Consider the following 142,311-nt stretch of genomic DNA (forward strand, 5'->3'; position numbering starts at 1 on the left):
TTGCCTGCTTGAGTTTACTTGATTTTTATTGGTTTTTGGTGGTGAATCCCATAACTTTTGGGGTACTCTTGGGTAGCTATAGGATGTATTAATCTCTTACGTATTTTTGAGTACTTATGGGATGTATCAAACTCTTAGGTACTTTTGGGTACTTATGGGATGTATCATTCATGACAAGCACATAAGGAAGGAAAAACTAGCCCGTGTGTGAAGGAAAGTGTATAGTGGGCATATTTTGCAGTGGTGCTATACAATTGAGAACTGAGTATATTATTTACTAATTTCACTTGATTTTGGTGTGTTTGAGTGTAAACAGAAAATATAAACAGAAAAGTTCTTTTAATAGCACAAGAATCTATCTTTTCATTCCACAAGAATGTTTTTGTGACTTGTTAGTCTAGTTAGATTAGAATTGATGCTCTATATTAAGTTATGTTCATTTTGCTTTAATATGGGTGTTTTGATATACATATATATTTTTTAACATCAAATTGTAATCAGGTGTCTCGATCAAGTTCTGTACCTCCAAATACGAGGGATGCTTTATATCAAGGGCTACCGCCTTATATAAAGGCAGCTTTGCGTCCAAAATTACAATCATTTCAGGTTAAGGAAGAGGTATGTATTGTATATATTTATGGAAAGTGGGAATCATCTGTTTCATTGGAGTGTTTTTTTTCTTTTTTGTTATATTCTTAATTTGGCTGCTATTGCAAAAATCATTTCAAAGTAAGTTCCTGGTTCTGCCCCAGGAACAAAGGGGAAAGAGGAAGAATAAGTGAGCTGCAGATTTATTAATTGTATATATCTGCTGATTCATAAGCTTCTTCAAATGGTTACTTTATCAAAAATAAAAAAATAAAAAATAAATAACCTTCTTAAAATGGTATTCTTGCAGCTTACCATCCCACAAATTAAAGCTGAAATGGAGAAAACTCTAGAGTGGCTTGTTCCTATTGCCACCAACACAACGAAGTAAGTCTGTCATCCATAGAACAACTTTTTTGGGTTGTGAGTGCTCTGGTACCCCATTTTACCATTCGCTCAATTCCCTTGCAGCAGGGAATGTGAATCACTTATGCACAGAAGGGTACTACAGCAGTTATTTATTTCTTACTAAGTAAAATAACTGAGATACCCTTCCAAACTGTAATCTAGTTGCTGCCAATGGGATTGTGTGAATCCTAAAATGGGTGCCGAAGGCCATTTCCGCTATTTTTTCATGTTGTGACTATATCTTTATTCAGACTTGTTTCTTTTAACCTCCTTTTTTTTTTTTTTTTTTTTTTTTTTTTTTTATATATATAAATAATTAACCTTTTTTTTTTTTTTTTTTTTGATATGGTCCATTTAGAGCTCATCATGGCTTTGGGTGGGTTGGAGAATGGGCAAATACAGGGTGAGTTCTTAACATGGGTGCTTTTTCTTCATTTATCTTTTGTTCCCCCTTCATGATTTTGCTAAACCTTCCGGATTATATATTTTTAGGTCTGAGATGAACCGAAAACCTACTGGCCAGACTGACTTACTGCGGATTCAAACACTACACCATGCAGATAAAGAGAAAACTGAAAATTATATTCTCGAACTGGTAGTGTGGCTTCACCATCTAGTCAGCCAAGCTAGGGCTGGCAATGGAATCAGGTCTCCTGTTAAATCCCCAATTCGCTCCCCAAACCAGACGATGATACAGTTATCTACAAACGCACCCAACTCTCCATCCCCCACGCTGACAGTTGAAGACCAAGAGATGCTTCGGGATGTTAGTAAGCGAAAATTGACACCTGGAATAAGCAAGAGTCAGGAATTTGACACTGCAAAGACCAGGTTAAGCAAGCACCATAGGCTCACTAAGAGTAGCAGCCAATCTCCAACAAGTGAAACTAGAAGGGACCCATTCCCCATTAGGAGGCCATTTTCTCTTCCTGTCATCAACTTTGAAATGGACCGGATCAAAGCCATGGATGTCATGGACCGGATCAAAGGCATGGATGTCATGGACCGAATGGACACGATGCGAACTTTATAATTATTATGGCGTTTCGAGATGCACCACAAGAGAGGTCTCGTGTATTTATCTGTGGTTCATCTATTGCATTTTTCGATATAGGGTTCTTTGTGGCAAGGGAGATCTCATGCGAGTTACTTTGGTAGATGGTGAATGATACAAGTCCTCACTTTTTGAATGTGAAAATTTAAGGTGATAATTGAGTTGTTGAAGGGCAATTTATTATTGTAGAGATGGAACTGTAGTTCTGTTAGTTCTATATGTACAGAATAGCATTTTATAATAATTGAAATTTCATCTTTCTGTTTCTTTTCTTGTCTATGCGCACAACTTTTCTTTGCAACCAATATTTTTTATTTTTGACGATGGCAACTGCATATGTGCAGCAGTAATCTTTGACTGCAACTAGGGAAAAGGCTGAAATAATTCTACTCTAAATATATCGAAGTTTTAAAAAATGAAATAAATTTTCTATTTTAGTTTCTTATGTTAACCCTAGGTTTGAACATGCCTTTCTGAATTTGAAGTCTCTCTCTTTATTTCCTTTATTTTTTTTTTTTAAAATCAAATTTGAGTTCATTTTCCTCTAAGGATAGCTTAGGACAAAAAGTGACAGCCTCAACATCACCATTATTGAATTGATAAGGCATAACCATGGCAAACTATATATATATATATATAAAAGGAGAAACGATATTTTTTATTTCTTTAGTTCTTCTCCAATCTTCTTGCTTTTTAAAATTATTATTTGATATGTGGAACACACATGGGTCTCACAGATCCAATGATGATTTTGAAAAATGAGAAGATGAAAGAAAGATCAGAGAGAAGAATGTATAGCACGTCTCTTATATAATATGCCGATTGCGCAATGTGTAGCGTGGAAGACATGGTAGGGAAAATGCAGGCATAAGGAAGGATAGATAAGAGAAGCCATTCTGCCATTGACATCATTCTATAAAACCAGCCAAATTTATTACCCTGTTTTCCGCAATAATCCATACTAGTACATGGAGAACAATCTTTATAGATCTTTGTTTGGTCATCCTCATCATATTCTTGACTACTAAAGGAAAACACAAGCACTTCAATTTGGAAAGTTGAATTATTGGTCAGGCAAAGACTAAAAAGATGATGGCAAGAAATGGTTGGCCAATTTGGAAGTTTGAAAAAGAAAAATAATATAAAACTTGGAGGAGGTTTGAAAGAAATAAACTGCTAGAAAATGTTGGTTAAAAAAAATATATATATAAAAAAAAGTGCTAGAAAATGCATGCGCAATGAGTGATGCTAAAAACTATTTTTATCTCATATATATTCTACAACGCTGACTTGATAGTCCTAATCAACCCTTGGATCAATTGTTAAAAAATAAAAAAATCTAAAGGTTGGTCGGGATCGTCACGTCAATATTGTAGAATAGTTGTGAGATAAAAATGTGGTAATATAACATTACTCATGCATAATGAAAAATACTTAGGGTACTACAGATTTTACTATATTCCTTTACAAGCATGCATGACAGTGTGAAACTGCTAAATTAGCTATTAAAAAAGTAAACTTATCATGTTTGTTCACAAGAACAAAGTTATAAATTTAACTTTAGGGGGACTAGATTGTATTAAAAAAATTTCGAGGGGCCAAAGTAAAAAAAAAAAAGCCTAAAATGTTTATTTTAAACAAATTTAAAAGATTAAAAAAAAAATTTAATTAACAAATTTTTTTATGATCCCCCTCCAAACCCCCTTTAGGTCCGTCCCACATTTCTACTTTGCTGCCTCAACCCACCTCCTTTGTTGTTGCCTTCACACTTATATTGACAATGCCAACCACCTTGTCTCCTCCTCTTTCTCCAATGAAAGGGTGGCTCGCGTGACCATTCCAAACATGGGGGGGTGGCTTTTACAGGATGTGGGTTTCCAAACAGAAGACTTATAGGCTTTGGAGGTGGCTTGGCTTCCCTCTTTGGCCGATTATGTGGGGTGGTTGATAGTAATAGTTCAGCCACCCCAGCAGTCCATTTTGGGGTGTCACGTACTGTCGTAGCAATACATAAGGAGATATAATAAAATTTAGGGAAAAATGCATCATTAGTCCCTATAGTTGGCCTAATTTACAAGACGTTCCCTATAGTCATATTTTGTTAAAAAAAATTGACAAATTTCGTTAGATATCACGTCAATGCCAATAAGATGATGACACGTGACATTCTTAATAATAATAATAATAAATTTAAAAATAAAAATATAATATAATTAAACAATTATTTTTTTTTAAAAAAAATTTATATATATATATATTCTAATTGATTAGGGAAAAATATTACAAGGGTGGTTCCTTCCCACTTTTGATCCGAAAGGAAGAAGAAGTGGGCGATCCAATTAATGAAAAAGGGGTGGGCTCCTTAATAGTAGACCCAAACCAAACTAAAACAGTGCTGAAATATTTACAAATGGCAGGATATGGGACAAACAAATGACCAAGTTCTTTCAATGAGCTGCACAAGGCAGTTTCAAAAGTGAAAGGAAAATATATTAGTACAAGCCCAACTGCATTCCCACTTGAGACCTGCAATAACCACAAAAAGATGGCAGGAACAGTAAAAACGCTGTTAGAGTACGAAATAGAATTGCAGGAAAGAGAGATACCAACACAATTTCAAATACAATAGTTTCTTGAAAAGGAAAACAAAAACCCAAGTAACCAAAAAAAAAATAAAAATACAACAGCTAAAACAGCAACACAGATCCTATTGAGGGGAGGGACTGGGAGCTGCCCTTGGAAAGCCTCTTGCCAGTGGCAATTGCAAGGAGCTACCGAGAACCAACAAAAACCAGGGCGGTGAAAGGTTGGAGGGAGAAGTGTGGCCACCACGCGCTAGAAAGAGAGACAAACTCCCTAGAGTGTGCGTGCCATGCTCTGATGCGTGGATGGCGAAAGATAGCATGGTGACCATTGGTGGAAGAGGAAGACGCCGGCGAACCTACTGGTGAAGTGCGTGTCGTGTAATATTTAACGGAGAAGTGTAGATCTAGATCTAAAGATTTCAACCCAACAACCTAGCCAAAAATCACAGTAAACACGATGGAGGAATATGGTGGAAATTGATGATATTTGTGTTGCTGAGACGGAAAGGATTAAAAGCAAATAAATTGTCTTAGATGAGGCGGGGCTAGAAAAAGTTCTAGCATAATAGGGACCTAAAAGAAGGCGTAAGCATTGAGGAAGGAGAGGGAAAGAGGAGAAGAAGGGAGGAGAAATGGGGTGGGAGGGAAGCCCATTTCTTGTCAATTTACTATATTTTTTTTATTAAGACACATGACTCGATCATAGTCACAGGCACAGCCCCTCTTAAGTCTTAGCTGCATCTTTTTGGACAATAGTGACCTCCTTGGTCGTACACTAGGCACCCAAATACCCAATCTTAATTAGGGGATGTTTGGGTGTCCTTATCTTTTCAATTGTTTTTTTTTTTTATTTTTTCTTGTAAATTCATGTTTCGGTATTCGAAATTTTCTACAACAACAAACAAACAAAAAAAAACGCACGTGTATTTGTTTCCATTCTCCACGTGCCATGCACATGTTCTTTTTGTTTCCATTCTCCATCTGCCACCCGCATGCATGTTCTTTTTGTTTCCATCAAATCTTCAAAATGCTTAATTTGAACAAGAAAAATCCAATGAAAAACTTCAAATGCTTCGTTAGATGAACATGCCACGCCATAAACTACCATTTCCACTTCTACCTATTTCTATTGGAGTTCTTCATCAATCATGTTATCATGTCCGAGTAATTTTAAATATTTAATTTTCATCACACTTTCATTTTATTTGGCTAATGTCATAGCCTTTCATTTTTTTATTTTTTTGATAAAGGCTTATCAAAGTGCTAGTGAACACTGTCCGATCAACCCAAAAAAATAGAATTTGAATGAAAGTTGAGTATGTAACATTACTCTGTCATACCCTCTTTCTTACTTACCCAAATCTCATACTTCCTATAATTCTTTTTGTAGTTACGATAATTTGTTAGAATATTAATTAAATGATTAAATTTATTTTTTTTATCCAATTAAGTTTTTAAATAAATAATAATTTAATATGATATATATATACTTGAAAAGAAAGTTACATCAAACTAGGGTTGGACAACTCAAAATAAACACTAAGAATGTAAGTACGCGGAGGCAATACTTTCGAATTAAGATGCTGGAGCGGGCCTAATGAGTCTTGGCATGGATGCCTAGAACTCGAGCCACCTGTTAAGGTGGTTAAAGGTGGTGTATATAGGGTCTAGAAGACCAAAACACCGGTTGCGTAATAATTACAGGGAAAACAGAGGAAATACAAAAAACAAAATTCCCAGAAATACAAAAGAGGGAAAATTAAAACTACACAGCATCTGTAGGAAGTCGCTGGGGCTTGGGTTGGGAGTCGTCGGTGCCAACGCCGGCGCGTGTAGACCACACGCTAGCATTTGAAGACCTCTCCCCAGCTGTGAACGCCGTAGACGACCGTGTATCGCCAACAACAGAGACGGTGGAAGGTGGGGAGGTGAATCGTGACCTTCAAGCACCAGCGAGTGAGAATCACTCGTTGACGCGTGCAAGTCACGCTCTGGTGCGTTGGTGTCCAGAGGGGATGTGGCTGGTGTCAGTGGAGGCGGAAGACGATGGCAGTCACGATGGAGAGGAACATGTAGTGCAGAATTTGGAGGAGGAGCATAGATCTAGGTTTGAAAACCTCGATCTTAGATCCGAACCAAACTCGACGGAAAGCACAATGGAGAACACAGTAAAGGAGGGAGGAAACCCTTGAGAGCTGCATTAACAGGTATAAAAGCAGATAAAATGCCTCCAAATGAGACACAGATAGGGTTAGAGTAAAGTCTAGTAGGATAGGAATCTCATAAAAGTTTATTGTAGCATCTAAGGAGGCTAGAAAGGGGAAGGGGGGGGGGGGGGGCACCAGAGAAGGTTTCTTCAGAGGAGAGAGAACGAGAGAATATAAACAATAAGTTAATTTAATATGGTATTACATCACTATTATCATAGCCACTTTAACTGTAATAGTTTTTCCAGTCATTGTTATGCCTACTCCTCTTCACCCCTTGCAAAGGGGTTGTTACTTCCATATTCAAATCATCAACCACCCAACCCTCATAAAGGGGTTGTTTTTTTTGGACAGGATTGAAGGCCTTTGCACAGGTCATACCTCTATTCATCGCTGGTATGATCTTTAATCCGCCTTGTGCGGACCAATCATTGGCTTTGTTTAAAGTTGATAGGGCCGGAACCTTTTTAGTTCATCTGGAATTGAAAACTCACCATTCCTTCCTTGGTTACCACACATTTTGGCACTGCCATATCAAATTTAGGTTTATTGTTGGGGTGCCCACCCCTCTCCTTTCAGGTTTGTAACCCTTCTCTTGTTGAAAGAACATTGTACTTTATATATATATATATAGAGAGAGAGAGAGAGAGAGAGAGAGAGAGAGAGAGAGAGAGAGAGAGAGAACGAGAATCATTGATTTCAATCTCTCTTTTAGAGTATAAGAGCACTAGAGCAGTCTCTTTTAATTTTTAATTTTATTTATTTATTTAAATTTAGAGAACTAAGTTAGTTTTAGCTTCTTTATTTAAATGTATTACACAATAGCTTTTCTTATCATTTTAATATTATTTAAATTAAATATTAATTAAGAGAAAGAAAAATCATTTAAATATTATTTTAAATAAATGCTAGAAGGACGAGACAGAAAGAATAAAGTTTTTTTTTTTTATAATAAAATAATATTAAGAGAATCACTTTTGCGTCACTAGATTTATATTACTACTTTTAATTTTTTTTTGGTGTTTTCTTAATTTAGAAAACAACAATAAAAGTAATCTAATTTAAGAAATTTTTCCTGCATATAAAAAAAACATAACGAAATTTAGAGAAACTGCTCATGATCTTCACTATTAACCGTGTCCAACAGACGTCCAAGTGTAACTGAGCCGGTCGCCCGTGGCAGGCGCAAGCAAGAGACACCTCCACCACCAATCATAGCCTGCAAACGAAACGAGTGCCGCCCAGATTCCCGCAGATAATCCAAGCCACGTGCTGCTCTTCTACCTCACGCCCACACCGCCCAACTTGCACTTTTTGTTCGATCGTTTCGCCGCCCGCGCATTAACCAACCATGCAAACACTACCTTTTTCCTCCATCCATCGAACCGTACATGAAAGAAAAAGAGAGATCGAGGGTTACAGCTCCATCTTTTGCATTTTGTAAATTAATGTTGTATAATTAAAGAAAAGGTTTCACCGAAAGACACTCCATATTTCAACACCCATGCTATATTAAGGCTTTATTAGATATGGATAAGTGCTACGTAACTACGTAAGGAAAATCAAATCACCATTAAATACTATGTGCCATTTTAATTAGAACAAAGAAGGAATTAATGGTTATATATTAACCGTGTACAACTGCGGTCTGTGGTGACTTTTCTAGACTAATTACCCGCTTAAAACGGTAAAAAGATTAGCAAAAACAATTAATAACCGCTAACCACTTACTTTTATATATAGAACAACGTCATTTTGATATAGAAATGAACACTTAAAATAATGTGTAAGCACTCTTATAGTCCTGGCCTATACACCCCGATATCTATCTTTTCATGCATGCATTAATTAATGATAGTAGAGCACATTTTCCAACGTCAGAACACATTTATATTTGATATATATATCCATTCGTGATCCAATGGGGGGCAGCAGCCAAGCCAAGTGGTCTTCCACTGTCATTTGTTGTGAATGGCTTGGAAGGTCAATGAGGTCCCTGACCCTTCAACTTTAAATGCTGTTACAGTCTTCGATCGGGTTGTGGAAGCTCGCACTACTGGATAATGTCGCTGACCCTCATCAGCATGCACTGACCACCATGCATGCTATATATACAAACCCAGATTGCTTGCAGATCATGATGATCATAGATGTACCGATCGACTTCTCTTCGATCCTCTCGATACCAAGCGTTTCTTCACGTCATGGGTTCTCTTTCTTCAACATGGATCTTGTCAGGGTGTCTCCTTATTACTGAGCAGCGCTCTTACTATTTGTGATGTTTGGTCATTAACCCTTGACGAATCACGTCTCATGTCGTGTTCGGCTTTTTGTTGTGATATAGTTCGCACGTATCAAGGTGAGATGCTGACGAGAATGTGAGAAGTGACTGATGTGAGATTTGTCATACGGCAATGTTATGCTTTTATGTCAAAGAAATAAATAAGCTCTCAAAAAATAGGGACATGATATTTAGGGGATGGTTCAACGTACCCCAGCAAACTCTTTTAAGTAAAAAATTTGATTTTAATTAAAAAATTGTCTCTAATATGATATAAGAGACAACTTTTTAATTAAAATCAAATTTTTTAATATAAAAGAGGTGCTGGAGGACGGTTAGAAATCATTTTTCCAAAAAATAAACGGACGTTCACCCGTTGGGCTCTTCAGGGGCCTGAACTTCGTTATTGTGTACATGTGACTTGTCGGGTGGGGTATGTCGTTCCAATCTCGGGCATGGGCCCACTACTAGGAGGGAATATTGTTAAGTACACCAAAATCAAAAGACTGATCAATTAATTATAACCATAAAAGTTGTAGATCTAGATCAATATATATGATGTTGTCGTATATTAGAATTTAATATTGGATCATGAAAGACTTCTAATAAGAGCAAGCTCTAATTAATAATATGCTATACGTACACTTGAGCGCAGACCATGCATACACATCATTCATGACAAAGGTTTTCTTATATATGTCTACGATCTTAGACTCTTAGTGAATGTTATTTTTAGCAAACAAACAAGGAAAGATCCTAAGATGATGAAGTTTTGATAGGTCCTTTGTTTTTGTTTTAGTAGAATCAAGCGCATCTTATAAATAGACAAATTAAGTACAACACTCAACAACAATAATATCATAAATACAATGGAAAATTTCTTGAAGAAAACATTGAACCTCATACAAAGATAAAGTTTCTTTTGCAAGCCGATGAATCGCACCATTTAAATTATGCCTCATATGATGGACCTTCCAATTCTACAAATTTTGTAATACCCCTTTGAGTCTCCTTAATTAGATGGCCATAAATGCTCCAAATTGTGTATATATATATATAGTGATAGATTATAGTCTGTCTATGTTTTATTCTTTTTCATCTTTATCAAAAGAATATATTAGATAAGAACTTCAAAATCTAAAGTTATGTAGTGCCTAAGTGTAAGATATTTAATAATATTTCAAATAATCTTTTTTTTTTAGAATAATAAATACAAAAGAGAAATTTCCGGTTATGGGTCCATGTCCAAAATGCATTAGATTGAAAATCAACCATTGATTCTTTAAGACTCACGTCTGAGTTTTGTGTCAGTCTTACAGATTTAATGGTTAATTTTTAAAATGAGAAGATAAGAAAAAGAGCCAAATGTATTAAATAGAATGTCTCTTTTGAAATTAATTTCTACAAACAACACTAGTTTAAAATGAAACTCTTAATTAATAATTAAAAATTTAACATGGAAACAACTACTAAGATTTAAAGAATTATACATGGTGGCTAACATGGATACCTTATAGAAAAACCTAATCCGTTTAAATTTATAACAATTTAGAAACAATCAATTTTGAGAGTTTATGATGGCTCAATGGGTGAGTAAAAGATATTAAGCGAGATTTTTCAAACTAATAACACATTGCCACGTGGTTAAATAATTAATTATTTCATTAAGAAGAGAGAGAACGAAAGTCCAGAGAAATATTAGCAATTAATCAAGATATCCAAACCTCATAAAAGGAAAGACGTTGGGAGTATAAATTCTTTATTAATATTCATTTTCAACACTTTCCTTTTCTTTTCTTGCTCGATGATATTTTATCCTCTCTTCCACTTTCATCATCACATTATCTATTGTTTTTTATTTTTTATTATTTTTTTTTTAAAAAATATTACGATAGGACACGTGAAAATAGTTTTAAATATATATATATTTTTTTTTGTTTTAAAAAACATAAATAATTGCTAGCTAGAAAAGAAAGGGAAAATGAAAAGGTGAGCCAATTTTGCATATTTATGGTAAAAACTAGAAAGTTACCATTTACTAAAATGTGGACCTTGATAAGCGCACATTGACATGGGCAATGAGTCAATGACAAAACAGGACCGCAATTTGCTCTCTCACTCTCTCAGAGTATTTATGACAATCCTACACGCGTAAGTAGTGGCAGTAAATTTTCACACAAAATAATTACACGACACAAACTGTAAACGGATAAGGGAAACACTTCGCACAACCCAACGCCAATTGCCTTCCCTTCATCGCCTACAGGCTACATATATATAAATCCCCATGCAACTCAACGCCCCACACCGCAAATCAACTCACACTACTCTCATCAAATACGCATTGCGACGGAGAAACTCAGTTCAGACTCCAGAGAGAGAGAGAGAGAGAGAGAGAGACGTACACATTGCCATGGAGGTTGAGGCTGCGAACAAAGAAGCGGCGCCGCCGAGCCCTTTGAGCAAGATTGTCCTGGTGGCGTCGATCGCCGCCGGGGTACAGTTCGGGTGGGCCCTACAGCTCTCGCTGTTGACCCCGTACGTGCAGCTTCTGGGCATTCCACACACATGGGCCCCATTCATCTGGCTCTGCGGGCCCATCTCCGGCTTGCTCGTCCAACCCATCGTCGGCTACTACAGCGACCGCTGCACCTCCCGCTTCGGCCGCCGCCGACCCTTCATTGCAGTCGGCTCATCGTTCGTTGCCATCGCCGTATTCCTCATCGGCTACGCTGCCGACCTCGGGCACGTATTGGGCGACCCCATCGACAAGACGACGAAAACCCGCGCCGTCGCCATCTTCGTCCTCGGCTTCTGGATCCTCGACGTCGCCAACAACATGCTCCAAGGCCCGTGCCGCGCCTTCCTCGCCGACCTCTCCGGCGACGACCAGAAAAGGATGCGCAGCGGCAATGCGCTCTTCTCCTTCTTCATGGCAGTCGGCAACGTCCTCGGCTTCGCCGCCGGGTCCTACACTCGCCTCTACAAGATCTTCCCCTTCACCTTGACAGGAGCTTGCGACGTTTACTGCGCAAACCTCAAGAGCTGCTTCTTCCTCTCCATTGCTCTGCTCTTAATCCTAACCACCGTGGCTCTCACTGCAGTGAAGGAACGACCTTTCTCGTGGCAACCGGAACCGGGAAATGCAGGTGGCGAGAGAAAGCCGGTGGTACCGTTTTTCGGGGAAATATTTTTTGCCTTAAAGGAGCTACAGAGACCCATGCGGATTCTGCTCCTGGTGACGTGTCTCAACTGGATTGCGTGGTTCCCCTTCCTTCTGTTCGACACTGATTGGATGGGGAGGGAGGTATACGGAGGAAAGGCTGGGACGGGGCCGCAGGGGGAAATATACGATCGGGGTGTACGCGCGGGCGCGTTGGGGCTGATGGTGAACTCGGTTGTGTTGGGGATCACGTCCGTCTGGGTGAACCCGCTGGCGCGTGGGCTCGGGGGAATGAAGCGCTTGTGGGGCGTCGTTAACTTCCTGCTGGCCTTGTGTTTGGCCATGACCGTGTTGATCACCAAGCTGGCGGAGTCCTCTCGGCACGGCGCAGCTGTACCCGCTCAGCCGCCTACGGGTATTAAAGCCGGCGCGTTGGCTCTATTCGCGGTGTTGGGAGTACCCCAAGCGGTAAGAGCTGCCATCTTTTCTTCCCTCCAAAGCATATCTACTAACATTTACATTTACTACAATACATACATGCATGTTACCATATTTTGTAAATTGTAATTGCCATATATATCTAAATATAATTATCCCCACATTTATTACAAAATATTAATTTAATGGTTAATTTTTACTGTCACATCTTTTAAGAGATAAAAATAAATAAATAAAGTAATACCTTTTTTAATTATGTTAATAAAATTGGTGCAGGTGACCTTTAGCATTCCCTTTGCTTTAGCCTCCATATTTTCCAACAATTCTGGTGCAGGCCAAGGTAAGGCTTCTCTCCGATCCAAACTAATTTTGAGGATGTTTTGAGTGATGGATTTGGCTTTTTCCCCGCGAAAGACGGACAGTAAAATTAAATTTAGATCGTTGAAAAAATTATGCTAAATTGTCGAGGGATTTCTCTGAAAATGTTTGAATAATATTGCAGGACTTTCTTTGGGAGTTCTGAATCTTGCAATCGTCTTACCTCAGGTTAATTAGATTTCACCTCAATCTTGCTTTTACTTTATATTTACTTATTAGCATAGTTTTTAATAAGGCGAATGCAACACAATTTGTTATCTCCTTTTAATTAATTTGTTGGTCACATTTGGCCCCAGATTTGAAAACGTGTAAAAATACACGTTTTTGAACTGCATGCAGGCAAGAATGAACGCCTAATTGCGATATTAATAGTCGTATTTTGAAATCACTATTTTTTTTCAAAGCTATATATACGTTTTGCTATCGTTAAACCAAATAGACATTAAGATTATATTGGTCTCATAATTAATTTGCACCATATTTTAATTTGCAGATGTTGGTCTCATTTGCTAGCGGACCTTGGGATGCCCTATTTGGAGGTGGGAACTTACCGGCATTCCTGGTGGGCGCCGTCGCGGCAGCAGCAAGCGGAATACTCTCACTCACCATGCTCCCTACTCCGGTCTCCGATCTCCCTTCTTCCTAAAGCCACTACAACCCCCATTGAATTGCTTCGGTTCCTTCCTTTTCTTGTGGAACGTACTGTTGTAATTAGCATCCAAAGCCATTTTATTTTTAGTGCACCAATATATTCAGTCTTTAGAAGTCTCAATGGCTGCTTCCATGTGTAAGCATGATAAGGCCTTTGTTTTTTTTGGTCCTGAGGATACTAAATTTCATGCCTAATAGAAGGATTGAGATCGTCCTCTTTCTTGAATCTCTCTCTCTCTCTCTCTCTCTCTCTTAAATAATTTTTGAATCCCTGGCATATATATATGATAGCATGTCAGAATCACATCACAGTCTTGAGAAGGAGATTGAAGATCAAATGGTGGTGAGGAGAAAATTAGCTCTCCACATTAATCTGGTTCAATACTTATCTAGAAAGGTTCAGATATCAAGATGCAAACTCAAATGTGTGAAGCTATTTTTTCTTCTTCTTTAGTAACGCAAATAACATGTCTTGTGTCTTTACACATTAATCTTTTAGCATTACTATGTTGTGGCACGATCAAAAAGTTGTAAAAAAAGCATTGCACTAATATTTAATTGGGTCTAGTTTGATCGGAGAATGAGTATTTTATTATGAAAAATAATTAGTTATTATTAGGATTAAGGACGGTGGAATGAAATATTTATTTATATTTTTTAATTTGGTGACAATACATATATTCTAATTGGAATTGAACCAAAATTATTAAAAAAAGCCATATTATTTCTTATTTTTTTTTTAAAAACTCAAATTAAAAAAAAAAAAAAAAAACTAAATTGTAGGAATTCTATGGGTTGCTGGCTGGGCATAGTGAAACTTGGAGAGTGGTTGGCCATAGCCACTTCATAGGGGCTTTGGGTAGGGGTGTACATGCGTGCAGATATTAACTGTGTGCATTGCTATCTACACCTATTCTCTATCTGCTATCTGCAAGTCCAGATGCAGATAGCAGTTTTAAGGTATGAGGATGCAAATAATAACCGCATATCCTTTAAATTATATATCTATATATATATTATTTTTATATATATTTCACTTTGAATGTGTAATATTTAAACAATTTATGTTTTTTTATATTATGAATTTGTAATTTATTATTATTATTATTATTATTATTATTTATGTTGGATTTGTAATTTATGAGTTTTTTTTTTTTTTTTTCTTTCTTATTTTTATGTTTGCTGGTTTGATTGTTATGCTCATTGAATCATGGATAACAAAAATAAAAATAAGGGTGTTTCTTTTTAGCATTGATTACCATGAATATTTTGAGATTGTATCCATCACCTCATTTTTTCTCGATTTTACATATTTTTTTTGTGTTGCATTATATTTTCAAAACAACCATAAAAAAGACTAAAAATTAGTCAAAATTATTTTTAAAAGCGTTTAAAATAAGCACACTACTTATTTGCGGATATCGGACAATAACCGTACTAAATAACCATAGTAACTATGTAGATGTGAATAGTTAAAAAATAAAGCGGATGTGGAGGTGGATATCTAAAAGTAATATCCGTATTTTGCAGTTGTGAGAGCAGATATCATAAATAATTGCGCGGATATTCACATATACTCCCTTAGCTCCGGAGGTGGCCAAGACCACCCTCGACCACGCTTAGCCACCCCAAAATTCAAGGTTTTAGGTATTATTATTATTATTATTATTATATTTTAAAGTTAGAAAGAAAATAAAAAAAAATTATGGTATTTTTTTTTTTTTGGGAAAACGATTAAAATCAATTTATCCCACGTACAGAGTCAAATTGTAAATCTCACACCTACCACTGTACCACTTTCTTCGTGTTTCTCGTCAGTTCAACCACCGTTACCTTATACCAACGGGCAACGGTCCACTACCAGCCTAAGAATTCTCCGTCCATGCCGTCGTGGGACTGCTCGGACTCTGGAGGGTCGGCGAGCAGCCCCTACGCCCTGTTGTTCAATGCGCTCGCTCTGATACCACTGTGGCACTACCTGCTGGGTTCGCTGATCGTCGCAGTTGTGGTCCTTTACAACTTCCTGGAAATCCATTTCCTCGAAGACTTGTTTTCCGGGTTCAGAGGGAGTACCGTGGGCTTGACTCACCACCCCTCCTCCCATCTCTACGACGGAGTCGTTTCCAAGTGCCGCGTTCTTCACGGCCGGTACGAAGATATAACCAACTCTCTGGGGAAAAGTTCGTTTGGTTGCGGAGAAACCGAGGAAAAAAAGGAGTTTTCTTTTCCTCGTTTTCCTCGGGAACCAAACGATTTTGATGAATTTTTGCAATGGTTCCTTGTTGGTGCGGAATGTTGGGTATTTTGTAATGAAAATTGTTGGGTGGGGAATCATACTGTGCAGGTATTTGGCGACGCCGTGGCTCTCAAGTCCGCATATACAGACTGTTTTTCTGAATTTCCATGGGAGGCCTCCTGCTTTCAGCTACAGAAGGTGGTGATTTTAGCTTATGTTGCTTTGATTTGTTTTGTTTTTGTTTTTGTTTTTAATTTTTTCTGCCTAATCTGTTTGAGGCATGATAATTCTTGAGTTGAAGCTTTGAAATTTCTTTTTGAGTAGTATAACCAGTAATGGCATATCCCAAAGACCATTGAGCAGAACCAATTCCGCTTTAACTTCCTCAATTGGCTCAAAAGAATCACCATTTTGCATCTATTATGCCTCTCTAAGTCTCTATGAGGTGACTCTAAATTTTGACTGATAGCTGAAGATAAGTTAGTGCAGAAATTGACATATGATCTTTCGCGCATACCTAGTACACAGTTAGAGAGATAAATCAATTGGCCCATCAGGTATTAAACTTACGATCACTGATAGATGAGAAGTCTCTCATATGTTGTTTCTATTGTTCCTGAAATTCTGCTGTAGCCCATCTTGAGAGAGTACGCTTGCACACTGCACTATATTGTTGATTTTTCACATCAGTAGAATGGGAGACGTGTTGCTTCCTTGATCTACTTCTCTAATGAATTATTGCATATTTGTTTGTTTAGATTGCTAATTTATTCCAATTACAAGTTCTATGTCGGATCTGTAGAACAAAGATGCAATGCTATTGTTACATGCATCAATTTTTGGTATGGTTTCTTTTGTGCAACCCCCTCCCTGCCTTCTCTTCCCTTTTTTTAGTTGGCTTTGGGGGAAGGGAGGAAACGTTCCTTTTGTTTAAAAATCTTCAGGGTTTCTCTATAATATCACAATTAGTGTCTTCAATTTTGATCCATGGTTTGATCTTATTAATATTCCTCTATATATTTTTTTTTCTTACAGACAACTGTTTCATGCTCCTGATGGTGGAACCATTGCCTTGGATTGGCTCATGAGTTGTGATGGTAAATATATATATTTTTCTTTTCTCGCATTTTGCTACTGACCAAATAGAAGCATATGGCTCAACATAAGAATGTTTTCACCCCACATTAATGAGAATTAAAACTTGCAAATTTTTTCAAACCTACTATATTTTGATACATATTATTTGCTTTGTTTACGTTTTGATAAATATAATTGTAATGTAATTTCTAGCCAATAGCCATGTCTGCTGAATAAAAACATTAAGCTAGAAGCCCATACAAAATGAGCACCTAGGAAAAAAGCCATATGTAGATAATGGTTCTTGGGTTCGCTTTGACCGTTAAGAGTAGGTAACCCTTTCCTTCTGTCTTAGTTTCTATTGCATTCTATCTAGCTCAATCTGTTGCTTGTTTATACTCGTTACGCTGCTCAACTGAACTCGTTGGCTCCGGTTAGGATCGATCTAAACCAACCCATTTTGTATACGAGTTAGTAAAAGCATATGAATAATCGAAGAATTTTTTGGGAATCCTACAAGATCCATTCGTTCTTTTTTCTCTCGAGAGGGTCCAATTGTCCAAAATGAATTTCTAGATCCGTAGATTTATCAACATAAAGTTTGTAAAAAGAACCATTAAACATTTTTTGTGGACTTATGGGATAATGGTGATGCAAGTGCGTCCGCTCGGCATAGGAAAGGGAAGGCTCACGTGCGGTAGTGGGGAATGCTTCTTGAGGGTTTTTGGTTTTTGAGGGTTTGTTTTGGGTTCTTTTTTCTTTTTGTGGGCTGCTCTTTGTGGGTTTTGAGTTTAAGGGCTTAGGCCCTTGTGGGTTTGATTGGGTTTCTTTTTGTGGGCTGGTTTGGTTGTTCCTGTGTATACTCCCTATGTACTTAGGGGCGCCTTATGTTTTTTAATAATACATTTCTTACTTATAAAAAAAAAAAAAAAATCCTTATCTGTATTTGCTGTCATTAACTGTTTGTACATTCTTGCTTGCTTAGATAGCTAGTTGTATGTACTAACTTTATATTATTTTTTTACATTGTGATCTTGTGTGGAGTGTAACACGCAAGGCTTATGTTGATGATGTAATAAACCTTTTTAGTTTTCTGAATCATGAATAGAATTATTTTACAGTTTCAGGTGGTGCTTTACACACAAATAGTTTTATTTCTAAAAATGACACAACTCCTATCATGGTAGTGGTTCCTGGATTAACAAGTGATTCTGCGTCAGCGGTAAGTTCTCTATTTATTTATTTTTTCACTCTTGTTTGTAATCATGTCTCCCAAGTGATTCACCAATGATACTCTTTGTAGCATAGGGATATTCATATTAATTGTTTGATTTGGCATGGAATTACCTAATCGACTTCAATTAGAAATTACAATAGATGGACAATTGCATTGGAAACCAATGAAGTGATTCTTATGGAAGCTTGATATTCCTGATGGGGTTTGATGATATTGGTTGATGGATATCAGTACCTCACTTTAAATTTTGGCTCAGTGGCTCAGTTAGTGAAGAAACTCAAAAAGTACTTGCATAGAATGGGTGTGATGTAATTCTTTTGGGCATTGAACTGTTACACTGTTGATGGAACAAGGAAAGTTGCAGATCTGATTTTCTGCAATTTCCAGCAAGTTTGGCTCAATTTTGCAAGTTTATCTTTATGCCACAAGGACCCACTTAAGACTTGTTACTGTCACCACTTCGGTTTTGAGCTTGTGGTCCAAGAAAAAATTTTGGGGAGTTCAAATTCATTAGAATTGTAATCAAGTCTAAGAAACTTTATACTTATAAAAAAAAAGTCTAAGAAACTTTATCTTTATGCCACGAGGACCCACTTAAGACTTGTTACTTGACCCACTTTGGTTTTGACCTTGCGGTCCAAGAAAAAATTTGGGTAGTTCAAATTCATTGGAATTGTAATGGGAAGCATGAAAAGCAGCTAATATGGGGAAAGTAGATGTTTAATATGGAAGTTGATGATAGCTAATAGCCTTTTATGTTGGGCAGAGGGACTTTTTTAACGCTGGGATGGGAGAGGAATTAAGCTCCATTTAGTGGACGCAGGCATGGTATGTACCACTATTAAGGCTAGTGGATTAGGTGTTAGAAAATCAAGCACATTTAATCAAGCCTTATTAGGGAATGGCTTTGGTGTTATAAGGAGGAGCAGGATCAATTGCGGACACGAGTTATTGGGGTGAAGTATGGGGAAGCATCAGGCAAGTGGACATCTGCAGTAGTTAGGGTTCACATGAGTTGAACTTGTGACCATCAGAGATGGTTGGGATTTGTTCTCAAGTTATATTAAGTTTACAGTTGGGATGGCAAGTGTGTTCAAGAAGGAAAAGATGGACCAAGAAAATAAAATCCAGTCTAGGGCTGCAAATCTAAGAATCTACCAGTCTCAAGTTTGAAGCTCATCTAGCATCAGATACATCCAAACAAATCTTGGAACCAAAATGAAAGGTGAACATGAAGAAGGGACTTTTTTTTTTCTGGCCAACATGAAGAAGGGACTTAAATGCTCTTCTGCTCGTCAACAATTAGGGTGTTAAATCTACATTTTGTCCTTATTTATGCTGATTAAAACACACACTCACACACACATACATATCTATTTATATATATATATATTCTCATTATATTGACCTTTTTTTTTTTTTTTTTTTTCATGTTAAAGGAGTTCGTCTATATGAGGAATGAACAATATTGTTTAACCTTGTCTTCCTATACCTAGTGCAGTACATAAAGCATCTTGCCTTCAGTACAGCAAAGCATGGCTGGAATGTTGTTATTAGCAACCACCGAGGATTGGGTGGTGTTTCAATTACTGTGAGTTTTTCTTTCTTTTCTCTTCTTTAGCTGAGAGTTTTTATACACTATTTGTACCCTATATAGGGTTGATAGTTCTGAAATCTATACAACGAATCTCTAATAAATATAGCATGTTTACGGTTTGTGCACACTCCTTAAAGAAGGAAACAGTTTAGAACATTCTTCGTATATGCATTTTGCTGTATCCTTGATTTGGTTATACATCAATGGAAAGTTGAGTGCTCTCAGCTTGTGAGATATGGTAATCCCATGAGGTCTAAGGTTCGAATTCTCTTGAGTACAAACAATTCTTTGGAGCTAGCCCGCCGGCGAAACCGGAGAATTATCCGATCCGAGTGGAGGGGACATGGGTTCGAGGTTTACCTAACAGGGGTGGGTACACGAAGTGGCTCGGCCTTGGAGGGATTCCTCGTCATAAAAATAAAAATAAAATTATGAGATATTGTGCAGGCTGCTGTCAGCCTTCCTTTGAGAAGCTGATTATTTGTTATATATGCGTCTTTAAAAGCTCTCATTATGTTTATGCATATTAACTTCATTTGCTTTTTCTGTCAAATTTTTTGCAGTCTGATTGTTTTTATAATGCTGGATGGACGGAGGATATACGTGTAGTTGTTAATTATCTCCATAGTGAATACCCTGTGGCTCCTTTATTTGCTGTTGGAACTAGTATCGGTGCCAATATTCTGGTATGTTACTTGAATGTCCTTTAATTTTTCTAGGCTCAATTTGAATCTTCACTTTGAATGTTCCATTCAGCACCTTTTCTCTTTGCTTTCTGTATAGAACATACAATTTTCTGTAGAGGTTGTTAATTGTAACATCTTAGAACAGTTTGATCCGGGTTGTGGAAAGGCGATGTTGTCAATTTTATTAATCTTCTTCGGTTGTGATAATGTAGTAACTTTCTTCCTCAAACCAGATTCAATTTCCTTTTATGGGGCTTGCTATCATCTCTTGCTTCATATATCAGTTTTAGTATTACTTTATGCTTCTTGTTTTGTTACTTATTCTATTCCTAGCAAGGTGTGTTCATCGCATACTTCCATATGTTGTCATTACAGAAATAATTCGTAAATAATGTTTTGACCAAGTATTCCTCAAAAGTTGGCACCCGCACTTGCTCTTGTTTTCTTATCTTTTCTAGTCTACTCTCAGAAGGTCCAAGATGGGTTTCGGTTTTCGATCTTTTTGAGATAGAGTGGGTCATGCCCCAACGGGTGGTAGAGCTGTTGGCTAGTTGGAGTGGTTAGTTTGGAAGCCACCGTAATACAAAAGTTTGGAGGATGGTTCCCCTATGCTTAATGTGGTGTAATTGGCGGGGAACACAATGCTCAAAATTTTGAAGATTGTGAAAGTTCGGTAATCAAGTTAAAAGCTATTATGTTCAAATCTCTCTATGTTTAAATGGATGCTCACAATAGACCTCTATTTTCTAATTTCCTAGAGTTTTTGGACTTGTCTTCTTTTTTTCCCTAGTTGGGTGTCTCTCATGCATACTCTCTGTGTACTTGGGTTCACCCCTCTGCGCTTTTTGATAAGATTGAATTACTTCTTTTTTTTTTTTTTTTTAAAAAAAGAAAAGAATATGATGTCCTACTTTACTCTTCTACCAAGTTATACACCCATTGCTTCATCATTCCTTTTTGGCCCTTATGTTTTAGGTTGATCAGTTGCACGGACATTTAGCACCTATGGCCTTCCCAAGTCTTTAAAGGAGCAAAATTATTTTAACAGTACTTGTACATTGAGAGTCATTATTTCCTTCTTTTACTATATCAGATATATGAAGATTGTATTTCATTCTTGATTGGTCATTGAGGCTTATTGCTAACTGAATTGCTCTGTATAAAATGAAAGTGAATTGCTCGTCTTATCTAACAATTGGGTTTTGTTTACTTGCCATTGTTCCTCGTCATGATGAATTGTTAATTTCTTTACGCAGTGGTGTATGCTTAAAAGTTGCTCATATTGGTTTGTAATGTTCAATGTGCTGCATCATCAAGGACAAATTTTCCTTCAAACTGGGTTGGAGAAAATTCCTCAAACCCAGTCTATTAAACTAACATTTTTCCTTAGAGCATCTGATTCTCACATGCATTTTTAATACAATTAACCGAACATGTGATATTTGTTCTTAGAGCATGTGATTCTCACATACATTTCAAAATGCATGTGAGAATCACACGCTTTAAAGACATATCAATTTAATAGATTGAATTGGAGGAAAGCTTTGTCCTATCATCAATGTATCACTCTAGGAATTATTAGTTTATAGCCAATTTTTATCACATATTTGACATTATACTTTAAAGATTAACAGTTTTATATTCATGTCTGCTCCGATTTGAATACTTGTTTGCAGGTAAAATATTTAGGGGAGGATGGAGAGAATATTCCTGTTGCTGGGGCTGTAGCTCTCTGCTCTCCTTGGGACCTTTTGGTTAGTGTTTTACTTAGGACGAGCACTCAAGTATTAGTTCTAAATTTTAAATGGAACCAATACTTTAATGGTTGAGATCTCTCATGTCTCTAGTGTGTACTTAATGGCTATCATGATTTAACCCTTTGTCTTGTCCTTCAGTTTTTGTCCTACTATAATCTCTCACCTTGTTGTGTTTTATGTTACACTCTTCCTTCTCCCATCTCCATAGTGATAGCTTGAATCTATATATTCTTAGAGGAAAATAAATTGTGAGATGCACCAGTCTCAGACTCAGTTATTGTTAGTTAGTTCAATCTTAAAATTAACAATTTCAAATATATGTTGCCTAATGTAAATGCTATTTGAAGCAAAGGCATTGGGCAAGAGAACTCATACACTTGGATTAATGTGAATCAAGATAAGCAAGGCATCAACCTCTTGTTCTCTCATTCTAGGATCCTTAAATATGGAAAATATCCGTCTAAAGATTAAGTAACAGAAGTTTTTGTGATTTATTTACCACGAGGAAACTGTAAATGTTGGAACATATTGCACAACCATGTGAAATGGTTGCTGTAGAGTGCACTATACACAAGCATTGTTAGAAATGAGCTTTGACAAAGATGAAGTTGATGGAGAAGCACATTTATGTGAAGTGAAGAGTAAAGGATTCCTGTGTCAACAAACTTGAGGGTCACTGATTGTACTTGTCTGCTACGAATTGGGTTTTGATACAAGTTTAGGGAATCTTACATTATATTCTTAATTTTTTTTTTTATAAAAAAGCTTTCATCTTGATTGGCATACAAATCTTCACATCGCATATATGTGTTAATGAATGCATGATATTGTGTAATCTCTCCTTAATTATGATCTAGTGCTTATTTCTTGATTAACATTTATGAAGAGTATAACAATAAAAAAATGGTTGATGGGGATATGGATCCGTCCTTGGCGATTTTGGAAGCCATTGAAGAGGACTTTTATCAGGGAGTTAAGGCAGCGCGTCCAAAGACCAAAGGTATGAGGGAAGTATTGAATCTAGTAAGCTCCATCAACTAAGGTGATTCTAGCACGGCCTCCTAGCTTAGGAAAGGCAAGGCGCATGTGGTGTAGGGTTGGGGTCTCTCGAAGGTTTTGGGATTGAGTGCTTGGGTTTTTTAGGGTTGTTGGTTTTCTTTTCTTGTTGTAGGCTGCTTTGGTAGTTCTTGTGTATACTTTGTGTACTTAGGGGCGCCTTACGCTTTTTTTTATAAAATCTTTATTACTTATAAAAAAAAAAAAAAGGCTGATGGGGCACTGCAACCTAGGCTGTCATGTAGCAATAAGTTTCGTAAAACTTTCTGTACATATAGCATTGCTTTTACGTAGTTGTTGTGCATTTCAATCTATATTTATTTATATAGTCAGACACAGACTCACACACACAATTATAGCATATTTCCGCAAAGATTGTTGTAGTCATAATTGAATTGCACAACCAAATTTATTGAGGTCTCTGGATGTTAATAATTATTTGAAAATCATTGAGATCTTGGAATATACTATATCAAAAATTATTTGAAAAAGAGTACTTCGAGAAAGATTCACAAATTTCCTAAGTTTAATTTCATTTTCCAATAAGAGGTTGGTCTCTTTCAAAAAATAGTTTCATAATATATTGGGCACTATCCCCTTTATCCACGAAAGCCTTAATGTAGCTAATGTATACGATGGCATTGGTTAGTAGGGAGGAACATAGGATATTTAAGCATCTAGTTTGATTGTCCAAAGTTTCTCCATGGCACCTATGTTGATTAGGCAATTTTTTTATTTTTTATTTTTTATTTTTTATTTTTTAAGGAATCGATGTTTCATTCAAAAGCACAAAAGGTGCAATTCATGTACATAGGAAATATACAAGAGAAACATTTAGCTAGAAAGAGAAAAACGGTTAAGAAAATCATTTTTTTTTTTTTTTTTTTTTTTTTTTTTTTTTTTTTTTTATAAGTAAGAATTTTATTAAAAAACGCAAAGCGCAATCAAGTATACATGGGGTATACAAGAGAGACAATTAAGAAGAAGAAGAAAGCAATACAAGGAAATCGTTATAACTAATCCCTAGAGGTGCGAGATACGCAGCCGTCCAGGAGTACAAAGAGTGAATAAAAAAGGAAATGAGCTCCTCTATGGTTCTTTCTTTGTCCTCAAACTGTCTATCGTTGCGTTCCATCCACAAGCACCACATAAGACAACAAGGAACCATTTTTCACATGACCGCGCTTCGGGAGCGTCCCCCTGGCCACCAACAGGCAAATAAGTCTATCACCCGAAAATCATGAAAACCAAGAAAATCCTCCTGGGGCAGCGATTGATCTTAGCTTCTGTGTTAATACTTTAGGGGTCTCCCAAGAGGGGAATGTGAAGGGCTTTTTAGATTTCATGACTCGTATTGATGCGGAGCATCGTCTTGAGGCTTTAGTTTCCTCTTCTAAGTTTAAAGGGAGTCGTGAAGTGAAGAACTTAGAGTGCTCGATCAATTATGATGCTAGAGGTTTAGGTTCTAGTAGGGGCAAGGCTAAGCGGCCTAATGTGATGTATTAGTCTCGGGGTTTTGTGGGCTGGTTTTGTAGGGGTTTTTCGGGTTTCCTTCTGTTATGTTTTTTTGGGTGTTTTTCCCCTTCCCCTCTCTTTCCTTTTTTGGTGTCCTTTTGTATACTTCTTGTATGCTTAGGGGCGCCTTTACGCTTTTTATAAAATTCTCTACTTATAAAAAAAAAATTAGGAAAGTCTACAGCAGCCACCCAATGATAAAGAGTATTGAAAAAGAAAGACTTTAGATCCACCATTGACCACTGTCCTCTTGCGGTCTTCAAAACTCCTATCATTTCTTTCCCTCCAAATACATCACAAAAGACAAGCCGACGCCATCTTCCACACTACTTTACTCTGGGGACTGCCACTCAACCCTATCCAACAAGCGAAGAGGTCAACTACTCTCCTCGGCATAACCTGGGATAGCCCAACATGACTCAAGATAGCACTCCACGTGGCACTGGCAATCTCACAATGGAGAAAAATATGATCCACAGACTCACCACATTTCTTGTACATAAAACACCAATCCACCATAATGACATGTCGCTTCCTTAGGTTATTTATGGTGATGATCTTTCCTTGGGCGACCGACCAAGTAAAGAACGCCACTATCAAAGGGACCTTGTTCCACCAAATATTCTTCCAAGGGAAGGGATGTGGGACAAGAACTTTATAGAACAATCTAACATCGAACAAACATTTCTTGGAAGGGGCCCGACAAAGCTTGTTTGCACCCCAGCTCACTCTTGAGGAGTACAAGAAGTTGAAGAACGAAGAAAAGACATTCACTTCCTAGTCATGAGCCGCCCTGATAAAGCTTCTGTTCTACTAATGGGATCCACTAGATAACTCCAAATGATCCGCAACGAAAGCATCCTTAACGCGAGCTGTACTATCCAACTTTGGGAAAGCTTCCTTGAGGGCCTAGTCTCCACACCACGTGTCATGCTAAAATCTAATCTTGGAGCCATCTTCCACATCAAATCTGGTATGACTAGCAAACTCTCCCTAACCCCTTATGATATTTTTCCATAATCGCACCCCATACGGCCCATAAACTTTATTAGAACACCACCCACCCCTCGAACTACCATATTAGAATCCACTACGACTCTCCACAAGGCCTCTCTCACATGGATATAGCTTTGTAACCACTTTCCCAAAAGAGCGTGATTGAACAAAAGCAAGTTTCAAATCCCCAACCCTCCATCAGAAATTGGAGAATAAACCTTCGACTAGCTTACTAGGTGATACACGAACTAATCACCTAGTCCACCCCATAAGAAATTCTGTTGTAACTTCTCTATGCGATTGGAAAGCCAACGGGCGAAAAAGAGAATAAATATGTAGGCAAATTGGAAAGGGTAGGTAATCCTACCACCCTTAGACAAGTGCAACATCTTCCAACCAGCCAACCATGGCTCAAACTTCTCAATAACACTCTCCCAAATCGATTTCGCCTTAAAAGATTCTACCAACGGAAGACCAAGGTACTTCAAAGGCAAATAAAGCACCCCGCAACCCAGAATACCAACCAAACCATCAACATTAGTGACATTCCTCACAGGAACCAATTCTGACTTAGCCAAATTAATTTTCAAACCATAAACAACTTTAAAGCCTAATATAGCACCCAGATAGTAGAGGTGGATAGGCTTTGCCCCACAAAAAAAATCTAGGTGTCATTCACAAATAAAAGATGGGAAATGTTAAGCTCACCTGATGTTCCTTGACCCCATTGAAAAGCTTGAAACAAATCCCCCCCCCCCCCCACCTTAATAGCAAACAACATTTTACTTAAGGCCTCCATGACGATGACAAACAACAATGGTGACAAAGGATCTCCCTATCTCAAACCACAGGTATTGAAGAATCCAAATGGATTACCATTCACCAAAATAGAAAAGAGCGCATTGAAGAAATACAATGCACTATCCAAGAATGCCATTTCTCCCCAAAACCGCACCTCCTCAACAAATATAATAAGAGCTCCCAATTGACATGATCATAGGCCTTTCCAATATCCAACTTGCAAAGAACCCTAGGCTCACCACATCTAAGTCTATTATTCAGACATTCATTGGCAATAAGAACAGAGTCAAGGATTTGCCTACCTCTCACAAACACATTCTGACTCTTTAAGATAATCTTCTCCACAACCCTACTCAACTTATTGGTGAGGACCTTGACAATGATCTTGTAAACTCCAGTCACTAGATTTATAGGGCAAAAATCCTTAACGTTGATAACCCTGGATTTCTTCGGAATAAGAGCAATGAAAGAGGCATTAAGAATTTTTTTCCAACTTTCTTCTATCATGAAACTCATGGAACACTCCTATAATATCTTCTTTGATCACAGCCCAACAAACTTGGAAGAAAGCCATAGTAAAACCATCAGGACTTTGCGCCTTATCAGTATTCATACCTTTCATCACCTGAAGGACCTCCCTCTCCTCAAACGAGTGAAAATTGACTTACCTAAAAGCTATCAAGTATAGTCTAAAGTAGTGGGTGCTTTTTCTTGTATACTTCTGGTGTACTTAGGAGCACCTTACGCTTTTAATAAGACCAGTTTATTACTTATCAAAAAAAATATAAATCAACAACACCGCTAATAGTGGCCTGGGTGATTGGTTTAGAGATGAGTTACTAAAACTTTATGTTTAAGTTTTGAGTCTCCTTAGGTATGAAACCTTTGACTTTTGGATAAGCAGTGTATAATGTAATATTTTTCGGTAAAGTTAATGCCATTGTTTCACCAAGTCAGATACATGGATTGAAGCAGATTCACTCAAATGTGTAAATTCTGTGTTAGAATATTAATTAAATAATTAAATTTACAATTTCCTATCAGCTCAAACTTTTGGGATAAATGATGATTTAACATGATATTAGAGTAGATATCTTAAGTTTGAATCCTGACTTCATATTATAGGTTCCATTTAATTTAAATATTTCATATGTTGGGCACTACTTATTGAGGGAGATTTTGGATTCACACTTGAGGGAGATTGTTAAAATATTAATTAAATGATTAATTTACCATTTCCTATTATTTTTAAACTTTTAGGATAGCTGGTGATTTAACATTCAGTGGACTCGAAAGAAACTGGCCACTTCATGTGGTAAATTATATATCCTAAGCAAGAAAGAACAAAAAAGAAAAATTAGTTATTAGAGATAGCTTTTCTTGTTATCTGTTCTCCTTTTTTTAGGTCTATCATTTTGTCAAATATTCATTAGCTACAGTAAATTTTGCGGCTCATTTTATTTGACTAAGAATTTGAAATTGTATAATTTGATTTTGGCATTTATTCTTTATTAACTAACCAGATGCTATGTACTTTTCCCTCTATAGCTTGGTGACAGATTTATAAGCCGCAGGCTAGTGCAAAAGTTCTATGACAGAGCTCTTACTATTGGTCTTCAAGGTTATGCACAATTGTATGTATGTGCTAACCACTTAATTGTGTATGAGAAACAAAATCTGATTAATTGTATCTGGATGGTAAAACTTATGTATACACTTATAAATGTCTGTGTGTGTGTGTTTTTGGGAATATCTCAAAGTTTTGGTGTCACTAAAAATGCCATCCCTCTATTTTTGGCTGCTGGATATCATATGAGAAATTCTAAATATTCCGTGCAGACACCAGCGTCGCTATTCCCGCCTTGCTAACTGGGAAGGCATAAAAACGGTAGACTTCGTCTCTTTCTGATAAAAATTATCTTGCTTATACATCGGACTGCATCAGCATAGTTGTGAACATAATAAATTAACGAGCCAATTTTAGTAGTTGATGCCATACTTTTGACGCTGTTGGAATGAATGTTCTTATCTCATACTGTTCCTTATGGGTATTACAAACACTCAGTTTTACTATTAAAGTTCCAGAAATATTCATGATTTAAATCCATGGTGAAACTAGACATGCATACCATGCAGAAAAAAAGTTATTAGACCTGGTCAAACCAGCTCCCACCTCTTTTATTCATTTTTTTAATTTATTTTATAGGTAGATTCATGGGTTACACCAATTGGGCTTACTGATTGTTCAACTGCGAGATAATTCTAACGGGTGACATCTAAGTCTGATGAATAAGGGCACTTTCTTCAGTGTACACAGATGTTGTTTTAAGATACTCTAGGAATGGACAATAATCATTGCTCATAATAAGAAATCATGCTTTGCAAAATTGAGGTTGCTCCCTAGGCTATTTTCGTGCTGCTTTGATCATGCATGAAATATCAATACTTGGAAAATAAGTTACAAAAGTATTGTGCAATTGCACTTTGGAAAAAATTTGAGTTCGCATCTTTGAAGTTTTTATTGAAATTTTCTTTTGTTTCCCCTAGAATTTTAAGGTGAAACTGATCAAAATCAAACAAGAAACATCAACCCATCACTGTATATTTACCTTGATGACGGTAATTAGGATAGTCTCAAGTGGGTTGATAGTTACATTTTTCACCCTCTTTTACAATCTCACATAATCAGAAATTCACATCTTATGTAGTAGACTAGCCCTTGCATTGGTTGAAAATGTAATTCTGCATCCTTGGTGAAATTTTGGAATAAAATCTATGCTTTAATCCAAGTCAAAGTTTGACATTGAAACATTCTGGAAATACGTAACTGGCTGGTTTCTATAAGCTTCAATTCATATCTTTGTTTCAAAACTCCTGCTGTTGTATTTTCAATGTCATAAGCATAATACTTATCAAATCCTATATCTCCTTTTTATGATTTAACTAGTAAACTTTCAACGAAGGGAAAGTGTTCACTTGATGTCTACCGTTGTTGGGCAGTAAATCTTTTGTCTTATCTTGCTATTTGTCCTGTTTCAACTAATGCTATTTGTTTGTAATCCTCTTGTGCATCAAAGTCACGTTCTATTCGAGATTTTGACAACCATGCCACCTGTCTTGTTGGAAAATTTGAGGTATTAAGCCTGACATATCATCTATCATTTCTTGCTTACTTTCTTTTTTGACCAAAAGATTCATTGTGCATTCTCAGACTGTGGATACATACTACAGGCACTGTAGTAGTACTAGTTATGTGGGAAATGTATCAATACCACTACTATGTATCAGTGCTTTGGATGATCCAGTCTGTACAAAGGAAGCTATTCCTTGGGACGAATGCAGGTGAAGCTGCTCGTATTGTATCTATGAATGCTTTCTTGTACTTCCATTCTATGGCCCTTTTCTAATATTCTTGTCTTTAATAGGGCAAATAAAAATGTTGTGTTGGCTACAATAAAGCATGGAGGGCATTTGGCATTCTTTGAAGGAATAACTGCATCTGGCCTGTGGTAATTTATTCTTCGATGTAATCAGGATTAACGTTCTAATGTTTTCTGTAGATGCCACACCTACTTCTTTGATGCTTAATATAATTTTTCAGGGCATTAAGTTGATTTCCAATTGTATATTAGCAGTGTGCATGATAGTTTGTGGAGCTGAAGCTTTCTTAAGCCTCGTAAGCATGGATTGTTAATTAAGTTGAGGGATTGGTCCTGATGTCGAACAGGTTGCCTCACTAGGTGCAGTGGTGTGCATGAAGTTTTTATGGGTCCACAGCATCTTGAACTGATCATTTTCTTGATTTGAAAGACTTGCTGTACTCACCTTAGTATGATCCAGTGCCTCCACCACCGCGAACACCAATTAGATTCCGGCATGATACACTTTTTAGCTATTGGGAGAACCCAAGTGCTCTCTTTTGGAACAAGGAAACGGCTTTCAGAGATCTTTTTCCCTTTTGGAAGTTACTAGAGCCCTATTGGTATTGGAAGAGCCAAAAGATTCTTCCAATGTAGCATTTTTGGGTCCAATGAAATTCATAGGTATAGGATGTCGGTATCATCCACAACTGCTTAGATGCTTATGGGGGTTGCCAACAGAAAACCTCTGTTAGTCTTTGATTATGTTTGGTCTAGGTGTTTTCAAATTTTCGTTGCTTTTAGCTTGTAGTAAAACCTTCTGTTTTGCCATGATTGGTAGGGTTTGCATTTGTTGCATATCAGGCAGAATCTAAGGGCCCTTGCCCCTTGTAATGTGATTGCAGTCAAATGCTTAGATAACTAATTTTTTTAGGTGATTGTTGCTGCATCAAAGTTTCAGGGGCTTTTACCAATATGTCATTCTCTTGGTGGCCATAGATGTGTAGATTTTTCAACTACTCATTCCAAAATGGGTTGTTAATTTTCTCTTTTGCAGGTGGGTAAGGGCAGTTGAGGAATTTCTTGATGTTCTACACTCTAGCCCGTATATGCATGTACAAAAGAAGGTAAAATTTACATTGGTAATTCTTAATTTACTTGCTTAACTAATAGAATTTGAATCAAGGCTCATAATCTTCTAAGAATTTTTAAAATAAATTCTTCTCCTTCCACTTGATGCGAGTTACTGGTGGTTTCTGCTAATTAGTACTCTTTATGTTGATGTACTTGCAGATGCAGAATTCTGGCCCACATTCTTCATTGGACTCTGCAATTGATCAGGGTCCATATGTAAATGTTACAGATGGAATGGTGTCTGCAATGTGCAACGAACAAAATGGAGATGATATGGTCGAGGAATTACCTGAAAAACTCCAGAAGTTTCATGATGAAAAAGATAAAGAAATAGTTTCCGATGTAAACCAAGATCGGCACCTGACAGGAGCGAAGGACGATGATGCTTTGCCGGACATTGCAGAAACCTCTAAGAAAGCTGCTAGTGTCCAGGATGCCGAGCACCATGATGTAATTTCTCCTGTTCGAAGATGCTTACAACTGCTATCTCGACAGAATAGGTGGTCTATGTGGCTGCTTGCTTACATTGCCATTATGACAAGTTGGCCGTTGGTAGGCTCAGCTCTTCAAATTTTCGTCAGAAAGAAGCTCAGAAATGTCTTACCTGCTGCTTTGCTCAGAACCAACAATGTCAAATGATTATTTGGATTCCATATTTGTAGTTTGTATCATTTGTTGTACTTCTGAATTTGGCGTTGTACTACTATGGTAGTTACACTCCTATGCTAATTGTCTATTAAATCTCAATAATTTCGCAAATCAATCCCACTGACTCGGAGGATGGACAATGAACAGAAGAATTCAACTTATTTTGTAAAACCTAGTTCTGCCAAGAGAATACAATAATTTACATGCTGTTGTTTTATGATGCTACACAAGGTTCTTGAAAGGAGTAATGTTACATACACTTTCATATCACTCCCCCTTCGTTATTTCTTGATGTGGCATTGTCAAGGGCACACACGACTTGGTGAAGTGACCCTATCCCTTAGGAATTTTTGTAACAAATTAAGTTTTTATTCTTTTGTTCCTAATTTTGTAACAAATTAAGCTGTATCTCTGAATGCTATCTGCAAAGTCTGTCGAATGCCATATTGAAGAGAAACAAATGTGTGAAAAACTTGTAGGAAAAAAAGAAGAAACCAATGTAAGGAACCAATGTAATACTTAGCATCATGAGCATATTTATAATCCACCGACTTAATGTGGGCAATTTTTCATCTTCCCAATGCGAAACTAACTTTATGGGGTGTCACGTCCTTGTCATAGTTCATGTTATGCAGTGACTTAGTAAACTCTAAAAGGATTAGTCAAATTGCAATTAAAACTTTCAAGAATCACTTATTAAGCTCAACCTTACACAATAAGAAACCAATCTGCATGAGATTTAGCATTTATGAGGACCTTTATAATCCACCCATTTAATGTGGACTGTTCATCTCTCCAATATGAGACTAATTTTCTGAAGTGTCATAAGGCCGATTTGAATTTAATAATATTATGTAATAATTATAAGAATAAATTATTATCTAATGTCCGGTTTATTAGTTTGAGTGTTAAATTCGAATATGATTCAAATTCAATGCACGAATTACGAGGTTTGACTTTGTGAGATAAAATTTAAAAAATTAAATAAAATATAATTTATTTTTGAAAAAAGTAGAATATTATTCAAAATAATATTCAAAACAAACACACTATAATTATTCATACTTATATTTCTATATTCTAACCACTCGAAATGCAACCTTAGGCATTTTCAAAACAAGGCTAAAATGAACTCGAGAAATGATATTTTTACATCTCTTGTATATTTTTTGTACATATATTTTCTAAATTAATCATTGGATTTGTAGGGTTGATTTTTTAAAAAGAAAAAAAGAATATATATATATATATATATAGATGTAACATGTCTCACTAACTGCTTTTTGTTCGAAATTGATTTGACTTCTTGCAACTAGTCTATAATGTAATAATAATAATAATAATAATAATAATAATAATTATTGTATATTTGATAATTAATGGTTTTAAAAAGTGTTTTTGATATTAACTTTAAAAAGTGTTTTGATGTAATATCAATGTGAAAAGTATTTTTTGACGGAAGGTACATATAAAAAGTGTTTCTAATATTTCAATTTATTTGTTATTAATTTTGAAAATAAGCCTTGCCCTCAATTAAGTTTGAGCAACCTGTCAGTACTCTAGGAATATTAAATAACATTTAAACTTTGAGCTGCATGCCTAAATTGAAAAGGACAATATATATACTACTAATATCCTATTGAAAAAATATATTTAGAAAATTTAATCCATCTCAAACTCAGTTAAATACAATAATTAACCAGATGTTATATATGTATATATACCCTCTTCCCCTAATTTTCTTTCAAGAGCTTAACCAGAAAGAATTAATCCTCGATAAGCTAAGCAGCTTCTCAGCAACTTGTTTCTTTCTAAATTTTCTGTTCTGGTATCGTTTTCACATATATAGATTCTTCTTCCATGTTCACAAATGACTCTTAATAGTTTTATTTTGGAATATCCTAATAACATCAGCTGCTCAAGCTGATATATACTTTTCTTGGAAAAGAAAAGAAAAGAAAATATATATATATATTAATTCCCAGAAGCAAGAATACAAAGATTCAAGAAAATATTCAAAGTTACTGTGGGCGGCCACAACCCAAGCAAAGATGCTGGCCAAAATGGCGTTGACAGTGAGGCAACATGAAGACATGCACAAGGAAGAATGGCTCATGGAGGATGTTACAAATATTGAAAAATAGATGGCTTCTGATTTACCGTGTGTGTACACAATGTGTAACAAAATATTGTAAATGCAAAATTTAAAGAACACAAATATTTTGTTAACGAAGTTGAAACTCAATTAAGGGAAAAACCACTCTGGAGCAGCCAAATTCAGGAAATTCACTATCAGAAGACAAAGCTAGTACATAAACAGTAACACTCACATACCTGATACAGCGATCGTATCTAGCACTTTGACGCGTAACCCAAATTGAACGCCTCCCAACCAAGTCTCCTACTTGAATGGGTCTTCTATGAATTCTTTTACCTTAAGGCTCCTCCTTAAGATAGACTTCAATTATGAGAACAACAATAATACACAACGGTAACGGCTTGAGATCTAGCGGATCTTCACAGGTTCTCCCTAAAATTTTCTTTTTAAGCTCTAAAGAATTCAATACCGAATTATGTATATAATACATGTCTATATGCCTCTATTTATAGGTTACAGAAGACTTAAATCGACTTTGATTTAGTTTTCTCTAGGCGGCGTCCGGGAGCAAGCTGAGGCCGTCCAGACGGACTACTGTGCAACCAGCTTTCCATAATGCGCTAAAAAGCTTTCCTGAATAAGAATGCGTTCGGACGATGTTGCCCTAGCGTCCAGACGGTTGCACCTCTGCTGCACGTAATTACCATAATAAGGACTATGTCCGAACGGTGTTGTCCTGACGTCCGAACAGTTGCAATTCTTATCCACGTCTTGCCTTATTAAGGATCACGTCTGGACAGTGTAGCCCTGACTTCCGGACGAATGCAACCTTGAACTGTTCGAATCTTCTAAACATTGATAGAGGCGTCCGGACAGGATTGCCACGTCGTCCGGACGGATGTTGCTGACTGATGAACGTCTGGACGCTTAACTAAGCCGTCCAGACGGAAACAAAGGATCCTATTTTTCTGAATTGAAATCTATATAGAATCTTTCTGAAATTTCTAAAATAACATTTTTGAAGCTTATGACACTGCAATTTGTTATAATAAGGCTCTTTTCATATTAGAAAAATAATCTCTCAATATCTTGAAGATTCTGAAAATTAAGGCATTTCTGTTAAAGTAGCAACAATACATAATAGTAATTTTATCAACAGAATACGGCCAATCAAAAACTAACAAATATGAAAATATATGCCTTTCACATTGGGTATGGACAAGGGTATTTGGTAAAGAAAATGACATTTTCGTCGGAGAAAGACAAGCTTGACGCCATGATTATACCAAATCCTGGTGGAGGAATAGAACTTTCCTTAGCTTTTCAAGGAATAGCATCTGTCTTTTCAAAAGATTTTAACTGCATGTGGAGCAAAGAATATTCAAATCCAATATTGTGAGGAAAAGCCAAAGGAAAAGACAAATGACTTTCACTTTGTAATCACAGCCTTTATTTGTAACTTTATATATATATATCTCCCCATTAACTTTACATGTTTTTACCCTGGAACATTGTTATATTATTAAATAAATGATTTTATATATATAAGACATGCACCTTGTGATTTAACAAATATTTTAATTAAAATGAAGGTAAATTATAGAATTAAGATTTAAATTTAAGATTATTACTGATATCATGTTAAATCATCGATCATTAAAAAATAATGATATATAGTTTTGTGTATATATATATATAAATAGAGATTTCTAGATACGTTTTACATCTAACGATCCATTTTTCTTGTTTATCTATTATTTTATGTATAGAATAAGACAGAAAAACTATGGACCTCAATAATATAGATCTTATGTGACATAGCTATCGAGAAAGAATATACGTAAGCAAAGTTCGAATTGATGATTGGAAACCTGGTCGCTTAACCCAGGTGATCTTTTACTTATAACTAGCATGTAGGTTAACTGTAATCTTAGTTATGTGTATATAAATTTTTGGATACTTTCTTCTTGCAAGCTCGTTGTTAAGGGTGAATTGTACCTGTTGTTACCGTGCACATACAACAATGATGAATGATATAGAATCAAAAAGAGAGAGAAAGAAAATTGATACAAATTTACGTGATTCGACAATATGCTCATGTCCACAGGAGTGCGGCTAAGTCTCATCGTATTACTCTTTAAGCTTAAGAGAATATAAGTCACTTATTCCAATAGTACCTAATAAGGTTTGTATCATTTCATTAGTATCAAAACTACTTTTCACGTCAAAGAGGGAGCGGCCTATAAGATAGAGTGACCGCCTCTGTGGATGCCGGATTGATAAGAAGCGTGATGATATGTTGCGATTCTAATTGTCTCATATTATATATATCGGTTAAGTGTAATATTAACCATTTGTGTATATATAAACTCTTGTACATCGATCCTTTCTTTACAAGCTTATTTTCAAGGGTACTGAGTTCTACCTAACTCATGTTTGCATATATCGTACTCTTTTTAAAGCCTAAAATGGAATATAACTAGACTTTCCCCTTTCTGTTTTGAGAGGGAGGCATCTAAGGTATTGCAGATGTTTAAAGCATAGTAAAGCCAAGAGACCACATGCTAGCTAGGATTGGTATTCATTTCTGGTTAGATATATAGTAATGGGGCAGGTCAGAAGAAGACCTACTTCAATCTGTTCAAATGGATTATCACAAGTAGACTTACTGCCAGAATTAGAAAGAGTAAAAACTCAATCCACAATAGAGTTCTTTGTAATCTTTGGCATATTCCCCTTTTTTGTGCTTAATTAGTGTGTGTTAATTAGTTGTTTTGATTAGTTTATGTATGTAAATTATGGAGACAAGATTCGAACTTATGATTTTTACTCTAATATCATATCAAATCACTACTTATCGCAAAAATTTAAACAAATAGAATTAGAAACCGGTAAATTTAAACTTAATTATGTCAGGAATTAAGAATATTGGTCGGCATGCAGAATATTGGCTGTCCCCAATTCTTCTCATAAGTAGAAAATCCACTTTTTTTATGGGATCGGATCATGTCAAGCTATATGCATGAGACATACGATGATATATATATACTTTGGCAAATATATCTGCACGAGAAGATGCCACTTGGAATCATCAGCTTGCTTACAGCTAATTAATTAATTAATATATATATATATATATATATATATATATATATATATATATATATATATATATATATATATATATAATACTAAATTGAGCTGTCGATCATGTTGGTAAAGATTGCCGTAACATATCCTCCTCAAAACAAGACAATCAACAGTTAAGGTCATGTGATTTTTGAAGCTCTGCAGATGCCCTCAAAACATTGACTAATTCAGACATGCATGCAGGTATATCGATCTCAATGTAACAACAATTGGCAACTCGATCTATTAATATTATATTATATTATTATTTCTTGCTCTGATGTTCTGTAAATTGCAATGCAACGATCGACCTAAAAGAAGCCGAACCCTAGAGTTCAAGAGAATGTGGTTAAACTAGAAGAAAAGCAGACGGAGAATCAAAGTTGGAAACCATTGAAGGAAACATGATTATACTAATTAATGCCTTCAGATTTTGTTTCCAAATGAACACTAGAAGCTCACTGCTTCTTCTATATAGTATGTTTACAAAGAATATGCCCTGCCAACAAGTGCAATTATATATGCATAGGGAGAATTCATGTTTCTTGTCAAACTCGTAGACCAATTACATTCTAGCCCGGCCTGTTTGTTTCGCGGTAAAATATTTTTTGAAAAATGTTTTCTTTATTTTTAATTGTTTGGGGCAGCGTAAAATATTAGTCAATCTGAAAATATTTTTAGTTGACCAAGTAACAACCTTTACGAGACGTAAAATGGTTTATGATTCTCATTTGCGCGCGTAAACATGCAATTTTTCGCCTCTTTCCCACACTTTCTGACAGACAATTTTGAGATGGCTTTTTACGGAGCCTACTTGTCCGAGAAAGTGGGTCCTCTCACAATTGTCTGCCCAAATTGCAAGCAATATGGACAGACAATTACACTAGATCTCAATCTTACTTCCGAAGGCCTTCTATTTTTGCACACTCGATCTCTTCCTTCTTAGCTCTTCTTCGCTGTCTCTTTCTCTCTCTCTCTCGCAACTCTTCAGATTATATATATGATAATAAATATTTGGTGATTTTTCATATGATAATAACCACTTTTTTAGAAAAATGTTTTCAATTGAAAACATTTACTGACATACAAACTAAGCAATCATCTCCTAACGTTCTCAAAAAGAGAATCAAAATGGAAAGGTTGTCATTCAACAAAAAGCCAACTTGATACCCTAGCTAGGTTTGATCCAATAGGCAGACATACATCCACATTGGGTCACAATAATTGCAACTTAGAATGTTTTTTGTCAAAGGCAAAACAGTTCCTAATTAATTATAAGATTTTGACACAAGAATTGTTTACCCTTATGAAGACAAAAATTCTTTGTAAGAAACTATAAGCTACGCCATCAATTGGATTAGCTAGATATGTACACGAAAGTTTATAGGAAGCTGATAAATATCCTTGTAGCTAGATACAATGAATTGACTTTGGACCTAACTAAAATATGAACCAGATTCAATAGACTGATCGAGGAGCAATACTCTCTCCCAAGATAAAAATGAGAAATGTTTGATTTCATTCTCTTACACATTTTTTGTTCATCTACGTACAAGAGATATGCAAATCCGCCATTGAATTTAGAGATGTGTTTGGTGTCATTTTCTTGCACATCTCTTTTGTAATTTCACCATTGAATTTGTAAAATCACACGTGGTCTCATAAATTCAATGGTAGACTTGCATATCTCTTGTACGGAGATGAACAAGAGATGTGTTGCGCAAGCGAATAAAACCAAACATCTCTTTTGAATTTATGAGACCACACATGTAGATTCCACATATTAAAAGGTAAATTTACAAAAAGTATGAGCAAGAAAATGGCACCAAACACGTCTCGATAAAAAATGCAACCCCCATAGAAAACACAGTCAGATAAGTACTAAGAAAAGGTCTTGGAGAAAGATCAACTGAAGACGAAGTATTTGTTAGGGCATCTAGAAGGGGAGGATGAGGACAATTCTTCAGGGACGGTAGATTGATTCCCCAATTTTCTCGCTACTTTTTGTCTAATGTGCATGGCATCTTCTAAGCCTTCCTAACTACCAAAGGACCCCAAAGAATGCCCTTTCATAGATCTGAAAAGCATCTCGATCATATAATAATCAAAAAAATCAAATAGTTTTCTTGACCTAAAACACTGGTCTTGAAGAATCAAAAGATACCCATCTTATCTCCATATCTCATTTGATAAAAAAAAAGATAAAGAAAGAAAACTATCCAATCTCTCTCGTCTTTGGTTATATTCCCATGTCAAAGAGTAATGCGATCTTGTAGAAATCAACAAGGGCTTGTAAGAAAAAAAATAAAAATAGTAATGCTATTTAGTAGATTGTTATATGACTACCATATAATATATTTGATAATATAATAATTAAAATTAGCAGTTGAATCAAAACTTATAAGGAAAAAATCAATGGTTGATTTTCATTGTCACGTCATCTTAGTTGTGTGGTAGTCATATAACCGTTTACTAAATAGAACATTACTCAAAAGAAAAATTAAGCGTTGATTTTTACTGTCACGTCGTCGATCCTAGTACGTTGTATGATAGTCGTTTTATAACAGTCTATTAAATAACATTTCTATTGAACGAAAGAATATCTGTTAGTTATTCCCATGCTACTCCCTTCCTTAAATACCCAACCATGGCCTTGTCTCCCATGTCCCAAATCTACACACTCTCTCATTCACACACGCAGAGATCATGGAATACACTGATGAGGAGGAGCTTTTGAATCTTAGCCTTGCGATTGTCTCAGAATCTGGTGATGGGAGGACAAGGAAGAGGAAGAGAGGGGATGCTTTGAGCCCAATGCATTCATATGAAGGCTGTGAAGGGAAGATATTTAGGCTTCTTCAAATGAGGGAACAAATGCTAAAACTAGACCGCAAGAGATCACAAGCAGTAGCTGCTGAAGATCATGGAAATGGCCTCCATTTGATCCATTTGTTGCTCATAACAGCCACCGCAGTCGACCAAAACAAGGTCGGCTCTGCTGTGGAGAATCTGACGGAGTTGTACCGGACTGTGTCTCCGACCGGCAGATCGCTGCAACGAGTTGTAGCCTACTTTGCCGACGGTTTGGCCGCAAGGCTTCTCACCCGAAAATCTCCCTTCTACAACATGATCATGAAGGACCCTACAGACGAAGAAGAGTTTCTTGCATTCACCGATCTCTACAGGGTGTCTCCATATTACCAATTTGCTCATTTCACTGCCAACCAGTGCATAATAGAGGCCTTTGAGAAGGAGGAAGACCAAAACAACAGAACATTACATGTTGTCGATTTTGATGTCTCTTATGGGTTCCAATGGCCTTCTCTTATCCAGTCGATTTCCGAAAAGGCATCCAGTGGAAATCGAATATCCCTCCGGATAACAGGATTCGGAAGAACCTTGGAAGAACTGCAAGAAACAGAGGACAGGCTGGTAAGCTTCTCAAAGGGCTTCCGTAACTTGAACTTCGAATTCCAGGGATTGTTAAGAGGCTGCTCCTCCAACTCCAAGCTTAATGTTAACTTAAGGAAGAAGAAGAACGAGACACTGGCAGTAAATTTGGTTTTCTATATGAATACTTTGAATGATGATGAGAAGATTTCTGACACATTGAAATCTGTACATTCGCTTAATCCCTCTGTTATAATCTTAGTGGAACAAGAGGGCAGCCGAAGCCCACGAAGCTTCTTGTCAAGATTCATGGAGTCGTTGCATTGCTTTGCAGCATTGTTTGACTCACTGGATGATTGCCTTCCACTGAAGAGTACAGAGAGGTTGAGCATTGAGAAGAACCATCTTGGTAAAGAGATCAAAAGCTTGCTTAACTATGATAAGAATAGTGATTCAAATTGCTTAACATATGAAAGGATGGAAACGTGGAAGGCAAGAATGGAGAATCATGGTTTCATGGGTATTAAATTAAGCTCCAAGTCTATTATTCAAGCAAAACTTCTTCTGAAAATTAGGAGCCCTTCAACTTGTCCCCTTCAGCTTGAGGGGGAGAGTGGTGGTGGTGGTGGGTTCAGAGTTTCTGAAAGAGATGGAGGAGGCATTTCTCTTGGGTGGCAGGATAGGTGTCTGCTTACAGCCTCTGCATGGCATTGTGTATGATTGATATATAGTCTTCTAACACATTCATTATTTTTGTAAACCTAATTTATTTAGATAATGAATTTGGACAGCTACTTTTTAATGACTGCTTTAGTTATCTAGTTAATTAATCCTTCACACATATAGTCCTTTTGTCAATGTAGCGGCGCGTTGGGAAAGGCATGCAATAATTTGTTGCCTTTTCTGCATGATTTCATATTGTGAAAGGCATATGAAAGGCATGCAATAATTTGTAGATCAGAGCTTGTAAAACTTTCTGATATAACGTTGTGAAAGGCATGCAATAATTTGTTGCCAACCAAAGAAAACCTTTTTAAATAAACGATTGTTCAAGACCCGTTGTGCCCTATTTGTGAACTAGATGTGAAGAATACTAGCTATATTCTGTGGCGATGTCCATCATCAAATGCCCTAGCCGAGGTGATGCTTTCCTATATATCCTAAGCGAGTTATTAGAGAAATTTGAGAAGAAAGAAGTATAACTAATGACCACAATATATAGTCAAGAGAAATATGGGTTCGCAGAAATATAGTAGTATTTGAATATGATCATCTCATCCACCTTTCCCAACTAGTAAGAGGTGAAAAGGAGTTTGTAGAAGAATTTCATGCGATGTAGAAGGCCAATCCTGAAGTCGATATAGGCAATTGATCGATTTGATGATGAGAACACACGCTCAAAAGTCTATAATCATGGCATGTGAGGCACGCCAAAAGGGAAGCAAGCATGACAGCCCATCGTCTAGCAAAAGCAACAATTTTGCAATTTTTTGAGCAAATATAGATGAGAGATTATCCTAGTTTTTATAGTGATAGTTGTAACTGTTGAGCATGATGTATTATCATGTTTTTAATTAAAGCTTGAAATTTTACCTAAAAAAAAAGGTGTTAGTGTACTAACTTTAACATATTATCTTGGTTTGTATAGTAAGAAGTCAAATATATATAAAGTAACTTATATAACATATATTACTTAATGATTAATATCCCTACTTAAATTCATATTACCTATTTTATTATATATATATAGGAAAATGCGGAAAATGCTATTTACACTACACTCACACAACAATGATACAACAGCCCCTCACATGGGGTGAGCCCACAGTCATTGTTGTGTGGGTATAGTACACTAATCAAGTCCCATATATATATATGAACAAGCTATTGAGACGGGTTAAGAAGCCTAGCGAAACTTTATACGACCTAAGCTCATGAGTGTTAAATGAGTCGAACCAAGTTTATACGGGTATTTCTCATGCATTTAATAATTGAGCGAGTTTCTGCTTGCACGATCAAGTTTCTACATTTTCAAACTGAATTCGAATTAACTTTATAAGAGCAAATTATCGAACAAACTTGTTCATTTACCGTCCGAGATAATAATGTGGCTTCTTTTTATCTGTTAAATCAATTATATTTGACATTATACATTTTGGAATATGGGCTTTGTTTGGCAATGTCTTTGCCTGTATAGGATAGTGCTATGACTTTTTTTTTTTTTTTTACTTTTTAAAATTTTTCAATAATAATCAACATCAAAACATTCCAATTTTTTTTCACTTTTTTATATCATATCAATAATTTTTTATTACTATTCAAATAAATAAATTCACTACAATACAAATTTTTTTCACTTTTTTATACAAATTTTTTTTATTTTATTTCACATTTATCACTTTTTACTAATTTTAAAATCTAACTTATCTAATATGCATAAATATTTGCCAAACATACCCATGGATTAAAGCAAAGGAGAGGGGAACCAAGTGGAAATAGAAGTGATGACATGGCAAAGCTTGAACTGGTCAGATCAGATGACGTTAACTCTATATAAATACCTATAAACGGGCGATCTGAGGCATCGACTTCCCGACTCTAGCACAATCTAAAGGCAGCGCAGAGAGCTTTTGGTTTTGAACTCAATGGAGGAGCTGAAATCGGCTATGGACCAGCACATGGAGCAAATGGCCGATCTCGTCCAGAAATTATCCGCCGAGCTCCGTTCCGGTCTTCGTCCCGCCTACGACAACTTCATCGGCTTCTTCCACGCCATCGACTGGAAGGTAACGCCACTCCAATCATTGTTCTGTTTGCTCCACGGAAACCAAAACTTTATATGCAATGCCCAGATCTTAAAATCTCATTTTCTTTCCGGTCCTTACTTTGGTTTTCGAAATGGACTTGAGTGTCCAAAATTCCAAACTCACCCAGATCTTGAATCTTATGCAAATACTCAGTTTCTGTGATAATTTGCTGACTGCAATAAGTCTCATTTGGTGGAAATGGGTTAACCCCCCCCCGTTTTTTTTGGTTTGGTCAGTTCCATAAATAAATCTAATGCTAACATGAATCTAGATTTGCAGCCACGATCATGATAGCCCAACTGAAAATGTGCAGTCTTGTAGATTTATATTATAGTATAAGTGATGCATAACGTAGCTGTCTTATATTGGCTTAACTTGTGGAAAATTGAAATTAAAATCTTCGGAGTTTTGTCTCTCAATGTCAGTGTGTCTGCATTATTATACGTGTTTCATTCATGTTCAGCTGGCTAATATCTCTTCAAAACTGGTTATTTTGTATGTTTGTAAGTATGATTTGTGTGGTTATCATATGGTTTGTGGTTTAGATCCTATTTGTGATGATTTTTTTGATGAATTATTTGTGACGATTATTTGATTTTTTATTGCTTTTGACAGGAACCTTGGTTAGCTTGCTTAATGGGGTTCCATGTCGTGTTGCTGCTGCTAACGATCTTCTCAAGGAAGAATATCAATTTTCAGATGTGCTTGTTCCTTCTTGCGTGTAGGTCTTTTACTTCCATATTCTCTACAGTCATCTTCTGATTTTAGCTATTTAAGTTGCTTATTATTGTTTATGAGAGTTTGATTTTAATTGGTTAAGATAGTTGCTTTCCTTTTTCTTGATATCTTGATAATTGATTTCCTAGTAATCAAAGAAAAAAAAATTTGTTTAACTTGATGAAGGATATGAATTATTTTATTGTTTCCGGGGGGTGGGGTGCTGGAGAATGTGAGGGTTTTTAGTAATAACTCGTGTTAATTGGTTACGTATCTAGGGTATGTGACAAGGGCATTGATGGAATTATATCTATGTCCCTCATTAAGTGAATAAAAGATAAATAGGGATTTATGTCCCATTAGGTTAGGAAAGAAATAAGGGATTGATATTCCCATTAGTAGCCTAAAAATAAGGGATTGATATTCCCATTATTAAGTAGTGGAATTTTAGGAATAGGAAAAGGGAAATGCCCATTGATAACTGAGTAACATGCATGATTTTGATGCAAAGACTAGTTGAATTAGCCATCATGGTCCAAGTTGTGACCGAAGAACATATTACATAGGGCAACATAATCCACCAATTTCTTTAGAACTAGTGGCTGAGGAAATAATTGAAGCACAGGTTGTTTCCCACGTAATAAAGTTTTTGCCTTCAAACACACCAAAAGATGCAAATGGGCACCATCTTCCAAATTGCAGCACTCCTCAGCCTTCCAGACTTCCACCAACAAGCAAACAAGTCAATAACTCTTCTCGGCATAACCCGACATACCAAAACGATTGAAAATATTAGTCCACAAATCGTAAGCCATATCACAGTGAAGAAGAAGATGATCCATAGATTCTCTATCTCTCTTGCACAAGTAACATCTGTCCACAAGCAACATTTGTCCCCGTTTTCATACGCTGTATCTTTGGACGGTGGCGTTTTTGTCCCCACTGGCTATTAGATTTGCTAATTTCCTTGTTCATTTTTCTATTCCTAGTTAAGTGTTTCATTTTGTATACTTCCAGTGTGCTTAACATTAAATATGCAAAAAAATTATGGTGTGCACTCTGCCATCTTGCATTGAAATAAAAAGTCTCTCAAGAGTGCAGAACAATAAGCAATGTAATAAAAGATGTCAATTCACTCGGATGTTCTTTTAAGCACATGATCTTGAAGTTATCTTGACTAGCGCAGTTTTTGTTTTCATTATAATTTAATTTCAAAAATGAAAAACATCACATTCAAACACCAAGATACTTCTCTGTTTAATTAAATTTTTTGTTGCTGCTAAACGACCTGTCATTCAAGACACTACAGCTTGTAGCCCATCAAAACTACTTCTCATGAAGCTAATTGGATTTTAATGGATCTTGTTGAATGATTAAAAGTTTGTTGTTCTATTTTAAATGACATAAATACTGTTTCCAAATTTGAAATAAGATCTACCTTAAATTTATAAGAATCTTTCTTTTTACTTTTTTATAAGTAAATTTAAGAAATGGCACTACCAATATGTAAGCCCCATAAACCTCAATTTACCACAATCTATGTATAATAGGTAAGCAGAACACCATAAATGACAAAATATTACCACAAGAAATGTTCATAAGGAGAGAAAAACTCCTATATATTTGTATACTACAACTACAACATAAAAGAGTTTAAGAGAGATGGGTCAGAAGCTTAAAATCTAAAAGGCTTCCTGTTCAAAGAAAAAGTTGCAGATTTGGTACACCATTTACAAACATGCATATAAAATATTCAACAAAACAAAACTTCGTTTCCTGTTAGAAGCTTCAGGAAGACAGACCTATTCCATGAATCTACAATACATGACACATTGCCACTCAATGAGAGCATATATATGATACACGAACATGAAAATCCAAGTCTATGAGGTTCACCAATACTAACAGTAGTCTTAAATATGAACTATTCTTCCCAAGGGAATTTTGAATGATTTTTTTTTTAATTAAAATAAAATAAAATAAAAAAAACTCACTCTAAATACGTTCATATATGTCATACACCATTGCAGCCTAATTGATTTATTACTGAATATGTTGAAACATCATTATTCTTGTGATTGCAGATATTAAATGTCCCCTTCTATAATGCTTTTAAAAGAAGGAAACATTCTTTTTGAAAGCAATATCTACGAAGATAGTACAATAACCTAATCCCATAAAAAACAAAAAAGTACATCACTATTCAACCAAGTAGTTTAGACAGACCAACCTTTACCTCTTCATCACAAATTGAGCGGAGAAGAAAATGAACCTTGGTATTGTAAAGGATACGGAAGTTCTCAATAGTTTTGTGAATTGATACAACATCTGAAAATGAAAACAAATGTTAAAGTTGATAATTTCAGAACTTTTCTAAACCAGCAAATTTAGTAAACCAATTTTGAAGAAATCATCTCACTAATGGCAGAAGAAACCAAAAATCAACATTATAATTTGATAAACTAAGACCAATGAAAGAAACCAATAGGAGTTTCATCCATCAATGGAGCCTTGGTTTGACGAAGTTCCGCTTTCATTTCAGCAGCAGATGCCTTCCTTTTTCTCCTAGAAGCCATCTCAGATTTCTGCATATTCAATTGAATCAAAAAGGAAAAAAAATTAAGACTCCCATTCTTCCTGAGAACCAAACAGAGCATAAGATTCAAAATTGAAAAGGAGACTGAGAGAGAAGGATCGAACATGAACAGCAGCTTCAATCTCAGACTCAACGAAGACGTCGAGGCGAGCGAAGGAATCGTTGCCTTAAAAATGGAAATTCTGTCACGTTCATGAAAATTCTTGCAAATACATATTCAATTAAAGCATAAAAAATGAAAATTCTTGATTAAGAGAATGTCTGTTAGCTGAACATGATACCATACCCAAGATTGAGAAAGAAATTTGAGAAAAGGGTGAATGGAGGGTTAAAGAGAGAGTTAATGAACGGCCAGGTGGTGTAGGCTTTGTTTTCTCCTCTCCTAAAACCCAACAACTGTTAAACATGCACTTTCATTCAAACACTTAAAACGCTTCTTAACCTTGTGTTTTCATTGAACCATGTTATGATTTTAAACCACCTTGACTTGTGCTTCGGCTATTATATATATATATATATATATGATTCTTGTGATTGAGTTAATGCACTATAGGACTCTTTTCAAAATCCGGCACACCAAGGTGGTCCGGTGGGGATGCAACTGCAGAAACATTTGTGCTCTATTTGAGTTATTCTTGTAGTGTTATAGGGCACTACTTTGGGTTTTAGCGCAGTGCTATCTCAATGCCTCAGATTATCTCCACCGATGGAGGAAAATCTATGTGATAGATTTAGTTATTTGTCCACCAATCTTGTCATCATTCCTTTTCATTTGCAGTTAGAGATAAGCTTTTATTTGCTTGTCTTAGTATGGCTTTGATCTTAATTAAAAATAAAAATCATGGTAGCCTTTCTCAATCTGTACCCAATGAGGATACCTACTTCTATTTCACCTCCTATCTCCATTACCTCAATTGCACTGATGTTCTATGGATGTAGCAGCAGCAACCCATAGTTCCTGGAAATTGTGTGGTAACTCTTCATCTGGCCCCAAACAATTTTCTAGTTGTAATTTCGGATTTATTAAACTAGCATATCACAGTAGTTTATGGATGCATCTAATTATGGGAGATTTTCTTCCATTAAAATTTTATTATTTTAATGGGTGGTACAAACAGTGACAAAAAATTTCCATGGTTACTTTTCCCAATAATTACAGAATGCCATTGCCACAGTACATTTGATTTCTCATAAGACATTGAGATGGATAGCAATTTCTTTTTGGAGTTTTGGAAACCTAGTCTATTCTCTGTCATTGTCTTGATAGATTGACATGATAATTGATTTTCATTTTGTTTTAGTAGTTTATGTAGACAAGTTAATGGTGTGGCCAGCAGTGATTTGACTCTCATATCATCCAAAAAATCCTTTGTTACTTATTCGTTTCATTTCCTTGTTCAGGCTATTGAATTTGTTTATACCATCATATCCCACGTCACATTTTAAGTCATGTATCTACTTTTCCTCTGAAGTTTCACGTTGTACAATGATTTGTGAAAAACTGTTCTAAATCTCTCTTCCAGGAAAGCGAGAGAACTATAATTGTTTCACATGCTAAAATGGGACGTTCAACTATATTTCGAACTTCAACATGTTAAAACATTTTGGAATAACTAAGAGATAGTCTAAAGTTGAAAATCTTAGATGTGTTGCTTTGATGTTTCAATTAAATGTTTCCCATGCACTTGCACTAAATTTATTTCACGTCAGCAGTTTGGTACTTCGCTTTTTAGACATCATTATCTTTTAACTATGGATATATGTACTTTTAGTAAGGCCAGCCATGACTAGGATTGAAGCTCATCATACTCATACCAAATGCACCTGGTGTCGACTTTTAGTATATAACAAAAAAGCTCATCGTTCTGCACTCCAAGTTATGCATGCCATATATAACAAAAAAAATTAGTTTCCCATTCATGCTTATTTTGATTCTCTATGAAACCATGGCCTAATATAAGTGGTGACGTGGTGCAGTGGCTGGTGTATATTTTGCTGAGAATCTCAATAGATTCCTGGGTGAAAATTGGAAGAGCTTTGCCGGGCAGAACTATTTTGATCGGACCGGAGTTTTTCTCTCGACGCTTTGGTCTGGGCCTCTTCTAGTCATTGCTATCCTAATCTTGGTCAGTGTCAATCACTTTGCAACTGAGTTTTTCCCTATGGTAAATGCTTTTTCTCAGTTGTGCTTACTTGGACCTTCTCTTTCCTTTTGCAGGTAAACACTCTCTTTTCCTTATGTCACCTCATTGTTAGATGGAAAAGGGCTGAGCTCACATATCGTGCGAGGCTTGCTCGTAACAACAAGCAGGATTGATTTCCTGTTGCTGTGATGTTGACTGAACACCCCCCCACCCCACAATGTTAATTTGCTAGCCATAGCCAGTAGTGTTTGTCATATTATGATAAATAATAATAAAAAAAAAAAAAAAAAAAAAAATTACTATTTTTTTTTTTTTTGGAACTTTTTGACTTTCCAAGTTTTGAATGGTGTAAAAATGCGCTCAATCCTTGTATACCATTTTGTTTCCGTTTTATAGAATTTACTTCCTTCTTGTCACGGCTATTGTATGTAGACTTGGAGGATTAAGTCCCCTCTTTTCCCCCCTGCTAAAATAAGGGTTTGGGAGTAAGTCTAGCATTTTTCATTCTTTATTCCCTCCTGGCAGTACTTTTGGCCTACTTGAGAGAGATGTTTCTGTAACAATATATTCTATGACCATTTACAGAGGAGGATAATTTCTGATATTTGTCTTCTTTTCAATAGATAGATAAAATATTGTCTGAGGATGAGGTACAAACATGTTGAAATTAGGATGAGAGTAAGGGTAGAAACTACATTTTTATTCTATAATTATCTCATAAATCAACCTTTGGATTTTTATTTTTTATTTTTAAAATAATGACTCATTTAAGGGTTGATTAGGACTGATTCGTTAGCCTTATAGGATAAAAATGTGATTTATAACATTATTTAATTCGGAGTCAGAAGTGAAATCATGTAGTTTACTTTATTAAAAATAATGAAAATAATAATAAAAACCTTATAATCTTGACCCAAAAAAAAGAGCGCTAGGCCAAAAAGACTAATGATTTTATATGCTAATAGTGAAATTGCGATTTATTTTTGTAGTCTAGATTTTTATTTTTATTTTTATTTTTTTATACTATTGCATTTAAAAGCGTATATAATGTTATACCATTCAAAAAACTTAGATGATGTGGTAATATTTTTACTATGCGGCAATATATACATGATTATATTTTTAAATTTTAATTTAGATCATCAATTAAAATATTATATGAAGCATGAAATAGATCTTGTTTGTTTACAAAGTTCGTAATGGACATAAATTTTTTACAGATTAGATTGTATGAAAATTCTTCCAACTCAATCTCAAAAAGTATCATATTTTTTTAATAAGTAATTTTATTTAGTAGACTAATATACGATTGTTATACAACAATTAGAATGACGTGACAGTGAAAATCAATCATTGGATCAACAATGTCTTGTTAAAAAAAAAAAATAGTTGATTTTTACTGTCACACCATCTCAATTATATAGTAGTCATATAATAATTTACTAAATAATATTACTATTTTTTAATAAGACTTTCTTATTTTTTATTTTTTATTTTTTAATAGCATTAATAAAAACATGTATAAGGGCACTCCCATCAATTTTCCAACCATTTTCCCTATATTTAGGGAACAAAACTATTTTTTGCTTTCCTATAAAAAATCATACAACTATAGATTCCCTTAATTTTTCCTATATCAATTAAATACTATTTATTTATCTTATTTTATTATGTTTTCTCTTTATTATTTTATTTCTTTTTTCTTTTTTTTCTCTCTTCCTCTCTCTCGTCTTCTCCAGAAACTTCCTCAAATCCCTCCTCTCTCGCCTCAGCCTCCTTCACCCTCCACGGCCTCCTCAATCCTCTCCCCAAACTCCACCACTCCTCTCACCTTCAATTTTGAGGCCGATCACTTGTTGAGTTCAAGCCAACCATGCTCCACAAAATGTTGGGTCTGTAACTTTAGGCATTTGATACAAGTGTTTGTTGGATCCATCAAATCTTTTGTGGGAATAGGTGATGAGTGCCAAAAAGTGTATATTTGGACTCCTTAATTTACATTAGTTAAACCTTTAGCTTTGTTACTTTCTGATATTTTGGTTAGTTTTAGTGTTTTTGCGTTTTGCAGGACAATAAGAGAAAAATGACAATTTTCAAGGCAAAAATACATAGAAAAGCTGAATTTTCAAAAATACTGAAAAAGTAGATCGATCGAATATTAATTCAATCGATCGAAAAGTAGAAAATCGATCGATCGAATTTTTGCGGAACAGAAACCATAGCTAACTCTATAAATACGTCTTTTTTTCATTTTCTCAAAAAGAGGAGCCGCGGTAGAGACCGTTTGGGCGCCCCAAATGGCCGATTTTGACCTAGCTTAGGGTTCTTGGGTGATTTTCACCTAGAACCACCTTCCTTTGTAAGTTTATTTATGTTTTTATTGATTCTTCTTGTTCATTTACGTTTTCTTTAGTGATGTATAACTGAAATTTCGTCTAGGGTTGAGGATGAAACCTCACCATTGAATAGAAACTAAGTTTCATTGCTTGTTTATGCTATTTGAGTTTATGAGCTTTGATTTCTCATTGTTCTACTCCGATTTTTGAGATTATTATTGGATATCTCTTGTGATTTCCGGATACAAGTGATGATTTGATATGGTTTCATTAAATTGATAGCTTGGGTTTTCATTTATGTTGGATATTCATTGTGTTTCATTCTATGGATACATTTGATGATTTAGTTGAAACTAGATATCTTTTGTGATTTGTGGAAGAATGGATTCATTGAATGATTTAAACTATTTTTAAAGCAAAAGTAGAACATACCTAAGTTTGGTTTGAAAGAATTCGAAATATGTGTGATGAGCATGAGATTAGGTTGTTGTGATTTGGTGAGTGTGGATTCCAAAACCCTAGACCCCTTTATTTTCATTATTTTTGTTTATGTTTTCTTTTGTTAAAAATCCCTAAATTTAGAACTAGGTTAAAATAGGATTAGTTTGAATAGAGATTAATTTTTGCAACACAATTCCCTATGGGATCGACCTCGCACTTGCAAAACGCTATATTGCAAACGATTCGTGCACTTGCGAGTATTAAAATTTGCACAACAATAGGCTACCGTCTTCCCATAGCCCAGTCCTCACCAGCACGTCTCCATTATCTCCGACGGCGACCTCACCTCAGCACGTCTTCGTCGACCTCTCTTCGACGGAATCCTACGGCTTAGGATCGACGAGGATCCTTCTCTGGGCCCACCCAAGAAGCATCAAGGTCCCCGATGTGGTCATCCCCAACTTTTCCAGCAAGAAGCTTTGGCTCCAGAGGGTTTCAACCAGTGACATGCCCCCCCCCCCCCCCCAATTTCTGGATTTTTTTTTTTTTTTTTTTTTTTTTTTTTTCAGTTATTGGTTTTCACTTTTAAACGTGTTGAGACTTCGTGAGGTGAAACACAATTTTCCCTTCAAGCCTTCACCAACTCGACTCTAGCTACGTCACTGTTATAATCTCAAAATTAATCTCTATATAGCAAATGGGACTCTAACTCATGCTTAAACAATAAGCAAACTTTTAAGATGGAAAAAAAATTAAAGGTAAAAAAAAAAAAAAAAAAAAAAAAAAAAAAATTATTAGGGTATTTTTTGCCTATTGGCCCCTAACAAGGATTTTTTATTGTTTTTGCTCCTTGACCCATTCTCTTTTATCATCACTTCAACTGGTTTAATCTCATTTGGAACAATAGCTTCATTATTAAAAATTTTTTCTTTAATATTTCACGAGTAACAGTGGAAATGTCTGAGAAGGATAACAATGGAAATAGCTTTTACAAATTTGCAGAGGTTTTCTTCTAAGTAAATTAAAGGGGTTTAGTAAAGCAGTGCATTGGAAGAAGACATGTGTAGACTCGAAGAGTCATACGCCTAGCAAATCTCGATTTCCTAAAAATGCGTGGCAAAGATAACATAAAATGAGAATTTATTTCAATATAACTAGATGGCATTAGAAAAGTTTAGAAGATATGCGTTACATTTGTTTTGTGTTGCGTTTAGCAAAATGTGGTCTGTATAGAATATAATGTGTTTTGTATAACAGTATGTTAGTGGGCTACTGTGTTAGTTAGAATGAATTGTTCTAACAAAAGGAGCAATATAATGTTAGTTTCAAGTGTCATGTCATCCAGGTAAAGCCTTGCAAGAACGTCAAGAAGTACACAATTCATCAAGCTGAAATTTCTCAATTTCAGTAGAGAAACTGAGAGCTTATTTTTTATTTTTCATTTTCTGAATCTTTAAATAACGGTTTTCTTTACTTTTTTTTCCCAAAAACTTTCTTTTCAATTTTGCTTATTGATTTTTAATTTGAAGGGAATAATAAAAATATAAAATTTGGGTTATGTTTAATTTACTTAAAATTTAGCTTTATATACTTTAATCCCTAGTTACAAAAAAAAAAAAAAAAAAAAAATTTGGCCCCTTCCCATTAAAATGTCTGGCTCCGTCCCTGGTTTCAACGACGACAACACTAGCTAATTCAGCAACAACGACGGCGAGAAACGCTTCTTGTGTTTTCCAGTGAACTTTTTTGTCATCTCCTTCTATCGGATTCGGTGATGAAAATCCATTCTCTCTCCTCAACGAGTTCTATATATATATTATTGCATATTCTTCCTCCTAGCAAATACACAGATGAGAGAGTATGGTTCGAACATGGCCGTGAAAGAGATGAAGTGATGCGTGAAGCTAGCCTTGAAGGAGAGAGAGAGAGTCAGAGAGCCGGATTATTTTCATTAAAAAAATTCATTGGAAAGCTATAGTGCTACTCAATGTCGATTCACAGCAAGAACATGTAAATTTTGGGTACCTGTTATGGGGTAATTTTTGTGAGTTTTTATGAAATTTTCCCTATATTTAGGAAAGGGAACCAATATAGGGTGGCTGTTGAAAGTGCTCTAAGAGCACTAGCAGTAGATTCCCAACCATTTTTCTTATATTTAGAAAACAAAACTACTTTTTACTTCTTTTTTATTAAAATAATACATAGGGAAAAGAGCACTAGCAGTAGATTCCCAACCATTTTTCTTATATTTAGAAAACAAAACTACTTTTTACTTCTTTTTTATTAAAATAATACATAGGGAATGAATAGTAAAAATGTATACATAGGGAATTACTATTCATTCTCAACCCCCTCATCTAAATATAGGGCATCTGTTGTGGGAGGTTTTTTTTTTATGTTTTTCATGAAATTTTTCATAAATATAAGGAATAAAACCAATATAAGGTAAATACTACTAATGCTGACCCGATTGATAGGAAATTTAGATCCATTTCTCACCACCCTATCACTTGCACATTGCCAATTAAAAAGAAAAAAGGTAGCCGTTATACATTATTACAACGGTCACCTTTTCAAACATTCGAAATCGAATGCCACCGAAACCTTTTCAATTTCTCCATTGTCCTCCAATAAATCTCTCTCTCTCTCTCTCTCTCTCTCTCTCTCTCTCTCTCTCTGTGTGTGTGTGGAAATCCTCGAGAAATCAATTTCTTGAACGCTCGGACCCAGAAAAGAAATTCTTCAATCACCACATTTTTTGCTCTTTCCCTTTCTCTCTATCGCTCTCTAAAACCCAAGAGAGAAAGAAAGAGAGAAAAGCCAAGCCCGCACCATCCATGGCTGACAAGAAAGAGTCGAAACCCCACGGGGAAGAAGAGACGAAAATCCCAGTGTTCACAGTCCTAAAGAACGGAGCCATTCTCAAGAACATCTTCATCGTCAACAATCACCAATCCCCCTCACCCCCGTCGACTGCCCAAAACCCAGACCAAGATCACGAAGAAATCCTGACTGTCGGACGACACCCCGATTGCAGCATCACGTTGACTCACCCCAGCATCAGCAGATTCCACCTCCAAATCCACTCAAACCCCTCCAAGCAACACCTCTCTGTCGTGGACTTATCGTCCGGTGAGTCTTTCTTTCTCATGTTCAATCTTTTTCTTTGGTTTGAGATTTTGGGTTTCTCTTCTTCTTCTTCTTCTTTAATAAGAAGAACCAAAATCATGTTGGTTTCTTGGTCTTGTGCAGTGCACGGGACTTGGGTTTCGGGGAAGAAGGCAGAGCCGGGGATGCGCGTGGAGCTGAAGGAGGAAGATACGGTGAGGGTCGGTGGCTCGAGCAGGGAATATAGGCTGCATTGGGTTCCTTTGAGTCGCGCCTACGATTTGGAAAACCCGTTTGTGCCGCCCAAGTTGGATGTGTGCATGACGGAGGAGAAAGAAGAGGAAAATGCAGTGGAAACTTATCAGGTGAGAGATTTGTTCTTTAATAGCAAAAGTTGCAGAGTGCCCACAAGTTGTTTGTAGAAATTGTTCTTGATTTTTTTTTTGTTTCCTTTTTTATTTATGGGATTTGTTTAGGATGAGAAACCTGTGTCAATCGGAAATGAAAACATTGAAGAGAGTGATTCATTGGTAGTGGAAGGAGAGGAAGAGAAATCTTGGGTGAGATGAGAATGTATACATTTATATGGTCGACGCCATAGAAATTGGTGATTGTTAATATACTTGTAGAAATGCAGTTGATTTTTGTCTTTATATGCTTTCTATTTGGGTGTTTTTACTTTACAGGATGAGAATTCATTTTCAGTTGAAAATATGGAAATTCAATCACAAGATTTAATTTTGGAGGGATTACATTCCTTGTTTTCTGTGGAGAATTTGGAATTGATTGTGAAGAAGGAAATACCATCGGCGCCTCTGTTGCCTGAAAATATGATATATGATGAAAAGGAAGAAGATGACAGCCCATCAAGAATTGTTCATGAGCCGGGGGAAATCTCGAGTCTTCGGTCTGGGCCCGTTGGACCTGAAACTGAGTTGGTGGACTTGTCTTTGCCTGTTGGAGGAGTTTTCTTGGAGACTGAAAATCAGCAATTGAAGAAAGTAAACTGTAGCCCAAAACCTCATTCTGTCATGGAAGTGTTATCTGAAACAGAAGACACTGAGAACTCCTTAAGAATTTCAGAGCAGGAATTTAAGCTTTTGGTAAGCATGGATTCTTCATTTTCTGCTCAGGAGGAAGAAGCAACTCATCGAGTAGCTGAAATGCCTGAAGAAACTGAGAACAGTATCTTATTGGAAAAAGACAATAGGCAGAGGGATGTTTCCAGACCTTGGTCTGGACCTCTCATTATGGAGAACTCGTTGTTGCCAGTTGAGGAAGTTCCTACAGAGAATAATAACCAACAAGTCGATGAAGGAAGCCACACCCCACAGACTCTCTTGGCCTTGCAATCACTATCTGATAGAGGAAAGGAAGATTACTGCACACCTGAGCAAGAAATAAACTTGCTGGTGAGCCTGGACTCTGCATGTTCTGATGAAAAGAGTCATTCAGGAGCTGAATTACTTGAAGAAGCTGAACTTTCAAGACCTTGGTCTGGACCTCTCATTATGGAGAACTCGTTGTTGCCAGTTGAGGAAGTTCCTACAGAGACTAATAACCAACAAGTCGATGAAGGAAGCCACACCCCACAGACTCTCTTGGCCTTGCAATCACTATCTGATAGAGGAAAGGAAGATTACTGCACACCTGAGCAAGAAATAAACTTGCTGGTGAGCCTGGACTCTGCATGTTCTGATGAAAAGAGCCATTCAGGAGCTGAATTACTTGAAGAAGCTGAACTTTCAAGACCCTGGTCTGGACCTCTCATTATGGAGAACTCGTTGTTGCCAGTTGAGGAAGTTCCTACAGAGACTAATAACCAACAAGTCGATGAAGGAAGCCACACCCCACAGACTCTCTTAGCCTTGCAATCACTATCTGATAGAGGAAAGGAAGATTACTGCACCCCTGAGCAGGAAATAAACTTGCTGGTGAGCCTGGACTCTGCATGTTCTGATGAAAAGAGCCATTCAGGAGCTGAATTACTTGAAGAAGCTGATCTTTCAAGACCTTGGTCTGGACCTCTCATTATGGAGAACTCGTTGTTGCCAGTTGAGGAAGTTCCTACAGAGACTAATAACCAACAAGTCGATGAAGGAAGCCACACCCCACAGACTCTCTTGGCCTTGCAATCACTATCTGATAGAGGAAAGGAAGATTACTGCACACCTGAGCAAGAAATAAACTTGCTGGCGAGCCTGGACTCTGCATGTTCTGATGAAAAGAGCCATTCAGGAGCTGAATTACTTGAAGAAGCTGAACACCAGAGTGAATCAAGTAATGACCTCGAAAAGAGGGAAATCTCAAGCCTTTATTCTGTACCTATTACAACAGAATCCATGGACCCATCTTTGCTTGCTGGGGAAGTTCTTGTAACAGTTCTCCCGGAGGTTACAGAAAAAAAAGAAAGCCTGACCCAGCAATTTGCTTTTGCTGCAGCAGGACTATCTGAAATAGAACTCTCAGAAAGATCGTCACCTGGATCAGAAGAAAAGTTAGAGTCGTGTAGCATTTGGTCAAGAAGAGGTAAACCTGCTAGTGTTCCTCAGATTCAAACAGGTGCAAGCAGAGGTAAGACAATCAGAGCTGGTGTTGATGCTGAAGTTGGATCACATAATCGGGAGGACACCGAAAATAAATTGATTGCTAAAGCTCTTTTCACTGATTTACAAGAGGAAGAAGAAATTTTTACCCCGAACAAGGAGAATTTCACCCCAAACACTCTTCTTGTGAAATCCTTGAAAATGAAGGGTAGGACAGGAGAAATTAAGCACTCTAAATCATGGATATCATCCTCTTCCAAGATTACTTTCAGCCCTGGTATCCATCCAGAAGAAGATATGACTGCCTCTTCAGACAAAGAGAACCAGACACCAAAAATTGTCCATGAACAGGAATCAGCTAGACCCACCTATGGAAATCGAGTGAGGTTGGAAAAAGAGATAATGCCGATGAAGATAATATCAGAAAGGGTGCCCTTTCAATCTTTACTTGTGAACTCCACAGGCAAGAGCAGAGCAGACACTTCGGTCCCTGATGCTGCTATGAGAAGCTGCAATTCCGTCACCTGTACTCAAACTAATGAGAAGTTCACTAACATCTCTTCTGTAAGTTGATAAAAATCAAATTGTATCTGTTTAAATAAATAATTCCCTCCCATGGTCTTAAGTGGCAGCCTTGTCAAGTGTATATATGTGTAACTGAAGTTCATTTGCAGAACAACTCCACCGGAGAGGCCAAGAGAAGCTGGAATATGGTAGTGGACACTACTACTCTTCTGAACAAGGAGTCAAGGAAGTCATTGCTTCTTTTACAGGGTCTCAAGGGAACTCATTTAATTATTCCAAGAATGGGTAACTAATTTTAAGTAGTTCGCTTATATCAATTCTCTGGTTGATTTAAATATTCCCATCAAATATTTGCTGAAGTAATTCTTTTTTTTCTGCGCAAATATGGATGATTCTTTTTATTCAGTCCTAAGGGAGCTGGATACTCTGAAGCGACGTGGTAGTCTGTTTAGAAGAACAACAGAGGCTTCTTTGGTGTTAGAATGGATTGAGGAATGTATGGTGAAATCAAAGGGGTGGATTCATGTGCAGAGCTCATTTGAGGAGGATAGGGCGCTCGCTCCTACCCCTCCTGCTTTTCCTCAATCTCCTTATGGTGAGGGCAGGATGGGGTCTTCCTGTGGGACAGCAAGCTCAATGCCATTTTCAAGCTATGGGAGTTTAATTGTTTCACCAACAGCAGAAGACCATATCCTTGATTATGCTCTTCTATACAGGAAAAGGAACAATGATGGACGTCTCGTCCTTCTCAGTGACGATGTCACGCTGAAAATAAAAGCAATGGCAGAGGTACAATCTGCACCCTTTTCCCAGGGTTGCATGAAAAAAAAACTTAATGTTATTTAGTAGACTGCTATACGACTAGGATGTGTGGCATTAGAAATCAACTTTCAATTTTTTCTTCTTATAAGACCTTGCTAATCCAAAGGCTAATTTTCATAATCATGTCATCCCAGTTATATGACAGTTGTATAACGGTCTACTAAATAATATTACTTAAAAAAATTTGTACTCACATTTTCCCTTTGTGTTTTTTTTTTTCAGGGTTTGATTTGTGAGACAGCACAAGAATTCCGTGAGAGTCTAGTGAACCCCTTCTCTGAGAGGTTCTTGTGGGCTGACAGCTCTCCCAGAGGACTTACATGGTCTTATTTAGATGATGTAGTTTTAAGGGAGCAGTACTCTCGCCGCCCCTTAAAAAAGTCAGCCAAAGGAGAAAGTGCAAAGGGTTTGAAGCTCATTCTGCTTCATAACCTTCATTATGGGCAGATCAGTTCAGTCAGCTAAAAAACAATTAGCCTCTACCTTTTCCTTTTGTTGGTGGGGTGGGGGGGGGGGGGGGGGGGGGGGGATATGAATTGGCCTGTATTGTTGCAGCTGGTGCCAATTATGATATTTTGAACTAAATGATGATCGAAATTGAGTTCTTTGGTTCTTTTTGTTGCCTGGGTTATTAAATTGACATGTCCAAAAAGTATGCAGGAAATCTTTGTCCGTTTATATATGTTAAGCAATTTAAATTTTCCGTAATTTCGTTCACATAGAAATAACATAAATCTTGAAATATATCTTTATTTATTTTTATTATTATTTTAAGAAAGTAGATGGTTAGCTAGGAAGAAGAAGAAAAAAAAAAAAATGTTCGGCAAGCTAACAAGTCCGAGATTCTATTGTCTAACAGTCATGCCTATCTCTGTGACGTAGTGGATATCTGCTGCGGCATATGGCATCTAATCAAGCATACTTATGCACATCTTATTTCATGTTGTAATTACAATTTCAATCAACTCTACGCAATCGAAGGCAACAAGAAAAATCTCATCAAGCAATACTAAGGACTCGTTTGATAAAACTTCTTAAATGTGTTTTTTGCTTTTTTGATTGTATTGTTAGATAAAGGCGAAAGCAATCCGCAAGTGCTCTCTCAAGATAGGCCGAGCCCGCCAAAGATATAATGATAAGAAGCTGATGAGGAGGATTAACGATCATTGGTCTCGTCTCCTTGGCCATTTTCTTTCCCTCACCCAAACAAATGAGGGTAATTACCTTGTTACTATGCCAACTCCCTGTTGGTCAATCGAGCATCAATTATGAAAGGAGCTTTCATGATATTGCGAAGAGATTTACAGGCTTCAAGAAGTTGCATTTTTAACAAACCAATGGCCTCAGAATATACGGAGTGGATGGCACTTTTAAAAAAGCAATGGCCTTGCTTGGTATATACAAAAGACAAAAGCCGTTAAAAAGAAAAACAATATTATTAAAGCAAAAGAAATTAAATAGTACAGGAGATCACTTCCAACTTACAAGTCATCAACATCACTCAAGATTATTAGAACTCGACTCTGCTCCAGTTTTCTGAGTGTAATTACAAGACCCTGGTAAAGGGTAATTAGAAGATCCTTGTATAAGAAAGGAGAAGGAATTCTCTGAATCTTCAAATGGGGGTCGAGGGAACTCATGAAACCCACCAAAATTACATGTGTCGAAGCTCAATGGTGAGAAATAAGTGGTCGGATCCTCCATACTCCCCTTCACATCCGCAGTATTTTGTACTCCACTCCCACTAGGAGCATTGGAACCAAAATTGATTATGCTTCTGACCTTATTTATTGCTCCATTGCCTTCCCCTCGATCAGGCGGTACAGATGGGCCTTTAGTTTCATCAAGGGGAATAGCAGGAGTGTGGCCTTGGAAAAGAGCAATGTGTCCAAAAAGCTTGTCTTTCCTTGAGAATGTTGTGCCACAGGAACAAAGCCATTTATCCTTGCCACAATGCTTTTCATGAGTTTTGAGATCTGCAATAACAGAGAATTTCTTTGTGTTGCATCTGCTGCAAATAAAGCTTTTGTCGCAATGGGTTCTTTTATAGTGGTTTTTGACACACAGAATAGTCTTAAGAGGCTGAAACTTTTTGTGATCCTTATTCCGCTTGCAGCCGGCATATGGGCAGGAGTACCTCTTGATAAGCATTGGTTCAGAGCTGGACTCTTTATTGGGTTTTGCAAGGGCTGCTGGGGTTTTGTACTCGTCCCCATGACCTCTCATGTGCATCCGTAGATTTGCATCCCGCTTGAATCCTTTCCCGCATATCGTACAAAAATGTGTGTGAGGTGCAAGGATTTCTTCTTTTTCTAACTGTAAGATTTCATAAGAACCAGGTAGAAGGTTCTCTCCTTCATCAGGATCTTCTTCATCTTTTGATTCATGTTCTTCAATATTGTAATTTTGTTCATTCACACAATTCATTATATCTATCTGGTCCGACTGATCAGAAACTTTGCTTCCACCATCATTTTGTGCCTGAACACCACCATTTGGGCCTAACATGGAAGGCAAGAAAACCCCACCAAGCTGTCCGATGGGACTAGTGCTGGAAAGGGTATGCTTCACAGATGGAAGAAGACTACCTGCAGTAGAGATCAACTGAACAATAACTGACGTAAGATCAGCAGTGATGAGCTGCTGTTGCTGAGCGACAAGTTCATCCGGTCGCCCCAATACTTGGCCTCTCCTACCAACGATCAAATGCACTAAATCCTGAAGCTGATGAATCTTTTGTTCCAGGAAAGAGAGGTTGTTAAGCACTGCTTTTGGATCCCAGTCTTGGACTTTATCTGTTTGGAGTGATTCATTCATATGACCATCTTCTTGGTCTGGAAGCCTAATTTGATTGTTGGGGTTGCCAGGACGTGAAGATTGGGTTTCAGAATGTTGCTTGAACTCTTGGAAAGGTGGCTCAATCCTAGTGCTGTAATCTACCACGGAAGGATCCTCCCATTTCTGCTGAGGTTGCTGAGAATTGAAATTGGTAAAAGATGGTTGACCTGAGGAGATATTCTTCAGTAATTCATTTCCAGAGGAAGAAGAATTTTTCCAGGTGTTTGCAGATAGCCTCTCTTTGCGATCCATGTTTAATCTCAATTCCATATATCAAGATCCAAATGCCAATCAAAGCTGGAAATTTATACAGAATTAGACTGTAGTTATTAAAATTTAAATGAGAAAAACTTTTGCTGCCATATCATTCAAAAAAGACGATATAGCTACACAGAAATCATTTTATTAATCAGAAATTTAAAACCTCAAATCCAAATTTTTTTGATAAGTAACCACAAAAAACCTTAAATCGTGTTATTAGGAAAATGCTTATTCTAAGGTAATTTAGATTTTGAGGTTTTAAATTACCTTAATCTAAATTACCTTAGAATAAGCTTTCTCCTAAAAATACCCAATTGTTTCAACAAAATTTATCCTGCTTCCTCAAATTATTCATGGCAGGATAATAAGGATCCAACCTTGATTCACAAAGTTAGACATGAAATCATAATTCTTGACCCGAAACTTCCCATAAATTCAAGCTACCCTTCTTCAATTGGAAGTCAACTTCCTCACACAAACTCAAAGTTACTCTATGCTCAACGTTTTTTTCATTCAATTGATTATGGCTTCTTACTTATCAAAAAACATCCCAGACCACCTTAAATAGCTCAAACTAAAACTTTTCAGTTCACTTAACCAGAGAAAGCTCTAGCTTTCTTCCATTTACAGAATATATAATTCAACATCCAAAACCTAATTCCAAGATGGTCAAAGCTGAAATCATTTTCTGTAAAGCTAAACCACCTTCAACTCTCAATCTTTTAGATATATATCTAATACATACCGCCAACCCAAAATTCCAAAGAGAAAAAAATAGAGAACTTGAAAGAGATCTCAATATTTAGTCAATACCCACAACTACAAACTACGAGACCAGAGCTAATTAAGAATAAACTCAAGATTTTAGCATGCATATCATAAAATTACGCATCTGAAATGAACCCTAGAAAGAGAAATAACTCAAAAGAAATTGTTACACATAGGAAGAGTGAGAAACTCACCAGATTCAGGATTGCTTCGATGCTTTTAGTCTCCTGTGACTTGGCTGCTCCATGTTTCTGAGAGAGAAAAGAGAAAAGAGAGAAAGCTAATAAAAGCTGAAAAAGGAGGTCAGCTGAGTCTTATATATCAGCAAAGCCCACTAGCACTGAGACAGAGTGGGGCCACATCAGGCAACCCCATCAATCCACACCGTCCATTTGAGGGGTCAATATTGACCAACTCTCTTAACCCATCAATCAGAGCCACGAACTGGTGGGCCACTCCTTTTCATTTCGATAGACCCTCAAATCCCAACCGTTGGAAGGTCACATCTGGAGTCGTGATAAGATTGATTTGTTTACATACAATGAGTAGCAAAGAGAAGAATCTGTGTAGCCTGGTTGGAGGTGGGATGGGTCCCGCTCAACAGGGGATGATACTCTTTTTCTTCTCTCTCGGATCCTGAGATGCATCATGCATGTGTAAATATACAATAACATGGTTTTGTGTGGGGGAGAGTTTACTGGTGGGAAGTTACCAGGAAGTCACGCCACCGCCATCCAATTTTTGCTCCTCTTTTGTTATTATAGCTTTATTTTTAGAAGAAAAAAAAAATTGTTAAATTGATTTTTTTGTTCGATCTTGTGAGTCATGATAAACAATTTTTGAAATCTTAGAAGTTTTGAGGCGGCTAAACCACTACAATAGTCATGAGAGTGGTTTGGCCAGCCACTCCCAACAGCCAAATTAATATGCATGGAACTTTGGAGTGGTTCGGCTAGATTAATATGCATGGGGTGAGTACATAACTCGACTTATTTAATTAAATGGATTAGATCCTTTACTTTTAACTCGTTAATTTCTTGTTTAATTCACGGATCGTGTAAAAAATTGTCAGCATTAAGTATCGTGTGTCGAGTTCGGATAATATCGAAGCATCTGTATAAGACAATATATGTCAACTATAACTAGACAAATTTAATTAAATGGGTCAGACCCCTCAACTCTATCCCACTAATTTCGTGTTGTGTTCATGTCAAGTTCGCGAGACGTGTCGAAAATTGTCAACCCTAAACTGACCACCCTAGCCCAAACATTATTTAATTTGAAGGTAAATTTGCATTTTCATAAAAACCATGACGAAAAAAAAAAGACAGGAATTTGAACAGAACGATTTAGTTGTTATAGTAGGCAATGGCTCGGTTAGGATCCCCAAACAGTAAAGGCAGCAACCACAATTTTGTGGTTATTGCAAAGAAAGTACTGTCAAGAACCGAACATAACCCATCAACAAGGAATCCAAACAACACAAACAAAGCGGCAAAATACAAAGAAAGCATACCATATAGTGTTATATATTTGTTATTTTTAAAACTCTAAAAAGTTATTTTACACAAGATAAAATCAGAAAGCTAGACCAATTTAGAAGAGGAAAAAAACTCAGTGGGTGATCGAAGGAAGAGAACAAGTTATATATATATATGTACGTGTTGATCTTACTAAGCTGCTGGATACACTTGACAGACAACACGTGTTGTTTTTGTTTATTGTTTTTCTATTGTCTTTTGCATGTGTCGTCATTTGTGGTTAGATAGGCATGTGCATGCAAGTTGCAACGTACGTAATATGTTTGACTCCAGAAAGGGAGGTTTAATTTTGTTGATCGAGTTGAATGTAATTGTCGTCTGAGAGGGTTTTGTTGTATTGGCGGGGATGTAGGCCAGTTGGAATGAATGTCATCGATCGCCACCGAGCATGACGACGATTATTGGGTGTTTTCAGTCATGCATGGGACAAAAAATCCTTGACTTTTGAGAATTAAGATTATGTACAAATTCACAATTCATTGAAGTTTATATCCAAATTAATTACTGGGGAATTACTTGTCAGGTTATATATATATATATTTAAGCTACAGACAGAGACTAGAGAATTATAATTGAATACGGTAGGACAAAGTTTTCATCTAAAATAGGTCGGAAATATTAAAAATGCATATGAGAATCGCATATACTTTAGAGATACGTGTCAGTTTGATAGATTGAATTGAAAGAATTTCGCCCAGTTCAGTTTGAAAGATAACTTCGTCTGTCGTCCAATAAGGTAAGTGCAGGTTCTAATTTTACCTAAAAACTAACATTTATATAACTTTCCAATCATAAACCATATTATCTACAGCTGAATGAGTGAAAAATGAAATTTTCTGCCCATTCCCACATTAATGAGTGTCAATCCTATAAACACTCAATATTGACTGTATTAGCACAAATTAGGGCTGATTTTAAAGTTAAAAAACAAAAAATGGCCCCCCCCAAAAAAAAAAAAAAAAAAAAAGATAAACTCAAATCCAAACATGCTCTAGACGGGAAACGGGGAAAATTTTATCGATTCCTTGCTTTAACGTAGAGAATAGTGTGAGATCTGGTCGGGAAACGAGGAAAATTTTATTGATTCTTTGCTTTAACGCAGAGAATAGTGTGAGATCTGGTGTTTTCATCTTAAACCCTTTTGGTGTTCCATGCTAATGTGTCTATTTTTTATCAGAAGACACAAATGACCTAGTTTGTGCCAGCTCTCTCTCTCTCTATATATATATATAATATATATATAGATTCTAACAACTTATTATAGAATTGATCTTTCTTTCTTTTTTGGTTATTTTAAAGGTATTATAGAGTTAATCTAAGATAGTGTGTATTTTTTAATTAGCAATAATTGTTCCTATAGCTATCCCAATTAAGAAGTATTAATCTAAATCATGACATTATCCTAAGCACCAATAATTTCATATATATTATCACCAAATGCCCTGATTAATAAGGCACAGAATTTTAGTTACTTGTTAAATTTGAGGTGTGAAAGAGTAAGAGTTGAGTATACGTGTGAGAGTTTAAAAGGAAGAGATCACGTACGTGTTACAAGTATTTGACAATTTTTGAAGTCGGCGCGGGCTCAATAATAAGGCCCAAGTCAAAGCTTAGAGTTGTATAATTTATAATTAATAATTTTATATTGGCCGGAGCAGATGACAATGACGTGGGCAATGACGGTTACTTGATGGGGATCACAAAACCTCTCTTTCTTTGTTTTTTTTTTTTTTGAAAATCTCTCTCTTTGTTTGTTAGCGCAACGGATTGGGCCTAATAAATTTACTCTATTAAAACGTGTATTAACGAGGAATGATATATATATATATATATATATAGTGAAAAAGTTATTACTCAGATCAAAGTGCATGACAAAAACAATTTTATGCTTACAAATATGGATTTGCCAAAATTCACTTTTTATGTCAAACTTAGAGAAGATTATGAACCTATTGATTAGGTCTCTCTTATTTGGAATTGGATATCTTATCCATTCCAGGACTTTGTTGAGGGGCTTGTAGTTGATAACTAACCTGGGGGCTCCTCTCTCAAGCTCAGCGTTTTTCTGGACATAAAAGACTGAATATGACCAAGGTGACTTACTCTTACAAATTATGCCTTTGTGCAATAGGTCTTCTATTTCTCTTCGGCAAAATTCAGTAACTTCTTGACTCATTTGGATGGGTCTAGCCTTAGTGGTGATTTTTCCTTCATCAAAGTCTTTGATATAAGGAAGGCTTACAGTGTGCTTCTTCCTATGCCAAAAGGCAGTAGGAACATCATAACAAACTTCACTTTTAATCCTATCTTCAAAGAGTTGGATTCTTTGTTGAAGGGTCTTTTGGCTTAATTGTTCTTCAATTCTTTTAACCTTAATCTCCTCTTGTAAAAACCCTATCTGTTGGGTCTTTGATCTGATTAGGTTAACAGACTTAGAGATTGAATTGCTTTTGAAAGCATTCAATTGACTTAATTCTGGTTTAGCCAGAAACTTGTCGGATTTTTCCCATTTCCTTAGGACTGATCCTTTGGATTGGGTAGACCTCAGTGGGAGATCGAATCCGCTTAGAACTTGTGGATGCAACAGATTGTAGCAAAATCTTATTGCAACTTAAATGATACTAAGTGGCTTTCATAGACTTATCATGAAGACTCTTATGACTTTTTAAGAAAGCTTGAGTTAAATTATCTAATAGTATTTAAATATGAAGAGGGTAATTGTTGAGATCACCCTTTGAATATTTGGTTGAAGTCTGAAGGACTTCTTCCAGGATAATACTATTAGTCTTATCCAGATTGAAGAACTCAATCTGTTGAGGAACTTTCTGTTGAATCCCTGTTGGAGATTCTTCGTACTCATTCACCTTAGCTTTCCCCTTCTTCGCTGGAGTCAGGCGCTTAGGATTTACCAGATTAAAGGGATCAATCTGTTGAGGTTTTTTCTGCAGACGTTCCGCTGGTCTTTCTGCATACTCAACCACCTTAGCTATTCCTTCTTCCGCTGGAGTCAGGTGATTAGGATTTTCCAGATTGAAGAATTCAATCTGTTGGGAGACTTTCTGCAGACGTTCCGCTGGTCCATCTGCATAGTCTACCTCAGCTATCCTTTTCCCTGTTAGGGTTAGGTGCTCAAGATTTTGAATTTCCGGTGGGAAATTCCATAACTTATATATATATATATATATAAGGATATTAAATTTCAAAGCTTTTCAATAACAGGTAATTTGTTAAGATTTGCTGTTAAATCCTATCAAAAATTTCAAAATAACATGTGTTTATTATTTTTTAAATATTTATAAATTATTTCAAAGATTTAGGTATGAGTATTTTTACAAATTATGTTAAATTCTGATCAACACCTAAACCCTAGCAATTTTTTTATTCCTAAAAAACATGAGAGGTATTTTGAGAATTTTAACAGGATTTAACAGCAAATCCTAATGGAGTACCTGTTATTGAGACGTTTTAAAAGTTGAATACCCTAGTTTGAGACGTTTTGAAGCTCAGTGCCTTTAAGTCAAATAGGCCGATAAGTCGGTACTTTTCACTTTTTTAAACTAACTTATATTAATCCTATTAAAAAATAAGCGTAAAAATTAATTGATTGACTTGAAACAAGTTTCTCAGACCCCACCTTTTTTTTTTTTTTTTTTTTTGGTGTGGATTTTGCTATGCAAAAGCTCCACAGGATGACTGTTAGCTCCTCCACTTAAGATTTGTTGCATATTTAAGTTACAAGCTGAATGTTTCGGAACTCGTTGGCTCAATTCAACTTTTTTATTTTTATTTATTTATTTATTTTGTTTAATTAATGCAATATTTCATTAATAAAAGAAGATTACTTGGAATGGGCTTCCTATCCCGGGAAATGCTAAATCCACAACCCTTTCCCACATGCTCCTTTTTCTGGGTGGTATTCCCCAAGCAAAACTACAACGTCCCCTCCGCCCTTCACCTGTTGTTTCAAAAAAGAAAAAAGAAAAAAACTATAGAAATAACTTAAAAGTGCGTTTGGCATTACGATTTAACAGATAAAAATATAATTTTAAATCAAATTGCAAAAAATACAATTTTTGAAAGCGCATCCTTAAAAATTTACAATTTGAAAACGTAAAAATATCTACGTTTTTAAATCGCAGGCAAAGAATAACATTTATAAAAACAACTGAATTTTATCAAATGCTTTTAAAAATAGCGTTTTCAAATCGAATGCTTTGAAATCACAAATCCAAATAGGAGGCTGCACGAAAGAGAAACTAAAATTGAGTGCGGTTACTCAGGACTGACTAACTGATGACTTGGCCTTGGTGTACCGAGAGAGAGAGCAGACTTGTAAAATGCAAATAACTACAAAAATTAAACAAAAATTTAAAATAAAATGCCGTGATGTCATACAAATCATTAAAAATTAAAAAAAAAAAATACAAAACTTAATTCAAGTGCAACAAAAAAACAAATACTCTTCCTAGGGTTTATGAAAAATAAATTGGGATGATTTCATGCAGAGGTCCCTAATAAGTAAAATCCACAGCAAGCCATGGAACGTCTGCTCACTGTCTATCCAAAGGCTCTTTGCCAAGCCAACCCAAATGAGTTTCATTGACAAACCTGCATCGTCGTTAGCCATAGACCATAGTAAGAAATCAATACAAGCTGCATAGTATCATCTGTTCTCTGATTTCACAGTAGTTACTCCTTTGTACATTTTTTCACGATCCTTCAGCGCATCTCGCCGGGGCCGGGCCACCTTATTGTTAGGGTCAAAAAGAAGCACTTCTTCAAATGCCTTGAGAGCAGACTTGTAGTCTTTCTTCTTCTCATAGGCATCACCCAGGTTATTCCAAGCTATGACATACCCTGGCTGAACCCTCACAGCTGTTTCGAATTGAGTGATTCCCTTGTCAAGTTTCCCATCACGGACGTAACTGACGCCAAGCGCATTGTAAACCTACTTAAATATTTGATTAGTAAAAATTATTATAATCCAAGTTTTAACTTACTAGCTTTCATAAATAACAGCAGTGTTCATGTCAATTTCAAAAGCAGATAATCAGTGTAAAAATGACAGGTTTCAGTTAGAACACTAGCATATACAGCCTAGATAGGAATCTGAAGTCTTAACCAACTAGAACCATACAAGGGGAAGAAATACTCTCCACATAAGTAAGAGAAAGGCAACCGCTCCAGGTACATTCATTCTAAACTCTCAACACTATGCTACTCTTGCATTCCCCTTTCTTTCTCCCTCTCTACAAAATCCCTTACTAACTTAAGCACTGGAGGTAATGAGGTATCCCTACCGTCACCCCTGACGAGTCTTCAAGCTTACCTTCATTCTTTGTTTCAGGCATTCTTGGTCCGAGGTCTCTTTTAGGGTTAGCAAACATACTCTTTCTTTTTCTCTCTCGAATCTCTTCATCTCTCATTCAATGGCACTGCAGCCCCTAGACACCATTCTCTCCCCCTCTCAACTGATATCACTTTTTGCAGTTTCAGAGACTCTGCCCTCTCTCTCTCTCTCTCAATTGATCGACAGCCACAAATCTCAAAGTCTCCCCTCTCTCCCTAGAATATCTCTCTCGAAAAGCTTGATCTCGGTCTGGTCGATTACCAACCAGACCACCAACCAACCCAATGGGGTTCAGTTAGGCTTGGTAGCTCACCCCTTTCGTCGGTCAGTTCAGTAGAAATACCGACTACCAAAGGCCAAACTACTAGAGAATGAATACCGACTCTAGAGGGTCAGTATTAAGCCCCATACACAAGATGCTGCTTCACAAAAACAACAATTAGAAATGTTATCGTTATATGTAACCAAGGTCACTACAGCATGAATTTGCTTGTAGGCCTTGTTTGGCACGCCATCCATAAAGAGCTACAGCATAAGACTATTCATATCAAATGTTTGCAGCAACCACTACATTGAAAAATAACAATGCCTCTGGCTTTTTAATCCACCATATTTACATATATAATAAAATTTTTTTGCTAAGTAATCGACACATCATTAAAAGCGTAAGGCGTCTCTAAGTACACAGGAAGTATACGAAACATATTTATACATATAATAATACCATGGGTAAAGTGGTATTATCATATACAGCCAGTGGAATAACATAGGTTCCTTCTCAGTTTTCTAGAGACTAACATTGACCACCTTAAGGTCGCTGCCGGTAGTTGCTGCTAGCCACTCAAACTTGCTTCTAGCAACCAACTGCCAATATATATAATAATTTCTTCCTTTTCATTAAAATGTGCTCTCCTTTTCCCCTTTTTCTTATTTTCTTGTCACTTATTTCCCTTATTTTAATTTTTTTTTCTTCTTGTATCATTTAATGGGATTTTTGGGTTTAATTGCGGTTATGATGGTTGTGGCAGCAACTTATTATAGTTAAGATTGTGCTAGATTTAAAGGTTGGTGGATCGGGTTTGGAGATTTTGGAGGTAATGGGTGATGTATTTGTCTGCAGAGGGGAAGCAATGATTGGTGATGGTTGGGTAGGGTGCAATAATAATGTTTTTGAAGATCAATGACAACTTGAGTAGCAGTAAGATAACACAAAATTTTCTTCTCTCTTCAATCTATTAATCTAATCCAGGTTTCCCAAATTCATTAACTTTTAGCCAGTGTAATAGTTAGCGACCATATTACTCAATCAAATATTATGTGAAAAGAGTACTGGTTATTAAACATACATGGAAACTTGACGCATACCGTATGATGATCTCTAACATTATAAGAGGGTATGTATAAGACTTTTTGAAATGATTAAAGGGAAAAAATACAAGTCATTAACCTGAGGTTTGCTCGATTTTCAATTAGCCCCCTCAGTTTCCAATTTTTTAATCAAAGTCTTGGCTCCGAAATTCGGACAGCCTAAGAGAGGGGGCCGCAAGGCCTACTTATCCCGAGTAGCCTAGGATGCAGGACCTACCTGCCCCGGGTAGGTGGGTCCCGCAACCCCCTCTATTCAGCTGTCCGAATTTCACAGAAATTCAGACAGCCTAATAACAAGGGGTCCCAATCAGGTCCAACCACTCCCAAAAACACACTTGCGGGGGTGGTGGGCGGTTGGACCACCCCCAAAAGTATGGAAGGGGGACGGTTATGATTGAAATTTCACATGGCTAATGCTAAGAATAGCCAGAAAATAAAATGGAAATATCTGATTGAAAAATTACTAACACCAGAGACTTTTATTCAGAAAAATAGAAACCCTGAGGGGCTAACTGAAAATCAAGCAAAACTTAGGATTGTGACTTGTATTTTTCCTTAAGTAAAATATGGAACACCAAACATGGCCTTAGTTTTATGGGATTGAAATGTAATCAGAATAGAGAAGATTTTTATTTGTAGATAGGTAGTAAAAGTGACTAGTAAGGGATAAAATTTATTATTGGATGTTGAAGACCAAATTCGAAGAGAAATATATTAACCTTAACCATCAAATTAAGTCACCTTTTGCATTCATCGCTGACATACAATAAGGTTAATAGAAATTGAAAAACTTAAATATCCAATTCATAAATCCTAAGGTATAATGTGTAATCTTCCATTTTTGTCTGAATATTTTTATCTTTTCACCAAATAATAGAAGGATCCCAAATCCAGAAACTCTCACTGCACACATAATGAGTCAACCTCAGACTCCTTAAGAAAGAGGTAAGACACAGCTTTGTTTAAGAGGCTGGTTGTCAAATGCAAGATTTTAATTAAAAGCAATTTCAAAGCAAGAAAAAAAACACAAAAATTTGCATCCAAAAAATAATGTTACCATGACAATACCACATTGCTTCTGTTTGTCATATTTGAATAAAGCGATATTTAAGGTCCAAGAGATCATCATACCTGAGCAAGATCTTGATCATCTCCGTCCCATTTCTCAATTGCCTGAAGCATATACTTAGTAGCAGCTGGATAAAATTTCCTCCTCAGCATCACCGCACCAAGTTCAAAATACTCGGTTGCACTGGCATCACCACTTCTTACCTGCTCCTGAAATTATTAAAAAAAAAAACAAAAAAAAAAAAATCGAAAAAGAGGATAATGCCACTGTTCAATATACATTATTGTCGCAAAACAAAAGGAGCAAAATAAAAATTTTAAAAAAAGTTGTATCAGATGTGTCTTCATTTAAAGCTCTAACATAGTTCAGGGAGGTTGTATAGTATTTATCAATGTTGCATAGAAGCATATTCCCATAAAGGGCACGGTGGTATACAATCTCTTACCTGCAATTCTTTAGCCGAAAGATCAAGTTCTCTGCGTACAAGGACCTGACGAATCACAAAGAAGGTTCCAATCCCAAGGAAACCCAATAATATCAGCAAATATGATAGCTGGATTCCCAATTCAAAAAACTCCCCAATCTCATAAACCACATTTGTGTTGGTATTTTCACTTGCATGTGCCACTTGAGCATTAATCAACCAAAAGGTTTGTGCAAACAACAAAGATACCCAAATTAATGGCCTTTTCCCATCTTCAATATCTTCAGTTATGAAACAGTTCCTTATACATTCTGCAATACAATGACGAGAACAAAAAGATGATTAGTGACGTAATCAGAGGAAAAAATTGCAAAAAGATTGAAAGGATGTGAAGATCATGTATGAATTTCAGAATAACACCAAAACTCACATATTGAATCATTATATAGTTGAAGAGGAATATGCTTAATAAGTTATGTTGGCTCAGAATTAACGTACCAACTTTACTCCATAGGTTGAACTGATATTGAAACCAATAAACATTTTTGAAATGTTTTTTTAAAGTAAATGATATTCATTATTTCAAATCAAAGGGCACATACAAGTACACAAGAAGTTTTTTTTTTTATATAAGTAAAGAATAACAAAGACACAAGTATACAAGAGAAACACCTAATCAGAAAAAAGAAAAGAGGTCAGGAAAGTCATGAAAATTAAAAATATGAAAACAATCATAGCCAGTCATCCATTGGAAAAGGGTATAGAAAAAAAAAGGTCTTTAGCTCCACCACCATCCTCTCACTGTCTTCAAAGCTTCGGTCATTTCTTTCTCTCCAAATGTGCCACATCATACAAAGCGGAATCATCTTCCACATAGCTTCACTTTAGAGATTACCAAACTGCCCTCTCTAACAAGCAAGGAGATCTCTCACACGACAAGGCGTGACCCGCGCTGAACCGAATAACCCGAAAGTAGAGTTCAATAAGGCACTAACTATATCACAATGAAGTAAGAGGTGGTCAACGGATTCCCCACTCTTTTTACACATGCAGTACCAATCTACCACAATGATTATCCGCTTCCTTAATTTGTCCAAAGTGAGAATCTTACCTAAAGTGGACGACCAAGCGAAGAAAGCCAATTTCAAAACTATTTTCTGTAAATTTGCAAATAAACCTAAGGCTGCATTTGAGAAACTTCACGGAAAACTATTTTTTGTTGTTTAGGTGAAACACTGGATACTATTTTTCCTTGCTTGCAGGCACTAGAAAATCCTCTTTGAAAAACGGTTTTTACCCCAGACACTCACCTAGAGGGGGTGAATAGGTGATGTGCAGCAACAATTCCCACTTAAAAATATTATGTAGTACAATTCATAAAATACCAAACCACGACAATGATAATAAGCCAATCACACAATCAACACAAGATTTTTATTAACGAAGTGAAACCCTTTGAAGAACTTTTCAAAAGTAAAACACTATGGGGCAACCAAACCCAAGAAATCAATCACTATAAAAGAATGAGAATATTACAAGAAGTTCATACTCACAAAACCTTTGTAGATGACACTCTTGTACTAGACGAGAGACTCACGTGCTCGTTATCGCAGTAGTTCTCCCAGAACCTCTGGACAATTCTTCTACTTTATCTTCTTAAGCAAAACTTTGATTAGACTGAAGGTTTGTCGTTGTGACTAATGTAGTTTGAACAAAAACTCCAAGTGATTACACAATGAAAGCTCACTACAAAAGTCTCTATTGGCACAAAAACTAATCAAATGGCTAAGCACAATGTGTAGAATGGCTTCAGCATTAGCAGCATGACAATCGTGCATAGCAAACCCTTAAATAGACTTGGTAGAATCAGCTTTAAAGCTTAAAGTCGGTTTCCCAAATCTGTTAAGATTCAAGGCAACATCCGAACATGTAAGTGAGACCGCCTGGACATGGCTAGGGTTTCAAGCTATTAACCCTAGCGGCGTCTGGACATCAGCAGACAAAACCTTCTGCGTCAAAAAAGCATCCAAACACTTGCAACAAGTTTGCGAACGAACCATTATGTGACTTCATCTTTCAAAGTTGCGTCGAGACAAGTGCGAACGGAATTGAGAATGGGACATTCTAGAAGTCCATCTAATGAGGTACGTCCGAACATCTGCGCACAAATTTGCGAACAAGACACATTGTGATCCCAACTTCAATGTCACATTTGGACAGCTATGGACGGATTTGTGAATGAGCATTTTGTCTCTTAATTTAGTAGGGCACGTCTGGATATCTATGGACGAACTTGCAAACAGAGCATGTTGTACTTGGCTTTTTTGAAGGGTTTTGACACTAAACCCTAAGTACAAATCTACCCCACCGAAGTTTACATTCATGGACTTGTTTTGAGCACCGAATCCGCCAATCAAAAACCTAACACTCTTCCTTGTCTTGCAGCCCACTTCAGCTCCATGACCATCACCAATTTTCTCCGTCCTATTCCTTTTGTTGCTCATCAGCCATTAGAGATGACACTTCTCACACAAAGCCTTACCATCCAATCCTAACCCAGAGATTGCCACTGCACCTCCACGAGGTCTATTCCAGGGAGATCAGCTACTGAATACTCAAGGCCATCAAGGCCCATGCATACTGGACTGGGTTTTTGCCGCGGGACGTCTTGGAGGACCAGATGAGGAATGGTGGGGCGGAAGAGTGGGAGGTGGACAGGTGAATGTGTAGTAGTTGTAGGGGTTGCAGAGAAGTGGTGGTGGAGGGGAGGGGGATAAGAGCGAAGGGGAACATGGTGGAGGTGGAGTTGAATTTTCTAGAGAGAGGGTGGGTGGGTGGGTGGGTGCGTTGGGGGGGTTTGGGTTAAGGAGGTTGTGGTTGTCATTGGCAATTATCAAGCTGGTGACGAGCATTGGGCATGCATGCTTCAGTTTTGAGTTCTCGGATCTTATCTGGCTATGTTGGCTCTAGGACTAAAAATGGCTTCATGTTTTCCTCTATCCAAACCTCAGAAAATGCAAAAAAAAAAAAAAATAATAATAATAATAATAATAAAATAAAATAAAATCTGGAAGTGGTTTATTGCAAAATAAATGGAGCCTAAGCTTGCAATTTGGCAATCTTGCTGTTGATTTTGTCATCCTTAGCAAAGAACTGTCTTTTGTAACTAGATCCGTTGACTTTCATGAGTTAATGGAAAAACTATATATAAGTTGGAAATTGCCAATTCCAAATGACCTGGATGGAAGCTCTCATTCAGTAGTAAAACACAAAGAGAGAACTCAATTTTATAAAGACCTAAAAATTGACTAATAATAATATAATTGACCTGAAGTACAAATGCTTCTGCACACACATGCAAACATGTATATGTATTATGTATCACTGGCACAGTCTGATCAACCCTAATGACCATGACCGTCATCATTAGTTGTTAATTGACAGTTATTAACACACAACACACTCCTAACTCGTCTCTAACACATAAGAGTTCTAGTGAGTGTATTGATAAGACTTCCGGTAGTTCACAACTCCTAGTGACAGCCGGTTCCTAGGGATAAGAGTTCTACTTGTATTTAAATTAGTCTTAGATTACTGATTACAATTTGTATTAGATAAGACTCATCTCCAAGAGATAGTATTAGATCAGGAAGCTAGAAGCTAGAAGTTATCTTGTATTCTATGTAATCTCTATATATATTGAATAGACACTCACTAGATGAGCAAGCATTCAAAGCCAAATAATCTATTCTTCAATATGGTATCAGAGCCCCTATAGACTCACGTCTCCATTTTTTTTTCCGTTCAACATCATGTCTGCTTCCCCGACTTCTTCCTCCAAGTCTGATTCATCCAACGTCCTGTTTACCGTCCCAAACATGAATCATACTCTGCAAATCAAACTCTCCAATGCCAATTTTCCTAGCTGGAGAACTCAGATCATGGCTTTTGTTAAAGCCCAAGATTCTTATGGCTTCCTGGATGGTACTTCCACACCTCCAACCCAGACAATTCCAAATCCGAGCACTACTCCAAATGCTCCTGCCACCATAGCAAATCCAGAATTTTTAGCTTAGTGCCAACGTGATCAGATGCTACTTAGCGTCCTCATCTCCACGCTTACTTAACCACTCGTTGTTCATGCTGTTGGTTGTGCTACCGCGCACCAACTTTGGACTACCTTAGTGTCCATGTTTGCCTCTCAAGCCGGGTCTCGGGTAATGCAGATTCATTATCAACTTGCTACCTCCAAGAAGGGTAGTGCATCAATCACGGAATATTTCCAAACGTTCAAGGCTCTCTGTGACAACCTTGCTGCTGCCGGCCAACACCTCAACGACTTTGTACGAACATCCTATTTCCTAGCCGGTCTCGGGACAGATTACGATCCGTTTGTTACCTCCATCACCACACGGCTGGATCCTCTGACTCTCGATGAAATCTACGACCATCTTCTGGCGCATGAGATGCGAATCAAACACCATCTCACTCCTGAGCCTATCGTGCCCACTGCCAACTTTTCAACACGAGGTGCACCTTCACGCGGTCGGGGCTATCGCGGTCATGGTCGCACCAACAATTCCCGTGGTCGAGGATATTTCTCTCCTGGCCGCGGCAAAGGAAACACCTCTTACCCTGACTCAGGCCCGTCTTCTAGGCCCGTCTGCCAGCTCTGTGGCAAAATTGGGCACACTGCCCCCAGATGCTATCAGCGTCCTGACCCTGCACTTGCTGGACCTCCCTCAGCCCAGTACCAGCCTGCTCAGGCCTATTACTCTTCCCCTACTCTTCCTCCAGAAGAAAGCTGGTACCCGGATACTGGTGCAACACACCACCTTACCAGCAACTTGCAGAATCTGAACATATCCTCTGAGGAGTACTCTGGTCAAGATCAAATCTGAATAGGTAATGGTACAGGTCTGTCTATCTCTCACTCTGGTTCTGCAACTCTCTCTTTATCTCGTCGACAATTTCTCCTCAAACAACTTCTTCATGTTCCTCATATATGCAAGAATCTCCTCTCTGTTCGTCAATTTGCCCTTGACAATGATTGTTTCTTTGAGTTTCACTCTTCTTTTTTTACTATTAAGGATTGCAAGACCAGGCTCCCAATTCATCACGGCCCACTTAAGGATGGCCTTTATCACCTCTTTCCGTCGCCAGTGCATTCATCTCCATCCCAAGCACTCGTTGGTGAGAGGACTTCTTCACATAGTTGGCACCACCGTTTGGGACATCCAGCTCTTCGAACGGTCAACTTTGCTCTATCCAAGTTTCAGCTTCCTGTTTTATCCAATAAGGCAACAGTGCCCTGCCCGGTCTGTCCACAAGCAAAGGGTCATCAATTACCCTTTTTAGTGTCTACAACTTCTATTTGTAATCCGTTAGACTTAATTTATTCCGATGTCTGGGGTCCTTCCCCATCTATTTCAATAAATGGAAATCATTTTTATGTCTCTTTTGTGGATGCTTTCAGTCGGTTTACTTGGGTCTACCCTATTCAGGCCAAATCTGATGTTATGCCAGTATTTATCAAATTTCAATCCATGGCTGAACGCCTTCTTAATACCAAAATAAAATTTGTTCAAACTGATTGGGGGGGGTGAATATCGCAACCTCCACCAATATTTTCAGTCCATTGGCATTGTCCATCGTGTTTCTTGCCCTCACACTCATCAACAACAAGGGTGTGTGGAAAGGAAACATAGACACCTCATCGATACAACCTTGGCTCTCTTAGCAACCAGCTCACTCCCAAAGAAATTTTGGGATGATGCATGCTTAACTTCCTGCTACCTCATAAACCGACTGCCGACTCCCCTACTCAAAAACCTGTCTCCTTTTGAGAAACTTTTCTCTCAAACTCCGGATTATAAGTTTCTTAAGGTATTTGGGTGTCAGTGTTTTCCTAATCTTCGGGCATATAATTCTCACAAATTCTCACTTAGATCCAAACCTTGCGTCTTCTTAGGATATAGCACAAGTCATAAGGGCTATAAATGCTACCACCCTGAAACTGGCCGCATATTTATCTCTCGGAATGTCATCTTCCATGAAGATGTCTTTCCCTTCTCCAACACTACTCCAGCTCTAGTTCCTTCCTCGTCCAATTCTGTTTCTGTTTCATTAACCCCATCTTTTCCCAACACCCTAGCACTTTCAACTCCACCCACCAACCCTGTTCTCAATACCCCTTTTCCCCTCCTAGTGTCAGTATTTCTAGCCCTTCTATTTCTTCTGTTTCATCTCTTGCAGAACCGGATGTGTCCTCTATACAGCAACCTCTCCGTGTACATCCTATGCGGACCCGATCTCAAAATAATGTTCGAACCATCAAACAGCTCACTGACGGGACAGTGCGCTACCCTCTCCCTCGGGCTTTACTTTCTGAAGCTGCTCTTACAGAACCTACATGTTTCACCAATGCTATCAAGATTAGTGAATGGCGCACTGCCATGCAAACCGAATTTAATGCTTTGCTCAAAAACTACACTTGGACACTTGTTCCTCCTTCGGTTGCGACAAATGTGGTTGGCTGCAAATGGATTTTTAAACTTAAAAGGAAGGCAGATGGGTCTATCGAACGTCATAAGGCCCGATTGGTGGCAAAGGGCTTTCACCAACATGCAGGCATTGATTTTGGTGAGACATTCAGCCCTATTGTCAAACCAACTACCATCCGAACTGTGTTATCACATGCCTATTCTGCTGGGTGGTCTATGAGACAAATTGACATCCAAAATGCTTTTCTGCATGGTTTCTTATCCGAGGATGTTTATATGGAGCAACCTCCGGGGTTTATACATCCTTCGTATCCGCATCACCTCTGCAAACTGAAAAAGGCTCTCTACGGCTTGAAGCAGGCACCACGAGCATGGTTTGCTCGCCTTAGTGGGAAATTGGTTGACCTTGGTTTTATTGGCTCCAAAGCAGATTCTTCTCTGTTTATATATCATACTGCAGCCGTCTCTATGTATTTACTTATTTACGTTGATGATATTATTATTGTTTCATCTGTTCCCACTGCCATTGATGAACTCTTACAGCTATTAAGCACTGATTTTGCTGTTAAAGACCTTGGAAAGTTACACTACTTCCTTGGAATTGAAGTTATACCCGTGAAAGATGGTCTCTTACTTTCCCAGCAGCGCTACATTCGGGATTTACTCTCCAAAACAAACATGACGGAAGCAAAACCAGTATCATCTCCCATGTCGTCTTCTGCAGCCTTATCCGCATTTACAGGTGATCCTATGGAAGACCCCTCCTTATATAGAAGCACGGTGGGTTCACTTCAGTACTTGTCTCTTACACGCCCGGATTTGGCATTTGCGGTTAATCGTGTGTGCCAATTTATGCATCGACCAACCAAACTTCATTGGCAAGCTATCAAGCGAATCCTTAGATACCTCAAATGTACCATCACTCATGGTTTGTTGTTACAAAAGACCTCAACAACTTCTCTTCAAGCATACTCGGATGCTGATTGGGCAGGATGCTCGGATGATCGCCGTTCAACTGGTGCTTATTGTGTTTTTCTTGGCTCCAACTTGATTTCTTGGAGTTCTCGTAAACAGCCTACTGTTTCTAGGTCTTCTACAGAATCTAAATACAAATCTGTTGCTAACACAGCTGCTGAAGTGATCTGGATCCGATCTCTACTCAACGAACTTGGTCTTCCACTTTCTACTCCACCAAAGATATGGTGTGACAATATTGGTGCAACTTATTTGTCCGTTAATCCTATTTTTCATGCTCGCACCAAACATGTAGCCATTGACTTTCATTTTGTTCGTGAGCTGGTTGCCTCCAAAGACCTAGAGATTCTATTTGTTCCAAGTGAAGATCAACTTGCAGATGTCCTCACTAAGCCCCTGGTTTCAAAGAGATTCCATCGTCTATCATACAAGCTCAACGTCCGTGAACTCCCGTTGAACTTGAGGGAGGATATTAACACACAACACACTCCTAACTCGTCTCTAACACATAAGAGTTCTAGTGAGTGTATTGATAAGACTTCCGGTAGTTCACAACTCCTAGTGACAGCCGGTTCCTAGGGATAAGAGTTCTACTTGTATTTAGGTTCCTAGGGATAAGAGTTCTACTTGTATTTAAATTAGTCTTAGATTACTGATTACAGTGTGTATTAGATAAGACTCATCTCCAAGAGATAGTATTAGATCAGGAAGCTAGAAGCTAGAAGTTAGAAGTTATCTTGTATTCTATGTAATCTCTATATATATTGAATAGACGCTCACTAGATGAGCAAGCATTCAAAGCCAAATAATCTATTCTTCAATAACAGTAAACTTAATGACTAAATCAATTGATAGACAAATTAAATGTTAGTTTGACGTGAAACTGAGATGTTGAAGACCTTTCTGAATCTCAGTGTGCAAAATATGTTGTAAGATAAATGTTGATGTTATTATATAGGGCTTTGGACTTTGGAAGAACCCAGATAGAAGTAACCAGGCAGACCATGTCTATGTCAAAAACAGTGTTCAATTAGGAATAGATAACATTGAAATTCCAAAGTTTCTCGCATATGAACTGTGTTACCTTTACTGAATGCCGTATGAATGACAATACACCAATGGTTTACCCACAAAAATAGATAGTACATAAAAAGATTAAAACAGAGAACAGGGAATTACTCTCAAAATTTTTTGAGGTCAGGAATTCCGTTGCCAATTCCCTTTGAAATATCTGCCTTCATCCACAAAAGAATAAGAAGTTAGTACCTAGAAATGTACAGGGACTAACATTTAAGTTATTAGTAACACAAAACGAAAAAAATAAAATAAAATAATAATAATAAAAATAATTAAATAAATAAATAGAACAGTTATGCAGCCCAGAGGTCCGATGGACCTCCAATGGACCCAAAAAAATATACAAGGAATGATCATAAAAGGTCAGACCTTCTCTTTAGATTTAAACCTAATTATTGAAGGGGCTAACGTCAATTTCTGGAGTCACGCCAGAAAAAATGATACTAGATATTCTTATCTTGAAATGCACACAAGCAAGTGATCCTATAGAGGGTTGGAACTTTCTGGCTGCCCTCTAGAACATGCAGACCTTGGAATTAATATTTGACTGAAAAATCACATTCACAGAGCATACTTCAGGACTCTAACTAATTCTACAGCTCACGTTCTCAGGTCTTGTGGACCAATTAATAAGTTTTTCAAAGACTCGATAATCAATTATATACTTCTAGAATTAACATTTAAAGATCTTTCACATAGCCCTGTGTTTAATCAGGTTGATTTTCCTACCATGAAATACCAAGACTCCCTTTTCATTAAGTCAGATTTTTCTTGGATCTTTAAGGGTCTCCATCAGTAGAATTCTCTAGGTAATATATGATTAAGAGACAGAATCAAGAATTAATAATAAGATTAATGGCACCCACGCATCACAGTAATTTAGATGCAGCAACATTTGCGTAGAGATTATCAGAACACATACCTGAAATTTGGGAAATCTAGTAAGGTTCGGTCCATAGCCCGTTTTAGAGGTTATCAAAACTGGTGCACCATAGCGCTGAAAAATATCCTGGGTGGTGAACAGCAGCATTTAGAGCAATAGAGAAACTGGCATATTCTCCAACTTCAGAGAAACTAGTAGCATAAGGGAAGAGGAGGCCTACTATATGAGGTTTGATCTATTAGCATTAGACAAGTTAAAGTTGCTTGCAAGGAAGATGAAATAAATTCTCCAAAGTAATATTTGCACAATATTTTTATTTAAGTACATAACTATGCCAGAAAATGTTAATAACTATTTTTTAAACCAACTTCTTTGATATCTTGGATAGTCTCAATTTGAGTTTATGAATTAGAACTTATGATCACATCAAATTTAATTCATCGTCAGAAAGTAATCAAATAGTATCATACAGGATTTAAGAGCAACCCTTGCAATTTATTTGAACCGGATAATTTGAGTTGAACAAAGGGGAAGAAAAGAGTGAGTGAGAGAGATAGATAGATTTGTTTCTTCTTGTCCCACAAATTTTGTCTGTTCGTTAATAGACCACAAAAGAAACATCATCACCCCAGATGAAATCTATTGAGAAGATTGGTTCCTTCTAGATTGAGAAGATTTCTTCTAGAAGAATGAAGAAGAAATTGTCTAGAAGAATGTAGAAGAACTCTTCCCAATAGTTCTAGAAGAAATGTTTCCAATAGTTCTAGAAAGAATCAAATCTTCTCAATAGATTTCATTTGGGATGATGATGTGGTTATTTGTGGTCTACTATCCCTCATAGCAAGAACCAATTATGGGCTGTCACCGTGGCCTTCCTTTTCTTAGTTCTTCTTTTTCCCTTGTCCTTTACGCGTCTCACAGTGCCAGCACCACAAACCATCCCAAAAGTAAATAATTAAATGATGATACCAGCATTTCAAATCAGCTTAGAGTTACAACTTAAGTAGAAGAAAATATTTGTGGATTTAATTTTAAATTGAAAGCTAAAAATGGTTATTTGTGGCTTTTTGAGACTTGAAAACTGTGCCATCAATACAGGGATCAAACAGATTCCTTTTTTTTTTCAGCAAACCACCTCAACTTATTTTAATCTCCACAAATTTCCTTGGCCATTTTCTGTAACTCAAAGTTGAGGAACAATTAATGATCTTAGACCAGCAAAACACAATCATGAATATGAGATGATAAAACCACAGATATCTAATGGAACAAAACCATCTAGCAAAAGCTACTTGAACCAACTTAAAATTTGTAAATAACCACAGCAATTTCAAGGACTATTTTATGAACAATAATATTTCTTTCCCAGCTGCCCCTTTTCTCATTAAAATTCTGATTATAGCTTTAATCTATAAGAAAAAATATATATATAACTTCAAAATCCTACCCACAAAAAATTAAAAATCCTCTATTAGATTTAATCCCATTTAATACCAAATAGTATAGTAATCACAGTAGCCTTGTTTTGGAACAAGTACTCCTACTGTCATACATTATAAATCTTTTTTCATGCCATTGATATGATGGCATTAGGTTATATGCTACATTAACTCCAAGTAATATGCTCTCAAGAATAAAAAAATAAAAGCAAAGAAAAAGATCCTCAATTTCTAGCACAAGACTATAGCTATGTGTTCCATCTTCTTTTGCCCCATACCAAAAACCAGGCCAGTTTGAGTTACCTCAAGAAATATGCATACAATGTTAAAACCACCACCACACCTTCACACCAAGTAAATCAGTAAAACTCCCAACATCAGACAATCATGTGAGTAAGCCATGATGATAAGCTTTCTAGATGGAATAGACAGTAATTTTCCATGGTTAAATGCTAAATCACATGGAGAACAGATGATTTGTTGACGACTTTGTCCGCTTTTTTTTATCAACTCGCTACAACTACTGAGTTTACTGGTTGTTGCAGGACCCAAGATTGATCATCATAAACTTCTCTATTTCCATTACAAAAAACATTATTGTTGTGAGTTGCAGCCCCAAAAATAGTTAGCTTTTTTATGCGTAGTTGTGCATGCATTCATGTATCAATCCGTGAGAGACCCAAAAGATGAGGTGAAGCCACACAACGGACCCTGGCTTTCAATTCTCCATGTATGTGGTTAATCATTACGGTATAAAAACATTATCTATAGACTATAGTTGAAACTACACGCAAGAAAAAGGAAGGGTCTCAAATCATGTTCAATATCCTTTCAAAGATATGGCACTTCACATGTCACTGCAAAGAGAACTACTACGGGCTGTACAAGAAGAAAGATAAATAATAATAATAATAATAATAATAATAATAATAGTAATTAAATAAAAGAATGGAACTTGGGGATTCACCTGAAGAGAGAGCTTGTGGGGCTTGAGTTTGAGAGACCCAAATGGAAGAAGAGAGTGAGAATGCGAGAGATAGACTTGGCCATGCATTTGAAGAGGCGGAGATGAAGAAATGGTGGTTTGGAGAAGCATTTTTTTCAGTTTGCTGTGTGAACTATCAACTATTAATTTGGGTTCTCAAAGGTGAGAAGGGAAATACGGAGCTACTGCCGAGGATAAGCCTACTCTACTCAAAGATGTCACTTTCCGATGAAAAACAAGATAAGGGTGCGTTTGGTTTGGTTTGGTTGTTTCAATTTATAACTAATAGGGGTAATTACTTTTTCTCCCATGAACTACTAAAAAATGCGCAATGCCTCCATGAACTACCAACTCGACCAAAATAGAGCATTCAACTACCAAAGACAACCATTTTTCCCCCTTCCGTCAGTTAAAAGGGTTAAAAGAAACAGTCAACGGGTCATGTATCGTTTTATATGGGGGCATATTGGAAGATGGTGGTAGTTCATGGGGGGAAAGAGGAAGATGGTGGTAGTTAATGAAGGGAAAAGAGGAAGAAAATGAGGGTAAAACGGCGTGTGACGGTCATGTGACCTGTTGACCGTTTGTTTTAACCCTTTGACTGACGGAAGGTGGAAAAAGGGTTGTCTTTGGTAGTTGAATGCTCTATTTTGGTCAAGTTGGTAGTTCATGGGGGCATTGCGCATTTTTTTGTAGTTCATGGAGAAAAGGTAATTACCCTTAACTAATAAATTTTGTTTTTGTTTTTTATATTTTTTATTACTTTTTTTTTTTTTTTGGTTAAATAAGACTGGTATCATCTTTTAATTGGATATGACATAAAAATACCATTTAAAAATTTAATAAAAGTTTGAGCAGAATAATCTATTTGATGACCATTTTAATATGAAGTAAATTGATAAAATTTAAACTTTGAAGAATGATTTAATGAAAAGCGATGCTTAAAAAACCTTTAGAACAATTTTTTCCTTTATTTGGATATATTCAGAATATATATATATATATATATATATATTATTTGTGAGGGAGGTGGAAGGGGGCTTGTCTAGAGGTGGGCACAGGTTTGGGTGGGTCGGGTATTTGCCATTTCGTCACCTGAACCCACACATTGCAAGTTTTAGAAATCTTACTTGTGGCTCGTCTATAGTGAACATTATTCGCATGGTATCGGGTTTTGCAAGGCAGGTTGAACAGTGCGAATATTGCGGGTTGGGCAGATCGGATCAGGTATTGTGGGTTCGGCGTCCCTTTCCCTCAAACCGATTTGAATTATTTACTATGGGCCTGTCTAAACCAAACGGCATCGTTTTAATCATTGTCTAGTTATTATAGAGGCAACCAACAGAAAAACAAAGAAAAATGAAAACTTGATAAAAAAGAAGAAGAGAGACATGTCAAAGGTTGCTTGGGTGACAATTGGTGGAAAAGACAAAGCGGACTCAAGAAGCTTGTCAAAATAGCCTTTGCTTTTGTAAACTCAAAAATTGTTATCTGCCCCTTAACTAAGCCAAGCTATGAACACATAAGAAAACTTCACCACTTACCAATGCTTGTCTAGAGGTGGGCCCAGGTTGGGGTGGGTCGGGTATCGGCCATTTTGTCACTTGAACCCACACATTGCAGGTTTTAAAAATCTTACACGTGGCTCGTCTATAATGAACATTATCCGCTAAGTATCGGGTTTTGCAAGGCAGGTTGAACAGGGTGGATATTGCAGGTTGGGCATATCGGATGGGGTATTGTGGGTTGGGCGTCCCTTTCCCTCAAACCGATTTGAATTATTTACTATGTACCTGTCTAAACCAAATGGCATCGTTTTAATCATTGTCTAGTTATTATAGAGGCAACCAACAAAAAAACAAAAAAAAAAAGGAAAACTTGATAAAAAAGAAGAGAGACATGTCAAAAGCTGCTTGGGTGACAATTGGTGGAAAAGACAAAGCAAACTCAAGAATATTGTCAAAACAGCATTTGCTTTTGGAAACTCAAAAATTGTTACCTGCCCCTTAACTTACCCAAGCTATGAACACATAAGAAAACTTCACCACCGTAATGCTCCGCCTTTTACAAAAAGACGTAAGTGAAAATTTCGATTTTTACGTGACATTACGACATCATCAGAGTTATAAATTGGTAGCGGAATATATTTTTTCTTAACATTGACACATCAGAGCTTCTAACAAAATACTTCAAAATATATAAAAAGAGTGTAATTGAATAATTACACATTAAAATAGTATTTGTACCATGTATGACACAGATAATTTACAAACATTATATACATACTAACAAAAATATAAAAATTATTCTCCGAATATTATAATAATGGACTAAACATATTAGTCTACAAAAATGGGAGGCATCCTAGTCTCAAATATTGCCATCAAGATCACCTAAAGGTCTGGACAATCCTGATACTCCTCATCTTCATAACCTGTATTAATATATAATATAGAGAGATATAATAATACAAAAACATCTAGTGAGTCCACTGTTTTCAATAATAATATGATTGCTGATTGATTATAAATAAAGAACACAATGCAATGACAGTTTTATATGCAGAGTCTTATTTATTTAAATAACCATTTTCTTTTAGCATTCACCTTATAGAGACGTAACTCTAACAAATAGATTCAAGGAGACATCACTCTAGTATATAAAATCTAAGAGACGTAACTCTTGTTTAACGTATTATATGAGACGTTACTCCCGTTTAGCGAATGATATGAGACGTCACTCCTCTAGTAATTATTATTTTTTTGGTACAGGCAGACGTCACTCCTTGGTCCGTAGGCAGACGTCACTCCCTACTTTGTTCTTTATTAATATTTTTGGCTCAGGCAGATGTCACTCCCAACTCTTTTATAATTAAATTCATTAATTAAAATAACAAAATATGCAAATTCCACATGCGCAACCAATTAAATAAAGCAGAAATCATAACATTATGAAAATTCAGCATCATCCTCAGTCAGTAAGAAATACTCACAGTTCTCTGCTACAAAGAGATATCCACATGAATAATGACTGCACAGTTATATACATTTGATAATATATTAGTATAAAATACTAAGAACCTATTTTAACATTTTATCACTTTCGACTTTTAAACCACTTAACACAATTTCTAATGTTGCTTAAATATTATAACGGCATAAAATAGGTTAATTATATTACCACGTATTTTGTATGGGCATTATTACGCCATTTATTAATTAAGGACTAAAATACCCTTTAAGTAAAAACGGTATTATAAATGCTTTTATTTATTTTTGTACCAAATCGACATAGCGACTCCTCACTCCAATAATATAATTAATGGGTTTTATATTTGAAAAGTACACAAGCAGTACAATATTAATAATCCTTATTTTAATCTTATAAAATTTGGGTGGAATAACGGCATTAGTGTAACTAATGCCTAAAAATACTTTAAAAGCATTTGGGTTGTATAACGACACTTTTGTAAAATGGTAATTTTTTATTCGGGCATTATAACGACGTGATTCATTAATTAAATACACTACTTGAAATATCACGTTAAAATATAACTTAAAAAACATTAAAACACTTTTATAATTTATAATAATAAAATATATAAAATTCATAAAACTTAAACTTACCAAAATTACCTACTCTTTCTTTTAATATATATATATATATATATATAAAAAGAACTAAACCAAAAATTGATGAACCTACGAGAGATAAAAAAAAGTGGGTCCTTTTATGTTCTTTTCTTGTCCTTTTCCTTTTATGCCCTTTACTAGACACTTCTTGCTTTTGTCCCTTTTCCTTTTATGCCCTTTACTAGACACTTCTTAGCTTCCTTCTTCAACACACACGTACAAAGAGATATTCTGGACCATTTTCTTTTCCTTATCTTCTCTTTCTTCTGCTCAATCTCTTTTCTTATCCACAGAGAAACACGAAAGGTATAGCTAGAGAGAACTTACCAAACGGAAAAGAGAGACTACTGCTTCTTGTGCTGGCCGATTGAGAACCAAAGAGAGAGAGAAAACAAGAAATGAAGCAAGAGAATCGAGAGAGAGAGTTTTTGAGACAAATTGAGAAGAGGTGCAGAAAATAAGAAGGAAGAAGAAGGCCGTTGGGCGTGAATTGAAGAGAGGGTGAACCTTCCTTTATACTGATTTGGATGGCTGGGATGGCTTGGATCAAAGCTCATCCAACGGTTGGGACTCCTCCTTGGGCAGCAAGTTTAGGTGAGTGCTGCGTTGTCAAGGATCCAAGAAGGAAGAAGAAAAGAGAGATGAAAGAAAGGGAGGCTGTATCTCTTTAAGGAAAGCTTGAACGGCTGGATGTATTTGAGTGGAACTTGATCCACGGTTGAGAATGAGGCATCTTGGCCTTGAGCTGCTATGACAAGGCATATATGGGAGTAGGAAGTAATCATTAAGTGCCAAATATCTCATATCTTCAACTAATAAGAAGTTAATTTTCAACTTGATAAACTAATCCCCTGAGTTCTTTTGTGTTCAAGCCGAAGCTGTGTGTGAACTGGGCTAGACTGGGTTGCACCGTGAGCTGGAGTAGGGGCTGGGTTCATGGAGAACTAAAATGAGCCCATAAATTATTATTGTTTAATTTTCGTCTAAAACATGGTACCATTTTTCGTGGGTATTTTCAGGTACTATATGGAGTCTAAAAATTATGAAATTTAGAGTGTAATTAGAGGACTTCAAGACGAACGTTCTGACTTTTGAATTGACCAAAACGGAGTTCGTTTGACCTTATTTCCGTTATTTAAAAGTTTAAGGTCCATTTGAGTTTTTATCAAATTAAAATTATAAATGCTTCTAAATGAATATTTATTTTCGTAAATATTCATATTTATTCTTTTACTTTATTATTAGGTCTTAAATCATATTTTAAGATATTTTATTCAATTTTTTAAAATACGAGGTATTACAACCACTTACCGGTTAACGAAAATGAGTAACGCAAAGTTAGGAAAATTATTCCAAGCTTAGAAGGAGGTTGAGTAAGTGAGCGGTGCAGAGAAGTGAGGGCCCAAGAGTGAACGAAAAATGAAAAAAGAAGAAAGAATAACGAAATTGAAGAAACCAAAATGAGTGGCGCTAAAAGGGAGAGGTGAGGCTATGACTTGTGGACCAGTATCCTCTCCAGTTGAAAGGAACTGGAGAGGATCCTGTTGTTTGACTTGTAAGGGGTGCGATGTAGGGTTAGGAACTTAGGGTTTTTTAGGGTTAAAAATATGAGGCGGGTAAAAACTAATATATGTGACCCGCTCTGCCTTGCACGGATAGTCCACTTGCTTATCCGGACCCACAATTTTAACACTAGAATGTAGACTTTTGCGGGTCGGGGCGGGACAAGTATTGCAGGTTTGGACAGGTTTTGCACGGTCCTAAGCTTTTCTAGTCCATTGCACATTAACCCAATAGGCCAATTTCTCAATTTCCAGTCAACTCCACCCAATCCCGTCAACTCCACCCTCCACGACGCCAAGTCGCCAACAATCTTCTTCTACTTCCAATTTCCCAAAAATTTCCCTGCCTTCAAACTAACCCAATAGGATAACTGGCTAATACCATCACCCAACACACCAATCTCTCTTCTTTTTATGCTCAAACAAGACACCTCTCTCTCTTCAACTTTTGTCCTTCTATTCTCCTTTCTCATATCTTTGCCTTCCATCTTCAGTACCTGAAACCAAACAATTATATATTGTATCAGTCCATACATGCATACATCTTTGTGATACAAAAAGAACTGCAGAATATCTCCCCATCAAGTAGCTAAAATGAACAGGTACGAGCACAGCACTCCTCTACTCCATTTCTGCTTATTTTTCTTCTTGTTATGTCCTCTGGTCTTCTCTCAACTACCCTCAAACCAAAGAACCACCATGACCAATCTTTCTAAGGCCCTGATCAACAACACAGATTTATTATGGGACGTTACCAAAGACCCATGTTCATGGAAAGGAGTTAGGTGCAGCCCTGGGAACCTTGCCATTACCGAAATCTCTCTATCTGGGTTTTCCCTCTCCTCCTCAGATTTTCTACCTCTTCTTTGCCAGATAGATTCTTTGGTGAGTCTTGACCTCTCCAACAACCGTCTGGCCTCAATCCCAAATGGGTTTATCACAGATTGTGGTAATTTTGGAGGGCTGCAGCTCTTGGATATTAGCAGAAACAGGTTAGTTGGTCCTCTGCCTGATTTTCATGGTTTTGTTGGGTTGCAGTTCTTAGACTTGTCTTTCAATTCCTTGAGTGGAAACATAAGTTTACAGTTAGAAGGATTGGTTGCCCTGAAAAGTTTGAATCTTAGTGTCAACCTTTTCAATGGCCTCATTCCTACCAACCTTGGGAAAGCTATGGCTTTGGAGCAGCTTCAGCTCTCAAAGAATTCCTTCGAAGGTGGAATCCCTGATCAAATCATCGATTACCAAAATTTGACTCTGGTTGACTTTAGTGCAAATCATCTTTCTGGCCCTGTTCCTGATAGAATTGGAGACCTCTCTAAGTTGGAAGTTTTGATTCTATCTGCCAATGTCTTTAGCGGGAAAATCCCAGAAATCCTATCAAGTATCAAAAGCCTTTCACGTTTTGCAGCCTATCAAAACAAGTTTGAAGGTACGATTCCTAGTGGACTTACAAGATTCCCCAAGAACTTGGACCTTAGTTATAATAACTTAACTGGGTCGATTCCTTCAGACATGTTGGCACCATCAAATTTGCAGACTGTAGATTTGTCTTATAATTTGTTAACGGGACCGGTACCGCCAAACATATCTCCAAGCATGGTCAGGTTGAGATTGGGGAGCAACTCGCTTAATGGGACAATCCCTTCAACATTTGGAACACTTGAGAAATTGATGTACTTGGAGCTGGAAAACAATAGCTTGACCGGGTCGGTACCTCCGGAGTTGGGTTCTTGCCGGAATTTGATGTTGTTGAATCTGGCAGGGAATAAACTGAATGGTGCATTGCCGGGACAGTTGGGTGGACTTAGCCAACTTCAAGTTATGAAGCTTCAGTCGAACAAGCTGGTTGGAGAAATCCCAGTTGAAATTACCCAACTACAGAAATTATTAACACTGAACATCAGCTGGAATTCGCTGAATGGTTCAATACCTTCTACGATTTCAAGCTTGCAAAGCCTTACTTACCTGCACTTGAAAAATAACCATCTCAGTGGTCCAATACCCCCCACCATTGTCAACATGGATTCTCTGTTAGAAGTCCAGCTTGGAGGAAATCAACTTAGCGGTAAGATTCCAAGGATGCCAATAAAGTTGCAGATTGCTTTAAATCTCAGCACCAACCTCCTTGAAGGGCCTATTCCAAAAAGTCTTTTACAACTTACTGCATTAGAAGTTTTGGATCTCTCAAACAATAGTTTGTCAGGAGAGATACCAACAGATCTGACCCAAATGGCATCCTTGACAAAGTTGCTCCTTTCTAACAACCAGCTCTCTGGAATTATTCCAAAGTATAATCCACGGCTTACGTTTGATGCAAAGGGAAATACGAATCTTATTAACGCTACAACATCAAACAGTACTTCACCAAAATCAGCCAAGAAGAGAAAATCGGTTACTGCAGCTTCGGTTATTGGGCTCGCTGTTGGGGTGACCGTGGCCATTGGCCTTGCTATGTCAAACAAATTTTACAAGATTTTATGTAGCCTTCATAAAAAAACTATGTAATCACAGCAGGGATTAGAACCTACACTGGGTGAAGCAAAAGCAACTGTTATTTAGATTTTGTCATATATCATTTTAGCAGTGTGCCGGGATTATCTTAGATAAGTGTAGAATGCCTACTAGTGAATAGTGATACTATCTATTGAGAAAGCCAAAACTGCTCTAATGAAAATAATGGAAGCAAATGCAATACAATTGAAAGACATTTTTCTTTTCAACAAACCATATATAGAGAATCTCCTAATCCTACTCTTTTTTCTTGTTCTTTTTTCTTTTTTTTCCTATTAAAGGAATATGATATCTCTTAATCATTTTCTCACAAACTGCAACGCTTTTCTTTTATAAAAACCAGCATGTAACCCGCGTTATGGGCAGGTTTTTACTAATTAAAACTACATAACAAATTAATTGTTACATTTAATTTAAGAAACAAAATAAAAATTTCGGAATAAAATTTAAAATACGTAAATGTATATTGTAAATTATCTTATAAGGAATCAAAATAAATCACATGTATTCAATTTTTTTTTTTTTATAAGTAATCACATTATTCAATTCTTATAGACTTTAATTCAATAGACCTTTTACATAATATATGAATTCACAAAAACAAAGAATAAAATAGTGTACTCACATCATTGCTATAACTTGTATTCAATATTTACAAAAGAAACCCAAAAGAAATTTTTTTTAACAATTAACATATTTAAACTAAAGAAAATCACACTCTTACCATAATCAAATAATGAATAATTAACAATTTATAAACCTCAAATATGAAGCCAAATATTATATTTCCATTTTTATAAATATTGTTATCTTATTACCTTTCAAATTGAGGGCAATATGAAATGAAGTATAACTCATACAACATTCTAGAGGTGTATATATATGAATGTATTGCATGTATAACGTAAAAGAAACTACATTTAAAACAAAAAAATAAGGACAAAAAATTGAAATGTAAGATTTGTATTTTTTGTATATTTTTCTCGGTTTCAATAAAACTAATAGGTATAGGAAGAAGTCACGACAAAATGATTTTTTTTTTTTTTTTTTTTCTTTTGACCGTCCTTCACATATATATATCATAAAAGAAAATACTTTTAGCACAAAATAAGCAATAATATATAAATTAGAACACCAAATAAGGCAAAAAATGGAAATAGATGACAAACGAAAAAAAATGAAAATACTCATATAGTATAAAAATAATATTATTTTTCTTTTATTGTATATTTTCTCCAATTACAATAAATTCAAAGCCTTATAGGTATAGGAAGAAGTCATGTCTAACATATATTCTTTTTCCTGAGATCCTTTGCACATATAACGTTAAAAAAAAAAAAAAAAAAAAACTACTTTTAGAACAGAAATAAAAATAATATATAAATTAGAACAGAAAATAAGGACAAAATATGAAAGAATAAGAAAAACTGCAAAGAAAAGCAGAACATCATTCGTAGGGAACACAACAAAACACATTAAAAAAAAATTCATATAATTGTAAATCATATATATATATATAACATTTTGGTTGATCAGATTTGAAGACGAACTCCAAGGGGCAGTAGATAGTTTTGAATTTTATACAGAAAACGATTTTGTAAAGGGTTATGATTTTGAGAGTGCAGTAAACAATTACAGTTATTATGAAACACTACGTTTTAGTTTTAGTTAGTTTATAGGAAAAAATAACTAATGCATAATGAGTTGGCTACTGTATGTTTAACACCAAAATAAGGTTCAATTTTTATTTTTTTTTTTAGAGAAAAAACTGGGATTCAATTTTTATTTAACATGCAAATAGGGATTGAGTTTACTATTACATTTTAACACAAACTTAAACTCACCGTTTAACTTAAAATGAACACTTGGAAGCATTTTAATATGCCACTTGTCTGAATGTTATGCAATCTTCTAAATAATTCTCCTATTATATATATATATATATAGAGAAATGATCCATACACTCATTTCTTACAACAGTTCCACAATAAGCTGATGTGGCTGGTAATATTTTATTACTTTTTTTGTTTTGTTTTGTTTTCTTTTTGTAAAAAAGTGATAAAATATTACCAGCCACATCAGCTTGTTGTGGGACTGTTGTGAAAAATGAGTGTAGGAATCATTTCTCATATATATATATATATATATATATATATATATGAAGGATAATGTTAAAATTACAACAAATGCACTACTTGTTGTAATGTTACAAATATTGTCCATTAATTTTCTTTTTACCGTTGGATATTAAGTCATATTCAAGACTTTTTCTGTTACCGTTTGACATTAAGTCAAAATCATGAGTTTTATGAAAAAATATCTTCTTACGTTTTTATCACTTATCATTAACTCATGACTCATGAGCCTTAAAGTTTTTAACCTTTGGTCATCAAATCATTTTAACAGTTGGTTATTTAATAAGTTTTGTAATGGTCTTTAAGATAAAATCTGATGCCCACTCTTGCTTTATGTTTCTTGAGCCTTAAAGAAAAATTTGTTTTTATTGCCTTTGCTTTTCGAATCAGCCTTTCCCTAGACTTGCTGTCTAGTATTAGTTTTTTAATTATATTTTTCTTTGCTTTCCAAAGTGTATATATACCCGTAGCCTACCAAAGAATTCAGAACACTGTACAGAGTGTTGCAAAAGACTTCAAGGCATAAGGCCATATATTATAGCATTAGTTCTTTTACAAAGAAAATTATTTTTCAAAGTCCATTATCCACTTTAATCAAAGGGTTCTTCTATTTAATATTTGTTATTGGAAATGTGTTCTTGATGAATAGATGTTATAGTCTAATCCTGAGAGGTTGCGTGTCAAAAGATTCAATTACATTGAGTTATACATTTCGGGAGGGCATGAGTTTTGGTCATTTCGTCACCTAGACCAACACATTGCAGGTTTTAGAAATCTTACCCGTGGCTCGTCTACAGTGAACATTATCCGCTGGGTATCGGGTTTTGCGGGGCAGATATTGCGGGTTGGCAGATCGGATCGGGTATTGTGGGTTGGGCGTCCCTTTCCCTCAAACCGATTCAAATTACTTATTGTGTGCCTGTCTGAACCAAACGGCATCATTTTAATCATTGCCTAGTTGTTATAGAGGCAACCAATACAAAAACAAAGAAGAAGGAAAACTTCATAAAAAGAAGAAGAAGAAAGACATGTCAAAGGCTGCTTGGATGACAATTGATGGGAAAGACAAAGCAGACTCAAGAATCTCGTCAAAACAGCATTTGCTTTTGTAAACTCAAAAATTATTATCTACCCCTTAACTAAGCCAAGCTATGAGCACATAAGAAAACTTCACTACTTACCAGTTAACGAAAATGAGTGCCGCAAAGTTAGGAAAATTATTCCAAGCTTAAAAGGAGGCTGAGCGAGTGAGCTGCGCTGAGGAGTGAGGGCCTAAGATTGAACGAAAATGAAAAAAGAAGAAAGAAAGAAGAACAAAATTGAAGAAACCAAAATGAGCGGCGCTAAGAGGAGAGGGGTGAGGCTGTGACTTGTAAGGGGTGCGGCCCAGGGTTAGGAACTTAGGGTTTTTTAAGGTTAAAAATGCGGGACAGGTACTTGAAATTTTAAAAAACTGATATCCGTGACCCGCCCCGCACCGCACAGATAGTCCACTTGCTTATCCGGACCCACGATTTTAACACTAAAATTCGGACTTAGCGGGTCGGGACGGGGAGAGTATTGCGGGTTTGGACGGGTTTTGTCCACTCCCAGAGTCTTAGGCTTGTCTAGTCCACTGCAAATTATTACATCAAACTCAGGGTTATTATTCCTTCATATCGAAGAAATCCACTATTTTTTTTTTTTTTTTTTTTAACGAAGGAATATAATATCCCTTAATCCTTTTTTTACTCACCACAATGCTTTTCTTTTTTGAATATGCTAGCCATAGTGCCATACGGTTAGCTTATGGGCTGTAGCACTTCTCTCCCTAACTTAAGTAAACACACCCTTATTTTCTCCACTGTCGGAGGCTCTTCTGCCAGTCATGGGCCGAGGGCACTCTAATGGTTCTTTTATTGTTTTTGCTGGTGATCATTGGCCCACTCCGAAAGTGCGAAATCTGGATCTATCAGGGCCCTTCCACGGCCTAATCCAATGACTTTTAAGTGCTTTAAACACACGTACACACACCAAAAGTGAGAAACGAAAGGAACGTGTGTGCCGTTAAAAGTCTCACATTGCCAATGTATGCTTGAGTTGCGAGTTTTATAAGCCTTAAGCAAACCTCTAATCTTAAGGTACCTTTTGTGGAAGAGTAAGGCTTAATAGACTTTATCATGGTATCAGAATTTCAAAGCCTTGGACAATGTTGGGCCTTCCCTCATTTTGTATACATGTTTGGACAATAGTGCTATACGTGAGGCGACGTGTTAAGAGTCTCACATTGCCAATGTATGCTTGAATTGTGGGTTTTATAAGCCTTAAGCAAACTTCTTCCCTTAAGGTGCCGAAGGTCTTGAGCTTGAACCTTGACTCCGTCATTTACCTCCCATTTCAATTAAATATTCAACATGTTGAGCCTCACCTATTAAAAGAAAATCTGAGCCCACACGCGAGGGAGAGTGTTAAAGTATTGATTAAGTGTTTTATAAGCCTTGAGCAAGCATCTTCCCTTAAGGTACATTTTGTGGAAGAATGAGGCTCAATAGACTTTATCATGTGCAACTCTTCAAAGTGTGTTAAGAGAAAAAAGCCCAAGGTGAAGACGTTTGAGGCAAAGAAACCCTACCAATTTTGTAACTCGTCTCATATCGAAAAGATGAGTAACTCACGTAGAGTAACTGGTTTATAAAAACAATCACTAAATAAAATTAGACTTTATAAAAAATTCTAGAAAAACTTTACATTGACTAGTCTTGTTTGAGGAATAATGCTACGGAGAAGCATTCTCTCCGTAAATCATCCTGCTTTTTGCTGGTCAACCCAACCCGGGTTAACCAGCCTATTAAAAAAATATATATATACAAAAAAGAAAAGAAACAAATGTGCGTACTGGCCGTCCACCATTTTTCATTTTCATTTTCCCTCTTCTCTTTCTCCCCCAAATTTTTTTTCCCTCCGCCCTCTCCCACCCACCACCAACTAACGCCGACCACCACCATCCAATGCAGCCGGCCACCACGAAGCAACTCCGCTAGTCACCATCCACCATTTTCCCCCCTTTTCTCTCTCTCTCCCCCCTCTCCAACCCACCACCAAATATAGCTCTGGCCAGCACCGTTCAGTTCCTCCACCCACCACGAAGCAGTGCCGCCGCTCACCATCTGGTCAATCTCCTGTTTGGTCGCCTCTTCCCACTGAAGAAAAATAAGTCACATGTATGTTTCTCTTTTGTTACTCTGCTTTTTTGGGTTCTCTCATCTAAGTTTTGCTTGGATTTGTTGGTTTTGGTGCTTGAGTTAGGTTATGTATCCAATCGGCCATTTTACCTGTTCGTTTTGTGGGTGAGTTCTGCTGAATCGTTGGGATTTGGGTGGTGGTTCTATTAAATTTCTTGATTTCTTGTTGAGATTTGGTGGGTGTTTGAGGCTATGTTACCTCATTCCAACAAAAAAAATATATGAGAATGACAAAGAAACTTTTCCTGTCTCGCATTGTAAAATTTTGTAATGATAGTGAATCATGATGGTGGTGGTTTTTTTGATCTTTTGATAGCCATTCTTGAGGGAGCAATGAAGTTGTTGGGTTCTTCTAGGGAGAGGACAAAGAGGACATAAATGGTGGTGTGAAGGGCTGAGGGTGGTGGGTTTTATTGATTTCATTTAAATTTGACACCCATCTGTGTACTTGCGTTTGATGGGTACGTGGGGTTTGGAAGTTCTGGAATTATCTTTTTCTCATCCTGTAGTAGAACCGTAGAGGAATGCTTAGTTTCCTTTTCACTATACGTTTTACTATACATTGTAAATGGTTTATGAACCATGTCGTGAAGCTTCATGTAGGTGACTCATTTGAGAGATGGTTTTTATTCAAACCTTTTGTCTACCATCGTAGATGTGAGTTTTTGCAGAATTCTGTGATTACTTGGAACTTGAGATTTTGGTTTGTTGAATTTGCTAGGCTAATGTTTGATAGAATGCCAAAGCAAGACTCGATTAGGTAGTTTAGCTGTTGCTAGTGAAGGAGAGGAATATGATTTCCTGGAATTCAATGATAACTAGGAATGCACAATTCTAAAGATTAGCTTAATGTTCCATAGGATTTTTTCAGGAAAATGCTTGCTATAGACTTCTCCTGGAACACAATGATTGACACATGGCAAGATGAAAGATGCCTATCATTTGTTTAAATCAGATGCCAAAATAGGATGCAGTGGGTGTGAAAAATTAGGCAGTTTTGGTGTTGTATCTTTTTGGGTGAATTTTGTTGATGTTTTTGAGCTTGCAATTGACGTAATTTTGTTGGTACTTGTAAATTTATAATAGGTGTCAGGTGTTGTACCATGTACAAAAAACAATTGGTGTTCTTTATAGATAAGAGTTACGTTATATGGATGCAATCTTCCAATGGTATTGTCATTATGTGTGGAAATGGTTTTGGTTAACTTACCAAAACACAAGGCTGTGTATTAATTTATAGAGTTTAGTTACAAAACATAGTGTAAAACGTATACATCTGTTGTACAGTTTGCATTTACAGATAAACAAGATAATGATGCAAAGTCTTACATTCATCTACAATTGATCAACCACCTCTTATCTTGATCAAACAGTTTTGAATCATTGCATTTCATAGGCAGTTGTGGCTCCTTATCTTCTGTTATCTTGAGGTTCATAAGTCCTTCTGCATAATCATCTTGAGTGACCACACTGACCACCCATCTTTCTTACAATTTGATTCAAGACAAAAGTAACAACTCAATTTACAGGGGGAATCATCCCCTTCAAGACCGATTCTGTTACAACAACTACAAATCCATCATTAATGCAGCCAGATCTTGTGAAGCTGCTAATCGTGGGGCTTTCATTAATATATCAGTCGTCTGAGTGTGGATAATAGTTTTTTTTTTTTAACCATAAGGTGGTAGTATTCCTAGACAGCCTGTAATAATTTCCAACAAAGAGTAGTTTTTTTATAGCAATATACAAATGATGTCTCTGTTGGAATGATTGTAAATTTGTAACTTTTTGCAAGACTTGCAACGGTATATACATAATTGCATGTTTATCTGCTCATCAAAATCTCGATATTTACTCGATTTGCTTCTACCAGATAAGTACTCTACTGCAAACACTGTAACCTTTGACGATCATTCTCCCAAAAACTACAAGAAAATTGAAATCGAAACAAATCAACTCCATTACTTGAGTATCAACTTTAAAGTATTCTACAAACAAGAAGAAACTAACAAACAATTACAAAACCCACCAACATACTACAACACCAAGTTTAAAGTATTCACCATATATCCATGTTAAATTGCCAAGATAAAGTGCACAACTGATGCAGCAAAAAAAATGAAAAAAAAAAAAAAAAAAAAAAACTGAAATTTACTAGAAAAGGCATGAACTAAATTATGAAAGAATCTACGGTATGAAAAGTTCATTAAGAACAATGGCAACACAAAATGGGACAAGCTACCGGTACATATAAAAATCTACAAATTACAACATAAAAAGATATTCACTTGTCCATACAACACAAAAAAAAATTGTCAAAACAACAAAATACATTGTAACTTGCATTCCTTCCATTACACTTATTCCATTTACTGTTCCAATAACTCAGGTGGCCATATATCCTGCAAAATTGTGAGCAAGATTTTAGATAATACAAGCCAACTTCTTTTAAATCTCATTAAGATGAAACAAAAGTGTTGCGTAAAATTTACTAATGAGAGATGAAGAGTCTAACAAATCATTTCTTGTCCAGATAACATGGATATGATTACTATCATGACAAAATTTTACATTGTAAGTGAGACAAGAAAATTTTATTCGTCACTCTCAGCTATTTATTGAATCCTATACAATTTGGCAAATAGACAATGTCACAAACACCTAATTTTACTACACATTTCTTGTCCACATAAACTGGATATGATTCACTGTCATTATAAAATTTTACACTGCAAGTGAGACAGGAAAAAATTATTCGTCATTCTCAGGTATTTATTGAATCCCATACAATTTGGCAAATAGACAATGTCACAAACACCCAATTTTAAAAACCACTTCCTGTCTAGATCACCTGGATATGATTCACTATCATTACAAAATTTTACAATGCAAGTGAGACAAAAAGTTTCTTCGTCATTCTCATATATTTTTTGTTGGAATGAAGTGACATAGCCTTAAACACTCACCAAATCTCAACAAGAAATCAAGAAATTTAATAGAACCACCACCCAAATCCCAACGATTCAGTAGAACTCACCCACAAAACGAACAGACAAAGCCCACCCACATCCACAATACAAACAAGTAATGGCTGATTGGATACGCAACCTAACTCAAGCACCAAAATCAACAAATCCAAGCAAAACTTAGATGCGAGAACCCAAAAAAGCAGAGTAGCAAAGGGGTAACATACATGTGACTTATTTTCTTTCGGTGGGAAGAGCGACCAAACAGGGATATTGACCGGATGGTGGGCGGCGGCACTGCTTCGTGGTGGGCGGAGGAACTAAACGGTGCTGGCCAAAGCTGTATTTGGTGGTGGGTTGGAGAGGGGGGAGAGAGAAAGAGGGGAAAAATGGTGGATGGTGACTAGTGACTTGCGGAGCTGCGTTGTGGTGGCCGGTTGCTTTGGATGATGGTGGTCGGCGCTAGGTGGTCGTGGGTGGGAGAGGGCGGAGGGAAAAAAATTTGGGGGAGAGAGAGAAGAGGGAATGCTTATCTGTAACATTGGACTTATTTGTCAAAGACATGTACAGAACATAGTGAGTTGTTAATTTTGAAATTAATAAAAAATAATGATGTGATATAAAGTAAAAGGAATTTGTATAGAAAAGTGAAAAAGTTTTGTATTGTAGTGAATTTTTTTATTTGAATAGTAATAAAAAATTATTTATATGATATAAAAAGTAAAAAAAGTAAGAATATTTTGATGTTGATTAATATTAAAAAATAAGAAAAAGTAAAAAAAAAAAAAAAAAAAAAAAAGTACATAAGTAGTAGTCAACACTTGTTAACTAGTATTCTGTTCCGGTGCTCGGCAAACAAGGTAATTTTACTCCTTTTTTGAGTGATAACAGCTAACGCTTTTTTCCTCGTAATTATTACAGCTTTGGTCTCTATGATGGTCAGTCTTTGGCAGTTGCAGACAAGCAGTCCAGTCAACTCCACCCTCCACGACACGCCAACAATCTTCTTCTACGTCCCAATTTCCCACAAATTTCCTTGCCTTCAAACCAACCCAATAGGCCAATACCATCACCCAACACGCCAATCTCTCTTCCTTTTATACTCAAACAAGACACCTCTCTCACTCTCACTCTCTCTTCAACTGTTGTACTTCTATTCTCCTTTCTCATATCTTTGCCTTCCATCTTCAGTACCTGAAACCAAACAATTATATATTGTATTAGTCCATACATGCATACATATTTGTGATACAAAAAGAACTGCAGAATATCTCCCCATCAAGCAGCTAAAATGAACAGGTATGAGCACAGCACTCCTCTACTCCATTTCTGCTTATTTTTCTTCTTGTTATGTCCTCTGGTCTTCTCTCAACTACCCTCGAACCAAAGAACCACCATGATCAATATTCTTTCTGAGGCCCTGATCAACAACACAGATTTATCATGGGACGTTACCACAGACCCATGTTCATGGAATGGAGTTACGTGCAGCCCTGGGAACCTTTCCATTACCGAAATCTCTCTATCTGGGTTTTCCCTCTCCTCCTCAGATTTTCTACCTCTTCTTTGCCAGATAGATTCTTTGGTGAGTCTTGACCTCTCCAACAACAGTCTGGCCTCAATCCCAGATGGGTTTATCACAGATTGTGGTAAGATTGGAGGGCTGCAGCTCTTGACTATTAGCAGAAACCGGTTAGATGGTCCTCTGCCTACTTTTCATGGTTTTGTTGGGTTGCAGTTCTTAGACTTGTCTTTCAATTCCTTGAGTGGAAACATAAGTTTACAGTTAGAAGGATTGGTTGCCCTGAAAAGTTTGAATCTTAGTGTCAACCTTTTCAATGGCCTCATTCCTACCAACCTTGGGAAAGCTATGGCTTTGGAGCAGCTTCAGCTCTCAAAGAATTCCTTCCAAGGTGGAATCCCTGATCAAATCATCGATTACCAAAATTTGACTCTGGTTGACTTTAGTGCAAATCATCTTTCTGGCCCTGTTCCTGATAGAATTGGAGACCTCTCTAAGTTGGAAGTTTTGATTCTATCTGCCAATGTCTTTAGCGGGAAAATCCCAGAAACCCTATCAAGTATCAAAAGCCTTTCACGTTTTGCAGCCTATCAAAACAAGTTTGAAGGTACGATTCCTAGTGGACTTACAAGATTCCTCAAGAACTTGGACCTTACTTATAATAAGTTAACTGGGTCGATTCCTTCAGACATGTTAGCACCATCAAATTTGCAGACTGTAGATTTGTCTTATAATTTGTTAACGGGACCGGTACCGCCAAACATATCTCCAAGCATGGTCAGGTTGAGATTGGGGAGCAATTCGCTTAATGGGACAATCCCTTCAACATTTGGAACACTTGAGAAATTGATGTACTTGGAGCTGGAAAACAATAGCTTGACCGGGTCGGTACCTCCGGAGTTGGGTTCTTGCCGGAATTTGATGTTGTTGAATCTGGCAGGGAATAAACTGAATGGTGCATTGCCGGGACAGTTGGGTGGACTTAGCCAACTTCAAGTTATGAAGCTTCAGTCGAACAAGCTGGTTGGAGAAATCCCAGTTGAAATTATCCAACTACAGAAATTGTTAACACTGAACATCAGCTGGAATTCGCTGAATGGTTCAATACCTTCTACGATTTCAAGCTTGCAAAGCCTTACTTACCTGCACTTACAAAATAACAATCTCAGTGGTCCAATAGCACCCACCATTGTCAACATGGATTCTCTGTTAGAACTCCAGCTTGGAGGAAATCAACTTAGCGGTAAGATTCCAAGTATGCCAGTAAAGTTGCAGATTGCTTTAAATCTCAGCACCAACCTCCTTGTAGGGCCTATTCCAAAACGTCTTTTACAACTTACTGCATTAGAAGTCTTGGATCTCTCAAACAATAGTTTGTCAGGAGAGATACCAACAGGTCTGACCCAAATGGCATCCTTGACAAAGTTGCTCCTTTCTAACAACCAGCTCTCTGGAATTATTCCAAAGTCAAATTCATGGCTTACGTTTGATGCAAATGGAAATAAGGATCTTATTAACACTACAACATCAAACAGTACTTCACCAAAATCAGCCAAGAAGAGAAAATCGGTTACTGTAGCTTCGGTTATTGGGTTCGCTGTTGGGATGGGCATTGGCCTTGCTATATCAAACAATTTTTACAAGATTTTATGTAGCCTTCATAAAAAACTATGTAATCACGGCAGGGATTAGAACCTACACTGGGTGAAGCAAAAGCTACTATCTATTGAGAAAGCCAAAACTGCTCTAATGACAATAATGGAGGCAAATACAATACAATTGCAAGCCATTTTTCTTTTCAACAAACCATATATAGAGAATCTCCTAATCCTACTCTTTTTTCTTTTAAAATAAAGGAATATGATATATCTCTTAATTGTTATGAATGCATTCATGCATTTGGTGGATGACCATTTAGTTTCATCTATTAGAATTCTACACATTCATGTCATCTTTTAGAATTCCATAACATTCATGTAATACATTGATGTAGCCTTTTAATTCATGTCCTATCCTTTCCTATTCCTTAACCTCCCACTATGATTTTATGTCTATAAAAGGGAGTATTGGGTACTTTGTAAAACACACAATTATAAAGAAGAATCATACATAGTTCCTGAAGAACTAGTTTCATATTTACAATCTCTTATCTTGTCTTGTTATTTTCATTAATTTTACAACACGTTATCAGCACGAAGCTCTAGCCAATTGTTGTGTTCTTTTGATCTTCAACATCAAAAGCTATCTGTGGGATATTCTTCAATCATTGTAAGTCTCTTTAAGATTTAGTAATCTTATTATCTATTTTGTTAATTAACATTCTAACATATGCTTAGAAATTTTTATTGTTTTAAGAATCATATTAAAACATATGAATCTTATGATCCATGTGCGATTAATATGAACTAAAATGTTATCATTTTATAATGCTATGAATATTGATGTTATGAATCTTGGAAATACTATTAAGAATGAAAATCAAACATCCCAGCAGGATCGTGATAAAGCAATGAATGAAAATCAAGCATCCCTGCAGGATCGCGCTAAAGCAATAATTTTTCTTCGCCATCATCTACATGATGAATTAAATAAAAATGAGTACCTTATAGTAAAAGATCCATTGATCTTATGGAATAATTTGAGGGAGAGATACAAGTACCAGAAGACAGTTATCCTCCCAAAAAGCTCATTATTGTTGGATGCACCTGAAGTTGCACTCTTTAAAATCAGCTCACAGTTAAAACTGTGCACTTATGATGATATATACCATATTTCATGCCTCGAATGTGCTCCTGCAGCAGCAATATCGAGAGCGTAATTTTACAAGATATTCTGAACTAATATCTTGTCTTTTAGTGGCTAAGCAAAACAACGAGCTATTAATGAAAAATCACAAATCTCGTCCAACGAGTTCTACACCATTTCCTGAAGTAAATGGAACCTCATTTTGTGGTAATAAAGGAAACCATTATCGTGGATGTGGACGTGGTAGAATATATATATATATTATAGAGGTCAATGGGAATGTACTCATAATTCTTATAAAAGAAATATTCATTTCCACCAGAAGTGGAACCACATTGAGGCGAAAGAATATAAAAACAAAGGTTTACAGAATAAACCTACAAAGAACTATGAAGATCGATAAATGTTACAGGTGTAATATGAAAAGACATTTGTCGCGTACCTGCTGTACGCCTAAACATCTGATCGACATATATCAAGCATCCATAAAAGAGAAAGAAAAGTGGATTAAAATGAATTTTGTTAACCACAGTAATCTTGTAGTAACATATATATATGTTTTCATTATATTGTCAATTTTAATTTTATTTTGTTATTTTATTTTGATTAATGAAATTTAATATTTATTTTATTATGTATGGAGGTATGGGTCATACTGATGGAATGATTAATTCCAAAATGATTGGTGAAGATTTGTGTCTAGCAGACAGTTGTACAACGCACACAATTCTTAAAGATAATAAATATTTTCAATACTTAATATTAAACAAAGCTAGTGTCAATACAATAGGTTCATCAAACCTAATTGAAGGCTCTGGAAGAGCAAATATTATATTGCTAAAAGGAACAAAATTTTGTATTGATGATGCTTTGTATTCTTCTAAATCTAGAAGAAATTTAATCAGTTTTAAAGATATTCGTCTAAATGGTTATCATGTTGAAACCAATAATGAAGGCAGTGACAAATATCTTTATATTACTTCAATTTCGGGCCAGAAGCTCATATTGGAAAAACTGCCTGCTTTCTCTTCCGGGTTGTATTATACAACAATAAGAACAATTGAATCACATGTTGTGATGCACCAGAAGTGCTCTAATCCAAAAATGTTTATGCTTTGGCATGACCGTCTTGGACATCCGGGAACAATTATGATGCGTCGAATAATTGAGAACTCTCATGGGCATCCCTTAAAGAGCCAGAAGATTCTTTTACAAAGTGATTATCCTTGTGCTGCATGTTCTCAAGGTAAACTTGTAATAAAACCATCCCCTTCTAAGGTAATTCTTGAATCTCCATCATTTTTACAAAGGATTCAAGGGGATATATGTGGGCCAATTCACCCTCCATGTGGGCCATTTAGATATTTTATGGTTTTAATAGATGCATCAACTAGATGGTCACATGTTTGCCTACTTTCTACTCGTAATGTTGCATTTGCTAGACTTCTTGCCCAAATAATTAGATTACGGGCACAATTCCCTGATTATCCAATTCAATCTATTCGGATGGATAATGAGGGTGAATTTACATCTCAAGCATTTTATGATTATTGCATGTCAATCGGTATTAAAGTTGAGCATCCTGTTGCTCATACACATACTCAAAATGGTTTAGCTGAATCGTTTATTAAACGACTTCAGTTAATTGCTCGACCTTTGCTTATGAAATCAAAACTGCCTGTTTCTGCTTGGGGTCATGCAATATTACATGCTGCATCATTAGTTCGGATCAGACCAACATCTTACCAAAAATATTCCCCTTTACAACTTGCATTTGGTCAACCACCAAATATTTTTCATTTTCGCATTTTTGGTTGTGCTGTATATGTTCCAATTGCTCCACCTCAGCGCACTAAGATGGGACCTCAACGTAGACTTGGGATTTATATTGGTTTTGATTCTCCATCTATTATTAGATATCTTGAACCTTTAACTGGTGATATTTTTAAAGCACGTTTTGAAGATTGTCATTTTGATGAAAATATATTTCCATCACTAGGGAAAGAAAAGTCGTTGCCAGAAGCACGACAAGAAATCACTTGGAATAATTCGATGTTATCTCATTTTGATCCTCGTACAAATCAGTGTGAACTAGAAGTTCAGAGGATCATTGATTTGCAAAGTATTGCAAATCAATTGCCGGATGCATTTACTGACAACAAGAAAATAATTAAGTCTCACATTCCAGCTGCTAATACTCCAGCAAAGATAGAAGTCCCTGTAGGACAATTAACTAATACAGCAGCAAATGAGTCTAAGGCACGCCTGAAGCGTGGAAGACCTATTGGTGCAAAGGATAAGATTCCCCAGAAGAGAAAAGCACAAGGAAATGAAATCGGCGCTCTTGTAGAGGCCTTACCCACAAAACAGGCAACAGAAATTGATCCATCCAAACTTTCTGTACAAAATTCTCCTGGAAAGAAATCCCTTGAAGAGGAACCTCTTGAAGAGGAATCTCCTGAAGAGTTACCCCCTGAAGAGGAACAGGTACCTGAAAATAATGAGATCTCAATAAATTATATAAGTACAGGAGAAATATTGGATAGAAACAAAATTGTCGTCGATAAATATTCTCATTTAAAGTTGCATTTGACATTACCAGAAGTAATGATGATATTGAACCACAATCCGTCGAAGAATGTCGACGTAGAAATGATTGGCCAATGTGGAAGGAAGCAATTCAGGCAGAATTGAACTCACTAGCAAAACGTGAAGTATTTGAACCTGTAGTCCAAACACCAGAAGGTGTGTCGCATGTTGGATACAAGTGGGTATTTGTACGAAAACGTAATGAGAAAAATGACATTGTGAGATACAAAGCAAGACTTGTTGCACAAGGTTTCCTGCAGAAACCAGATATTGATTATGAAGAAACATATTCCCCTGTAGTGGATGCAATTACATTTAGATTTTTGATTAGCTTGGTAGTAACAGAAAGTTTGGATATGCGTTTAATGGATGTGGTTACAGCATATTTATATGGATCACTTGATAATGATATATACATGAAAATCCCTGAAGGATACAAAATGCCTGAAGCATATAATTCAAAATCCCGAAGTATTTATTCTATCAAGCTACAAAGATCTTTATACGGGTTAAAGCAATCCGGACGCATGTGGTACAATCGTCTTAGTGAATATCTATTGAAAGAAGGATTTGAGAATAATCCAATTTGTCCATGCGTTTTCATTAAGAAATCAGAATCTGGATTTGCTATCATTGCAGTTTATGTAGATGATTTAAATCTTGTCGGAACTCCAGAAGAGTTCACAAAAACTGCCACTTATCTAAAAAATGAGTTTGAGATGAAAGATCTTGGAAAGACAAAATTTTGTCTTGGCTTACAGATTGAACATTTTCAAAATGGAATTCTTGTTCATCAATCAACACACACAGAAAAAGTCCTGAAGCATTTTTACATGGAGAAAGCTCATCCTTTGAGCACTCCAATTGTTATTCGTTCACTTGATGTGAAAAAGGACCCTTTTCGTCCTCGAGAAGATGACGAAGAAATTCTTGGTCCTGAAGTACCATATCTTAGTGCAATTGGCGCACTCATGTATCTTGCAAATTACACACGACCTGATATAGCATTTTCAGTTAATTTACTAGCAAGATATAGTTCTGCACCAACTCGAAGGCATTGGAATGGGGTCAAACATGTTCTACGTTATCTTCGTGGAACAACTGACATGGGATTATTTTATCCAAGAGGTTCAAATTCACAGTTAGTTGGATATGCAGATGCGGGTTTTCTTTCTGATCCGCATAAAGGTAGATCTCAAACAAGATATCTATTTACATGTGGAAGTACTGCTATTTCATGGAGATCTGTCAAGCAAACACTTGTTGCTACTTCTCAAATCACTCAGAAATTATTGCAATTCATGAAGCAAGTCGGGAATGCATATGGCTAAGATCACTAATTCAACACATTCAAGAAAAGTGTGGTTTATCCACAATCAAAGATAGCCCGACAATATTATATGAAGATAATGCTGCTTGTATCACACAGATCAGAGGAGGATACATTAAAGGTGATAGAACAAAACATATTTCACCAAAATTCTTTTATACACATGAGCTCCAGAAGAGTGGTGATATTGATGTGAAGCAGATACGATCAAGTGACAATTTAGCAGATTTATTTACCAAAACATTACCAACTGCAACATTTAAGAAGTTGGTGAATAACATTGGACTGCGCCGACTCAAGGATCTTTCATCATAAACAATTGAAGCTATTCATGCTAATGAGGGGGAGTAAAATGATTATGCTGATTGTACTCTTTTTCCTTCGCTAAGGTTTTTCCCACTGGGTTTTCCTTTGCAAGGTTTTACTGAGGCAATCCTAAAGCATATGACGACACACAAGAATAATGTACTCTTTTTCCTTCGTCACAGGTTTTTCCTACTGGGTTTTCCTTGGCAAGGTTTTAATGAGGCATATTCTTAGTGTATGGTCATCCAAAGGGGAGTGTTATGAATGCATTCATGCATTTGGTGGATGACCATTTAGTTTCATCTATTGGAATTCTACACATTCATGTCATCTTTTAGAATTCCATAACATTCATGTAATACATTGATGTAGCCTTTTAATTCATGTCATATCCTTTCCTATTCCTTAACCTCCCACTATGATTCTATGTCTATAAAAGGGAGTATTGGGTACTTTGTAAAACACACAATTATAAAGAAGAATCATACATAGTTCCTGAAGAACTAGTTTCATATTTACAATCTCTTATCTTGTCTTGTTATTTTCATTAATTTTACAACATTAATCCTTTTCTCACTAACTGCAACACTTTTCTTTTGTAAAAATGCTAGCTAGCCTTGTAGCCATCCACTGATGTAGGATTGTCACATCAGAACAAAAATTGCCTAGCCACTCTAATGGGTAGCCCGTACCGTCGAATCTAATGGTCACGATCACTCCCTACAAGGTAGTTGGAGGTGGCTCTAATCAAGGGCAAGTTTGTGCTTCTTTTTTTTTTCTTTCTTTTTATTTATGCCACGCCGCACTGCCACATAAAGTCATAAATGTGGGATGCATGTAGCATTACTCTTAAAAAACAACTAGAATATCCCTCAATCCTACAAATTTCGAACTTACAATAGTGCTTACTTTTTGGGAGGGAGGAAAAATAGCACTTGGCAACAAAAAATTCCACAAAGGTAGCATTTCAATTTCTTCAATACCAATGCGAAAGCTAGACAATTTTCTTCTCTTGCGAGGAATGCTTAAGCGGATATGCGTACACCATTTGACCAAAGTACAGAAAACTTTAGTTATAACAATGATGTTGCCCTTTAGTGTTTAATTGGTATAAATTATAATGGGGTTCAAACAAGAAGCAGGTCTGCTTAAGAAGTTAGCACCGTGACTAAACCAAACTTTGTCCGAAAGGACAAATAAATAAATCTGTCTTTAACAACCATGTGAAGGGGCAAGGGGAAAAGAGAACGAGGAAAAAATTGGCCAAAGGTCTTCCTATTGGCAAATTGATCATATAAAGAACCATGAAAAGGAAGAGAAAGAAACATATTGACGAAATATAGAGTTCCTGACTTCCAGTAGTTTAGATTCAGAAATTGGAAGAAGCCATCTTAAGCCTATCTAACATGGTTGTAGTCTTTCAAAAATAAGAATGTTGCCTGAACACATTGCAAGCCACATGGCCTATGATGTCTCTCTCTTCCCCACTGCAGAATCATATGAAACAGCAAAGAAGAAAAGTACATAAATATCCGCATAATAAACCAATTGCTGGCCAATAGAGAGAGAGAGAGAGTGAACATATTAAACAAGCATAGCCGTACCTTACTCTGGAATCTTCACATGGAACGTCAAATTTCTATCACCCATTTTGCCTCTTCAATTTGAGCTATTGCAGCTCTCAGCTAGAACATGGCAGTGTACTTTAAATTGTCAGTTGCTGATCTCTAAAGCTCTTGTTTAACAAGCGAATCAATTCTTCATCTGGAGCCATCAGATAGAATTTACAACAGTCAGTCTACTTGAGCATAAACTTTATGCACAAATTTGAGCCCCAGGAGATTCAAAATGATCTGAAATCAATTCAATCCCCAAACAAAGTCCAGTCTAAACTCATCCTTTAAAAAGATTAAAGCAATTACCTGTGGGGTCTTAAACCATCTGAAAAATTTGATCGATTTTGATGAGTGAGCTTCGGAGTTTCTTCCAACAATTTGAAGAAATTAGATAGAATAGTCGAATCATAGTGCATCTCTCTCTCAACCAACCACTCCTCTTTCAGTTGAACATCGACATCCCTGTATAACAGAGTCATTCATGGAATGAACAACTAAGGATGATTTAAGAGGAAGCAAACGCAAGAAGGGAACTATAATTGAAGCATTTTCTATGGCAAAGCCTCCACCAGGAAACCAAATTCCTTGCCAATAAAAAGGCAAAGGGGAAAAAAATAAAAAATGAACTGCATTACCTCCTCAGGGCAAGAACTTTGTGATTCCTTCGCAGGTAATCAGCATGCTTTGTAAGGGCATCTTGTGCATACTGTCTGCCCACAGTTCTCACCGCAGCAACATTTAGTAAATTTTCCAATGAACCATGCTTTTTCAAAAGCTTTAGGGCAGTCTTTCGACCAAATCCAGGAGCCACATGTTGGATCCCAGGAACACCATCAACCTCATCACCTATGATGCATCCTACAAAAAAGCAGCTCCATTTAGAATGAAGATAAATCAAATACATTATAGCCAGTGAATTCACAAGTGGGATCAGTCTTATTAGATGATGCAAGTGATAGATTTGTTCTCTATTCTTATTGGGGTGGTATTCACATAATGAAGACAGTCTGGAAAGGAAATAATGTTTGAATTCTTCTTGTTTGTCATTGTTTGTATCATACTTTTTTCCAATACAACCTTGGAGAAAGTATTATTTGTATCACTATCAACTAGATCAATATCCAAGATCTTGATTCAATCTCAGGATTTCACTTTAACGAAGGACAAGGTAAAAGTAATGCAGAAAAGCAATATATCAAACTATCATCTAGTAGCTATAAAAATTACCACCACACATGCATATATCACAATGATAACTTACCACCAATATGAGATATTATTCTACCGATCTACTCAAATAGAAAATGATTAACTTGTAGAAAAACAGCAACTATAGCTTCACAGTTCAATTTAAGTTGGGTTGGTTTTCCATCCCCTTAATTTGCTCTGTTGGAAACATTAACCATGTTATAAATTTAAAAGGAAAAAAAGAAAAGAAAAAGAGAATAACCAGTACTTGTAAAACGTAACCTGAATCTAGCAGTTGTAGAAGGCTAAAAGTTGCAATGTGAAAGTTGGTGATTAGCTGTGACATAGTACTAAACATTATCTAGCAACATATTACCCAAAAAACGTGACTGCAATAGATCATGGATAATAAAATGTTAACATAAATATCACCAGATTGCATCTCATACTTACTAAGGCTCAAATCACAGCATGGATCACAATTATACTGAGCTACGTAGTGCTTTAAGGTGTAAAAGGACCATCGGTCTAAATCTTCTAAAGGCATAACAATTTGGACATCTTCTGAAATCAATTGCTTGAAATCTTTATCCGGAGAGCCAATTACCACCCTGTAGCCTCTTTGTAGAACTTGTCCTGCGAGTGTAGCTACAACATCATCTGCTTCATGGCCTTCAACTTTTATGACCTGCGTGATTATGCTCTCAAAGTGAAGGGCTTGAACGTAGCATGGTTAGAAAAACACCATTTGATATCTATCTGAGTTCTACTCAGTGAGGGATCAAGAAAATTAAGATAAGAATGAGTGATAGAGTAACCTAGTGTAACACCCATGTCCCACATTGCTTAGTTACTAAGTGAAATTGGATTTTATAAGGGATTCTAAGAAAGCTCCAAATTGACTAGTTCTTTTGGGATGATAATGCAGATATGGCTATCTCTTTTTCCTGAGTCATTACATTTAGCATGGTCATAAGAATAGAAAAAAAAAAAAAAAAAAAAAATCATCTGTTTTTAGTTTCCATCAAAATCTATGTTTCTTAGAAAGAGATGGTTCTAGAAGGAACTACAAAGGTCAAAGGAAATTTTGTGATAATAACAAAAATCCATCATATAATGATATCATAATCTTCTATTTAGAAGAGACAAAACCTAAAAACCCTAGAAACAATCAATCATGACCTTTTGATTTAGACTAATCCTAGCCATAGATAATAAAAATAAACCAAAAGACTCATATACCCTTAAATAATCAAAAATAGACTAGGCTGCTCCAATACCTATGAACAGTACTACAGCTACAATACCACCACCATTAACTTTTTCCTTTTCAATGTCCTGTACTAGTTCTACCCGGGTTGGAAGAGAACTCATCCTCAATTTTAACTTCTACATTTCTACAATCTATTGCAATCCAAATAATACTTTCCAGCAATTCTGCATATTGTTTTTCCTTAATTGACTACATGATAATTCATTATGAAAGAAAATCAACATCAGTTTTCTTAGATGTCATACAACCTACCTTCATAATTTGGATCAAACCCTTTCTTTGCCCTCTTATGATTTTGGCAAATCGATTCATGTCCTATGACGTCTTGCCAAATCTGATCATAGATCACTTTTCTTCATTATAATGCTGATAAGGCACATCATCCAATGACATACCAATTGAAAAAACATATTTTTTCCCCAAAATTATCAATACATTTTTTTTTATAAGTAATCAAGATATTATTAAAAGCATAAACCGCCAGTAGGGGCAAAAAAAAAAGAAAATCATGGTAACTAATCACCAAAGGAAAAACATAAACAGTTATCCAAAAATACAAAATGTTGAAAAATAAAGATTTAATCTTTTCCAAAGTCCTCTTGCGGTCCTCAAAACTTCTATCATTCATTTTCCTCCATAGACACCACAAAAAGCACGAAGACACCATCTTCCATAAAGCAGCACTCGAAGTGCTGCCGACAGTCCACCAACAAGCATACAAATCGACTACTCGTTTAGGCATAATCCAAGACAATCCAAATTGACTGGAGAAAACATTCCAAATGGCACAAGCTACCTCATAATGAAAAAGAAGATGGTCCACTGACTCTCCATTCCTTTTGCACATACAACACCTATCAATCACAATGACGCGCCGCTTTCGGAGATTGTCCATGGTAAGGGTCTTTTCTAAGGCCACCGACCACACAAAAAAGGCCACCCTCAACGGAACCTTAGTTCGCCGAGCACTCTTCCAAAGATTATCAATTCATATTCATAAAAACTTGATAATAACCAAACATGTTCTATGTGGACTTCCATCAAACACAGGTGAAGTGTTCTAATTAACAAGTGTGGTCTGAATATTGTTGCCTGAGCAAGGAATTTCATCAAACACTTATTCCTACCTTCATGATTATAAGCAGTAGCATTTAGCACATTCACAACATCATCATCATGATATGCATAATAAATTGGTGGCAAATCCCAATCTACAAAAACATCATTCTCAAAATTCTTGTCTTCAAGACTATCTTTTGGTATGTCTAAACATTTTCTTTTTCCTTTTGCGTTCCAAATTCTCTATAAAAGCTTCTTCTTGTTGATTCATTAGATCATCAAGTCTTTGAGCCATCCACTCAAGCTCCTCTTCAATTTCTATCAACTACAATCTTTCACACAATATGGTTGACCTAGTTCAGCTGCGATACCAAACAATGCAGTTGAGAGCGTGAGTAGACATAGATTTACTTCTATTTTCCATCAAAACCTATGTTTCTTAGGGAGAAACAATTTGTTGGAGATGTGATACGTTCAGAATTTTAGGGCTTACGTGGCAGCACATGTGGCAATTCTAAAGCCCAATTCGGCAGAGAATAAGGAGTATATTCTCCATGGTTTATTTCCTTAAGTATTTAGTTTAATAAGGAATGTATTTTCCATTAGTTATTTTCTTCTTTGTTTATTTTCCTGCATTGTGTTATGACGGCTAGACCTAATGGTTATGTCTTATGACCTAGCCGTCATCTATTTAAGTGTAATCCTATTCAATGAATAAGGATGCTGAATATTATGAAAACCTAGACCTTTGTGGTTGTTTTGGAGATCAAGGCTCTCTCGAAGTAGCCATTGGAGATCACAGCTCTCTCGAAGTAGCCCATATCCTTTTCTTTTGTTTCTTTTTATTATTTGATTGCATCAAGATGGTGGGTCATATTCTGAATGAGGAAGTAACATTGGTCTCGGCTCTCTAGTACAAAGGCCTACTAGGAATTCAATGTACTAAGCTATGGCTTAATTGATGGCAGTGTGTATATATATATATATATCTACATTGTAACCCTATTTTTTGTTGACGTAGTGAAAAATTAGCTGCTCACTCCTGTGAATATAGGCACACTAATGAATCACGTAAATCCTCTATGTGATGTTTTCTCTCTCTTTTCTCTTTACTTTTTACTAAATCGTATAGTCTCAACAATCTCCAACACAGTTCATGAAAAAGTAGAAGAGCCAAAAGCAATTTTAGCCATCTTATAATGATATCAAAATCTTCTATTTATAAGAAGAAAAAACTCAAAAACCCTAGAAACAATTAATCATGACCCAGTGATTTAAACTAAGGGTCCGTTTGGGTTTGCGATTTCAAAAAGTGCGATTTAAAATAACGGTTTAAAAATGTGCGATTTTTTTTTTTTTGATAGGTAATTAAAGTTTTATTGAGAAAAGAAGCGTAAGGCGCCCCTAAGTACACAGGTGGTATACAAAGGAGAATCAAAGCTAACCCGAAAACCCAACAAACAACCAAAGCAATAAGAAAAGTAAACCTAAGGACCCGAGAAACAAACCACAAAAACCCCCGAGGCATACAACCCTACGTCACATGAGTCTTGCCTTTCCTACGCCTAGAAGAAGTTTTAGAGTCACCATAATTAACGGAGCTTTGCAGATTCAGAAGTTCTTTTTTGCCCTTAGTCTTCTGACGCTTAATCATTTCATCCGTAATAGCCATGATCCTCTCGCCATGCTCCTTAGACACCGTCCATGCAAACTCTTGGGACAACATCTCCCAAATCCCAGCAGCCTTCTTCCTGACATCTAACTCCCACTCCGATTAAAAAATAAATAAAAATTGTGCGATTTGAAAAAAGTGATTTTTAAAAACGCAGTTAAGCGTTTGGCAAAATCGTAATTTAGCCTTTAAGATCACAAATCAGCCTTTAAAATTATGCGTTTTCAAAAAAGCACCATCTTAACTGCGATTTGAAAAAGCAGATTTTCTGCGTTTTCAAATCGTAATTTTTAAAAACGCATTTCCCAAACGATTTATGTTCTGCGATTTGGTTTAAAATTGCACTTATTGTCTACGATATCGCAATCCCAAATGCACCATAATCCTAACAATACATAGCAAAAGTAACTCATAAACTCAAATACCCCTACATAATATAAAATTTTTTATAAGTAATAATCTAAAATTGAACTGACAGGGGTATTGTACCTTTGAACAGTACCATGCAACAATAGCTTTTTATTTTCCATTTTTGTTGCATCAAACATCCTTGGAAGCCCAAGACCGAGGTTTGAGCCTTGTCAATTGAGAAGCACATACCAATGAAAAATGTTTTCTTGTCCGAGGTTAAGTTATATGGTAGTTTTTTTTTTTTTTTAAGTAATAAACCGGTCTTATTAAAAGCGTAAGGCGCCCCAAAGTACTGGAAGTATACAAGAGAAAGCACTTAACTAGAAAGCGAAAAATGAAACAGCCCACTATTAGAACACCTCTCACACAAGACTCAAAGTCCCAGCAGGAGTCTTGTGTTGAGTCTTGTGCGGCTCAATCTGTGGAGGTGTCCAACGGGGAATCTACTAAGAAGTCCTCTACTTCTATCCAAAAGCCCAGTCATGTTATAGAGTCCTAATGCAATAGTATCATAGCTAGATAAGATTTCAAGTGTTATAGTTTGAATGTATTTAGAGGTAGAAACCGGTTGCTAGACTAGAGTTAGTGTTTATCTTAAACTCTGTAATGAAACTCTATATATGATCAATGAATGCTCGGTAAAGAGTAAGGTTTCAACTTCCATAATTTCTATGTTTTATCATGGTATCAGAGCCATCTCAAAGACACACGTCTTGAGCTATGGCTCATTCTGATTCCGAATCCAGCGTTTCTGCCAGTTCGGTGGCTTCCATAGCCACTCAAACTCATCTCCCACCTCCCCAACCACAACCAGTTGTCTATACGATACCCAATATGAATCCGAATCTTCATATCAAACTCTCCAAAGGAAATTTTATGGCGTGGAAAACATAGCCTCTCGCCTACATCAAAGGACAGGACACCTACGGCTTTCTTGACGGCTCATCTCAGCCTCCTCCTCAAACGATTCTGAATCCTTCAACTAATGCCGGAGCCCCTGCCACAATTGTTAACCCAGAATTTCTTGCGTGGAACCAGCGTGATCAGATGATACTCAGCATCCTTATCTCCACATTGACCGAACCCTACGTGGTCCATGCAGTTGGCAGCGTCTCCTCGGCAGCTCTCTGGTCCACTCTGCTTTCCATGTTTGCATCTCAAGCTCGTGCTAGAGTCATGCAAATATATTTTCAGCTTGCCACAGTAAAAAAAGGTAGCAACTCCATTACAGAATACTTCCAAACCATCAAGACTCTCAGTGACACTCTCGCTGCCGCCGGACAACCTCTCAATGACTTTGAGAGCGTCTCTTTTCTCCTCAAGGGTCTTGGCTCCGAATATGACCCGTTTGTGACATCTGTCACAACCAGGGTTGATCCCTTATCCATAGATGAACTCTATGGTCATCTACTGGCTCACGAGATGCGCCTGGACCAGCAAACCTCTGCCCTTGATCTTCCTCCGGCTGCTGCAAATTTTACAAACCGCTCCTTCCCCCCTCGAGGCAGGGGTTACCGTGGCCGTGGAGGACGACCCTTCAACCATGGTCGTGGATACTTCCCCAACAATTGTGGTCGTGGCTCCTATTTTTCTCCTGATGCTGCTACCAGTTCCCGTCCTATCTGCCAGATTTGCCGGAAAATAGGCCATACTGCCTTTTGTTGCTACCATCAACAGGAGTCTATTCTAGATCAGCAACCTCTCCCTTCTCCACAGGCCTACTACTCAACACCAACACTACCAGCAGAGGATGTCTGGTATCCGGACACAGGTGCTACATATCATGTCACTAACGAGCTGCAGCACCTCAACTTATCTCATGAGGAATATCACGGCCAGGATCAGATCCGAGTAGGGGATGGAACAGGTTTGCCTATTTCTCATGTTGGTTCTGCATTCTTCATCTTTTCTCAGCGTAAATTTATCCTCAACCAACTCCTTCATGTTCCTTCCATCTCTAAAAATCTTCTTTCAGTTTAGAAATTTGCCCTTGACAACTCTATATTTTTTGAATTTCACTCATTTTATTTCTTGATTAAGGAAATTCAAACCAGGGCCATCCTCCACCAAGGGCAAACTAAAGATGGCCTCTATCAACTTCTTCCGTCCACCAGTTCTTCGTCAATAAAACAAGCCTTTGTCAGTGAACGCACTTCTGCAGCTTCATGGCACAAGCGCTTGGGTCATCCTGCCTTTCGCACAGTTCAACATGTTCTTTCTCAGTTCAACCTTCCAGTTTCTTCAAATAAGGCTTCATCTCCTTGGTCTGCATTTGCACAAGCCAAGAGTCATCAGCAGCCATCTAGTCCTTCTAGTGCTTCAATTTGTAGTCCTTTACAATTAATTTACTCCGATGTATGGGGACTTTCTCCAACATTATCAATAAACGGAAGTCGGTTTTATGTGTCATTCATTGATGTCGTTAGTCGTTTTACTTGGGTTTTTCCTCTACAAGCCAAATCAGATGTCATGTCTATCTTTCTTAAGTTCCAAGTTATGGTTGAAAGGCTCTTAAACACAAAAATAATCAGTGTGCAATCGGACTGGGGGGGTGAATATCGCAATCTTCACTCTTATTTTCAGTCTCACGGCATCACACATCGTCTTTCTAGCCCTCATACACACCAACAACAAGGGTGCGCCGAACGCAAGCATAGAAACTTAATTGACACCACTCTAGCCCTACTGGCCGAGAGTTCTCTCCCTCAAAAATTCTGGGAAGATGCTTGCCTTACCTCCTGTTATCTCATAAACCGAATGTCCACCCCATTGCTCAATAATCAGTCACCCTTTGAAAAATTATTTCTTCAAGTCCCTGATTACAAGGTTCTTAAAGTATTTGGGTGCGCGTGTTTTCCAAATCTCAGGCCTTACAACACTCATAAATTCTCCCAACGCTCAAAAGAATGCGTTTTTCTTGGGTACAGTCAACATCACAAAGGCTATAAATGCCTTCACATAGAATCTGGCCGAGTGTACATCTCTCGGGATGTCATATTCCATGAATCCCGGTTTCCTTATGCTTCTCAAGGTTCTGCAATTCCTCCTAATTCTACTCCTGTTCAAGCTCCTATTTTCCCTCCTATTCTTTTACCTCCACCCACTCCATCTTCAACACAACCTCCTGCACCACCACCTTCATCTATATCTTCCAATTCCTCTTCTTCCAATTCTGCAGCACCACACAGCTCTTGTTCCAGTTCCTATGAGGAAACTCCTCCTGCCCGAATACATCCCATGCATACCAGCTCTATGAACAATATCGTTCAGCAAAGACAGCTCACAGATGGCACTGTCCCATACCCTGCTCCTCGGGGTTTATTAGCACAGCATGCATCAGCCACTCAGGAACCGACCTGTTTCTCAAATGCTGTGAGTGTTCCAGAATGGAGAAATGCAATGCAACTTGAGTTTAATGCTCTTCTACATAACCAGACATGGTCACTTGAACCTCCACAAGGCTCCCAAAATCCAGTAGGATGCAAATGGGTGTTCAAACTAAAAAGAAAAGCCGATGGATCCATTGAGAGACACAAAGCACAGTTGGTAGCCAAAGGATTCCATCAACAAGCAGGTGTGGACTATGGAGAAACTTATAGTCCAGTTGTTAAGCCCACTACAATCCGAACAGTGCTTTCCCATGCATATTCTGCTGGATGGTCAATGAAACAGATTGATATACAAAATGCTTTTCTTCATGGTCATTTATCCGAGGATGTTCATATGGTCCAGCCACCGGGATTTATCAATCCTAACTTTCATCATCATGTGTGCAAGCTTCACAAGGCTATGTATAGCCTCAAACAGGCGCCTAGAGCCTGGTTTTCCAGGTTAAGTAACAAGCTCATCCAACTTGGGTTTGTTGGGTCCAAGGCCGACTCGTCACTTTTTCTTTACAAAACAAAGTCAGTCACTGTATTTCTGCTTATTTACGTTGATGACATCATCATCACAGCTTCGGATCCAGCTGCCATCCCGGATTTGCTTCAACTCCTTAATGCTGACTTTGCTGTTAAAGATTTAGGTGATTTACATTATTTTCTTGGTGTTGAAGTTCTCCAACTGAACTCAGGTCTTCTTCTCTCTCAACGACACTATATCATGGATCTTTTAAAGAAGACAAACATGCATGAAGCAAAGCCTATTACTTCTCCGATGGCTTCCTCGTCCGTCCTCTCTGCCTTTTCAGGGGATCCAATGGAAGATCCGTCTCTCTATTGCAGTACAGTCGGCTCCCTACAATATCTATCTGTCACAAGACCAGACTTAAGCTTTGCTGTAAACCGCGTGTGCCAATTCATGCATCGACCCCTTAAACCACATTGGCAGGCCGTTAAAAGAATTCTCAGATACTTGCAGTATAAACTGTCTCATGGGCTCCTTCTTCATCGCTCATCTTCCAATGTTCTTCAAGCTTACTCGGATGCTGATTGGGATGGATGTCAAGACGATCGTTACTCCATCAGTGCATATTGTGTATTTCTTGGTTCAAATTTGGTGTTTTGAGCTCACGCAAACAACCCACTGTCTCTCGGTCATCTATAGAAGCAGAGTATATGGCTGTTGCAAACACCACAGCCGAACTCTTATGGATCCAGGCACTACTTCAAGAACTTGGTGTTCGGACCTCTTCTCCACCAACTCTTTGGTGTGATAATATTGCCGCCACCTACATGTTCGTTAATCCGATATTCCATGCTCGTACCAAGCATGTGGAAATCGATTTCCACTTTGTCCGAGATCGCGTTGCTGATAAGTCCTTGGTGGTTTGATTTGTTCCTAGCTCAGATCAGCTTGCCGATGTCCTTACAAAACCACTTGTTTCGGCCAAGTTTCAACAACTCTATTTCAAGCTCAACGTGCGATCTCCCCCGTTGAACTTGTGGAAGGGTATTAGAACACCTCTCGCACAAGACTCAAAGTCCCAGCAGGAGTCTTGTGTTGAGTCTTGTGCGGCTCAATCTGTGGAGGTGTCCAACCGGGAATCTACTAAGAAGTCCTCTACTTCTATCCAAAAGCCCAGTCATGTTATAGAGTCCTAATGTAATAATATCATAGCTAGATAAGATTTCACGTGTTATAGTTTGAATGTATTTAGAGGTAGAAACCGGTTGCTAGACTAGAGTTAGTGTTTATCTTAAACTCTGTAATGAAACTCTATATATGATCAATGAATGCTCGATAAAGAGTAAGGTTTCAGCTTCCATAATTTCTATGTTTTATCACCCACAAAAAGAAAGAAACCCAACAAACCTTCAAAAACCAAAAGCCCTCAAACCCGAACCCTCAAGAAACACACCCTACTACAACACGTGAGCCCTATATGGTAGTTGCTTGGGCATTATTAGTTATTTGTTTACTCTTATTATTATAATAAGGGTTATCATTATGGCTCGTATTAATCTAAGTGTTAGGAATAGTCTACATTCGGGTTTTTTATTAAGTCAAGAGTTGTGACTCTCTCTTATTAAGTTAGTGGGTTATAGAATGAAGATTTACAGCTTTACTTTCTTCAACATGTGCTACTGTTTTTTTTCCTCATTTATTCATTATTCTTCTTTTATTTCTCTAATTTCCTGCACTATTAGTGCTCTGCAAACCTACAAACAGATCAAGAAAACCAGTCCTTTACCACAGACATAATACCTTACCAAGCTCAACCCATTCTCCCATCAACGAACAAACCCTAGGACCCAAAAGTGCAAAACTAGGTACTATTACCATCCACATCCTTCTTCACACAGCACTCAAAAAGTGACCCAGTTCCTACTTTCTCTGCTTTATCTTGATATCAAAACTTAATCTTTCTGTTAGACCTTTCACAAACTCCAAACCCCTATATTAATTATCCTAGCCTTCCCCACCAAATTAATCTCTCAAGAACCACTTTCTCTTAGACCTTTTACAAACTCTGAACCCCTGCATTATCCTAGCTTTCCTTACCACATTAACATCTCAAGAACCACCTTAAATTCTTCTATTTACCACTGCAAGGTACAAGGCAGAAACCAGTTTTTTCCAAAACTATCACCTGCTGGCCACCGGCTTTTATTACCTAAGGCAATAATAAACTGAACAATACCAAGCTATCCTAGGCCAATGAGATTCAGCAACTATTTGGGGTCAGAATCATTTTAAGATTTGAATTTTCCATCTATTGTAGTCTTCCTAACAATAGAAAATAATCACAATTTCGGTTACTAATTTCATAAGATGGTTTCAACTCAGGAGATTCACAAATCAGAATCTGTCAAGCTTATTTAGCTACCTACAAATATGTGCTCTCTCTACAATCTAAACAGACCACATAGACAGCAGTTGTCATTAGCTAGAAATTCTTTACAAGCACAATTGTTTAGAAGTTATTGAAGCATAGCACAATTCTTCAACACTTCTTACCATACAAGGTGCTTCAGATTCATTAGACTATCAAGCATATTCATAAAAATGTAGAAAACATAAAAAGACTAGAGTCATAAAGAAGGTTCACCCACTGGCACGTTGCATTTGCTGAGAACATCTGTGATGACTCCATGTGACCTTCCAACATGACCCATTGAATATCTTTGTGAAGCTGGTACTTGTCTTACGAATTTCGTCCTATGTGCTTTATATGAAGGCAATAACTGTCTGCGATGCTCACTACCCCTTTCCCCATCAAGAACCTGCAAACCGATACTCCATTAATTAGACAAACATATCCCTCAACATTCTTTCTTTCTTTTTTGTTTTTTGGCCAGAACTGAGAACCACCACTATGCTATTCCACAAATTCTGGTTTCAATCACAGTATCCTAACTTTAAAGCAATTGACAAAATCAAGAACCTAAAAGGAACAAAAAATTCAACTTTGAAATGTCGAACACACTACAAATATCTCCACATGTAATTCATGCAACAGATTTGTGCTGGAAATTAGGATACGAGCTTCATTACCAGCATACCTACTCTAGGATACACCAAACAGACATGCACTACAAAAGAAAACGGGAAAAACAAACATGACACTGACAATAAAGCAGCATCTCTACAACATATATGCAAACACATATTCGATTATCATGGAAGTGCCAAGCAAGAAGACTTTTATGTAATTGGGGCCACCATAAAACAACAAGGTTGTCCTTGTTGGGATCAGTTGTTTCTCACTCATTTCTTCTATAATGGAAACTAGTAATCGCATCCCAAGAAAGTTATACTCTTGCATACTAGAAAAGCACTATCAGCTTTGGATTTATTGTTCTTATTCTCCTACATCCTATAAATGATGCTCGTATCATCTTTTTACTTCAAAAACAAAAGGAACTACGGGTTGGCAAAGTGACCCAGAAGTTGCAGGTGAAATATGACAGTTAGGCTCCAAAAAATTCAGCAGCAGGCATTGGAGCCATCATGGCAATCATGTAGTTTGACTAATTACCAGTAGAAAAAACTTTGCTCGATCTCTATTTGCACCGTTTTATACAATTAAGGCATATTTGCAACAAACAAAGTATTTAATTACTGAAAATGGAAGCTAATGAGCTATTGGTGCCGCCTAATCCCAAGGGCTTGGCTCAACTGGTAAGGGCCTTGGTCTATGTGATTGTCTCATGAGGTTTAAGGTTCGAATCCCTTTCGGTGCAAATAATTCCTTGGAGTCAGCCCCAAGCAAAGCCGAAGTATCATCCTATCCATGTAGATGAGGTGCTTTACACGGGTCCAAAGTTTTCCTGACTGGGTGAGTACACGAAGTGTCTCTGCCTTGGAGGGTTCTCATCATAAAAAATAAAATAATATATATATAGGTGTCGCCTCAATGCTAATGAGCATTTACTAATAATGGTTTAAAACATTTCTTTTACCTTGTTTTGCTGATTCCCCGATAGTATAAAACATTAAAATTCAACAAAAGAAAAAACAACAGTCTATATTATCGGAGGCTGCTTCATCAAAACAGAGAAATCTTTTGGTAGAACCAGAATTAGAAGCTCAAATGAAAACGCCAGAGGATACAAGTAATCAAAAAGTTAGACATAAGGGAGAGAGCTTACAGCAATGACAGGGTCGCTAAGGCTGACTTGAGAGAAGAAAAGAGAGACCCAACGACCAAAAGCACGCAAACTGGGCGTGCTTCCCACATAGCAGAGAGGATTTACGTCCAAGAAGAACACCCTTTTCTTGCCTGTCTTCTTCTCTTGTTTCTCAGGCAGCAATTGCCCGCCAACCGTTCGATCAAAAGCCCCAGAAACGGAAGCAGAAGCAGTGATAGCACCAACCCTCCCTACTTCCGTTTCCGTTGCTTTCCTTTTCCCCGGTGCCGCTGTTTCCAATTTGGGAGTCCTACACGTGAAAGAAACGGGTGGTAATGGGCTGGGAGAGAGACAAGGCTGAATGTGAACGTGGGTAAACACCGCGATTTGTACCATCTTCAAACGCTACGCCCACCTGATATCGTCTTCCGCACTCTTTCCTGCGCTTCGTCGTGTACTTGCGAACTGGCACTTGTAGGGGTGGGCCTGGGCCTAAAAAAAGCCCAGCCTGACCTGGCCCCAACACAAGAAAGGGAAAAGACGCGGTAACAGTCCAAAATAATCACATTTTCCTCGAGATTGAACGGCAGAAAATTGCTTTAATTCGGTCTCTTAAATTGTTCTCTGTTTAATCTATTATAAAATAAAATCTACTCCATTTTAAGTGAAGTTGAGAGAAATTATTTTATAATTAAGATTAGAGTTTACAAATTTAATGGCGTACGTTATAACAGTTTTTAGTAAGAAGTCATTAGAATTCGCCGGTCCTTCAAAGGTTTGGGGACCCTCCAATAACCATGTTAGTCTTTTGTTTGAAAGATAAAAAGTGAATGGAGAGTTTAATATTTCATTTGTTTCAATGTAAAATGTTTTTCATATATAACATTTTACATCATTTGGTGCGTATAGAAATTCATAGATATTTTTTATATTTTCATTCAATCATATTAACTTATTAAAATCAACTTTTATTCACAATATAAAAATATTAATATAAAATAATTGCTTAGCAGTGGTCCGAATGTAGTCCAAAGGTGTCTCAGTGGTGGTTGGAGTGATTCTGTGGTAGTCGGGGGGTGGCTCGGTGGTGATCTGGGGAGCTCAGCAGTCGTTCGAGGGGCACGACGATGGTCCAGGGGGTGGATCAACGATAGTCCGAGTATTGCTCGGCGGTGGTCTGAGGGTGGCTCGGTGGTAGTCCAAGGATGGTCCGGGAGTACCTTGGTGATGGTCTAGGGTGGCTCGGTTGTGATCCGAGGGTCACTCAGGGATGGTCCAAGCGTGGCCGATGATAATCCAAGGTGGCTCGGCAATGGTCTGGGAGTGGCTCGGTGGTAGTCCGAATGCAGCTTTGTGATGGTCTAGGGTGACTTGGTGGTGGTTCGGTGGTAGTCTAGGGGTAGCTCGGTAGTGGTTCAAGAGTGGCTCGGTGGTGGTTTGGCAGTGGTCTAGGGGGTAATTTGGTAATGTTCCAAGGTGTCTCGGTAGTGGTCCAGAGTTGGCTCAGTGGTAGTTTGACAATAGTCCAGCAATAGCTCTTGGGTGATTCAGTGATGGTCCAGTGTGGTTTGGTGGTGACCCGACGATTGCCCGGGTTTGTCTTGATGGTGGTCCAACGGTTTGAGAATGAGAAATTTAAACTCAAAAAATGATTTACGGAATTTAAAAATATAAATCATTTTCCAAAACTAAATAAGCTTTTTTAATCAAATCAAAAATATTTTCGGTTTGACTATTATTTTCAATTGCACAAAACACTAAAAAATACGAAAAACATTTCTAATAAAATATTTTACGCCGAAACAAACGGAGCATAAGAGTGATAGATTTTTTGCCTTCCGAAAAGAGTGTCCCTTTTATAGTGAGGCTTGAATGTTTGGGCCCTATGCTAAGTAGTCCAGGTATTGGAGTTACTCTGCTCATCGGGACTGTCAGGCCCAATAATATACGTATTGTCACGTCATTTAAAAATGCAACAAAATAAAAACAAAATTGTACAGTAGTGTGGCATCATACGGACTGTTATACGCTTAAAAAAAAAAATCATAAAATTTATTTTTTCCATTTCAAGTAAATTTTGAGGATCTGGTTCAAATTTTGCATGCATTTAAAAAAAATAAAAAGAGAAAAATATACATACCCTTTAAACTACCATTCTATTGTTAATGTGTCATCCAAATTAACAATTGTGTCAATATCTCCTAAACTACCCAAAAAATGTCAACGCTCCCTAAAGCGAACAAAAAGACAAAATAATCATAAAAAAGTTTCAATAAGAGAAATATATCTTTATAAATTCAAAAAAGAAAAAAACTATTTTCAAAATCAAAAAGTTGAAAAGCCTTGGTTTTTTTTTTTTTTTTTTAAGTTTTTATATAATCTTAAGAATTTTTATAATTTTATGAAGAATATTTTTGTCATCGAGGAACATTGACATTATTTGTAAGTTTAGAGAGTCCATTGGCATAATTGTTAGTTTAATGAACATATTAACAATTGGATAATGGTTTAAGCTTTTAAAGAGAATATGTTTACTTTTTTCTAAATAAAAATCAGGACAGTTGGGCCCGAGTGAAATCCACAGGGCTGAGTCTAAGTTGACAATGCCTAAAAGCCCAGTAGGTGTTATTCCATTGACGTTAGTTCGCCTTAAACCAACCAACCAACCAACGGCCATGGACAATCTTTTAACGGTTTGGGAGGGAGAGTTCATCAAATTACATTTTAACCCAAAATATGGGGATGAATTGTAATTTACCAAATCTAACGAAACACATTATTATAATAAGCTAATAACTGGTTCACCGGTCAGAGGTGGTTGAGACTTGAGACCTCCGCCCTCCTTCGATGCATTCGAGGAATCGAAATTTAAGTCCCTAAAACCCAACAATCAAATACCACCAACAGACACTCTCAGAAGCGCATAAATCATAATACATACACTATCCAACACACCGATGAGCGCCCAAATGGCTCACCTTCTCGGCACCTCCTCCTTCGTGCCCTCCGCCCCGGCCCTCCGCAGGAGCCCCGGCCTCCACGTTCCGGGGCGCCACCGGAGCAGGGGCGCCACGCGAATCCAGGCGAAGATCCGGGAGATCTTCATGCCGGCGCTCAGCTCGACCATGACGGAGGGGAAGATCGTGTCGTGGATGAAGTCGGAGGGCGACAAGCTGTCCAAGGGCGAGAGCGTGGTCGTGGTGGAGTCCGACAAGGCCGACATGGACGTCGAGACCTTCTACGACGGCTACCTCGCCGCCATTATGGTCGAGGAGGGAGGCGTCGCCCCCGTCGGCTCCGCCATCGCCCTCCTCGCCGAGTCCGAGGCCGAGATTGACGAGGCCAAGTCCAAAGCCTCCGCCAACTGTTCCTCCTCCTCCTCCTCTTCTCCTCCTCCCCCTCCTCCTCCTTCTGCATCGCCAGTCGCCGAACCGGAGAAGACTGCGGTGAATGTGGCTCCCGTGGCGACACCTGTTGCGGCGGCGGTGGCGTCCACGCACCCCGCGTCTGAGGGAGGGAAGAGGGTGGTGGCGTCGCCTTACGCGAAGAAGCTCGCGAAGGAGCTGAAGGTGGACTTGGGTAGGGTCGTGGGGAGTGGGCCAATGGGTAGAATTGTGGCCAAGGACGTCGAAGCAGCTGCTTCGACTGCTGCTGCTGACGTGGCGCCTATCCGTATTCCGGCGGCTGCACCTGCGCCGTCGGGGATAGAGCTAGGGGCGGTGGTGCCTTTCACGACGATGCAGGCGGCGGTGAGTAGGAACATGCTGGAGAGTCTGGCCGTTCCGACCTTCAGAGTCGGGTACACTATCACCACCGACGCGCTTGATGCTCTGTACAAGAAGGTAATGTTGTTGCTAGTTAAGAAATGATGGGTTTGGTTTGGAAGAATGGTGGATTTTTTTTCGAATTGCAATGGTGTAGTTGTTCATTGATTTCTTTGCAAGAAAGTGAACTATTAGAAGAATTGAAATATTTGGGTTGACTTCTAAAAAAAGAAGAAGAAATATTTGGGATGAAAACGTAGATTTGGGTACTTAAAATGTTAACTTATGTTGATTTAGATTTCGTTTGGCTACTGCTTAAGAAGTCTTGATCGCTGGAATTTTGTAAAGGAGAATTGTGATGAGATAGTGTGAGTATCCCAGGTTGGGGAAGTTTAGCATGTTCCTTCGTTGTTTGTTTTGTTTCAATTTGGCCGCTACTTTTGAAGTTTTTCTTATGATTATTGTTTTTAGAGTTTGTCCTATGTGCATTTAGCTACTTCTTGAGAATGTCTTCATGATGTACAAGAAGATTGTATTGTGTGCGAGGATTTTTTATTAGGATGTTAACATGATAGTGCAATTTAATTTGGTTTACATTTAGCTGCCACTTAAGATTGTGCAGCGTGCTTCATACTCTAATGAGATTTTGCTCTAAGACTTTCATCATTGATTTCAATAATTCATGGAAAAAGGAGTTATAGAGTAATTCATGAATGTTTTATTATTAACTTCTGTCTAGTGATTGATCATTAGTGTAAATTCTGTTCATTAGATCAAGTCAAAGGGAGTAACCATGACGGCATTGCTGGCAAAGGCAACGGCGCTTGCTTTGGTTAAACATCCTGTTGTGAATTCTAGTTGCAGAGATGGTAAGAGCTTTACGTATAACAGTAGCATCAACATTGCAGTTGCTGTAGCTATAGATGGTGGATTGATTACACCGGTGCTTCAGGATGCTGATAAGGTTCTTGTTAATCTACTTTTGGCTCTGCTGTTGGTTTTTTCTAGATATGAATTGTTTTTTAATTGTAAATGACGTATATTTTAGGTCGACATATATTCATTATCAAGAAAGTGGAAGGAATTAGTTGATAAGGCCCGGGCCAAGCAGTTACAGCCTCATGAATACAATACAGGTATAACTTTTACATGCTTGTGTGTTTATTTCACCATACCAGATGTCTCTATCTCAAGAACTTATTGTTTTATATATTATTTACATTCCACTCTATGGGTATGCTTTCTTCTTCCAGATTATGTTCAGCATTTGATCTTCTGATAGTGAAAGACCTCGACATATATAAGGTTTTCATGAAATCACACACTTGAATTGTTAGAGAAGGGTTAATTATGTGGGATAATTTAATATGGAGAAGGAGAAAAAGCTCGTTGATGGGGGTATAGGACATTTTGTGTTGGACAATTTTTATTTTTAATCTTAATGCCATGCAACTATAGCAAAGAAACTGACAATTTTTTATATTGTTTAACTGACAAAAAACTTCAAATTCTCTCGGGTTAAATAATCAAAACTTCGAAAGACATTCTTACGACTTTCAATATAAAATAAAATTTCAAATGAGAATTTGAAATTTTATTTTATATTGAAAGTCGTAAGAATGTCTTTCGAAGTTTTGATTATTTAACCCGAGCCTAGTATGGAGCATTAACATTTAATGTATTGTCTTCTCTTGATTTGAAATGGAAAATTAATCTTTTGTTGGAAGTTTAAACGTCGTATATGAGGGAACCAAACCTTTTCTGTCCAATGTGTGTATTTTTGGGATTCAATAGTCAGCAGAACCCTTGTTCTCTCATTCGGAGGAGTTTACATATCCTGTGTGTTTTTTTTTTTTTTGACTAATCACTATTAACAAATAGCCTTCAAGTATTAAGTCCTGGCTGAACTCAGGCAGCCTCAGACTTCCCAGGTAATCCTGTGTTTTCTGTGTTGGGATGATATGCTGGTGGTCCAGTCACCTCAATCTGTATTTTTACACATCTTCACATTGTTCAAGTAGGGCTCAAATTGTTTGTTGTTTCCCATGACTACCAGCTACTTGAACGTTTGGTGCTATGTGCAAAATGCAATTTGCAAATTGCAAGTATTGGTTGTTGCCTTAAGTACCAAGACTGAGATTAGGTCTTCAGGGACGGGTTAGCTTGTCTCCGTACCCACTTTAACTCAACCTCAATTTCAGGCCTTCAAACTTGGCTGGAGCTCAATACAGGTCCCTAGAAGAGCAAACATATCTTAGGATTAAGAGTTGAGCCTTGATTCTTCCAGCCTGATTTTCTACCTGATTGTGGTATTTTTTAGTTTAAAGAATCAGTAGCGATAGGCTGCACGATGGAACAACACTATAGAGAAATTTTTCCTTCTTTTCTTTTTCTTTTTTCCTTTGCTTTCTTTCCTTTTTTTGGGTGGGGGGAAGAGGGCATTCTTAAGTGTAAAGTTGTACTGTCGCCCTTTCAGTTGTATTTTCATCTCGATTTCCCACATTTCCCTTACACGTAGCCCAGTTTTGATGGACTTCCTGACCACCATCCTCTGATTTGGCATGATTTGGGCTCTATGATTCTCCACATTATCTTTACAAATTAATTTGCAAGATCCTTGGCTCAATGGAGTGTCGGAATCATAATGTGTATTGTTTATACTATTAACTGGTTCTTTGATACCCCTCAAACCAGATTTATAGCTTCAGTTTTTGCCATTATGAGTAAAGACAGCACAGATTATATGGGGATCTAAATACTTGGGCAAAAAGGTGATTTTGTCAGATTGCCGCTTGTGATTATTACTTTGATATTGAATATGCTGTAACTTGTGATACTGTTGGTGACATCATTTTGTTTGATGTACTTGAGATTTATTTCTTAAATAAATTATGTTTGGAGTTCTTGATTTTTGAGGTTATCCTATAATTTATTTTGGTTTATCTCTGATACTTTTAAGCAATCTTTGGTTGGTTGGTTGCTATCAAACAGATTAAGCTCATGCTATTTTTCTGATGTTTTCCCATTGTGCTCTTTTTCTGCTTCTGTAGGTACTTTCACTCTTTCTAACCTTGGGATGTTTGGTGTTGATCGGTTTGATGCCATTCTACCACCTGGAACGGTAATGTTTTGTTTTTTTTTTTTTTGAAAAAAAAAAACCTATATATGAACATTTTCCTCTCTGCTAGTTTCTCTGCGAGAGAGTGATGATTTGTGCAGACTAAATTGTGTTAGTTGATATATTATGTCTGGATTTAATTGATGCAGGGAGCTATCATGGCTGTTGGAGCATCTCAGCCCACAGTTGTTGCTAGCAAGGATGGTAGGATAGGCATGAAGAACCAGATGCAGGTAACAAATCAAAATTCACATTTTTCAGTTTCAAGTTTTAGAGTTAGTTTGAGAATTCTTACGCTGGGACCATGCAATATATTATATACAGGTAAATGTTACGGCAGATCATCGTGTAATCTATGGTGCTGATCTGGCTTCATTCTTGCAAACCTTGGCAAAGATTATTGAGGATCCCAAAGATCTTACCTTCTAGTTTCACTTTCCTTGTCAAATGGAGATATTTTCCTCCTAGTATGCGCCAAAGGCTCGTGGTTGGGTAGACTCATGGGAGAAATTCAGAAGCTAATCACTCTGTTCGGGAAACAGGACCAGAATTTTGAAGAGCGAAGTTTATTTGAGTTCTAGGTTCTTCAATTTTATTTGCCTGATTTTTCAGACATTTGAGGTTTTTCAGTTTGATGTTGTCATAAAGGCCGGTTGTTTATTGTTGCCCAGTATATCAAATTGTACTTTTCATTGTTGCCTTGTGCTCAGATTTTCTTCTTTAGTTTGCTGATGCACGTATCTCTTTTGAGATTTCAAGTGCATGTCCTTCAAGTTGAATGGATATAGCCGAACAGAAATTCTGGGTCTCTGTTCATTCAATTTTGGTTCATTTTGTAGTATTATATCAGCAAACTATTTAACAACTGTTCGAGCCAAGAAACTGTGTTGCTGTTCTTTTATATATCAACATCCAGTGGTCAGTGTGACATGATGGATTGTTATGTTCTAAATAATATGTAAAATATATACATCTCAACATCTAGAGGCCAGTGAATGGAAGATGAGCATAAGTGAACCAATAAGTCAATAAAAGCCAAACTCGCTATATATATATATTATACATGATAAAGGGGTCGGGGGGAGAGGGAGAAAAGAATTAAAAGTTTGTCGATTCTAGCATGGAAAGAAAAGTCTTTCCCTTTTACAGATACACTCTAGTAGGAAATGAGTATAGAACTGCAATTTCTAAGACGGTCCATCCCATGAGGCTAGGCTTTTATCTTGCATTGAGGAGCATCCGCAGCACGTTCTTCATCTTCGGCCTTGCATCTGGTGATACATTTACGCAACCAAGAGCAACCTTGAGGACTGCAAGCATCTGACTTCTAATGGCGAGTGATGTTCTGCTGACGTTGGAGTCAAGGATGCGATCCCATTTATCTTGTTTGCCTGAGTTGCTCAAGACCCACTTGGCCAGCTCAGTTCCCTCACTAACGGCCCGCTTTCCTGTCAGCAATTCCAGAAGAACGACTCCAAAGCTGTAAACGTTCCCCGCCATCGTTACCCTCATCGTGTAAGCGTACTCTGCCGACCACCAAACAAATACATTGAGAGGTTTAGACACTAACAGATATAATACAGAAATGAATCAATACATGATATAATGAGAGGAAATGATATTTGCTGTTATATGAATTAGAAATGTATTTCTGTAAGATGAGGCAAAGAGTTCCTCACCTGGAGGAATATAGCCAACCGAACCAGCGACCATAGAAAGGCTTCCAGTGCTCTTGGAGGGATCAATCACCTTATATAGCTCAATGTCTCCAACCTGAGGTTCCTTGAGGGACTTCAGCATGATATTTGTGCTTGATGGGTCAAGGAGTAGTATCGGACCACAGGTGCATCCATGCAGAAAAGCAAGACCCTGAGCTACTCCAACTGCTATACTGTATCTGCTTGCCCAATCCAAAGCATTTCCCGAGCTACCATGGAGAATGTCGAAAAGGGTTCCTTTTGGAGCAAATTCGTAGAAAAGATAAGCATTGTCAACTGTCAAAACGTAGGCTAAAGGAGTCATGACATTTGAATTGCTCAGTTTCCCCAAGACCTCCAGCTCTCGCCAAAATTTATCATGGCTGCCCAACTGGAATATCTTGTCACTCCAGTTAATCCTCTTGACAAAGTAGCTTGATCCAGATGGCATGATGGCTTTGTAGTAGGTTGAAAACTTGGTCTTCAGCTGGATGTTTGATGGGTCAGCAACTGCTTCCATAGCTTTGGTGAAGTCGATATTCGATCGGTGGATCGCATTGGCAGTTAATAGATTGCCTTGGAGGACCCGAGGAGGGGGGAGATCTTCTGCTGATTGTGATTGTTCATCATTAACCCTGTAATAGCGCCTTGAGATTGATACAGCAACGCCAATGACTACCCCAGCGGCGAAAAGAGCAGCTGCAAACCCAATAGCCAAAGCTGCAGTAACCGATTTTCCCTTCTTGGCTGATTTTGGTGGAGTGTTTGATTTTGTAGCGTTAATAAGATCCTTATTTCCATTTGCATCAAATGTAAGCCATGGATTTGACTTTGAAATAGTTCCAGAGAGCTGGTTGTTAGAAAGGAGCAACGTTGTCAAGGCTGCCATTTGGGTCAGACCTGTTGGTATCTCTCCTGACAAATTATTGTTTGAGAGATCCAAAACTTCTAATGCAGTAAGTTGTAAAAGACTTTTTGGAATAGGCCCTTCAAGGAGGTTGGTGCTGAGATTTAAAGCAATCTGCAACGTTACTGGCATCCTTGGAATCTGACCGCTAAGTTGATTTCCTCCAAGCTGGAGTTCTAACAGAGAGCCCATGTTGACAATGGTGTTGGGTATTAGACCACTGAGATGGTTACCTTGTAAGTGCAGGAAAGTAAGGCTTTGCAAGCTTGAAATCGCAGAAGGTATTGAACCATTCAGCGAATTCCAGCTGATGTTCAGTGTCGATAATTTCTGTAGTTGGGTAATTTCAACTGGGATTTCTCCAACCAGCTTGTTCGACTGAAGCTTCATAACTTGAAGTTGGCTAAGTCCACCCAACTGTCCCGGCAATGCACCATTCAGCTTATTCCCTGCCAGACTCAACAACATCAAATTCCGGCAAGAACCCAAAGCCGGAGGTACCGACCCGGTCAACCTATTGTTTTCCAGCTCCAAGTACATCAATTTCTCAAGTGTTCCAAATGCTGCAGAAGGGATTGGCCCATTAAGCAAATTGCTTCCCAGTCTCAACCTGATCATGTTTTGAGATATATTTGAAGGTACCGGTCCCTCTAACAAATTATAAGACAAATCTACCGTCTGCAAATTTGATGGTGACAATATTTCTGAAGGAATCGACCCACTTAACTTATTATAACTAAGGTCTAAGTTCCTGAGGAATCTTGTAAGTCCACTGGGAATCGTTCCTTCAAAATTGTTTTGATTGGCTGCAAAACGTGAAAGGCTTTTGATACTTAAAAGGGTTTCTGGGATTTTCCCGCTTAAGTTATTGGTAGATAGAATCAAAACTTCCAACTTATAGAGGTCTCCAATTCTATCAGGAACAGGGCCAGAAAGCATATTTACACTTAAGTCAACCAGGGTCAAATTTTGGTAATCGATGATTTGATCAGGGATTCCACGTTCGAAGGAATTCTTTGAGAGCTGAAGCTGCTCCAAAGCCATAGCTTTCCCAAGGTTGGTAGGAATGAGGCCATTGAAAAGGTTGACACTAAGATTCAAACTTTTCAGGGCAACCAATCCTTCTAACTGTAAACCTATGTTTCCACTCAAGAAATTGAAAGACAAGTCCAAGAACTGCAACCCAACAAAACCATGAAAAGGAGGCAGGGGACCATCTAACCGGTTTCTGCTAATATTCAAGAGCTGCAGCCCTCCAATCTTACCACAATCTGTGATAAACCCATCTGGGATTGAGGCCAGACTGTTGTTGGAGAGGTCAAGACTCACCAAAGAATCTATCTGGCAAAGAAGAGGTAGAAAATCTGAGGAGGAGAGGGAAAACCCAGATAGAGAGATTTCGGTAATGGGAAGGCTCCCATGGGTGCACGTAACTCCATTCCATGAACATGGGTCTGTGGTAACGTCCCATGATAAATCTGTGTTGTTGATCAGGGCCTCAGAAAGAATATTGATCATGGTGGTTCTTTGGTTTGAGGGTAGTTGAGAGAAGACCAGAGGACATAACAAGAAGAAAAATAAGCAGAAATGGAGTAGAGGAGTGCTGTGCTCATACCTGTTCATTTTAGCTGCTTGATGGGGAGATATTCTGCAGTTCTTTTTGTATCACAAATATGTATGCATGTATGGACTAATACAATATATAATTGTTTGGTTTCAGGTACTGAAGATGGAAGGCAAAGATTTGAGAAAGGAGAATAGAAGTACAACAGTTGAAGAGAGAGTGAGAGAGGTGTCTTGGTTGAGCGTAAAAAGAAGAGAGATTGGTGTGTTGGGTAATGGTATTGGGTTCGTTTGAAGGCAAGGAAATTTGTGGGAAATTGGGAAGTAGAAGAAGATTGATCGTTGGCGTGTCGTGGGGGGGTGGAGTTGACTGGACTGCTCTGCTTGTCTGCAACTGCCAAAGACTAGACCAGCATATAGTCAATAGAGAGACCATAGTGGTGGGGTTTCTTTGCCCCAAACTTCTTCGCCTTGGGTTTTTGACTCTATTTAACACACTTGAAGAGCCATACACATACACACACACACATTCCTTTCGTTTCACTTTTGGGGTGTGAACGTGTGCGTCTGTGTGTGTGTTTTTAAAGCACTCAAAAGACACTGGCGAGAGGTCGTTGGCATGGAGCCCATCCCAATATCCCATACTTTGACCAAAAGAAGCAGCCTATTCAAAAACGCGTAGATGGAAACTGGGACCCTATCGTACGTTATTATGCCCATATTTTCCATTCGACGATTACCATGCGAGTTACCATTCAACCATTTCCACGAATTTGCCAATCTTTATATTGTTGGCTCTTTCCTTTTTCCCGGGGCTCAGCAGGAGTACAAGAATTTATGATGCCCCATTAAATTTCTGTATTTTGTAGGAAGGATGAAAAGTTTGAGAAAAAAAGAAAAAGAAAAAAAGAATGCTTTAGAGTTATTGAGGTATGACTTTTTGACATTTGGTCATTTGCTCATTATTATGACAATGCTACCGTGTCGTGCTCGATTAGAAGGTGACATATGTATTATTTTTAATAATATATATATATATATATATATATATATATATATATATATATATATATATATATATATATATATATGTATTTTTTTAATATAAAAAGAACCTCTATTTTTTAATATAAATACTCTATTTATAAATAAATAATTTAAACGTTACAAGTCTATTATACTTCTTCATTAAAACAATAAATATAATTTATCATCTTGTAATTCTTGTCTCTTGAGTGCATGTAACTCTTTTCTCTTGAGCTCTTGTAACTCTTGTTTCAATATGCCGTCACAAACCCAATGGTAGATCACAGACGTTGAGGTTGATCTTGAACACTAAAGGGCTATAACATTTAAAAAATAATAATAATAAATAAAAAATAAGAAGAAGAAGAAAAAAGAAAAAATTAAATAAAATAAAAGAAAGAAGAATATTATGGCTTGAATTGGAACATCGATTTCTATGACAGAAACTTTGACTGCGGTAACTGTGGCCGACATTGGCTACTATAGTCGAGACTTGGACATCGGCAACTTTGGCTGGCATCGGCTACTACTACCGGAATTTGGACATCAACAACTTTGGCCGGAAGTGGCTACTATAGCCGGAATTGGGCCAACTATGGACATGAAACTTCTTTAGGCTTTTTTTTTTTTTTTTTTTTTTTTTTAACAAAAGAGAATTGGGTGTATGTATTTGCTGGTAGAGGAAACAATGACAATGCGGTGTGTCAGCTACAAAATCTATAAAATAGTTGAGAATAAGAAAGAGATACATATAGAATTAAATTGTATATATATATATTGATTTTTTTTAAAAAAAAACATTGACAGAACAACGTGACTTACAACCAACTGGCCATTGAAAGAGAATGAGGTAGATCTTTGCCATTGCAAAAGGGAAAAGAAGGCGGAGGGGAAAAATAAGTGAGAATGTAGCTAGAGTGAACTCTAGTCGTGACCTGATATGCCACATGATGGGCACATAAGTTAGCACTTTGTATAAACTTTTCGAGCCTTTCAAGAGGAAGATGACAAGATAATAAAAACAGAATCAGTAATCAAATTGGCAAAACTTCCAATCCAGGACTTGGGAGGGGTTTTGTAGAGCCAAAATCACAACAATTGAGTCACCTTCCAAAACGAATTCTCCAATATTGAGGGATACTGCTAAGGAGGCTGCAAGACGAGCAGCAATGACCTCACCATAATCAGAATCACAATGAGGGCTAATATGAGAAATAGCTTTGATGATCCGATCCGGCCATGAGAGTCACAATAGACGGCTGCTTGAGCAGAGAAAGAACCCATAATTGCTGTGTCAAAATTGATTTTGCAAGTGCCTTCACCAGGAGGAGACCACTTATCGGACACAAGTAAGAAAGAGGGGTGCCAAGATGCAAAGTGTTCCGGCAAGAGTTTTTTAATTTAGCTAGCCAAAACCAAGACGGCAAGAATCACACCATCATGAGCAACTTTGTTTCTATTGAACCAGAGAATATCACATAAAACAACTGCAAAAATATGGAAGATATGAGTATCCTTGGGAGGAATACCAAAACACAAAGAAGGGTTAAGAATGCCCTTAATCCAGCCGGCTATACTAAGGTGAGACCGAGCTAATGAGTCCAGTGGACAAAAAGAAAACCTCAAGGAAAAGATGTTGGATAGAATCCTTACTTAATAACTAATACAATACCATATACATATGAACCTATATGGCTATATATTGACTAATGACCATCATTACTTAATAATTAATATAGTGCTATATACATACGAACATGTATATTGACTTCTATATATAGTAGTATAGATAATAGTACTATATACTTCCATATGTATATACTACTATATTAGTAGTATATACTATATAGTATGTATATAGTTTTCTATTAATTGTTAAGTAATGATAGTCAATATATAGTTAGTCAACATACACTAGCTAACTATAAAATATTTATAAACTACATGACTACAATCTTAGTATCTTAACTAGAAGATACTAGTATTTATGCTTTTATATATATATATATATATATATGAACAAGTTAACGAGTGAAGTCGAACTTTCTATACAAGCTTATTCACGAACATCAATCGAGTTGAACCAAATTTTATACGAGTTTGTGTCGTTTAATAATCAAACATAATTATATGTTTACGAACGACTCATTTTAATAAATGAACCGAGTTTAAGTCAAGCTTAACCGAATTGAGCCCAAACTTGTATGTGAGTAATCTTTTTTCACAACCCTAATACTGCCCATTATCCACCCAAATGGATGTATCCAGGCATCAGAGCCAAAATTGGCTTGACTAGGTTCATTGAAAAAAAAAAAAAAAATCCCATTGAACCGGTTGATTTTTAAAATATCATCTCAGTATACAAGTAAATGGAAAAGTAATGAATTAAAAAATTATCTTTTAAGGCATTTATAGCATTCACAATGCCTCTTCATAATTTATTTAAATTTAATTCTAAAAATATATTTTAAGAGTTTTAACTAGTCACTTTTTAACCATCAAACAATAAATTTTTTAAATACTTCTCTACTTTGAATAAATATTATTTTTTAATCATTCATAATAATTTGCCACTGAAAAAGAGAGGGAGGGAGTGATGGAAGACATTTTTTGAAGTTTGCAAAAAGTATTATTAAAAAAATTATAACTTTATCTTTTTGGCTCTTTAAATCTTTTAAAGAGAAAATCTGAAGAGTCTGTTATATGATCCTATTTGTGATTTTTATTAAAAATGTAGAGAAAATTTAAATATAAAAAGTCTATTGTGAGTGCAATTAATTGCCAAAACAATAAAATATTTAAGTTTGTTTTTTAATGTTTTTTAAAAGATATTTTCTATCCGAAAAGATGTTAAGATGTGACATAAAGGTGAAAAGTTTTAAATATTTCATTAGTGATTTGTATTTTCGGTTATTTATTAATATTTTGCTTTGAAATGAAAAAACAGAAGGAAGAAAAATCCGATTTAATAAGAAATAAAAAGAAAAATTCTAAAAAACTTTTTGCGACTATTTTTGAGAAATTGGCTCCATTTGTCAAAATATTTGTTTTCTGTTTTTAGTTTCTCTCCTCAAGATAAAAACATTAGTATATAATCAAAACACAAAACACTAGTAAAAATTAAAAATAAAAACAATTATCACGTTTATCTCAAATACATTTTTCAAAAAAAAAAAAAACCTAATTTTATATATTTTTTTAAGTTACTAAGAAAGACAAAAATGGTTGTACCGCGCCCATATCACACCCAAATCAGTCTTCCATACGATACGAAGAAAGAAAACAAAAAGGTGAAGATATATATGATGTTCGCAGACAGTTTCTCTGTCACACTCTTGTGCTTTTCCGATCTATCTTAAAACCGTATTAAACAACCGAATAACTCTCTGTCTCTCTCTGTAAACTCTCTTTACTCTTTTTGCGTAGATCTTGATCAACAATCTCATTTCCTCAAGATCCGCAAGCTGCGAAATGGGAATTCTGTGCTTTGTTGGAGTATAGATAGAGAGCTTGGAGCAGTGTGATTGTGAAGAAGAGGAAGAAGGGGAAGAAGGTGATGATAAGAGGAGGAATTTGAGTTTTGCATGGCTCCTTTTCGTATGGAATGGAAGCTCTAGGTTTTGTGAGCTGTTGTTGTTGTCATTGTGAAGAGGAAGAGGAAGAGTTGGGTTTGGCGGCGGCGGTGGTGGACGAGCCTTTGGGGCTATGGCGACTGAAATGGGTTCGGGGTCGAGAAGCTGGATTGACTCGTACAAGGGTATGTCGTCGGACAACATCAAGGGATTGGTCTTGGCTCTCTCTTCCAGCATCTTCATTGGGGCCAGCTTCATTGTCAAGAAGAAGGGCTTGAAGAAAGCTGGCGCGTGCGGGGTCAGGGCAGGTTTGGGCGTTTTCTCTTTGATTTTGAGTTCAGTTGCATGTTCATTTCTACTTTTTTTTGGGGATAATGTTTGATGTGGGCTTCTTCGGGTAGACTTCGATGGGGCTTAGTTGTTTTGATAGCCACTTCAATGAAACCAGTTGAAAGGAGATGGGTTGATCTGCATTTTCCTATTTCGTATTGGGTTTGTGTTTACTGTGAATTTTATTACAATGCTTTGCTGCAGCATTTGAGAGAAATGAACAATTATGTTAATGTAGATGGGGTATAACTGTTCTACACTCACGTTATGATTTTGGATTCAAAATTGATAAAACTTGAAGGGCTTTTATTTGGGTATTTGGTATGTTTTGATGGGTGTCCTTTTATGTTTTCGTTGTGGAAGCTTTAGAGTTCTTACTAGGACTGCGTGCCTCGGCAGAAGTTCAGCATTATGTGATGTTACTAACTTTTTTATTTTACTTTTATATATACATTTCTTTCATTGAGACACACGTGCTCAGTATTGGACACTAGATCACTTAGTCACAATGAATGTTATTTTAGTATCTTTAGGCTTGTGCAGAATCCATTAGGTTTTAGCTCGTTAACCAAATCTGACTGGTTTTGCAAAGCTAAACACTGGTACGAAGGAAACTACTTGTAATGAACAATTGTAGTGAATTTTGCACGTGTATTAGTGTCTGATTTCTCTTTCCAGTTCTTGCATTCTTGTCTGCTCAAGTCACAAAATGCCTCACGTATTTGGATGCCATGAGATTGATTTTACTTTTATGCCTGCCATGTATTGAATGTTTTGCCATAGTGTTTCAGTATGTGTTAACAGTGTGGAGTTATTAAATCTTCTGATACTTGTTGCAGGTGTTGGAGGCTATTCTTATCTGTATGAGCCGCTTTGGTGGGTTGGCATGATAACAAGTGAGTCTGCTAAATGGGTTACACTGGTTATGCTATATTAGATGTCCATGTAAGAATTCAGTTCGCCAACTTTTGAGTATTGATTTTGCTAACTTTAATCAATTTAGTGTATCACATAAGTGTTTTGGAATTATAAGCATGGTAAATGAGCATTTGAAAACATAATTTTTCTCTTGAAACTAATGCCACTGCTGGTTGTCAAGCAATGTGTATCGTAGAGACATTCTCTGTGAATTTGGTGCATGGATTGCATAAGTAGTGGTATCACGCATTACACTTGGCGCATCGAGAAATAATCACCTGGGTTTATGGCTGAATGTTTGTAAAATTTGTAGTACTCCTAACATCCAAGAACTTCTTCATTGCTGAATAGTACAAGGGAGGAGACATCCTAAAGAGGCTATCTGGAAAGTTATTCCTGCCCTCTTAATGTGGAGCATTTGGAGAGAAAGGAATCGTCGTATTTTCGAGGATAGTGAGACAAATGTGCTATTTCTAAAATCTTATTTTTTGAGATGTCTCTTGGGTTGGGTTCTTGTTAATGTTCCTAACTTTGTCTCTACAAATTTGGTTGCTTTGATTAGCTTTTTACATTGTAGCAGCTTATAGGGTTGAGTCCCTATTGTATACTTTTCGTGTACTTAACCCTTTTTCTTTTTCTCAATAAGATCTGAATTATTCATAAAAAAAAAAATTATTAAAAGCGAAAAGCGCTATTCAGGTACACAAGGAGTATAAAGGAGAAACACCTTTAGGTATCTTATCAGATGCTTTCTCTAAATCGATAAAAAGCTATATGTAGAGCTTTACACACTTCTCTATATTTCTCCATTGGATGCCTAAATAAGAAAATAGGTTCAACAGCTGAGCATTTTGGCATAAGCCCATTTTTTTTTTTTAAGTAAACGAGGTATCATTGAAAAGCACAGAAAGCACATCCCAAGTACACAGGAAAAAACCAAATGATTCTCCGATAATATTGTGTCCTGTCTTAACCTATACTTAATCACTTTCTCTCAGTGTTTCATTGCATGACTTATAAGTTTAATCCCACATTGATTTGTGCAACTTTAGATTTTTTTTCTTGTATGTAGGTATCAAAGTGCTTTCCTTCCACTCATCAGGCATTTTATCAGCACTTAAAATCTTGTTGAAAAGATTAGTCAACCATCTTATACCCATTTCATCCAAGGTTTCCTTTTCTGGAAATCATGTTAATTCTTTTTTTTTATCCCCCCAACGGAAGAATCTTCTGTTCATTTTACTTTTTAAGAAAATTTATCACTCTTATTCCAAACCAGAAAAAAGAAAGAAAGAGAAATGCCATTGAAAAAAGTAATAAAATAAAATGAAATGAAATAAAAAGGTTGATTTGTTCAATTTTATTTGTGAATAATCAAACAGTCATCCTATAATTGTTACTGAAGGTTGGTGCTTCTATATTTCCTGTAATTTGCTGATCAAAATTACACATTTTCCGGTTTAATATGTGGATTTCTATATCTTACACACAAGAAAATTCCATTATTATCCAAAAGCTGCAAGTGAAAAACTTTCTTCTGTCTTTTCCTCTTCTAAAGTGGGTTTTTCATTTATTTTCTAGTGGCTGAAAATGATATTACTTGTTGCTGTGTACATCATTTTCCACTGTTTTCTTTTGATTTCATTTTACTATTGGCATTTCTCAATGCCATAT

General features: G+C 37.0%; 14 protein-coding genes and 1 long non-coding RNA gene across 23 annotated transcripts in view; 10 read left to right on the forward strand and 5 right to left on the reverse strand.

Annotated features, from left to right (window-relative positions):
• Positions 1-2,317, forward strand: part of LOC133865684 (protein PSK SIMULATOR 1) — a 13,289-nt gene extending 10,972 nt beyond the window's left edge. For both annotated transcript variants that reach the window (XM_062302114.1, XM_062302115.1), the window contains exons 10-13: positions 502-618; positions 899-975; positions 1,355-1,399; positions 1,489-2,317. In XM_062302114.1, coding sequence (XP_062158098.1) covers positions 502-618; positions 899-975; positions 1,355-1,399; positions 1,489-2,029 — 780 coding nt within the window. In that variant the 3' untranslated portion in view covers positions 2,030-2,317. The remainder of the gene's footprint in view (positions 1-501; positions 619-898; positions 976-1,354; positions 1,400-1,488) is intronic.
• A 9,137-nt stretch (positions 2,318-11,454) lies between these two features.
• LOC133866989 (sucrose transport protein SUC2-like) lies at positions 11,455-13,884 on the forward strand. The gene is made up of 4 exons (XM_062303659.1): positions 11,455-12,754; positions 13,001-13,064; positions 13,227-13,270; positions 13,596-13,884. Exons 1-4 carry the CDS (start codon positions 11,537-11,539, stop codon positions 13,746-13,748), a joined length of 1,479 nt encoding a protein of 492 aa, XP_062159643.1. The 5' UTR covers positions 11,455-11,536; the 3' UTR covers positions 13,749-13,884.
• Positions 13,885-15,526: 1,642 nt separating this feature from the next.
• LOC133866447 (embryogenesis-associated protein EMB8) lies at positions 15,527-32,082 on the forward strand. The gene is made up of 14 exons (XM_062302978.1): positions 15,527-15,901; positions 16,098-16,187; positions 17,025-17,086; positions 18,188-18,288; positions 19,805-19,894; positions 20,464-20,586; positions 22,263-22,340; positions 28,260-28,345; positions 28,551-28,599; positions 29,789-29,845; positions 29,923-30,053; positions 30,137-30,220; positions 31,128-31,197; positions 31,364-32,082. Exons 1-14 carry the CDS (start codon positions 15,636-15,638, stop codon positions 31,841-31,843), a joined length of 1,767 nt encoding a protein of 588 aa, XP_062158962.1. The 5' UTR covers positions 15,527-15,635; the 3' UTR covers positions 31,844-32,082.
• Positions 32,083-39,714: 7,632 nt separating this feature from the next.
• On the forward strand, positions 39,715-41,271 carry LOC133866583 (GRAS family protein RAM1-like). Its single transcript, XM_062303148.1, has one exon. It carries the CDS (start codon positions 39,786-39,788, stop codon positions 41,187-41,189), a length of 1,404 nt encoding a protein of 467 aa, XP_062159132.1. The 5' UTR covers positions 39,715-39,785; the 3' UTR covers positions 41,190-41,271.
• A 1,765-nt stretch (positions 41,272-43,036) lies between these two features.
• Positions 43,037-49,337, forward strand: LOC133866582 (uncharacterized). Its single transcript, XM_062303147.1, has 4 exons — positions 43,037-43,255; positions 43,892-43,997; positions 48,567-48,715; positions 48,808-49,337. Exons 1-4 carry the CDS (start codon positions 43,115-43,117, stop codon positions 48,904-48,906), a joined length of 495 nt encoding a protein of 164 aa, XP_062159131.1. The 5' UTR covers positions 43,037-43,114; the 3' UTR covers positions 48,907-49,337.
• A 4,836-nt stretch (positions 49,338-54,173) lies between these two features.
• Positions 54,174-59,019, forward strand: LOC133867327 (FHA domain-containing protein PS1). 2 transcript variants are annotated; one of them, XM_062304052.1, is made up of 7 exons: positions 54,174-54,642; positions 54,763-54,983; positions 55,095-55,178; positions 55,305-57,728; positions 57,839-57,974; positions 58,096-58,478; positions 58,734-59,019. In XM_062304052.1, the coding sequence occupies exons 1-7, from the start codon at positions 54,348-54,350 to the stop codon at positions 58,974-58,976; spliced, it is 3,786 nt and encodes a 1,261-aa protein (XP_062160036.1). In that variant the 5' UTR covers positions 54,174-54,347; the 3' UTR covers positions 58,977-59,019. The 2 variants fall into 2 exon arrangements, with proteins under 2 accessions (XP_062160036.1, XP_062160037.1); XM_062304053.1 differs by lacking the exon at positions 55,095-55,178.
• Positions 59,020-59,928: 909 nt separating this feature from the next.
• Positions 59,929-62,716, reverse strand: LOC133866433 (protein SENSITIVE TO PROTON RHIZOTOXICITY 1). Its single transcript, XM_062302961.1, has 2 exons — positions 62,573-62,716; positions 59,929-61,646 (listed from the first exon to the last, which is right to left on the reverse strand). The coding sequence occupies exon 2, from the start codon at positions 61,617-61,619 to the stop codon at positions 60,009-60,011; it is 1,611 nt and encodes a 536-aa protein (XP_062158945.1). The 5' UTR covers positions 61,620-61,646; positions 62,573-62,716; the 3' UTR covers positions 59,929-60,008.
• Positions 62,717-68,267: 5,551 nt separating this feature from the next.
• LOC133865696 (tetratricopeptide repeat domain-containing protein PYG7, chloroplastic) lies at positions 68,268-84,231 on the reverse strand. Of its 5 annotated transcripts, none has more exons than XM_062302128.1 (6): positions 83,975-84,231; positions 81,608-81,682; positions 80,788-80,839; positions 72,152-72,441; positions 71,769-71,915; positions 68,268-68,867 (listed from the first exon to the last, which is right to left on the reverse strand). In XM_062302128.1, exons 1-6 carry the CDS (start codon positions 84,101-84,103, stop codon positions 68,583-68,585), a joined length of 978 nt encoding a protein of 325 aa, XP_062158112.1. In that variant the 5' UTR covers positions 84,104-84,231; the 3' UTR covers positions 68,268-68,582. The 5 variants fall into 5 exon arrangements, with proteins under 5 accessions (XP_062158112.1, XP_062158111.1, XP_062158114.1 ...); XM_062302127.1 differs by having other exon boundaries at positions 81,608-81,694; XM_062302130.1 differs by having other exon boundaries at positions 80,788-80,843; positions 81,608-81,694; positions 83,975-84,112.
• Positions 84,232-86,220: 1,989 nt separating this feature from the next.
• LOC133865699 (uncharacterized) lies at positions 86,221-95,203 on the reverse strand. Its single transcript, XR_009899792.1, has 3 exons — positions 95,014-95,203; positions 94,613-94,755; positions 86,221-86,426 (listed from the first exon to the last, which is right to left on the reverse strand). It is a non-coding gene; the product is annotated as an uncharacterized LOC133865699 (long non-coding RNA).
• Positions 89,566-91,811, forward strand: LOC133865690 (probable leucine-rich repeat receptor-like protein kinase At2g33170). Its single transcript, XM_062302120.1, has one exon. It carries the CDS (start codon positions 89,781-89,783, stop codon positions 91,689-91,691), a length of 1,911 nt encoding a protein of 636 aa, XP_062158104.1. The 5' UTR covers positions 89,566-89,780; the 3' UTR covers positions 91,692-91,811.
• Positions 95,204-101,072: 5,869 nt separating the features above from the next.
• LOC133865689 (receptor-like protein kinase) lies at positions 101,073-103,256 on the forward strand. The gene has a single exon (XM_062302119.1). The coding sequence runs from the start codon at positions 101,311-101,313 to the stop codon at positions 103,231-103,233; it is 1,923 nt and encodes a 640-aa protein (XP_062158103.1). The 5' UTR covers positions 101,073-101,310; the 3' UTR covers positions 103,234-103,256.
• Positions 103,257-109,680: 6,424 nt separating this feature from the next.
• On the reverse strand, positions 109,681-124,191 carry LOC133865693 (uncharacterized). Of its 2 annotated transcripts, XM_062302124.1 has the most exons (7): positions 123,764-124,191; positions 122,225-122,395; positions 111,769-112,003; positions 110,763-110,985; positions 110,434-110,589; positions 110,116-110,275; positions 109,681-109,998 (listed from the first exon to the last, which is right to left on the reverse strand). In XM_062302124.1, exons 1-6 carry the CDS (start codon positions 124,136-124,138, stop codon positions 110,272-110,274), a joined length of 1,164 nt encoding a protein of 387 aa, XP_062158108.1. In that variant the 5' UTR covers positions 124,139-124,191; the 3' UTR covers positions 109,681-109,998; positions 110,116-110,271. The 2 variants fall into 2 exon arrangements, with proteins under 2 accessions (XP_062158108.1, XP_062158109.1); XM_062302125.1 differs by lacking the exon at positions 122,225-122,395.
• A 2,338-nt stretch (positions 124,192-126,529) lies between these two features.
• LOC133865691 (dihydrolipoyllysine-residue acetyltransferase component 5 of pyruvate dehydrogenase complex, chloroplastic) lies at positions 126,530-131,455 on the forward strand. The gene is made up of 6 exons (XM_062302121.1): positions 126,530-127,584; positions 128,279-128,470; positions 128,555-128,642; positions 130,557-130,627; positions 130,774-130,857; positions 130,949-131,455. The coding sequence occupies exons 1-6, from the start codon at positions 126,700-126,702 to the stop codon at positions 131,051-131,053; spliced, it is 1,425 nt and encodes a 474-aa protein (XP_062158105.1). The 5' UTR covers positions 126,530-126,699; the 3' UTR covers positions 131,054-131,455.
• A 192-nt stretch (positions 131,456-131,647) lies between these two features.
• LOC133865688 (leucine-rich repeat receptor-like tyrosine-protein kinase PXC3) lies at positions 131,648-135,295 on the reverse strand. Its single transcript, XM_062302117.1, has 2 exons — positions 132,304-135,295; positions 131,648-132,150 (listed from the first exon to the last, which is right to left on the reverse strand). The coding sequence occupies exons 1-2, from the start codon at positions 134,849-134,851 to the stop codon at positions 131,843-131,845; spliced, it is 2,856 nt and encodes a 951-aa protein (XP_062158101.1). The 5' UTR covers positions 134,852-135,295; the 3' UTR covers positions 131,648-131,842.
• A 3,757-nt stretch (positions 135,296-139,052) lies between these two features.
• Positions 139,053-142,311, forward strand: part of LOC133865694 (probable magnesium transporter NIPA4) — an 11,216-nt gene continuing 7,957 nt past the window's right edge. Inside the window, exons 1-3 of one of the 2 annotated variants that reach the window (XM_062302126.1) lie at positions 139,053-139,107; positions 139,244-139,697; positions 140,559-140,615. In XM_062302126.1, the coding sequence (XP_062158110.1) occupies positions 139,523-139,697; positions 140,559-140,615 (232 nt within the window). In that variant the 5' untranslated portion in view covers positions 139,053-139,107; positions 139,244-139,522. The other variant, XR_009899791.1, reaches the window with a different exon arrangement.

This window comes from Alnus glutinosa, chromosome 4 (genome assembly GCF_958979055.1).
Source record: "Alnus glutinosa chromosome 4, dhAlnGlut1.1, whole genome shotgun sequence".
In the NCBI taxonomy this organism is placed as follows: domain Eukaryota; kingdom Viridiplantae; phylum Streptophyta; class Magnoliopsida; order Fagales; family Betulaceae; genus Alnus; species Alnus glutinosa.

Coding starts and splice junctions, on each gene's coding strand:
- LOC133866989 (XM_062303659.1), top strand. CDS start 11,537: ATGGAGGTTGAGGCTGCGAACAAAGAAGCGGCGCCGCCGAGCCCTTTG. Junction 12,755..13,000: donor TGTTGGGAGTACCCCAAGCG/GTAAGAGCTGCC, acceptor AAATTGGTGCAG/GTGACCTTTAGCATTCCCTT. Junction 13,271..13,595: donor TTGCAATCGTCTTACCTCAG/GTTAATTAGATT, acceptor TTTAATTTGCAG/ATGTTGGTCTCATTTGCTAG.
- LOC133866447 (XM_062302978.1), top strand. CDS start 15,636: ATGCCGTCGTGGGACTGCTCGGACTCTGGAGGGTCGGCGAGCAGCCCC. Junction 19,895..20,463: donor TGGGTGGTGTTTCAATTACT/GTGAGTTTTTCT, acceptor AATTTTTTGCAG/TCTGATTGTTTTTATAATGC. Junction 30,221..31,127: donor ATAACTGCATCTGGCCTGTG/GTAATTTATTCT, acceptor TCTCTTTTGCAG/GTGGGTAAGGGCAGTTGAGG.
- LOC133866583 (XM_062303148.1), top strand. CDS start 39,786: ATGGAATACACTGATGAGGAGGAGCTTTTGAATCTTAGCCTTGCGATT.
- LOC133866582 (XM_062303147.1), top strand. CDS start 43,115: ATGGAGGAGCTGAAATCGGCTATGGACCAGCACATGGAGCAAATGGCC. Junction 43,998..48,566: donor GTGCTTGTTCCTTCTTGCGT/GTAGGTCTTTTA, acceptor GACGTGGTGCAG/TGGCTGGTGTATATTTTGCT. Junction 48,716..48,807: donor TCATTGCTATCCTAATCTTG/GTCAGTGTCAAT, acceptor TTCCTTTTGCAG/GTAAACACTCTCTTTTCCTT.
- LOC133867327 (XM_062304052.1), top strand. CDS start 54,348: ATGGCTGACAAGAAAGAGTCGAAACCCCACGGGGAAGAAGAGACGAAA. Junction 54,643..54,762: donor TGTCGTGGACTTATCGTCCG/GTGAGTCTTTCT, acceptor GGTCTTGTGCAG/TGCACGGGACTTGGGTTTCG. Junction 58,479..58,733: donor AAATAAAAGCAATGGCAGAG/GTACAATCTGCA, acceptor TTTTTTTTTCAG/GGTTTGATTTGTGAGACAGC.
- LOC133866433 (XM_062302961.1), bottom strand. CDS start 61,619: ATGGAATTGAGATTAAACATGGATCGCAAAGAGAGGCTATCTGCAAAC.
- LOC133865696 (XM_062302127.1), bottom strand. CDS start 84,103: ATGCTTCTCCAAACCACCATTTCTTCATCTCCGCCTCTTCAAATGCAT. Junction 81,695..83,974: donor CCCACAAGCTCTCTCTTCAG/GTGAATCCCCAA, acceptor TTCACCACCCAG/GATATTTTTCAGCGCTATGG. Junction 71,916..72,151: donor TTTCGGCTAAAGAATTGCAG/GTAAGAGATTGT, acceptor TAATAATTTCAG/GAGCAGGTAAGAAGTGGTGA.
- LOC133865690 (XM_062302120.1), top strand. CDS start 89,781: ATGAACAGGTACGAGCACAGCACTCCTCTACTCCATTTCTGCTTATTT.
- LOC133865689 (XM_062302119.1), top strand. CDS start 101,311: ATGAACAGGTATGAGCACAGCACTCCTCTACTCCATTTCTGCTTATTT.
- LOC133865693 (XM_062302124.1), bottom strand. CDS start 124,138: ATGGTACAAATCGCGGTGTTTACCCACGTTCACATTCAGCCTTGTCTC. Junction 110,986..111,768: donor ATGCTGTGATTTGAGCCTTA/GTAAGTATGAGA, acceptor GCTTTTTTGTAG/GATGCATCATAGGTGATGAG. Junction 110,590..110,762: donor AAAGTTCTTGCCCTGAGGAG/GTAATGCAGTTC, acceptor TCTGTTATACAG/GGATGTCGATGTTCAACTGA.
- LOC133865691 (XM_062302121.1), top strand. CDS start 126,700: ATGAGCGCCCAAATGGCTCACCTTCTCGGCACCTCCTCCTTCGTGCCC. Junction 128,471..128,554: donor TGCTTCAGGATGCTGATAAG/GTTCTTGTTAAT, acceptor CGTATATTTTAG/GTCGACATATATTCATTATC. Junction 130,858..130,948: donor GCATGAAGAACCAGATGCAG/GTAACAAATCAA, acceptor TATTATATACAG/GTAAATGTTACGGCAGATCA.
- LOC133865688 (XM_062302117.1), bottom strand. CDS start 134,851: ATGAACAGGTATGAGCACAGCACTCCTCTACTCCATTTCTGCTTATTT. Junction 132,151..132,303: donor GGTTGGCTATATTCCTCCAG/GTGAGGAACTCT, acceptor GGTGGTCGGCAG/AGTACGCTTACACGATGAGG.